Source organism: Crotalus tigris, unplaced genomic scaffold (genome assembly GCF_016545835.1).
Source record: "Crotalus tigris isolate CLP2741 ecotype Arizona unplaced genomic scaffold, ASM1654583v1 scf7180000017551.9496454, whole genome shotgun sequence".
NCBI lineage: Eukaryota > Metazoa > Chordata > Lepidosauria > Squamata > Viperidae > Crotalus > Crotalus tigris.
Window position 1 is genome coordinate 3476202 of NW_024096469.1, and position 144179 is coordinate 3620380.

Consider the following 144179-nt stretch of genomic DNA (forward strand, 5'->3'; position numbering starts at 1 on the left):
GGCATCCAAGCAGCCACATCTCCAACATTTAGGCTGTAGGTCCGGGTACATGAAAGACATTTTTTGTGGGTCAAGGTGCCATCTATAAAACATTTTATAAAAATTCTCCATTAAGTTCTGTGCCTGTGTAAATTTGACATTTCTTACCCAAATGGTTTCCCATGTATCCAATGGGACTGGTTCACCAAAGTTTTGAGCCCATCTAATCATACAATCTTTAATTAATTCCGTTTCTGAATCCAATTCAACTAGCACCCCATAAATTCTCTTAATATGGGCTTGTCTTTGATCCTTCACTTGCTTAATAAGATTTTCATCTTCTCTAAGAAAGCCCACCTTACAATCCACCTTCCATCTATCTCCTGTGTGGGTTCTTTATATGCCGCTGCCATGCCACCTGGTGCAGGTGTCAAGCCCCTATAGGCTTGCCACTAATGGGAGGGGGGAGGGGGCAAGATTGTCAGATGGAGGCTGTGGATGGGACCAGCAGCATGGATGGCAGCAAAAGCCCTTTCCCTCTCTCATACCTGTATGCTGGCCGGGGACCCTGTGGAATGCAGCTGTGAGACCGTCCTGCTTGATAATAGCGGCTGGCCGAACTTCTGAATTTGTCGGCTCAGCTGTTCAGTGCTCCGCTGAACAGCTGATCGGCATGGAGAAATGGCCGGAAGTTTAAAACCTGCCTTCACTTCCTTTGCCTTGTTGTCATGCCGGTGCTCACGCCGGTTTGTTTACCAGGGTCAGAAGGCTGCTGCTGTGAACTGACTATGCATGCTCATCGTGCCGGATGCTGGTTAGGTGGGTAGGGGGTGGAGAGGTGGGGCTGGTCGGGGGGGCGTCTATTTAGAGCACTGGGAGGCGGTTGTTCCCAGCGCTGACTTTATTTGCTGTAAGCTTGGAACTAGCATGCCAGAGCATCTTATACAGGGGTGCTTTTTCTTATACACAGAAAAATACGGTAAGTATATAAAGTTTAAAAAATTTAAAGAGAGTCACCCAAACTTTTCCCAAACTTCTGCTCTATCTACTATGTGGTGGCCCAGTGGTTAGAATGCAGTATTGCAGGCAAACTCTGCCCACAGCCTGGAGTTTGATCCTGACAGGATTCAAGGTTGACTCAGTTTTCCATCCTTCCGAGGTCGGTAAATTGAGGAACTGGTATATAAATCTAAGTGCTATTGCTATAAACATTGACTGCCTATCCCTGAAATCTTTAATTACAGAAAGGCAAATTCCAGTTGAATAGCAAGGGAAAAAAATATCTAACCTTAAGAGCAGCTCTACAGGGGAGCTAATTATCTAGTGAGCTGGTGACCTCCCTTTAATGCATTTGAGTATGGGTTTTAGACACTAGGCAGCCATTTGAAGAAATTTGGATTTCTTCAAAGAGCAAGGAGTTGGATTTAGTGACCTAAATTCTTCCTCCCAGCTTTATGATTCTTTATGCCACTTCAGAACAGCATTGTTCTGGGACTCCTGCGCCCTTTAGCTTGCAATATAGGGGTCTATAAGTATCCCCATTGGCATAGGCCTATTGAATAAGTAACAGTGAGTAAAGTTAATTTTCATAAAGTCAGTAAGGGTGAGCATAGATGAAAACTCTGTTACCTTTGCACAGTAGATTCCAATAATTTAATCCTGTGATCTAGCTATAGAGAAAAGAGAAAGAAAACAGATTACAACACGAAAAACATTAATGTGAGATGTGGGGGAGAGTCTTGATTGTGAAAGAAAACAAACTATTGGATTGAGGAGTTTAGTTTTATTCTATTGGCCTTTTGTGTTCAGACAAGCTAGCAGCTACTGCCACTCTGTGATTATTTCTCTCCCCTTCTCATTCCTCCAGTGGTCCCAAATGGTCAGTAACCGTGCCTTGAGCCATTTTATGTTGGTTGATGAAATGTGAGTGATGGTCGCATGTCCTATTAAGAATATAAGCAGTGTCCTGCTGGATCAGATTCTTGGCCCAACTAATCCAATAGTCTGTTCTCAGTGGCCAACCAATTGCACAGAAAAGAACATTAATCTCCCAGCAGATGGCTTTCAAAGCCATTCATGCTGTTATCAAGGCTAATAGCAATTGATCCTCATGACCTTCCTGAATTGATCCACTCCTTCTTTGAAGCTAGAAAGACAGTAGCCAACAACATATCTTACAATGGCAAATTCCAAAGTTCAATTATACGCTGTGTAAAAACAAAACAAAAAGATCCTTTTGCCTGTCCTAATTCTTTTAGGATTCCATGGGGTGACCCTGATTCCAGTACTTTGAGAAGGGGGAAATAGCTTTTCCTTTCCCACTTTATCCATACTAGGCATAATTTCCTCTCAATAATTTCCTCTCTCATTAGCTCCTTTCTAGACTAAAAAGCCCCAAATTCTTCATAGGAAAGTTGTTTCAGCCCCTTGATCATATTAGTTACTCCCCCCAAACCTGCTCTAGCTCTGTACAGATACTCCTCAATTTACAACAATTCATCTAGTGACCTTCAAAGTTACAACAGCACTGAAAAAAAAATTACTTATGACCATTCAGGATTGAAAAATGCTTCATTTCTATTGAAATGTAGGCCAACAATCTGCCCACAAATAAATAATAGGCATGCATGGGTGATAAGCTCTCCAGATGTCATTGAACTACAACTCCCAGCATCCTTCACTTTTGGCTTTCCCAACTGGAGTTGATAGGGGATGTGGAACACATGTTCCTTGACTCATTGGTATGAAATTAAAAGCAGAAAAAAGCAGAACAGATTATTAATGCTAGAAATAATTTTGTACAGTGTGCTACATTAAAAAAAGACAATAGTAGCAAGTGATGTAGTTTCATGAAATCGTGATAGTCACAGTAAGATATATATAAAATCAGCAAAATCATCATCATTATCATCAGACAATTGGCACTTCATTTCCTTGTAAATATAATGTAGATGTCATATTAACCTTAAATATGAATTTCATTATATAATGGGAATAATTTAATCAAAAGGCAAGCTTAGATGGTCATTAAAATAAGCCAGGTTTTAGGTTTGTTTGCATGGAATTGCTCTTGGTCTTGACTTCCCTGATTTTCTGTGTTTAAGGTCACCCCATTTTGCTTATGATAGGACATTCTGAATGTGTATATTTATCAACATTAAATATAGCTAATTTAGTTTTATGACAAATGACATTCTCTTAGAAGAGAAAACAGCTAAATAGTACTTAGAAACTGGCAATTCTCTTGGACACTATTTGCAGTGAATGTGGCTTTAAAATATTTCAATGTTAATACAGAAGATTTAATATTAACATTGTGGAGAAGGGAAAATGTATGTTGAGAGAACATTAGCAACAAAGATAGTCATTTTAGTAAGCTAGTAGATGTAAAGCAGTATCCAGAATTTTTCAAGCATATTTCCTGAGAAGGGATTAAATAAGGAAAGGAAAACTGAATGAACTCTTTGGTCAATTATTGGCAACTAGAAGCCCTACAAACGTTAGGTTTAGAACTCACATAATTTATTGCCATGGGCATGATGATAAGACTGAGTTTAAAAGTAATTGAAGTGCATTAGCATGCCAACACCTCATTTAAACCAATAGCATCATTCAGCACAAGGTTAAGGTTGGAGTGGAATTTGATTTAAATACTAGTTTCACTGTCATTTTCAATATTCTAAATTTGGCTTCAAGCATTTCTCTATCCTATAAAAAGTAGAGGAAAGCTAAGAGCAGAAAGAAAATCTTTTTCTTTAATCAGCCCAAGGTTCTGAACTTTTAATATATAACTTTTTGTGTAGACAACAAAACCTATCCATTCAATGAAAAAACTTCTGCAAACAAGCACACTGACAATTGTAGGGCTGCAAACCTCCTTTTGGTATACAGAGGAGAGGATTATCCAGTAAATGTAGGTGTACTGGTGAGAATACTGACTGAATGTCAAAAGACTTCGCAACATATTTGACAGAATTCTGTTACCCAGAGAAGTGATAGGCTGCCCTTTGTTGATGTGTTTCAAGAGAAGATTAGAAAAGCATCTGTGTATGAGGTTTTTGTTTGGAAACTTGATTTTATCTGGGCCTAAGCGAATCCTGTCAGTTCCATAATTCACGATAGAAAAAGCATTTCACAGTCATGTAAAGAGTCTACAGATGCTGCTAACTAGATCTGGAAGCAGCTAGTTATATAATTTCAGTGTTATATTTTACCAGCATTGTTGTGGATTCAGTATGAAGAAAGAACACAACACTGAGAAGAACCATATTTATGCAACTGTTACTGAGTGCCTGTTTTATAAGAAGGAGGGACAATAGAAAACCAAAGATTTTGTAGAAGTTGAGGTACAAGGTGGGAAATCTTAAGGATCCAATCTGCTAGCCAGTTTGGGGGAGCTACTGTAGGTAGTTCCTTGTCAGTGTATATGAGGTTAGTTCTGTTGTTAAGCAAAATAGGCCTTTCAGATTGGTAGCAGAACTAATGAGGTTAATTGTGAAGAAGATGGAATACTGAGGTCATAAGCTGATGGAGGATAGAACTTGGGGTTTCTGTCTTTTTCAATTTCTTCCTTAGGACCTCTGTTGGGCTATACCAGTGGTGGTGAACCTATGGCATGGGTGCCAGAGGCGGCACTCAGAGCCCTCTCTGTGGGCACACGTGCCGTCGCCCCAGTCCTAGGCCTTCAGCTGGGTTTTATAAAATCTTTTCGCTTTAGGCCTCCGCAGCCGTGTACAAAAAAAAGGTTCAATCAATCAGTCAATTTCAACTTCTTGCGGGAAAAAAAAAGATCTTGCAAAGTTGGGACTGATTGAACTTTTTAGTCCTACCCAATCTGCCGTTATCACCACAGCCATGCCCACCCAATAGGCCACACCCACCCGGCACCTGACGATGCATAAGTGGGTTTTGGGTTGCAGTTTGGGCACTCGGTCTCTAAAAAATTCGCCATCACTGGGCTATACTGAGCTAGTAAAGAGACTTCTATTCTTTGATTTGATAGGATTATAGAGGAAAGAGTCAGTTTGGGTCTGGTAGGATTAAGCCAGGCATGCTGGCTGAGGAATTCTGGGAGTTGGTCCACAAGTCATAAAAGGGCCAAGTTTAAAGACCCCTGGATTAAGCAAAGACATGAACTGGGTCATGTCCAAAAGCAAGAGAGGAAAAGGGTCCACCTTCCATTTTGTTTGTTAGGTTTATTTTCTCCATTACAGCAATATTCTCACTCTAAGGAAAATATGTTATATTTGAAAGTAGGCACCTGTGAAATCTGAGAAGCTGGGGTAGAAGAGGTATGTAAGAGCCTCATGGCCAACAAACACATACTCTATTATGTAAAATTGTTAAAATATAGAATGAATGATGCAATAATAAATTTGTTCAACTTCACAAAATGTATATATTTATACAGTTGTTTTGATCATTAAATATAGAGTACATAGCATTCGTGTATTTTACAGTTGGTGTGCTGTTATATCTCTTACTAGTTCCTTGATCATTTGTTGAAATGGTGCTTTGGAGCTGAAAATTAATATTTATAAGGTAGCTAGGAGAAAAATAGAATATAGTATAGTCTGCCAAGCTTCCTTATCTATTTTTGATCTAGAAGACAGCAGAGAATGACATTTTTTCTCAGGGCTCTTGACTGATATTATCACATTTTAATTTATACCTATGATGTAGTTGACATATGATGGCTTGAATATATCATAATAAATTAAATCATTATCTCTTCCAAGTTCAAGAAATTATCTAACCGAGGCAGGATGGAAGATGATAAACTTATCATGGATTGAGTTTCATTTATCATACATGCCTCTGAAATTAAATATATTACATTTCCTATACAAATAAAAATGATAATATAGGACTACTACATCTGTGCAGTGCAAAACTAAATAATACTAGATGGCAACAAAGGGATATTTTAAAAAAAAACAATCATCTTGCACCATCAGGTGATATTTTTGTAGTACAAAACTTTTTGTGCTACCATCCTCACAATGAACAGTCAAGGAAACTTAAATTTCAGTATTTTAGGAAAGAGACAAGGCAATGCATATTTCTACTGAAAATACTTTTAATTTAGTAGCACATTTATATTATCTTACCATAATTATCACCCTGATACTATGCAGCAATTTTGATTAAAATACTTGCAAACAAAGGAGAGGGAGACATATTACATTAAAACAGCACTGAAATCACTAAATGCACATGAATTCCTTTTTTAAAAAACTAAGAAGGTAAGAACCACTACTTTCTCTCACTAAAGAACATTCTAGTATTTACAGTAATTTGTTACCGGGCTAGGTAGCATCTTCAGCAGAGTTTAGGAGATGTCAGTGATCTTCTCTTTTTAAGGGCTTCAGGTGTGGATGTGTCAAGTGAGGGTCTGTGATGGATCTTGTGATGGGTCAAGTATGAGTCATCAGTGAGTCTTGTGATGGGTCTTGTGATGGGGAGGTTACATCAGGTCAGGGTCATTTGGAGGTGAACTGCAGGGGGAGGGGGCTTGTGTGGCTTGGTTGAGGATTGGTGCTGCCTCTGGATGGCTGTGCAATTGATTTGGATTCTGAGGGGTTCGTAGGCTGGCTGTAGGTCAATGTGTGTGTTGATGGAATTGCTTGTGGAGTACCAGGCTTCGATGAACTCACGAGCGTGGTAGTTGGTAGCATAGCCAATTATTTTTATATTGCTCCAATCGAACTGGTGCTGTTTGGTGTCGGTGTGGGTAGAGATTAAGGATTTGGGATCGTGGCGTTTGACTACCAGCTGGTGTTCGTGGATCCTGGTTTTTAATTCACGTGATGTTTGTCCCACGTAGAATTGGTTGCAATGGTTACAGTTGATTTTGCAGATGGCATTGTTTCTTTCATCCTTCTGTCTCTTCTATAGGCAGTTCTCAATTTGAAGCTGTTCCTTAGTGACTGTTTGAAGTTACAATGGCACCGAAAAAAGTGACTTGTGACCACTTACACCCATTGCAACATTTCCATCGTCACTTGATCAAAATTCAGATGCCTGGCAGCACGCATGCATTTATGACAGTTGCACTTTCCCAAGGTCATGTAATCACCATGTGTAACCTTTCCAGCCAGCTTCTGATAAGCAAAGTCAATGGGGAAAACCAGATTTGCTTAACAACCACATGATTCATTTAATAACTGCAGTGATTTGCCTAACAGTTGTGGTAAAATGGGGCAAAACTCATTTAACAATTGCCTTGCTTAGCAACAGAAATGTAGGACCTAATTGTGGTCATAAGTCAAGGATTCCCAAAAATGCTTCTGCACATCTCAGCAACCAGTAAGCCTTATTCTGAGAACAGACAATTATAAATGTGGTCCTACTTCTAATATTTTATTAGATCTATTCTGCCCCTGAGCAGTGCACAAATGAGAAATAATCAAATAATTAAGATCACCAATGGAATAAAAAAAAAAACATATGTTGGTTTGTTGAATATAAGAAAGCTATAGGCTGTGTGCTGAAACTTAAGGATTATATATATATATAAAATCTTGTTTTACAAGTGATAATGTGTGGATACAAGCCATATTAAGGAATTTGTAAATTTTGAACAAAACCACAATCGTCTTCATTTCTAACTGATATTCTTAAGACAAGAAATATGTCTCAAGTGCCATGATTATGTGTTTAATTTGACATTAATTAGGGCAATTTGACATCCTATCTCACACACACACCCTTTTATGTGTTCAACAGTTTGGGATATAAAATAGATAATTTATGTATAGTTTTTAACTTAATTGTGCTCAAATTCTGGATTACCTCTGAGTGAATGGCTCTGTCAGTCTAAAAAAAGCAACCATAAAATTGTATTTAACAGCTGAAATGCAGAATTATATGCAATCAGCAGCTGTTAAGGGCACAGCTGTTTGATTATATCCATTTTTAAAGTGTTATTCAACCCTCAGTTCCCAAGCCCTTTTCTAAACAACTGTCATTCTTCTACAAAGAGGAACTTGGTTGTAAACAACTGTAGACTGTAAAAAGAATATGTGCTGTCAGCAGACTTTCCTCTTTTAGTCAGATCATGTTATTTTGGAAAGCCAAATACTTTCACAGGATGCCAATTAAATCAGAAAAAAGCTGCATTTTGTAGTTATTTCCTTTTCCAATTCTCTAAGTCAGTGATGGTGACCTTTTAGAGACCGAGTGCCCAAAAACTGGCCCTGGCCCTGCTTCACCCCCTTCCCTGCTCCCGCTTGCCCCCACTCTGTCCCCGCCCCGCCTGCCCACAGGGCCACTCACCACCTCCAGGGCCCGCCGCAGATCACCCAGGCAGCCCAGTAGTGCCATGGCGGCCATGCCCTCTGCCTGCGCCCCAGCATCAACTGTGCGTGATGGGGTGTGAGGGCAGAGTCTTGTCTACACTGCCTGGCTGCCATGTCCTTGGCTGTGCTGCTCCGCATGGGCCACGCTCGGGGGCGACTCTCCTCCGGGGGGGCTGCTGGTGAGGAGGGGATCGCGGGGGGAGGCGAGGCTGGGGCAATGGCACATGTGCCCACAGAGAAGGCTCCAAGTGCCACCTCTGGCACGTGTACCATAGGTTCACCACCATTGCTGTAAGTGTTTAAATTGTACACAGCATAATTGGGTGTGCATTCATTCAGTCCCGCTATATTCATTGGGACTTATTCCCAGGTAACTAATAATAACATCAGTGTGATATAATTTGCTGTTTGAAAGGCTAGAAAGTGACTATGGTGAGAACTTTCTAACATAGTTAAACTCCAGTAGTCTAGTCCTCAGCATGTATCTCCTGATAGGATGACCTTTGCCTAATAAAAGAATCAGTCCAATCACAGAGGACTCCTGCATAGTGAATAGAAATCTCCAAGGATCTAGGTTTCTTTAGTTAACAAAAAGAGGCTCCTAGTGTGGATACAGTGAAAGGGGAAATGGGCGATCAACACCAAAAGTCATGTGTATGTATTTATTTCATTTTATTAAAAGGATCTTATATATGAATATAAAAAGAATGTATGATAAATATCATGGTATATGTATGGGGGAGAGTTTGGAAAAATAAAAAAAAAATATTAAAAAAGAGCTCCTAGAACAAAAGATAGTTGTCGAATAGAAACCAGTTGGGTTTGATGTTTTTCTGTGATCTTCTTGATCTACCATCAGACGATATAGGCTCTACAGGGCTTTTTTTTTTTTCCACCAGAGACCATGTCAGATTGGACAATTCAGAAATTTTTCTCATAGGTTTACCACATTATGATAGCACCACTTGCAGATGTCTGGTAGTGATATTTTTTTCTCAAATACAGTATCCTCTAATTAGCAGAGGAAACGTGTTTCTCCTTTTAAAGTAATCAGCTAAGGTATATGAAACATTAATGTAATTACATGCAGCTGTCCAAGTAATGTTCTTATCATGTTTCAAAATTCACACTTTGCTGTCTTCTGGAACAGGGGTCCCCAATCCCCAGTCTGTGGACCAGTACCGGGCCGTGGCATGCCAGCAATCGGTCCACACAAACAAGCAAAGCCCTATCTGTGAGATGCAGGGAGCATCCAAAACCATGCACCCTTTGGTCCACCGAAAAACCTCTCTCCACAGAACCGTGGTGCCCAAAAGATTGGGGACCTCTGTTCTAGAACACATTGAAAACTGAGCCAAAAAATAGTTAAAGTTTATCATTTGTGTGGTTTGTTTTGTCTAACAAACCATAGTTAGAAGTGGGTCACTTAGTACATACTGTCCTCAAAAGTATTGTAGTCAGTGATCAATACCAATCTCTTGGCAGTTAGGGCACCAATTGGCTAATTGATTATTTTGTTCCTTCTTTCTGCCAGTGTTCTCAAACCTCAAAAATCCTTGGCAAATTGATTTGTTGAAGGCTGTCCCTGAGGTTCTGTGTATTTTGTGGTCATGTATTATTTAGTACTAATGACATGTCTGCTAGCCAATGATACATTCCCCTTGCAGTTGCTTAATTTTGAGAGTCTCCTTTTCCCCTCCTCTTTAAATAAGAAAATGCATTCCTCTATCATAGTAGCGCTGCAAAAGTGTAACTGCTTTCCAAAAATAAAATTGGGAAAACAATTAAAAGAAATACTAGAAATTTTGCACACAGGCTTTGAGTCCTTTCTATGCTAAAAGCAAGTTTAAAAATATATAACAAATCATATTTAGACAAAATTTTATTGGGACCAGCAAAGTGACACAAAATTGCTTTTTCAAACTCTCTAAAACTCTCTGCTGTCCAAGGCAGTAGAAAAAATGAAGTGGTCTTAATGATTAGTTATGCACTGCAGAAATCAAATGCTTGCCTTATTTGTGCCATTTGGTTGATCTTAATATACACATTAACTAACTGGATTTGGACAGGCTTTATTTCTCTTCTCATCAACAAAGACTGCTGTCTTTTTTCTTTTAATTTTCTCTAATACTTTTCCCAGCTATATAAACACTTCAGTAAAATGCTTTAGACTAGATATTACTAGACAATTTGAGGAATCACCCTAATCATTAGAGAGATATTAAAAAGGCAATTGGTTTTTCATTAATGAATCTATTGTTAATGCATGATTACCCCCATTTGCTCCCAGGAGTGAGAGTACCACTTGGATTTTCCATATTTTATCATTGGCATTGAGGCTCTTGATGGGGAGGATGCTATTTCTATGTAGGCAGTAAATACATGGCTAATCTGTTAATATGATAAGAAATACTACTCTCAAGTATCATGTCCATCATACTTTATGTTCTATTTATTACTAGGGATTATAAACACAGAGAATATCTAATGTTTCCAGGATGGCATTCAGTTGTTGAAATCTTTTGCAGTGCACAGGGCCCTGCCCAGAGTTGCCAGGGAACAGATTTAAAATTGGTAAGATGGCAGATGGAGCATTACAATGCAAACCTTGCCTCTTTTGATGTGCATATGAAAGAGGTAGGGTTTACAATGTGATAGTTACTTCTCCAGTTTAGACTTTTTCCCCTAAAGACCTTACTGACCCAGCCTCCTTATTTTGTTTAGAGCAATTGTCAAAAATCACTGGCAGTTTCTATTTTGAAATGGAAACACATATGTAATGCAGAGTAAGCCCTAAAATAATGTTTATATAGTGTAAAAAATTTTAACCAGAGAGTAAAAATTGCCAATCATGATACAACTCTATCCATCTATTGTGGCCCATGTCCTTTCCCCAAAGTTAAGTGTAGCTCCGAGCCATCAAAAATATTGTTCATCCCTAAGCTAGAACTTGATCCAAGATACAAAATGCTTCAGCTCTAACTTAACAAACCATTGTCTTCAAAGTTAGCTGAATACAAGCTTAAGAACGTCTCCCAGGATCAAACAAAACCTAGGCATGTACCTTTTGCAATATTCTTCATATGATATGCAACCAGTTGCTGAATAGCATCAGACTTTGTGAACAATCCTTTGACAATCATTCAACTACCAATGCAGAAGAAGAGGTTGATGAGTTTCAAAGCACACAATTCAAAGCGCACTGAACATGTTCCCCCAAATGGAGACAAAATGTTTTCAGCCAAATCGCCAGGTTTGGAGATCAGATCAACAGCTCAACTACCAATCTGAGCTACTAATATTCAAACACATCTCAATAATCATGTTCATTTTGAAATCAACAAACATGCAAGCAAGATGTGCTCTTTGTGATAGGAGAGTGGAATGCCAAAGTTGGAAACATTAAACAGGACCCTACTTGAATTGTTTGGCTTAGGAAAGCTGAAATGAGTCTGGAGACTGATTTGGCAATTTCTGCCAGTCCAATTATTTCTTCATAGGTAACACTGTCCTCAAACAAACAAAATGATACCTCTATACATGGATATCACTAGAAAGTATATAAAATTGACTATATTATTGCTAAAAGGAAACATAGGAACTCAGTTATAGCATCAAAGTCATGGCCAGGTATTGACTGTGAAAAGGTTCAGAAACTGCTCATGTGTAAGTTCCATGTTCAGCTAACAAAAGAACAAAAAGAAAGTCAATTTTCAGGATATGATCTTTAATGTATATCCACCATTTTCAAAGAAGACATCAGAAACTGCTATGAAGTCCTAAGCTTCATTGATAATCAGGTAAATTATGGAATGAACTTAAAAAAGTCACTAAGGATAAGTGTGAAAAGTAAAGAAAGAGAAGCAAAATGGTTATCAGAACAAACCATGGAACTTTGTCAAGAAGAGAAGAGAAGCCAAGAAAGACAAAGTTCCCAGGAAAGAACTTAACAAAGAATTTCAGAGGCCTGTTAGAAGAGATAAGAAACAGCATTATAACACCTGTAAAAACCTGAAAGATGAAAAGAAATGCAAGAACAAGAACATCTTTCAAAAGATCTTTGAACTCAGAAGGAAGTTCCAATCTTACACGGAAAAAGAGAAGCCAGATGTTCAAACTGGCTTTAGAAAAAGTTGAGGAACATAAGAAATTACTGCTGATGCATGGTGAGTAATTGAAAAAGCCAAAGAATATCAACAGAAGTCACTATGTGCTTCATTGATTATAGAAAGGCCTTTGATTATGTCAATTGAGTTAAGCTGTGGAATTTGCTCTAAAAAATAGGAATTCTCAAATACCGTATTGTTCTCATCTTATATGCAGATAAGCCACCGTATAAACAGATTGGGTCCAAGTTGGCAAAGGAGTGTGACAAGGTTGTGGTCTCCCCTTATTTATTCAGTCTATATGCCAAATATATATTAAGGGAAGCAGGATTGGGAGAAGAGGTGTGGTTTTAAAATTGGAAGAATTGGAGAAAGAAACTTCAATAGTCTGTGCTATGCTGATGATAGTATCCTGATAGTGAAAAATGCAACAGATCTGTGATGACTACACTGTTGGAAGATCTGAGAGACCACGTTGGGGAAGATAGTAATGGAGAAAAACCTATCCATGTGGTCTTTAGGAGTCAAAAAATATCTGATGGCACATAATCAAGTTATCAAAGCATACAGTGTATGTCATTTATCTGGGAGTAAATTTTTACTGATTGCAGACTTATTCCTGAGGGTGTAGGTACTCTCTATTGCTTATATCCTTCCCAGAGTGGTGTTCTAGAAAAGTTATAGTTGACATGCTGTACAAAATAATTGTTCTCCTCTGACCTTTTTAAAAACTGAACCAACAATCAAGGGGTTGTCAACAAACTATGATGTTGCTGACTTTATATTCCATACTAAACCAAAACTTCTCTAAAAAGTCGACCATGATTTAATGTAATACATAAATCTAGCCAGCTGACAAACTATTTCGGTGATTTGATCATCTATCCTCCCCCAGGCAGCAACTTGTGATGCATTTTCAATTGAGATCTTAACCATGTGATGCAAACTCTTAAGTCTCACCCGCTCATTTCTTGTGAAAGCATATATTTCTATTACAGATGGACAGGCCGTTACTGCGAGGTATTAATATTTATGACGCCTGTAATGTAGTGCAATTCTATTACTTTCATACAGTAGATTGGAATGATTGTCATAGCAATGTGTCCGATTGTCTTGCCTGAATGAATACCGTAGCACCTGTGATCTGTTGTGTAACTCTTTCATTCACTCAGTCGTATTCCGATTGTTAAACAGGACTTTTGTGGAGTGGGATTTTCTTTCCTAGAATTGCCTTTAGAAAAATATATATCATACAAGTCTACTTTAAGCTGAAACAAAAGTTAACTTTCTCTTTGTCTTCCCCCGAATTCAACGGAAAGCCTATTTATCTACCAGTGATCGCAGTACTACTGACGAATGAAGAAGCTAAAACGCACCATAGACGCGCAATATCTCAGCTCTATATAGCTTTTCAGTTCCCGATTGGAGCAAGTTGCGGTCTGATTAGTCTACCAGCTTAAAACAGTAGCCAATCAGAAGAAATCTCATTTTTTTCTATAAAAGCAGGGCGGAGTTTGGAGTAAGTAGAAGTAATGCTGGCAGAATCTAGTTTTCTCCGGAGCTGAAAGGTGGAGAACCTTCGTATGATTTTTTTTACCCTCCCAAAGCTGCAAGCGTCCCTCCAGTTCAGTGCTTTTGTAAAATAAATAAAAAGCTAATTTATTTTTTTTTTAAAAATCTAGAGGTATTTATATATTTATATTTTTAAAGTCCATAGTTTTGTTTCAACTTCAACTCGGGTTATCTGAACACTTTCCGAGCGCCTGTTTTTTTTCCTGGGATAAAAGGTAAGAGACTGGAATTCCGGGAGCTGGGCTATTTATTTCACCATACAGTAATTCACTCCTACTGGCGAGTGGCTATCAGCGTGCTATATGAGTCGAGAGGACAAGTCCGGACCTGTCTTTGAAGTTGGTATCGTTAATAGAAATTACTAACGATAGGGTCTGTTGAAGTGTAATAATAATTCCTATGTCTAGCAACGAAATTATACAAAAAGTAAGAAGAAGGGAGCGGGGGAGAGAGAGAACCAGAAGTGAAAGGTTTCCTATTAATATCAATATTTTCCAAATAAGGAGTCTTGAAAGGAAATTGAGATAAAGCCAGCTGTGGCAGAGAATGTTATTACGGTATTAACTTGTTACATTCATTTAATTAAACTTGGTCACACTTAACTTGGCCTCTCCCAATCAAGCGCTCATTTAGCTGCTTGGCAACTGGTCAAGGCTGTTAGAAGACGCTAGATAGCGACAGGCTAAGGATCCTCTAATAAATTATAGTTGATCTTTTGCTACTGGGAGAAAGGAAGGGATTTCATAGTGAGGGAATCAGGATAACATTCACAGCAGTGCTTTGTAACTGATACAGAATTAAATAAACCCTGGGATTCGTCCTATTGGGTGTGGTACTCTCTTCGCAATGTTTTAAAAGCTTAAATCATAGGCCTTTATAGAATTAGTTTAAATATTTCATTATTTTTTAAAATATATATATAAAGGTGGATCAAGACACCAGAACAGTTTGTTTCACTGTGGATACAATGGCTCTGTTACAATTATAACTTTATATTTGCATTTTTAGGCCTTGGCCATCTGACCATCTCCGCTTCCTTGGCTCATTTTTCCCTTGTTAATCTTTTTGCTTGTGCATTTTATATTCTGCAAATGTTACACATGGGATTAAAGAATGTAGAAAATGACATGCAGCAGTGTTTCTGCAGCTTTGCTGAAAGATGGCAAAAGCAAATAAACTTCTCTAAGTGTTTTGTTTGAAAGCAGTCTTGATCTAAATTTTGTATTTCAGATGATTGATGTGTTTGCAACAAATGGGACTCCTGAGTTACTGCTGCAGCTCAATGCATTGCTTGAGCAAGAATTAAGATATCAGCCAAAGCTCTCTGGTTTGCGAATAATTGAATCAGCTCATGATAATGGGCTCCGGATGACGGCAAGGTTGCGGGATTTTGAAGTGAAAGATCTGCTTAGCTTGATTCAATTCTTTGGCTTTCGCACAGAGACATTTTCTCTTGCTGTGAATTACTTAGATCGTTTTTTATCAAAAATGAAGGTAGGTCTTTATGAAGTTATAGTTTAAGCCAGTTTATTTTTATTTTGATACAAGACTTCAGATTGCTGTTAATTTACTTTTCAGATTTTCAGTTGCCAAAGAGAATTTTATCATTACAGCATTAGTTTGTGGATTACAAACATGCAGTTTTGCCATGTAAATCTTATTAACTGGAATCAATACTTATTTTTAGTTGAATATAGTAGATAAACAACTCACAGTAGGAGCATTCACAGCAGAACTTATAGCAGCTAGTACGGCTTAATATCATTACAAATACCAATTGCATTTGTACTTTTTGGGATATTTAATAAGAACAGACAGGGGAAACCTACTATGATTATTTAAACCCTTTCCTTGCCAATCTTATTAACAGTGCCAGAAGTTGTTTTATTTCTTTTGGTGAATGCAGATCATCATTTCCTAGCCCAGTGCTAGATTGTTTGACTGTAATTCCCATAATTCTCATTCAACTCTGGTTCCTGGAATCTGTAGTTCATTACAGAAGATTGATCTAAAAGACCCTTCTGTTGCCCTATGCAAAATGCATTGCTTCAAACATGTTTGAATGTGCATGTTTTGGAGACACATACTGTATATAGAAGCTTGGATCGATGTGGTCTTTAAAAGTTATGGATTCTTCAATGAAGTAAAGATGAAAGAAGTTCCAAACAAATGCATCCCTCTAATAAAATGTTTTAGAAAGTGCTATTCTAGATGTGTGGGTGCCTTTCTGGCCTGTATACTGAACTGAATTGTTTTGAGGGGTAATATACAATGAATAGGTGCTTGATTGATGTTGAACAGCAAGGCATGAAAGCTTACTTTTCTGAACAATAGACAACATTAACCAAAGTGGTTCCACACTGGGAATTCCTATTTTCTTGAATATAAACATACCAAAAGTTTAAAAGATAGCATAGAAGAAAATAGATTAAAGAATGATTGCTTTATATTTTATGTAAGAAAAGGTTGCTATAAGCCCACAGTTAACATTTTTGGGTCAAAAGTCCTATTGAGTTACATAATATTTACTTTGTAGGTTTGCAGTATGTATGTAAACCAAGTACACTGTAGGCTTCAACTGAAAAATCTTTTTTTTTTTTCTCTTCTAGGTGCAGCCAAAACACTTGGGCTGTGTTGGTTTAAGTTGCTTTTACTTGGCGGTGAAAGTCATGGAAGAAGAGAGTAATATTCCATTAGCTACGGACTTAATCCGAATAAGTCAGTATCGGTTTACTGTTAGTGACCTAATGAGAATGGAAGAAATTCTTTTAGAGAAGCTACATGGAAAAGTAAAAGCAACAACTGCCTCCCAATTTCTGCAACTTTATTGTTTAATTCTGTGTGACAGCATCAACTGTGAAAGGTAAGTCTCCTTTTCTGGATCAATTTGGAATTAAACCAAAAAGAGATTTATAGAGAGAAAATGTCCTATGTCCTAGCAGGGTAGTAAATATCCAAGAATCCCTTTTTAAAATAATCGAGGTATGCATTTGCAATTCCAATTTTAACTGTGGGGTTGAAACTGTTAAACAGTGTCCCAATATAATGTACATCACAGCAGACAAACATTCTGGCTTTAAGAGGTATTAATATTTACAAGGCTGTGATGTACAATTCTATTAATCCCACACAGCAGTTTGAAATGTTATTAGAATCCTATTATATTTGAGCTATCTGAAACAGGGTTACTACATTTGTGTAAAATCAGTATTGTCATTGTCATGCCATCATAGTTATATTACAGTAAAGCTTATGGGGTGGAATTACTTTTCCTTGCCCCTAAGTAGCAGCTTTCTATTAGGGGCCTTTGAGGTTTCTAGAAAAAACACATCTCATACAAATGTAGCTCATCTGCACGCAGACATATACAGCAGAATTAACTCTCTTTAATAACCTGAATTACCTCAATCCTACAGAGTGTCCTTATGTGGCTTTGATTATAGTATCAGAACTGCATGGAAGGAACCAAATGAAAACAGAAAATAAAGGACAATCAATGTTTAATTTTGCTAATCCTCTATAACTACTCACTCCCTGCTCAAAGCAAGTTTCTAACAAGAGTTTCTGATTTATCTACCAAAAATACTCTTCCTTAGTTGATTCTACTCTAGGCCCCAACTACTATTAATTACTGTTTTTAAATATGCTATGAATGAAACATGTTTGTATTTAGATGCAATTTTATAATTTGAGAATTTAGAGTTGAGTTGCCAAATATTAGGTAATGTGTTTTTGATTTAAGTTCAAAAAATCACTTTATGACTTTTTTAGTTTTTCATATCTAACTAGTCAGTTCATATTTCACTTTTGTGGTAATCCTTTTATAAAATATTGAAAATCAACAAATTACGCCTTGTTTTATACAGGAATGATAATCTTAAATTAGAGAGACTTGAAACCCAACTAATGGCGTGCCACTGCAGAATTCTTCTTTCAAAAGCAAAGGTATGGATTATGATCAATTAGTGATCAATTCAGCAATTAGTTTTGCAAAAACTTAACATAGTTGATAGATCTTAATTTTTATTTCCCACTAGCCTTCAGTGTTGGCACTTTCAATAATGGCCCTAGAAGCTGAAGAGAAGAAAGTGCCAGAATTGGTTGAAATAATACAGTGTCTCCGAATACATTCCAAGGTAGGCCATAATTAAATATCTGTTTGATGTCCTCACTAACTTTGAATTAACTTTTGTTAATTCATCATCGAAATATGATGACTATTTTTTTATGCTAGATGTCATCCACAGGTTGCTTTCTTCTAAAAATGTTTGGGTTAGTTAGATTAGAAGAGGACGGAAATAGCTATGTAGGTGACAAGAGAAATGGAATAATTTTCAGGAGAATCCTTGCTGACAGTTTCAGGAAATATATTTTTGAAGGTATTTCAAGTTTTTGTTGGGAGGCACAATTTCAATCCCTGGCAAATAGTTTTGATAACGGTGGTTATTTTTTAAACATTAAAATAACTTCTGTGGCTTAACTCTCGTCATAGCAAATAGTGCAGCTCAGCAGATCTCATTATTTAATTACTTGTTGAATGGAATGGAGAAGCTGGCTAGAGCTCCAATCAGAAAGTTTCTTAGTGCCTCTCTATTGCTCAGCAGAATGGTAGTTAAAGGGCAAACTTAACATTAGAAAAAGGGATATAGTTCCTGGATTAAGGGTATTGATATTTGGGCAGTGGTGAAGAGCCAGCAGAGTATGAATGTTATGAATGAAAACTTCTACAGCTTACAAGTTTAGAAACCTTTTTGTGGAAATATGATGAGGTTCATAGACTAATTCGTAGACTATCCATGATTTGTTGAATTAGCCACATAATGTGTTCCAATATAGCACCCTAAGCAATCCTTATTTTCCAGATCACATTATATTACATTGTGTGTATGTTCCTGGATTTTACTTTAGTTGATCCACCTGGTTATATAAAAGTTCATTCATTCTTAGATTACAGTATAAGAAACCTTTTTTTAAGATTGAAATCTTAAATGGTAATATCAAAAACATCAGGGCTTTGAAGAAGACCTGCATTTCCTAAAGACCAAATGGAGAATATTTCAACTTTAAAACTAGTCATAAACTGGTCATTTATTTCTCTCAAAGTATTTGGGAAATTGAGATTATTCAGTTTGCTGCAATGAAGAATTGAGTGATTAAATTGTAAGAAACATACTGGCAAGTTCATGTTTCTGGAACAATTCAAAATATTTATTATGACTTTTAAATTTTTAATTGGGATTGAAGCTATTTAAATAATATTCCTTCTTATGAATGTATTTAAATCATTAATATCTTTTGGAAGAGAATATATTTTTTTAACTATTAGAGATACATTTGGTGAGAGTATGAGAAAGACCTTTTCAGTTTCATTTTATGGACTATATTTATGAATGAATAAATTTTATATGTGTGTGTATGAATATATTGAATCATAAATTTTAACTCCTATTTTTTTCTTTGATGCATAAATATATTTCATTGTAAATCAGTAACTTAACACTGAAGTCTCATTTTTGAGAAATTTATTTGAAAACATACTGCTTTCATTTGAAAACATACTGCTTTCTTTTACATTTTTTTCTCTAGATACTGATATATTGCATACAGTACTGTAATTATTTTTTTGTCCCTCATAACATTTATTTCTGGTGAATCTTCATTCTAGAATTCTCTTTTTAATTATTTACCTAAAACATCTTGCACATAATTTTTTTATGACAGGTACTAATAATTAATTGTCAACCTGCTTGCATTTTGGTGTATTTTTCTTCAATAAATCAGTTTTTAACCTCATATTTATATCTCCAGAATTTTATAGTAAAAAATTCTTTTGACAACCTGAAATCCTCTTAAATAAAGTGAAATTATTTTTAAACTTGCATGATAAATGAAAGTGTGTCAATCATTATGTGTTACCTGATCATTGACATGCATTGATTGCTCATGAGTGGTACTGAGTGGTTTTAATTTCCATTTTTTTTTTCTATAGATAAGTAGTAGAGAATTTTCCTTTTGGAAAGAACTTGTATCAAAGTGCCTTTCAGAATATTCCTCAAGCAAATGTTCCAAGCCAAGTGGACAAAAGCTAAAATGGATTGTGTCTGGTCGCACAGCCCGGCAACTGAAACACAGTTATTACAGAATTGCCCATCTTCCCACAATCCCAGAAACTGGTCCCTAAAAGGTGAATTTAGCTACATAAATTATATATATATATATATATATATATATATATATATATATATATATATGTGTGTGTGTGTGTGTGTGTGTGTGTGTGTGTGGGTGTGTGTGTGTGTGTGTTTTTCTGAGGTTTTCGCGGGTATTTGTATGTAGGTCTTTGGTTGTTCGGGTTTTCTCCCACGTAAAATTGGAAGTGTCTTGGCGACGTTTCGACGAAGTCCCATTCGTCATCTTCAGGCTGGTGTTTTCAGCTTCTAAGAAACAGCTAAGACCACACATTGCTGCTCGAAGCACGAAGCTGAAAACACCAGCCTGAAGATGACGAATGGGACTTCGTCGAAACGTCGCCAAGACACTTCCAATTTTACGCGGGAGAAAACCCGAACAACCAAAGACCTACATATATATATATATATATATATATATATATATATATATATATATATATATATATATATATATATATAATTTTTAACTATTCTGAATTTTTGAGTTGAAATAAAAATAATGTAAAAGTTGCAGCAATCTTTTTAGGAATCTGAAAAATGTAACTTTGTATGAACAAAAACATATATGTTTATATCAATGGTTCTCAACCTTTTTAATGCTGCAACCCCCCAACCGGTCGTAAGTCGAGGACTACTCAACCGGTCATAAGTCGAGGACTACTCAACTGGTGCAGCACCGTTTGCAGAATGGGACTTTTGGTGGGCTCAGCAGGGCAGAGACAGCCTGGACAATTCCTATTGGCTTTTGAAAGCCAACAGAATTAGACTCTATTCAAGAGAGTCTATTCTATTGGCTTTCAAAAGCCAATAGAATAAAGGGAGTAGCAAGCTAAGGAAAAGGGGGAAAAAATGGCGGACTGCGTTGTTTGGCGACCCCCGTGAAATGGTCGTTCGACCCCAAGTGGGGTCTCAACCCACAGGTTGAGAACCACTGGTTTATATGGTTCAGAAAAAAAACTAATCAGGTATTTGTAAGGAAAACATGTTGAAAACCTATTGAAATCTAGTGTCAGTTTTATATTCTCAAATTTCCTAATGTGCTTCATTATACAGGCAGTTCTCGCTTAGTGACTGCCCTGTTTAGTGACCATTCAAAGTTACAAAGGTGCTGAAAAAGTACCTTAACTTAGTTCCTTCAAATTAACGATTACCACAATGTTTCTGCAATCAAATGATTGTCATTTGAGAGTTTCACAGCAGGCTTCCAACAGTCTGGAAAAGCTAGCAGTGAAATCACAAGTTGTGGTTACGTTATGTCTCACTTAACAACTTCATTACATAGGGATACAGTTGCCAATCCTAACTGCACTTTGGGAGCATTACCCATCTCAATCCTTTTTTTGTTAATATACTTGCCTGCATTCTTCATTTTAATATGGCACAAAAAGCTATTCACAGTAGATGGACATTTAATAGTCAAGAAGTAAAGCGCTAAACTATGAGAAATATAAATGTTGAGTTTTCTTACTACTTGTATGCATGTAAATGTACTTTCATACATAGAGTCCTCCCTTACGGAATGCTGGTTTGGTTAAGACCAGTTTTTGAACTTGCCATCACACCACCCCAATGGTCATGTAATTGTGATTCAGGTGCTTAGCTCCGTCACACATTTACAATGGTCACAGCACCCCACGATCATGTCATTGTCATTTGCAACTTTCACAGCCAGCCTCTGACCAGCAAAATCAATGGAGAAGCAAGCTGGAAGCTGCAAGTCTGGTCATGTCTTGCTTAATAACTCACAGTTGAAACTAATTTTGTAAGTGGGTTGTAAGGTTTCATTTCATGACTGAGTTTGCATAGCAGAAGATTTGTTGATCCCCAGTTGTGGTCAGCAAGTGAAGATTACTTGTAATCTTAAAGACCTTAACTAATGGGAGAATAGAGTTCATCTTTGCAAAACCAGGAACCTTTCAGATACTTTAAACTTTCATTCCAGCAATGCCTTGCTGACAGGGTTATTGCTATCCATGACAATGCACTCAGCAAAGATTCCAGTACAGAAAGTCCTTGACTTATGACCTCAACTGAGCCCCAAATTTATGTTGCTAAGTGAAGATAGTTAAGTGAACTTTGCCCATTTTACAAACTTCCTTGCCATAGTCAAGTGCATTACTGCAATTGTTAAGTGAATCTGGCTTCCACATTGACTTTGCTTGTCAGAAGGTTACAGAAGGTGATCACATGACACTCCAACTATCATAAATGTGAGTCAGTTGCCAAGCATCTAAATTTTGACCATGTAACCGTGGGGATGATATAACAGCCTTAGGTTAAGTGTGAAAAACTTTCCTAGGCCACTTTTTTTTCAATGGTATTGTAACGTCTAACAGTCACTAAATGAACTGTTGTAAGTATAGGGCTACCTGTGATATAAACACCGTTTTGTTTAATAGCATAAAAATGAAATAGTCAAAAATGGGAATCTTCAAAAGAGAGAAATTCCTGTTTTTTTAGAACACACTACCTGTAAACAACACTAATTCACCCCACTTTTGCATAAGTGTACTGTTATATTAATTTTCAATTTTCCTTTGATTTAGTGGTAATCCTGAAGAAGAGTGGATGGGACGTTGTTTGGCAACATATGTTCAGTCAACAAGGATATAAGCTTTCCTGTGCTGAAACACAAAATGGTTGGATTCTTCTGACCTGATTTCATGTTAAACTTCAACCACACTTATGCCTCTGAACTATAAACCGAATAGCCTGTTGCCACAAGACTGTTTTTAATCCACTCAAAAAATTTTAATAGAATTGAAGACTTTTTTTTTGTGTGTAAAGGAATGCTTGGATCTAAAATACCAACAAGTCAGCTACTTTTGTTTTGATCTACTCTCTGGAAATGTGAAAACGTGAGTCTTCGTAGAACTTGATCCTTAATAGTTCTTCTGTATACTTGCACTTCTGAACTAAATGGTGATAGAAAATGATCATAACCATCACTAAACTAACAAAATATACACACAGTTTCTAGTGAGAGTAGTAACATTACTAAGAGAAAGAAAATTGCTACATCTGATTCATGGTAATGGTAATAATGATTGAGAAATGGTGTTAACATAAAATTCCAAATTAATCCAAAATTAGATAATTCCTTTAAACTGTGATTCACATTGGAGTGAATCTAATCTAATGAAAAATATATTGGCCCTAGATCATATGACTGCAAGTGCCAAATCTAATGGTCTGTATTTACAGTGTTAACATAAAGAATACATTTTTAACAAGTATCATTACAGTTCAGATTCTAGCAAAGTATATTTGAAAGAAGTTGGAAAGTACATTATATTCACTGGAAATTAAAACTGTTTAAAGAATGCAAGTCAGGCACCAGCTGAGAATGTGGGCAATGTCTAAAAATAGAATTAACATTTTAGATTTTGCCCATAGTGTTTCACCCCGGTCTTTAGTTCTGCTTGCATGTACCAAAATTGGTGAGACAAATTTAAGCATTTCAACTGCTTAAACTTCCCTGGTCTGGATTAAACTTTTTTTTTACACTATTAGAAGTGCAAAAGTTCTGTGTTTATATTAAGCATATATTTAGGGGAATGTGACTGGCTTTGGATTGGTATCAAGCTTTCAGTAAACCATTGTGTTAAATAGATTTCAAAGCACAGAATTTAGTGGTGTGCTACTTTAAGCAGTTTTAATTATCTTTCCAACTTGAGAATGTATTCTACCATAATGCATACTGCATTGTTCAGCCCAAATTAGAATAGATTTTACTTAGGAAGAATTTTGGGAGCTGACTGGAAAGATAATACAGCAATTCTTACATTTTTAATTTTAGCACATATACCATTGGTATAATTTCATATTGCCTTAATGACTCACTTAAAGCTGACTGACTTGTATTTAGAATCAAACTAAGAAATTTAGGAAAATGACTACAATTACAGAAACCTGGAGACTTGTTTTTGGTTTAATCCAGCATTTGGACAAACCATTTATTTCTACCTCATTGCAAGCTGTTCTTCAGAACAAAACTGATGGGATATTTCCTCAGACTATCATTTTTTATGGACGTTATTAAATTGAATAATTGTATCTTAACATGCCTTTAGTATTTGAAGATTGAAACTGGAACAATATTTAAGATGATGTTTACGATGTCAAGAAGGAACAAACTTGTTATCAAAATGTCCTATTATGCGTGTAAGCAACAAGAGTACCTTTCAATAAAACACATTGAAATGGAATTGCATGAATTGATTTGTTGGCCTTGGATTGTGAAAGTAACTTTCTTAAAGAAAAATCTTTTCCAAATTATGTTGATATTTACTGTGCTCTAAATAAGGCTATATGTTGAGATATGTATGGCTGTATTTATAAGACCTGGCTATGCCGGGTCAGACACATACCTGGAACACTCTTTGCCAGCAATATGTAGCCCACCTTTGATGCTCTTGCAGCTATTGCAAAAAAAAAAACCTTGTTTTTCAGAAAAAAAATATTTTTGCAACCTGGTGAGTTGATTATATCACAGATGGGCTTTCGGGAACTTACCTTGTCTATAGAATATATCAGATCAACTAACCTGGATTTGGAAAAGGGTGTTGGGTGACTTAAGTCAGATACTCTGATCCTAGATTATGGATAGCAATAGCACTCACTTATATACCACTCCTTATTGCTCTACAGCCACTCTGAGCAGTTTACAAATGTTAGCTTATTGCCCCCAACAGTCTGGTTTTCATTTTACTGACCTTGGAAGGTTGAGTTAACCTTGCGATGGTCAGGATCAAACTCCAGCCTGTGGACAGTTAGCCTGCAATACTGTATTCTAACCACTGCACCAATAGTGGTTAGATGTTTTGGATTTCAGCTTCTAGTCATCTTAGTCAATATGGCCAATAATAATAAAATATATCTTGAAGTCCCCAGATGTTACTAGCCTAGATTTAATGCATTTAGTTAAGAGCACCAGTTTGGAACCCTACTTGTGAAAATAGTAAAATCATGTACAACTGCATTCAAGGATTTAAGCTCTCATGTTCAAACAGTACATTTCTGTGAATACCACTTTGCCTGCAAATTTGAAGGCACACTTATCGCATATTTTCAATAACATTTATCTAGGGATTGAAAAGATCATTCCAAAATCTTCATACTTTTGTTTCCTGTGAGCACATCAGGGTTTGAAGATCATTGCCTTGTTGAAATTGTTTCCAACATCCTCAGATAAGTACTATTATTTGTGAGAATGTTACTTGGTTTAATGTATGTATTTTTCCTTTCCTCATGCTTTGTATTTCAAGTCTTTAGGCATACAAAATCAATTTTATTGATCTCATTTCCTCAATTTATATAAACAATACAAGTTCTGTTTGTGACATCTTAATAGCTGAAATAGCAGCCTTGAATTCTTGGCAGACAAAACACTTAACGAACCCTGGCAATGTACAATTAAAACATACTATAGAACAAACTGAGGTAGTTTAAATCTTTTTTAAACATGAAAATTACTACTTCACTTAACTATAGATAACTAAACATGTCTAAGCATAAAGATACAAAAATTATAGAGTACATGTGGTTAGGGAATGAATCAGACTACAATTAACTCTCATTCTGTTAATTGGATGAGTAGATATATCGTATTTTTCCATGTATAAGACGCTATGTTTTCCTGCAAACACTGTTCAAAAATTAGGTATCTTATACAAGTGCAGCGTCTTATACACGAAAAAATTGTAACCTCCGCAGCCCAGGGCATGCCTGTGTGGGTTTTTACATGCCGCTGCCATGCCGTCTGGTGCCGGTGTCAAGCCCATGGGCTTTCCACTAACGGGAGGGAGGAGGGGGCAAGATCATCGGATGGCAGCAGATGAGACCAGCAGCATGGATAGCAGCGGCAGCCCTTTTCATCCCTCATACCTGTATGCTGGCTGGGGACCCTGTGGAACGCAGCTGCAAGGCTGCCCTGCTCAATAATTCCCTTGCTGTCATGCTGGTGCTCACACCGGTTTGTTTACCAGGGTCAGAAGGCTGCTGCTGTGAACTGACTATGCATGCTCATCGTGCCGAATGTTGGTTAGGTTGGTGGGGAGTGGGGCTGGCTGGGAGGCATCTATTAGAGAGCTGGGAGGCGATTGCTCCCAGCGCTGACTTTGTTTGCTGTGAGCTTGGAACACGCATGCCAGAGCGTCTTATACAAGGTTGCATCTTATACACCGAAAAATACAGTATGCAAGCATAAAACAAAGTGTGACACAACTATTAGAATTTTTAATTACATATGATGTATGTTCTTCCTTCTTACATATATAAACAAAAGATATATGCTATGTTGTCCAAGTAAATTTCCAATCACTCAATGAGAATTCAGCTTATTTTTTTGTCCATATATATCCTAACATATACCCTAACATGTTGGAGCCAATTTGGGATGCAAAATGAGCTATTTGAATAGTCCAAATAGCATCACTGGATACAATCCAGATCTTTATACCTTCATGAAAAAGTTACACATGCTTTAATTATTCTATGAAGTGTTCCAGCCAGTTGGATATGTAACACATAGGTGCCCATAGTCAAAACAACAAAAGTCAAAAATCTTCCTTGGCATGAAATAGCTAAAATGGTCGTCTGAATTTCATTAAGAGAATGTACACACTGGAGTTCCTGTTATAAAAGTCAGGGATAAATTTATGAACACTAAATGGCTTTACCCAAGGATACCGTATTGCATGTTATGGTTTGACTGACAGTGCAATTTGATACAAAATTATGGAAGATGTTAATTATACCAGATTTTAACATTAGTAGTTTTAATGACTCTTCTAAGAAAATAGTGTTGGAATTGGCTTAATACAAATTTTCAGGATGGCAAATCCTGCCTTCAAAATGTGTTCTTATACCACACAACAATGTATTTGAAAATATATTTCAAAGTTTATTTTAGATATTTGACAGTGAAGAAAGCCAGAGCATTTAGGAAGTAATGTTTTTTACTTGTCTGCTTTGCCAAAGAATAAGCCAGATCACAGACTTTCAAAAAAAATATTACTATCAATAAACAATTTGAAGTGTAGCAACTGAAACTGTATGCTGTTAACCTTGCACAACAGCATCATCATACAAATAATTTTGATCCGAGTATGCATGAAATGTTCATTTTTAATTACTGTTAGTGCAATTCTGGTAACAATCATTATTTTATGGTTTAAAGTTGTTCAGAAGAAAACTAGTAAGCTATTCCGAAGCTTAATGTTTTGCACTTTGTAGAAACTGGAGGAAATATAACTGAAAGGACACACTATCTTTCAAGACTAGAAAAGTCTGGCCCTCCTTTGGCATAATTTCCAGAAATTTCTGCTCCACTGAAGTCAAATCCAGGGTTCTGCAAGAGAAGGCATAGCATTTTATTTATACTCTTGCTGAATATGCCTACTGGGATATATTTCAAACTAAGACTACACAGAATTCTGTTATGTACTCTTCTTAACATTTTTCATTTACTGTATTAGCACCTGAAAAATACAAATAACTTTAAATTACCTGTATATGTTTTTATTTATTTAATAATATTTATAACCTACACTTATCCAAATGCCATTTGTATTTCTTCCATCGTCCCCTCGTTTTTCTTTTAAATAAAGCTTAATGTAAAAACAACCAGCTGTGCTCTAGCAACATTAGTAACACATTTGAAATCCAAATCAAATTTCAGAATGTATTTAAAGTACATTCCATGAGTCTTGATCCTGGTAAATATAGGACGTCTGATAACAGTATATGATGTATATGATAATTATTTCCTCATATAGGTGGTCTGTAACTATGATATATTCAAATTAATTTTTGATCTGTTTATAAAGCCTTGTCTATGAAACAGTGTTTTAAATGAAAATAGCACTTAGCAATAGCACTTAAACTTATATACTGTTCCATAGTGCTTTATAGCACTCTCCAAGGGGTTTATGAGCATCAGCATATTGCCCACAACAATCTGGGTCCTCCATTCTCCTCAGAAGATTCTCCTCAGAAGAATGGAAGGCTGAATCAGCTTGAACCAGTCAGGATCGAACTCCTAGTTGTGAATAATTTGCAATACTGCATTCTAGCTACTGGGCCACCATTGTTTTACAATATGGGTAATATCTATTGACTTGCCTCTCTCTGGAACCTTTCTAATGTAAGCTTCCTTTGCATTTGGTCTTGAACCCATGGATCAGCAGCATACTCATTCTCAAGCAGGGAACTCCAACAGTTTCCAGCATCACGGTTGGTTTTTGTCAAGGTGATTCGTATCAATTTCTGATCCTCTTTTCAAATGAAAAAAAAAAAACCCACTGGATTTATTCACAATTATCTTTGGAACAATTATTTGAAAGAAGAGGATGATTAGGTGGATAGACTCAATTACAGAACAAAGAGTAGGCTGTTAGAAAACAAGATTGAGGACAAATTATCCTGGAGAAAATCTATCTACATGATCCCTAAGATTCAGCACTAATTTGATGGTATATAATCATAATAAATGCTCATATTTTGAACTGTAAGAAAATGCAACACAAATTATGTAGACCATCCTCATTAGTTTTCCAGAGTGAAGAGACAGGGTCTAATGATATTCCAACTGAGATTAACCCAGTACAACTGCTTTCCTTTTATTTTAAAAGATCTTGAGAAAAGGAAAACGATGGTGATGATGTTATCCATTCAGCCTCATGTCTGATTCTTGATAATTCTATGCGCCAGATCTCTCCACATCTTTTGATCTGCACTACTTCTTTAAGTTTTTCCATGTTCTTGTTGCTATCAGCTTTGATGATGTTTAATTACCATGTTCTCTGGCAGCTTGCTTTGCTTTTATCATTAACTCTTCCAACTGCTTTCTCTAGTGAATTCCCTCTCATGACAGGGCCAAAATAAGTGAGACAAGATTTGTGATTTTGCCAAAAGGGAAAAATGGTAGCCAGCATTACATCTCGCATGTCCTTACAAAATATCATTTTCCATATGATTTTTAAAAAATAATTAAAAATTCAAATATAAAACTAAATAATATAAAACTAAATTGTTATGTAAAGTTCTCTGAAGCACAGATCTTACCTAGTGTCCAGGTTGCTTCATCAGCTATTGTAGAGTCAAACAGATTACCCTGAAAAAAAAATTAAAAATATAGAACCTATATTTCAAAAGCAAATATTATAGATTTATAATATTTGAATGTCACAAATTGATTACAGAAATACTGTAGTTTTGCATATAATTTTGTAAACTTTACTAAATATTAGATTTAGTACCACATCAAAAACATCACTTAAAACCTGGAAGTATAAATATTAACAGTTAAATTTGAACATTGATTTGCTTATAAAGCTTAAATGTAAAGATAATTAAGATATATATAAGCTAAAAATCTATTGATTAATGTAATAAATATGTTTTTACTTAGCGGTAATAATAAAAACTATTAGCTTAAATATGAGATAGTGGATTTTAAGAGAAAAAGAGAGGAAGTATTAAATGTTGAAATAACAGAAATTTTGGTTACTAAATTTAAGATATTTTGAAATTACCCGAAAATAAGAATGTTACATTGTATTATTATTGATGTAACATAATGAGAATTCAAATAGATAAGACGTGCATTCTGAACATTAGATCTTGTGGTGAATCATGATAAAGGGAACTGGGGTTATTTAAAATTTGGAAATTATAAATATTGGACGTTGAATTCGATTATTGATGGGAAACTAAAAACTGATTAGGACATTGATTGTCTAAAAGGATTGAATGTTAAAGTAACTGAGATATGTATAGATTAAAAATTACTGATAAATGTAAGAAAATTATTTTTATTTAGTCGATGTAATAAGAATTGTATCAATTTAAATATGAGACAATAAATACCAAGGGGAAAAGAGAGGAAATATTTAATGTAATAGTATGAGATCTGTACTAAATATCTCAGTTCAATAACTTGTATGTTATTGAATTATTGATCAACTCAGATGCCACATTGCTTTTCAAATATTTAAATGTAAAATTAGAAAATCAATAAAATTTTCTAAAAAAAAAAGGTCAGCTTGCTTAACAGTACAATTATTGCATAAGAGGAGGTCACTTTTTTTATAGATTTGGCTATTTTAATTGAGGCCTTCAAGATTCTAATATATCAAAATTTCAAGCTTAATTGCGACCATTTGTTTTTCTTGCACTTGAACTCTATCCTACTAAAAATGGGGGAAGTTTTAATTCCAAATTGCATCCCCTTTGGAAAGCAGAAAGAAATGATTAAGTAGCCAACTGCTTAGTGAAACCTAAGGTTATAGACAGGTTTTTAATTCTAAAGCCATAATTCCAAAGATAAGGAATGAATCAGCACACACACTCCCTCCAGTCACATGACTGTAATCTGGGTGCTTGGAAATGTGTTCACACTTACAACTGGTTGCCAAGTGCCCCATGATCATGGGATCACCATTTGTAATCTTCACTGGTTTTCCCAGAACATCATTGGGGAAGCCAGCAGGGAAGGTTACAGCCTGCCAAGAGGACTCTCTCTTGTTTCTGGGCTGGCTGAAGGACTTCTTTCCAAAGAATTCCAGCTTTGTGCCTGCTTGGATTTCAGCAGGCAGGATTTTCAGCTCCTCAGTTGAGAAGCAATGTGGTAAGGTAGGGAGCACAAGGTGGTTGGGGGAAGCCCTAGGAAGTCCAGTGCAGGCTGCGCATAAGTGTCCCTTTACATGGGCAATAAGAATCCTTTTTGAATTTCGGCAGGGAGGATTTTCATCTCATAAGCAAAGGGAGACTCACATGTGGCCTGTGCAAAGCCTCTCCCAACCCCAAAGCATGCCTGTTCCCTACCTCAGACTATCTCTGCTTAACATCCTACAAGCTCACTTAACAATGCAACCGAAAGTGCTGGCATTGTGGTCACTGAGCAGTCACATGACATCTTAACAACTGATTTATTCAATGGCTGAGATTCCAATCCCAATTGTGATCATAAACCAAGGACTACCTGCAGCACAAATGTTATATTTTCATCAGCTTGTCAAGACAGACTGGCATCTAAAAAGATTATACAACACAAATATTATTTATTCTTCTAACTGTATTCTTGGCTTTACTGTTGGAGTTTTTTTCCGTCAATGATAGACTAGGAATCTGAATTTTATGCCTAAAATAGGAGATAGTTAGGAGACTGAGAATCTTTTATATACAATACTCAAGATGAGAGTGGGCAATTAGCTAGTCTGTTCCATAATTCTAAATATAATCTGTGTACTTAGATTTTTTTTTTATTAATCAATGTGTCCAGTTCACAAGTTCCCTTGAGATAGTCTCTGCAGTCTTCTTGGCAAGGTGGCTTTCAGAAGTGGCTTGTCACTGCCTCCTTCCTAGGACAGAAAGAGAGAGTGACCGATTCAAAGTCACCCAGTTGGCTTCATGCTTAAGGCAGAACTAAAACTCAAAAACTCCTGATTTCTAGGGGAAATGATAAAATGATGTTAAAAAGTGATTTGAAATCGTGCCAACAAAACTGCAGGACATTATCCAGGCAATCACCCAGTCAAGATTGACTCGAAGACACACACCCTAGCACCGCCCCCCCCCCAAAAGTGTAGTATAGTAGAGCAGAAGCAATAAGCAAAACTCAATACGAGACCACGCAGCAATAAGTCTGCGCTACGCTCTCCCATGTCACATCATAAGGACTAAACCGAACCAGCATGGAAGGAAATGGTCTCTCTCTCTCCTGTTTTGCAGAGGTACCTTGAGCACCTCCTTCCCCGCTACGATCAAAGCCAGATGCCGGCTCTTCAGGCTGCATTCCACGTCCCGCGCACGGGTCCCTTGCGGCACGTTCACCTCGACGAAGACCTCTTCCATGGTTTGGTACCAGCAGCCCCACGGAGTGGCGCAGGGCACCAGCCCGCTCCGCTCTTCGAACGGCGCAGACATCCACTTGGCTGTCCAATCTTGGAAAAAGACGCATACGCCTTTGCGCGGCTGCCGCTCGTCCGATCTCCTCGCCCGTCTTCGGAACTATTCCGGTAGAAATCGCGGGGGGGCGAGGCCAAGCGTGCCAGGCTTCCGCCAGCTTCTTACGACATCGCCCATAGAACTAGAACGGGAGAAAAATGTAGAGAGCGTGGTGATAGCGTTTCACAACTAATTACAGCACAATCTACCATTTTGGGTGGGAACAGCTGGTTCAAGTTTCTAGTTTTCTCTCAATGTGTTTTCATTTTATTAATGAAAAACCCTTAAGACAAGCAATACGACAGCCTGTCAAGAACTACAGAGAGACAATACAGGGAACCGAGACTAAGAAAGCCCTACTGCTATCCGGCACATTTGGTAAATTTGCTTGCCTAGTGCTAGTAAAAAAGGAACAGGTGTAGATAGACGAGTCGCTTTAAAATAAAATCATATTTAATTTTGCTGCTCACACAGAACAACAAGATTTTGCGTGAAGAAAGGGTTTAGAAACAATGCTTCAGTCCTATAATCACCTACGTTATTTTTGACCGAGAGATGTTTTGGAGTTCAGTTTCCAAAATCATTGACTGGTCAGCAGATTATGAGAATTCAAACAGGATTGATCTGAAAGTAAAAAGATGCCAAGCTCGGGAATATATATCCACAATCCAGTTGACGTGTTGGAAACTGCATTCAATGTGCACAGTATAAAATGCATTTTTATTTGACAACATGCAATATATTATTGACAACTGGACACGCCGTAGGTTTATACTTAGGAAAAACAACAAGTAGGGTCTAAAATATGTTAAATATTCATTTTACTTTACAGCCTCAAACTATCAATCATTTCTGTTCATATTTCCTTGCACTCAGTATGGGAGTCTAAAATCATATCGCACCATTCCTAGCTTCGCAATCTCTATTATTATCTATTACCTTTTACCTATCTATACCTAATTATCTATCCGCCCTTCTACGGCGCAAGCTCCACCGTGGACCCCTGATTTGTTGACCAATTCGCCGGTCGAATTCTCCCATTGGCTGATTCGGGCATGCCTTCAAGTGGGCGGGATCCTGTTCAATTTTTGAATTTGTTCTGTTCCTTTTGGGTGTGGGAAGTTGCAGGCTGGTTATGTCGTTTCCGAAGGCTCCCATCAAGCGGTTCAATGAGGCACCAAGTAAGTGAATGGTTTTGTTTTGTTTTTCCAGAGGCTGTGGTTGCTCTTCTGAACGAAAAGATTTTTAAAAATATATTTTTCGAACAGGATGGAAAATTTGCGCGAGAACACCTCTCCGTCCGCGTTACTTTGTTGCACTTCTGTGCAACCTTTTGTCTCCAAAATAATCGTAAATTGTATGAAGTTCCGTCCCTGAGATATTTGGGGTATCATTATATCACCATTTCCTTCCTTTATCATGTAATAAGACAGCCTTCCCCAATCCAGAGCTTTCCTAATGAAGTGGATTATAATTCCCATTATCGCCAGCCAGCATTACCATTGGTTGCAAAGTAACAGGGTAGTAAAGCATTGTTGGAAAAAATCTTGGAATTGCTTGGCTTACATGTAACATTCTAATGCACTAGGATAGAGCTATTATCAATCTACAGTAGTGGCCAAAATTGTGGAAACCTTTTGAGAAAAGTGTACAGTAGAAATGCCACCCTTGGTTAAGTTTTCACCAATTTTTCTTCTAATTTCTTTATAATAATTGTAGCCTTGTTCACTTAATAATACTATTTTACATAGCTTTCTGGGCAACTAGTCAACTCTTTGCACCATTACTTTAATTTTATGTTTTACAAGCTCACTAAATGAAAGAACACAAGAAACCCCAACCAACTTGATAGCGATCATATAACACTCTGACAAATGTCCTCTTCTCAGCTTCAATATATGACATCAATAACTGAATCCTACTGTGATCTGATTGGCTCATTGCCAAAACAAGATGACACCTGATTGGCTCTCTAAACACTCATCTTTTCACAGTGAACTATTGCAAACCTCATGAAGAAAAAGGTGGAGATCAAACAGATCATTCATCTGCTGGTGGGTCAGAAGAAAAAGAAAAAGCTATTTCAATAGGAGGCTTAGTGCATCCAGCTCTGGAAGTGATGCAAAAATGGTTCTTATTAAGTTCTTTCCCACCTCTCCAGTCTTCATGTAAACTAACTGACTGAGCAATAGAATTAAATGGAAAGTTATGGAAATGTATAGATAGAAAGGTTCGATCATGTTCAATAGTAACCAATAATGAAAGGCCCAGTTAGAAATTTAGGAAAGTAAAGATAGCCCCTTTGGAGCTGAATTTAACTCCTGATAATTTCATGGAGGAATTCAATTTGTTATATTGGCAACACTTTACAAGTGGTTTGTTATTGTATTCTGGATTTTTTAAAAATATTCTCAACTTTGATATTCCTTGAAGTTTCCTACTCAGATTGTAACCAGATATAACCCTGATTAGTTCCAAGCCAAGGTAAGGTCAGAGCTAGATAACAGGGAGTTTCCTGTTGCTTTAATGTCACAAATCCAATGCAATCCTTAGCAGTTGTGCAATTACATTCTAGAAGTCTGGAACGTACCTTTAGTAGTTGAAATCTCAGGAAATATCTTGAATTCTAACTGAATACAAGATTGCTAACAAAATAAATCTGCAAATGAAATTATGTTTCTTCTGAAGGAAGAAATCAGGGTTCCCAATAATTTGTGAAATCTCAATTGTGTACAATATATTGTTTAAAAGAGATGGCTTATCACTGTCTCTATCAAGGTTGGTGGTATTTTCTCCTTTCTGAGGCATTAATAAATTAGCCATATAGTCCAGGCTTCAGCCACCCAGCCTGCTGGTAAAATGGGTGGTATATAAATTTAATAAATAAAAATGTTGCAGAGGATCTTATTCTTTTTCTTGGAGTCATGAAATCAAAAGAATCCCAGATCAAATTGAGAGATGTTATCCCATTTATGTTACTATCAGTATGAGTGATTTTTGTCTGTGGAGAATTTTACAGCAATCTATAATATTGTTCTGAGCATTTTTCTCTAATAATAAACACATCACCCTGAACTATCAAGAGTCTGAAAATGCAATAAGAGCAGAAACTGCATGTTGCCATTTTTATCACCACAGTGCAAACCCAAACATGGGTATGAGCATATTTATTCATGGTCTTCCAGTATAATCTCTTCAGTTGTTTCATCTCCCAAAGCTATTTGACAAGCCAAGGAACCCCTAGGATTAGACACTAGAGAGAGAAAATTATAGGACCCAATCTGGGTTGGTCACCGGGACCAGAGGTTTAATCTTCCGAGGTTTCAGACTCTTGCTGGAGTCTATCCTCACAGAACTTCTTTCTGCCAGAAATGTGTGCTGTGGGCTATTCTATATATGGTATTTATGTGGTGCCTGGTTGTGTAACTTTTTATTAATTGGAGTGTTGTTGGCTGGCTATTGGCTGTTATTTTCTTGTGCTGCTAAGTCCTCAACTCCTAAGTACCTGATAAGCTGGTGGTAAATCAGCAGCCCTGTTGATTGACGAGGGGCCCATTTCCCAGGCTTCAATCATTTCCCTGGCTATTTTTGTATTTGCTGGGCCAAGACTTTTAGTAGCTGCGAAACTGAATGTTCATTGCAATGTGAAGCTACCAATGAGATCGGGTCTCATTGATATCAAGGTATGTATATACAGTACTTTTCTCCTGAAGAACTGGTGTAGACTTCGTGTACTGAATTTTTTTATTCTTGTGTATCTTGACGGTTTGATGCGTGAATCACTGAAATTCAAACATAATACATACATATAATGTAAACTTCACAAAATCAATTTCTATACAGTCTTCAAAAGGAGCCTCATTTCAGTTTATGCTACTATATGTATAAAGATACTAACTTTCAATGTATATATAGTTCTTCCATTTCCCCTTTTATCCCAACCATCAGGGAAAATGATAACAATAATAATTCTTTTTAAGAATTAAGTTTTTTAAGAATTAAGAATAAGTATCTATTTTTATTCCATTGCATCATGTCCAATTCTCGGATTCTACCTCAACAAGTCCCTGCTATTTTCTTGGCAAGGTTTTCAGAAGTGTTTTGCCATTGTCTCCCTTGGACTAAGAAAAATGACTACTAGCCCAAGGTCACCTAGCTGGCTTTGTGCCTAAAATAGAACTCACGGTCTTCTGGTTTCTAGATCAAATTGACTTTCTATGAGTCTAAAAAATACAAACATAATGTACAGTTATGCTTGTTAATACTTGTCAGTGTGCAAATAACAGTGGGGTATGCGCATCAAACAAAGTGTGTGTTTTTTTTCCAGCTGGAAGCATAGCATCCCCTCTGGAATAGACCTTGGAAACACTGAGCATCCTTTTTTCCACTCCATTGTCACAAAAATAGATCACACAGCAGTTTGTATTGAGTGCTGTTTGAAAGTTACCTTGCAGAAAATGTATCAGAGAATATATGTACACACACAAAGTCCTATTGTAAGTTGAGAACTGTCTCTCTATAGATATAGATATAGTCCTCGACTTAAAATAGGACTGCCTTTGTGTGTGTACATATATTCTCTGATAATTTGAATGGCCATTTTCATATATGTATGTATGTATGTATGTATGTATGTATGTATGTATGTATGTATGTATATCACAAAATAAATCAATCATGATCACCATGAAAACTCCAAACTGGAAAAATTTAATAAATACCGAGCTTTTGTCAGAAACTTCCCACATCGTCAGGGTTAAAAGCTAGTCAACGGGAACAACTTATATAGAATTAACCAGTGTTTGCATCCGGCTCCTGGACCTCGTCATTGGTCCCAGCTGATTGGGCTGTATTCTGGACCTATCCTTGCCATCAGTATCCAACCCTTTCCTGTTCCTCTTTTCTATACGTATGATACCATTCACCCCCTCATCACTAATTCTTGGGCTGAGCTGGATCTTCCCCCCTCTTTTTCGGGTGATCACTGTCTCCGTGCTCCCCTCACCCTCTTTCACATTGTTCTCCTCACTAGGGGTTCTCAAGTGCAGGGGGGAGGATCCAGCTCAGCCCAAGAATTGGTGAACAGTGTACAAGAGGGTGAGGGGAGTATAGAAACAGTTATCACACAAAAAAGGGGGGAGAGGATCCCATTAGTCCAAGAATTAGTGAATGGGAGTGTATGGGAGTGAATGGGAGTGTATGAAGTAGGAACAGGAAAGGGCTGGGTGCTGGTGTCAAGGATACGTTTAGAGTGCAATCTAATCAGCTGGGACCAATGACGCGGTCCAGAAGCTGGATGCAGGCGCTTGGTGATCTTATATAAGTTCTTTCCCATTGACTGGCTTTAACCCTGACGATGTCGGAAGTTTCCGATGAAAGCTTGGTTTTTATTAAAATTTCTCCTATTTGGATTTTCCTGGTGATCTAATTGATTTATTTTGTGATATGGACGTACCCAGGAGTCGTATTTTTACTGACATTATATGTGTGTGTGTGTGTGTGTGTGTGTGTGTGTGTGTGTGTGTGTGTAAAACCATTCAAAGTTACAATGATACTGAAAAAAGTGACTTATGATCATAATGTTGGGAGTTGAAGTCCACTCATCTTAAAGTTTCTAAGATTGAGAAACACTTCTTTAGAGGTGCCATCAACTTGAGAATTTTTTTGAAATCTTGTGGCAAAAAAGTCAAACAATATTCTTCCCAAATAGTCCATGATAGATCATTCAAAAGGATAATGTATTCTTTAAAATAAGCAGGGGTTTTATTGTTATAAAACGCCCAGAACAGAGTTCCGGCACCTTTTTGGGATGGAACCTTGTAGGGTAGGCAAGGCGGGTTGTATGACGTGTGTGAGTTCCGGCATCTTTTTTTTTTTTTTTTTTTTTTTTACAAAAAAAGCACTGAAAATAAGTACTAATTGTATCAAGGTCTCAAGATATATTTTTGGGAACAGATACAATTTACCCTCTCTCCTTGTGATGTGGGCATTTCATTAAGAGTTCATAAATATTCTACATTTAATGGAACCATGAAAACAGGAAAAAAACCATGAAATAGATATGGGTTTAAGTTAAATAATTTTAACAGGGCTCTGACTTTGATTAATATCTGTCTCCTACCCACATATCTAGCTTGTGCCCCACCACCAGGCTCTTATGATATCAAAACTTCAGACCCATCAAAAGGACCTGTGTCTTTTGAAAAGTCTCATCGATTCAAGATGCAGATGGGTAAGTTACCAGGTTATGAATGGCAGTGGTTTTGCAAAGTTCTTTATCATCTTTTTACTTATATGTATGGTTACTTGTTTTAATGTTAAGCATGTGCCTGTAGATGGTCTATTTCTAATTTACATTGCAGTTTGATCATGTGTAGCACCTGGATGTTGAATAACACCTTATTCACTGGGATCTCTTTCCTGATTTATCTCCTCTGTAACAACTCTCAGCAAACATAGTAGGATTTATTTCCTATAAAATTCTAGGAATTAAGAATTAAGCAGTGAGTGACAAACTAAGTGTCATGGTTCCAATAGATGAAATCCATCAAAAGAACTTCAGGGCAAAATTCTTCCTTAAAGAACATTTTATTCGGGAAACAAAGTATCGGCACTACATAGTTGAACCCAAAATTCCCTTCCCCCAGATACAAAGTAACAGTGCAATTCCCACCCCCAATTAGCTGTCATAAATCACATTCTCCAATTAGCTTTTTCCCCAGCCGCCAAAATGTTATCAGCTTGTCCTTGAGTTCCCACAAAACAGAGTTATTATGGCTAGCTGAGCTCGAGTTTTCATCCCAACCCCCCCCTTACTGCACCTAATTCTAAATACCAAAAAAAGCACGTTAAAGAGAAAGAGAAAATGGCTGCATTTTCATCAGTTATCAGAGTGGGAACATCCAATTTTAGCAGGGTTGACACTAAGGATTGATACAGTGTGATTGGCAACTTTACTCAAGATTGTTGTTTTTAATCTCAAGAGATAGAATGGTACAGATTCATCCACAGCTGGTTAGCAACCTGGCAGTGAAATAATATGAAAACAACAAAATTCAGAATGCACTATGTAGCAGTACAGTGATTGTCTAATTTAAAAATGCTTATACTGAGAACATTTATTTTTTAATTTGAAATTGCTGAAATGATTCTAAATAGCATTAGCACCTTTATCTTACACAAATTGGATTTTAATCAAATATTTAAATAATTGCTTATGTTTGACAATGCTACTTTTAAATAAGGTAGTCCTCAACAACAGTTCATATAGTGACCATTTGAGCTACAAGGCTACTGAAAAAGTGATTTATGACCATTTTTCACATTTACAACTGTTGCAGCATCGCTATGGTCACCTGATCAAAATTCAGACCCTTGGCAGCTGACTCATATTTATGACAGTTCCAACTCACATGATCCCCTTTTGCAATCTTTTGACAAGCAAAGTCAATGGGGAAGCCAGATTCACTTAACAACCAAGTTACCAATTTAACAACTGTAGTGATTCACTTAGCAACAGTGGCAAGAAAGGTCATAAAATGGGGCAAAACTCACTTAACAAATCTCTCACTTATCAGCAGAAATTTTGGACTCAATTGTGGTGGTACGTTGAAGATCACTTGCATACACAAAAATTTTACATTTTCATTTTATTGTAAGTGTATTCAATTGATCTTGGTTTAATAAATTAAATCTTGCAAAAATATTTCCCTGCCTAATTCCAGCATTTTTATTGTGCCAACTCATATTTAACATGATTTTGTTAAAACAAAGCAGCCCCGTTGGTCTCTTTATTCTAAATAGCTTAAGAATAAAGGAATCCTATGCTGTATTTATTGGAATTATTCATTTAACAAATTAGCATTTCTCTTTGGATTCACATTAATCTCATCATAAAACTGTAGACATGCTTACATTTGGCATGTAAGCTTTCATGGGGCATGGAAATGGGGCAAATAATAATGTTAGTTTTTGAAATGGCCTCATTGCCAAGTGATGCTTGTTATATACACCATTGATTTGGAATCTAACATTTGGAAGTCAAATAGATAATATGCCTGATTTTCTGTTTCAAGCTTTCTGCATAGTGTCTATTTTTCAGTGTTGAGTTAATAGCTTTGAAATATATTTGGGGAAAAATTACACTCTTTAGGATGGAGAATGAAACCTTTTATTTTATATTTTTGTAGAAGAAGTAGGAGTTCAGCCAAATCCAAGCAACATGAAACCTATACCTTCCCCAGCAAGTACAAAAAAACTTCCATCTCTCAGTTCAAGAGTAAGTATCATATTCTTCTTCTTTCATGTTCCATTAGCCTTATTTTGTAGAGAGTGAAAGATCATTTTTTTTCTAAGTAGGAGTTTTTTTAAATTTACAGTAGAATATGTAATATCTGAATGTTAAGCAAACAGTTAGTCACATTAAATGAAACAATTTAGCATCATAATAATTATGACAATTGTTTTATGAAAGTGGGGTTTCCAACCTCACATATTTAACCGAATAGTTTAAAATTTGCGGAACTATTTTTCAAATTATTTTCACCAAATGTCATTAAAGATGTGTAACTATGCATCTACGGTATGTTTTCCCAGAGGTTGGTGTGTTTCTCAGCAGTGTGGCCATTCAAGCTGTATTTATTTATTTATTTCTAAAATTTATATGCCGCCCAATCCCAAGGGACTCAGGGCGGCGTACAAAATTAAAACAATAATCTGACAATAAAACAATAAAATAAATACATTCATACAGCATGTCCGATCATATCCCCTCCCCCCTCGGGGACATCAGCCCCAGGCCTGCCGGAACAGGAGAGTTTTAATGGCTTTCTTAAAGGCTGGCAGGGTGGGAGTAGTTCGAACCTCGGGGGGAAGTTGATTCCACCAGGTCGGAGCCACCACAGAAAAGGTCCTTCCCTGAGGGCCCGCCAGCCGACATTGTCTGGCCAATGGGACCTGAAGGAGGCCCAATCTATGGGACCTCACCAGTCTCTGGGAACTGTGCGGCAGTATGCGGTCCTGTAAGTGACCTGGCCCTATGCCATGAAGGGCTTTAAAGGTGATAACCAACAGCTTGAATTGCGTCCGGAGACCCACAGGAAGCCAGTGCGGCTCGCGGACGATAGGTGACATGTGGGCGTACCTTGGCGTGCCCACAATCGCTCTCACGGCTGCATTCTGAACCAACTGCAGCCTCCGAACGCTCTTCAAGGGTAGCCCCATGTAGAGCGCGTTACAGTAATCCAGTCTTGAGGTGACAAGGGCATGAGTGACCGTGAGTAAAGCCTCCCGGTCCAAATAAGGCCGCAACTGGTGCACCAGGCGAACCTGGGCAAAGGTCCCCCTGGCCACAGCCGATAGATGTTGTTCCAAATTTAGCTGTGAGTCCAGGAGGACACCCAAGTTGCATGCCTGCACTGAGGGAGGTAAATTTGCCCCCCCCCAGGACTAAAGATGGACCATCCAGTTGGCCTTTGGGAGGCAAGACCCAGAGCCATTCGGTCTTGTCAGGGTTGAGTCTAAGCCTGTTCACCCCCATCCAGACCCTCACATCTTCCAGGCACCGGCACATCACGTCGACTGCTTCACTGAAAGGACACGGGGTGGAGATATACAATTGGGTATCATCCGCGTACTGATGATACCTCACCCCGTGTCGCCGAATGATCTCACCCAGCGGTTTCATGTAGATGTTAAAAAGGAGGGGGGACAGGACCGAGCCCTGAGGCACCCCATGATCGAGGCGCCTAGGGGTTGATCTCTGTCCGCCCGCCAACACCGACTGCGACCTGTCAGAGAGGTAGGAGGAGAACCACCGCAATACGGTGCCGCCCCATGGTCGATGGTATCGAAAGCCGCTAAGAGGTCAAGAAGCACCAGGATAGAGGAATGACCCCTATCCCGAGCTTGCCAGAGGTCATTGGTCAGTGCGACCAAATGTTGTTTTCATAATAAGTGAAAGCAAAATCTCATTTTTAACTGTCAGTAACTTTATGAAGCAAACTTGCAGAGTTTTAACTTTAGTTTTGTTTTTATTTTAAAGCCAAAAAACCCAGGAATAAAGCCTGACAAGAGTCTGATTGCCATTAAAGAACTGAAAAAACAAAAAGAGTTGGAAAAGGAGGTACGATTCAACATTTTTTTAAGTCTGATGTGGAATCAACACGTTAGTTGATGATACATCTTAATGCTAGCTCTGCAAAGTGGGCTTATAGTTTCTTGTCTTAACTATTTGTTTTTACGTGTACGCCAGAGTTTTTTAAACGGTTGACCCAATTACCTGTTTTTCTGGTTTTGAACAATGTCATTACTCCCATAAAAAGAAACTCTTTTGTACCAATAAAGGAGAATATTTGTAGCTCAGTGTTAACATGAGAGGTCCTTAGTGCTCTCTGACCTTGCTTGTTTTCTTACAGCATTTCATTACCCAAGCTAGGTAACATCATCAGTGCTAGCAAGGAATGTGGTTTGCTGTCAGTTTATATTCTAGTGGATTGCCCTGTCAGTGTTGGTGGGATGGCCTTAGAGATTCTTTGGTTGGGTTGTTTACTGTTGATTTCTTTGGCAGTTTCTTGATTGGGGTATTGTTTACTTGATTATTGGCCTGATATGGATTTAATCTATGCTGATCTGGGTGCTGATTGCTGGTGAAGAGAGGCATCAGTCTTTTTGTTCCCTTTTTGGTTGATTGTTTGTCTCTTGCATAGTCTATAGATGTTAATGTCTATCTGTCGATTGATGGCTATATAAATTGGCAGTAAACCACACTCCTTACCAACACTGTTGCCTAGCTTAGATAATAAAATGTCTGCAAGAAAATAAACAAGGTCAGAGAGCACCAAGGACTCTTCAACTCTGTTGTTTTACACAAGTGACTTAGCTGCAGTTCTAAACTGGATCCTCAACTCACAGACAATGATAAATTGTTCCATTACCCTCATTATATTTCTAAATTACCCTTAGAGGTCTTTACCTTCAGTTTAGGAACCAGTGTTATATGCTGACCAGAGATGTTATGAATTGAATAGCCTACAAATTTAATAAATAAGGTATCAGTAAAATTCCACTTTTTACAGACATTTGATTATTAATCTTGGTAAACTAGCCCCTAATTGAAGATAATGTTATAAATGCTTTAATTTACATTTTAAATTATAAGAGTCCATGAACTACTTTCTCTTGATTGTTTTACTTAACCTGTGTTTTGTGATTTAATTTTTTTATGAATATTTGGTTACTTCTTTCAATGAACATGTAAGGAATGGAAACCACCATCCAGTGGTTTTATATTAGGAATAAATTCATGTGTATTTTGCCAAACTATATAAAGGGATGGACTTGCCTTCTATCAAATGTTTCAGTTAATTTCATCCTGTTTGTGTAGATTCGGATACTAATTGGAAAACGTGCCCATCAAGATAAAAGATTGCAGGCTCTGGAGGAAGATCTTGCCAAGTCTGAATCAAAGCTGTCTGCTGCAGTCAGGGAGAAAAATACCATTTTAGCAAATGTTGCTTCTCTGGAAAAACAGCTTTTGGAGTTGAGAAAAAGCAATGACTTGCTCAAAACGAAGGTGCATATCGATAGCTCTCTTTTAAAGGCATTAGAACACCTTTTTTGGGTGGGATAATGATGGGCTCCTGCATTTATAGTTGGAAGTTAAAATGTAACATAGATTTGTAATGGTCTCTATTCTGTGAAGATAGATGCTTTATACAGGTAATCCTTGCTTAACTGTCCTATTTAGTTACCGTTTAAAGTTACAATGGTTTTACAAAAGTAACAATCGTTCCTTGCATTTATGATCATGCAATCAACTCCAGGTGCTTTGCTTATCATCACAGTGTCCTGCAGTCACATGATTTGTGAGCTTCACAGCCAATTTCCAACAAGCAGAGTCAATGAAGAAGACAGCAGTAAAACTGCAAGTTGTGGTCTTATATAGCGATTGCTGTGGTGAATTTGCTTAACAACCAGAGTGAAACTGAAGTCATAAGTTTGTTTATCATTATATGATGTCTTGCTTAATGACCGTGCTGCTTACCGATGGAGTTGTGAGTCCCAATTGTGGTTATTAAGTGAGAAGTACCTATATACTTAAAATACACAAAAATGCATTTTTGTAGCAATTTATATTAAATGTCATGAAAGAAGGTTTGTTTGTTCATTCTTTACCATCATTCTTTGGATGTTTTTTGATTGTAGATTTAAGTTAGAAGTATATTCCCTTATAGCAGTGATGTTGAATCTTTTAGAAACAGAGTGCCTAAAAACTGGGCCTATCCCCACTCCACCCCCGCCCCTACCCCGCCTCCAGGGCCTGCTGCAGATCGCCAGCAGCGCCATGGCCACGCCTTCTGCCCGTGCCTCGCAGAATCAACTGTGCGTGATGGGGCATGAGGGCAGAGTCTTGTCTACGCTGCCTGGCTGCCATGTCCTTGGCTGCATTGCTCTGTATGGGCCACGCTCGGGGGGTGACTCTCCTCCAGGGAGGCTGCTGGTGAGAGAGTTGCGGGGGGAGGCAAGGCTGGGGCAACGGCACGTGTGCCCACAGAGAGAGCTCTGAGTGCCACCTCTGGCACCCGTACCATAGGTTCACCACCACTGCCTTATAGTATCAAAGTTATGTTTAAACTCCTCGTGGTTTAAGTCTATTGTACTTTGTATCTGTCGTAGTATTGCACAAATTTTGGCTTGGAAAGTATTTGTCTTGTCTTGAAATGTTTCTAAAGGTCTTTGATCTTTCAGGCTAAATCTTTCAGGAGTGAATATTAAGTGTGGTTTCCTATCATTTTTTGCACAGTATGTCATATCCATGTTGTCTCCCCCTTTCAAGTAGTCTGTCATAAATGCCATAGTGTCTGTAATTAGCCTTGTCAAGCTAACTGAAACTCAAAATCCATACTGTCCAATTTTGTATAGTTCTTGTTTTTATATATAATTTTTGTAATCCACCGTACTTTTCAGTTGTCAAGGTTTCAGTAAAATCAATATTTTATAACAATTCTTTCTTTCAGGAGTCAATTGTCAATTCAATGTATTTAGCCAGCTTAAATCCTTCCTGTAACTTCCCTTCTCAATAATTTATCATAGATCAAAGTTTTTAAACAGTTCATAAATTTAAACCACAATCAAAGTATTTCTTTTTCTTCAAACACTTTCCAATATTATAGCCAGCCCAGTATGCAATCTCTTCTCTGTTCCTTAGCAACTATCTTTTTAAAGGTTATTAGAGTTCATGGGAACAGATTTTGTTTTGTTTGTTTCTGGGCATTGTCTTTAATGTGCTGTATTCTCATTGTCAGCAAATATTTATTTTCCAGTTCTTTCAGACAAAAAGTTCTTATTTTTCTTTTTTTAATGTAATTCAGTCAAAATCCTTTAGAATATAATCTTACCAGTTTATTTTAGTTTCTAAGTTTGATCAGATTATAGTATTTTGAATTTAATTTTAATAAGGTTCTTTTCTCCTTAAGATTAATTCGCTGCTTCTGTCTATGGGGGAATGGGAATGTAGTCCCCTCCCCTCACTTTTGGAGGTTGTTTGCTTTGGGGATCTTTCCCAGGGACTGGTTGTAAAATAAGGGAGAGAAGATCAAATACTCTTACCAGTTCCAAGCATGCTGTTCACCATTGTTCTTGGTAGTGCTCTTGGACTTCAGCTGCAGTAGCTTGGCCTAGACGCTGGCATGCGGCTAGCCTTTCTCCTGTTGGGCTCAGAGGGCTTTCCCCAGATCAAACGAAGTGATTGCCGTTGCTTCGTGATCAATGGGGCGCCCCTCCTTCACAGTCACCTCTCCAGGATGACTTCGGACCCATCTAGGGTCCCCCTGGCAGGGCAAAATTAGCCAAGGGAGTGGAAGTCCGCTCTCATACGGCCATGCACTACGAGCGCAAACTGGAAGTCCGGCATATGATTATCTTTTCCCATTGAAATCAGATGTGAAAATGTCATCTTTTCTTGTGTAGTGTCCTAAGTAAAATGTAATAATAAAATTGCTCTGCCTTCTGTAATTTTTTAGTGTTTGGAAGATGAAACCCAGAAGAAAATGCACAATCTCTATTTAGAATTAATGAAGCTTAGGAACAAAATGAACTCAAAAAAGGTATGTTAAATTACCAATGTGGATTACATTTTTTCACTTAAAAAAATTTCAAGTATCACAAGATAGTATATTAGGCGTACATTTTTCCCTAGAGAATATGAAGAACTATTACTAGTAATGTTTTATTTTTCATACTTTTTTCCCGGCTTAAAGAAAGTTTAGGACAATCATAATCCCTCTCATAATAAGCCACTGTATAATGTTTCTTGATGCAATTTTAGATGGTTCCTGTTAAAAATGGAGGCATGGAAATTAAATTAAATGAAGTCCAAGGAACTATGGAAGAAAAACTAGCCCAGCCTGAAGAATTGTAAGTTATCTCATGAATTGTCAAGTACCAGCTATTTTTATTAACTCTAATGAAATGTAGTTTGGTAAGAACATATTTTGGGTTTGGTATCCTTAGCTTCATCTTTATGTCAGTTGGACATGAAAAACTGCTGAGCTACTCAATCTGTGCCTGGGGGCTTTTGGGGTCTGAATGGACCAGTTCAGTCTTGACAAGGTGTTAATTAAACATAAGTATCCTTTTTGCCAGCTTGAGGCTTGGGATATATTTTGTCCTTTTTCTAAAATTTAATACTCTGATCAAACTTTATTTTAGGACAGAAACAGAGACTCCAACAGAAAAGAAATATGACTTGGAGAGACTCCTGGAATGTATTGTAGAACTTGGGTAAGTCAAGTATGCATATGCAGTCCTAATATGGCGAAGCCATGTTGCATAAAAATTATGGGACTTGTTTTCTACCACTAATAGAAATATATTTAAATATTCATATGTCTAGACATATTAAATGAATGAAAGTTATAGATAGGCACATTGCTCACAAACCCTGATTTTCTCAAGCTACAGTTTTATATGTGATGGATGAATCTCCAGTTCCCAAAATGGCTATCCTAACATACTAATATGGAACCATGGGAGATATAGCAAATATTATCAATATTGGTGACTGGCAACAAATCCTTGCTAGTTAAGTGTTTAATTTTAAACTTGTAAAGTGGGGAGAGATTAAATCGATATTGTTAAATATGCATGTAAGACAATAGGAGGCATGCATTCACATTTTCCCCTTCAAAGGAATAATTTGTATAAAAGCTACATGTATCTTGAACATCTCAAGGACAGCAGAAAAATAAACTGATTGAAGTGACTATTTTAATTCTTCTTTCCTCAAAATGACTTCTGCAGAAATTTAGAACAGAAAACCTGTCCATCCATTTAACCATCTGTTTTTACTCATTATCACTTTATGGGAATTGTCAAATATGTCAAAGTTTTCACATTAAGTCTTTTAAGATTCAGCCTGTAAAGCACTAAATTCAAACGAAGATCAGATAGGATGTGACATCACTGATTTTGACCCTTTTAACTTATTTTTGAACAATTTTCCATGCTTGTGAAATTGTTCTGTGATGCCTGATGCCAAAGAAGATTAGAAACACTCATTTTACTATGTACAATGCAACTAAAGAGTCAGTGAAAGTATTGGCTAGAACAGATATAATCTATAACTTCAACTAGAAGCAAAAAGGCTGAGTGATACAGAAGGAAGATATTGTGGTTTTCTTCAGTGATTATATACAATATGGCTATTACTGCTTGACTACTTTTCGGAAGAAAAGTTTAAAAGAAGATACAATATACAAGACTCTCCCCTCCAATTAATTTGTATATTATACAGAAGAAAATGAGTTGAAATATATTTTTACCAACTAAATTATCGAAAAACATAATGGCAAAACTAGTGATTTTTCTTGCTTTCCAACAGTAATGTTGCAGAACAAGTTAATGATAAATACAAGCTGCATATTGTCAAACTACAGGAAATAATAGAATCCAAAAACAAGGACATCGAAACATTGGAAAGTACTCTTCATCTGAAAGAAACTATTCTGTCCACCCAAACTGAAGAACTGAACGGAAAGTCCAAAATACTTGAGGAGCAAAAAGGTAACTCCAAAAATGTGGTTTGCGTGCATATTATTGCAAGAAAATAAATCATTTGTTAGACTTTTGAAAACTATTTCTAAGCTTGGTTGAGAAATATTTTCTTTCTTGCCATCGTGACAAATGAAAATCAAAACTTCCTTTCATTAGATGAAAGAATTACTAGATGTAAATGTCTAATCTCCAGCCCAACAGAGAGCAATATCATTTTAAAAACCTTTTTAACTATATTATGTATTAATACACATTAATATAAATTATAACAGGAATATATGTCAGATGATTTTGTTATACTGATTTCAGTGTTGTTTCATTCCAAATGCATGTGCGGTGGACTGGTTTCTATGCTAACCTGAATCTTAGAAAGGGATTTAAGGAAAATTCGGCTACACATGCTTTGGAATATATTAAGCAGCATAGTTAGGCACTTTTATCATGTTCCATTGATAACTCATCAGTAGTCAATGAAATGGGTTCTATATTGATTTCCCAAGGAAATCAGATCAGCCATATGCATGCATGTTTATGCATTCAGTTTTCTAAGTCTAAAGATGTAACCCATTAGCCTTTCCATTAACGTTATACACTCATTCCTAAATATTTATTCTTTTTACGAGATCCATTTAACATTACATCAACTTTCTTCTTTCTACGTGCATCCGTCTATAATAGTGTTTCTCAACCTAGACAGCTTTAAGATATGTAAACTTCAACTTTGTTGAGAAGTTGTGCCAAGAAATGAACTCTTTTTGCCTTTAATAGCCTGATATAAAAATGTAAAGAGAGAGTGCTCTAAAAATAGTTGCTGTTTTGATGGATCCCAACCGCTTGAATAGAAAATGTTCAAACATTTACTGGGATTTTTTTTTTTTTTTTGAAAAAATATTAAAAAACACTCTGGAAACCACTTTTGCTTTGTCAATTGCATTTCTAAGAAATAATTCAGATTTGAGAGCTTCTAAGTAGTTCAGATGGTATTCACTGGGCTCTAATAATAGGTAATTATGAAACAGTTTCTAGGGAGTAACCTATGATATTTTCCTGTAATAGTAATAATCAAGGAGTCTAGAAAATATGCGAAAATGGCAATAAAATTATAGGTATGTATATGAGTTCTTATGTAAAAAGCAAAATTCTCATTTAGAGAAATGCTTCCATGAATATGAAGAAAAGGAACGAGTTATGAATGCTGAGATACAATGCTTAAAAGAAAAACTTTCTATAGAAGAACAGGAACATCAAAAGCAAAAGAAGATTTTTAAGGTAAAAAAAAAGATTAAGATAACTATAGGTTATATTTATTTATAAATGCGTAAAATTTAATATGTACTGAGCATTCTCTCTGCGTTGTCCAGTTATTCTCTATAGTTTTCTATCTGTAAGAAGGAGTTCACATTTCCCAGTCCTTCTGACCCTCTCAGTGGCATTCAGATATGGTATCCTTCTGGTTCGTGCAGGATTTAGAGTGGAAAGCATTGTTTTGCAATGGTTCTGCTCCGATTTGAATGGATGATGCCATTCTTTAGTTGAGCCCCTATACCACATGGAGCTTGGCTGTATATTCCTGCTGTTTAATATCTACATAAGATTTTTGAGATATTATCAGTCAGCTTGGGATGTAAATTCATCACTATGCTGATGACACTCAAGTATACATTTGGGAATGGCGTAGATATCCTGGTCAAACATGTAGAGGCTATGAAGGGCCAAATAGGTCAAAGCAAGCTCAAATTCCTGAAAGATGGAATTATTACTTGTGGTTAAAATTTGATCCCAATCCCTAAATTGGTTTGGGATGAGGTCATCTACTCCTTGAAGGAGAAAGGGGGAAATAGGGGTCCTCCCTTAATTCATAACTGTTTCAACAGATGGTACACCAGTTGTGGGTATTTCTGGAGTAATAAACCTTGCAATGGTGATTCATAATCTCTGCTTCTGAAGATGACTCTGAAGTTGTAATAGGTTAAAAAGTAGAAGCCCAACTACTAACAGGTGGAAATACCTTAGCAGTGTTACCTTTATGTTAATTTTCTGCTACAGGTTACCAGTATGATTCTGAGCCCAGTTTAAGGTGGTGATTTTAATTTTTTCAGCTTTTCATGACTTGGCATAAAGGTATTTGCAGGATCATCTCCCCTAAGCAGAATCAATCTATAGAGTGTATTCATTCCAGAAAAAGCTGTCTGGGTTCCTATCTCATGTGTGGAAGAAAAACTGAAAATCTTTGATGGCACTCCACAGTAATACTTTGATCTTGAGATTTTGGAAGAAAAACTCCATCCGCTTGCATTTCACACGATGGTGTACAGTTTTATTATTTTCTTCTGTGCAAAATTAAAATGAAGCAGGATAGCCGAGAAATGCTTTTATAAATATAAATGTAAAAAATAAATGGGAAGCCTGAGTAAATTGTGATCTGTGAAGGTTACAGGTTGGTGCTTCATTCCTCATGTTAAATATATTTTTCAGGTGGGGAAAAAAACTTATGATCGTTAATGGCCACACTTCATTTGTATTTTTGTTGGCACTTCAGGAAACCTCCGCTGATATGCATCAGAAATTACTTAATTTCCAAGAGGAGTTAGCTAAAGAGAGAGAGATTCTAGAGATAGAACTGAAAGAAGCCATGGATGAGCTGGATAAATTGCACACTAAAGAAGCTAAAGTTGAGAAGCTGTTAAAGGGTTTGGAACAGGATAATGCATCCCAAAATGAAGAGTTATCACAGCTGGAAGCAAAACTGCAAAGGTTTGTAGAAAAGAGGCTCCTATTGAAATTATCTGTGTCAATTAGCTAATAGGATTATAGAATGGATTTCTTTCTTGAAGTGTGTGTATTCTCAGATCTCTTTTGAATGTTCAAATTCCCTTTGGAGAGAATTGGGATATATGTGCTAAGAAGGAACATAATTTTCCATTGAAGAAGCAGAGGTATGCCATGAACTAATGGATAATGGCCTTCTCGTAAATGGCAGGCAATGTAGACCAGTAGTGCATGGCTTGAAGTCCCAGGTTTGTACATGGCTTCTGTAAATTCTTCATGTCTCCCCGGAGATTTTCAAAGTTGTTACCAAAGTGTAAAGTTTTATATCACAGGGAAAGAAAATGAATAAATACGTGAATAAGAAATAATCATGTCAACTTTTTTGGTTTAAATTAAACAGATTTTTATTGAAAATTAAGGATGAGAGTTGAAAGATTTTGTATTATCTTTTCTATCCTTAATCCTCCTATATTGCCCAAATGTTTCAGACTATTTTTGGACTTTCAGAATAGATATTTCCAGAGGTCCCCCATTTCCATCTATTTAATTAGAGCTAATTAAATTAAACATAAAATAATAATTCCTGAGTCCCCTATGCTCTTGTTTGTACCTTCCAGTTCAATCAGTAGCTTTTGGAGTACTAAAATATTAACTGTTGAATATTATTTGTGCAGGAAAAGTGCAGAGTTGGAAGAATTGGCTGCATCACACAAGAGTACCATAGAAAAGCTGCAAGAGAAATATAACCAGCTCCAGTTTAAATTTGGAGAGTCCACCACTGAATTTGAAAAGTATGTCAATACCATGGCATAGAAGGATTGGCAAGATCTTAATTGTTTAGTATTGGGAACTCTTGTCTTTCATTAGTCTGGAACTAGTCATCTGTTTCAAAGTGACTGTATAGAACAGACATGTCAAACAGAAGGCCTGAGGGCCGGATGTGGCCTGCGAAGTGGTTTCATGTGGCCCGCGAAGCCATCCTGGAAACAGTGAGGGAACGGCCCCCGCTGCCATGGCCCTGGCCCAGGCCGGACAGGAGCCAATATACAATTTTGTGGTGGCCATCTATGCTGAAACACATTCAGTCTTAGCTCCACAAGATCGTCTGGCAACAGTGAGGAACCATCCCCTGCTGTGTCAGCCCCGCCCCCTGGGTGCATGCTGGGGAGGTGTCACCCTTTGTGAGGAATGGTGAAATGGACCATGCTTTGGCGCTTGCCCCTTCTGCCAGAGACCCTCAGATCTATCCCACTCCTGCCCAGGCTCCCACAGGCACCCTTGACGTGAATGATGTAGAGCTGGCCATGCCCACCCGGTAGGCCACACTCCATCCATGCCCACCTTGTAGGCTGCACCCACCCTGGTCACACCCACCCAGCCCGCTAAGGGCAACCGCAATGCTGATGCGGCCCTCAATGAAATTGAGTTTGACACCCCTGGTATAGAAACAGATCACCTTCTTGCACTGTGTTTCCTTGCTTTAGGTAGCAAAGATTCACTGAAGTGAACAAATTTTACTTTAAAAATGAACAAACTCTTATTGTTTCTTTCTCCTAGTACAGTGGTGGTGAACCTATGGCACGTGTGCCAGAGGTGGCACTCAGAGCCCTCTCTGGGTAAACGTGCTGTGCCTCAGAGATGGCGAAGGACTGGTCCCCACTGCCCTGGCCCCGCCCACCCAGTCTGCCATGACCACCGCAGCCACGCCCACCTGGCACCCAGTGATAAATAAGATTCGCCATCACTGTCCTAGTACAACCTGTCATACATGAGCTTTGTATCTGGATGGTGGGCAAAAGCTTAACATAAAGATGACGAGTACTATGCACAACTCAAAAGAAATATAAACTTTTAAAATCTTTCTTAGTTACAAAGTCTGCATGGCTGAAGAGATTACATGCCTGAAACAAGACAAAGTTATTTTAGAGGAGAGATTAACTGAAATGAATAGGGCAGTCCAGAATGTGACTCATGAAATGCAAGAAGAACAGCATGCTAAAGACCAAGCAAAAGAAGATTATATGAGGTATGGACAGTTAGGAAATTTTGCCAAGAAGACTTGACTGCAAAGACTGCGTTTGGTGTTTGGTGTTTTGTGGCATTTATAGAATCAGATAATGGAAAGAGACAATCTAGTTCTAGCTCCTCAAGTCCAACATCTTTCTTTATATAGCAATTCAAATTAAAATATCAATGACAATTGGATATCCAGTCCCCATTATATATTCAGTGAAGAGAGACTCACATTCCTCTCACCCTAACTGATTCTATTGTCAAACTGCTGTGATTATGATTGGGACTTTTCTCCCAATATTTTCTTCTGTTGTGTTCTGGTTTCTGACGGCTTAGAATTATGTAATTTCCATCAAAATGCTAGTTTATAGGAAGTTCCTCTTTCTATCTGGTTTATTTTAGATTAGTTTAAGAGAGAATAAATTACTTGGAGAAGATTTTCTGTCTTTTGATTCAACCAGAAAGTTTGCAGGTTGCGTGGGAATTTTATAAAAGTATGTCTCTCCTTTCACCTCCAGCTCTGCAGTAAATCTGTAAATCTTATATTGCTAAATTAATATCTACAATGATTTCAATAGCAAAAACATTTAGATCAGCATAAAAGTAGCAGATTTTAGACTGTAGGATTTGTTTTAATAGAAAAACAAACAAACAAAAAAATCCTAGGATTTACACCCAACATCCAGGGTGCATTATCAAAAGACACAACAAACATTTGGAATTAAACAATTTGTTTTGTCTATTATCACAGTCTTTTTCTGAAAAGATGTTTTAACTATATTAATTTTAGCAGTATAATTTACACAGTGTGATTATTTTTATGGTTTTCTGATTCAGGTAGCAACCTATCTTTTGCCCATTTATGGCACATGTAGCACATTCTTCTTTTAGGCTAAAACTTTGCCTATTTCCAACCATCCTTAAAATTACTGAGAATTTCTCATTTTAATTCTCCTCCCTTTATTTTAAGGATGCTTCTTGACAGTCAGACAAAAATAGCACTAAAAGATGCAGAAATAGAAAGAATCAAGGAATCGAGCACTATGCAAATTGCTAATCTACAAGCCAAACTAGAGCAGCAAAGTGAAGAACTGAACAAAAAACTTGAAACAGAAAGGTGAGTTTCAGATATCTTGCATGGGAACTTCAGATGAAAATACTTATGAGTATTTGGGAGAAAAAGAAGTGAGTATGTTCACATTAAAAAAGAAATCACATTCTAGGCACTAGAGCAGTGGTGAGCAACCTGGGACTTTTTTGTCAGCAATGCCCCATTTTTTTTCAAGTAAAATATAAAGTTAGCCTTTGGATGACTTTTAATTGTTCTTATTTCCCCAAAATCCCAGATAAAAATATGGCACAATAAATAAAAACTAATTTTGATTTAATTTACATATATATTACATTTAGTAGAATATAGTTAATATTATCACAGTCCATGCATTAAAACAATCCCTTACTGTCCCGTTTTTGGAAAGGTTCTACCATTCAAATGCTTCTAAGGTGAAGGAGTTATATACTTTAACAGAAATTGGCAGGATTTCCAAAGCCTGTTCAGACATTTTATTGTAAACTGGTTTGAGAAACTTTTGCATACGGTGTTTCCCCCAAAATAAGATCTATCCCCAAAATAAGTCCTAGCTTGATTTTTACGTGTGGCCTAATATAAGTCCTATCCCCAAAATAAGCCTTAGTTAAGGCCCCGCCCACTCAGTCCCACTGTCTGGTTGCATGAGAAAAATCAAGCTAGGGCGAGGGGGGTGGACCTGCTCCATGCGTTCTGCATCTGCTTGTCTCTGGACCGCTGCAGGCAGGCCTCCCAAGCCTCAACACCTGCCTCGCCTCGTACCCTGCCTCCGTTTTGCTGGCAGAGGTCTTTTCCTGAAGGCCTCTGCCAGCAAAAAGGCAGCCGGGGGTGATGCGTGCAAGCAGTGGCGGGCAGCCACAGAAATAGTGGGGCCAGCGGAAACCACGTGGACTCCTTTTGGATGGGGTTGTTGGTGCTGCCGCCGTGAGATGAAACAGTGGAAACACCTCCCCTCCCAAATAAGACCTAATGCTTCTTTTGGAGGCAAAAAAAATATAAGACCGGGTCTTATTTTGGGGGAAATACGGTATAAAGAAAAATATAAATATATTAATTAAATGAAAAAAACCTCCAAAAGGGAAAACATTGTGTTATCCCATCCATTAGGATGTGGTGCTCTAAAAGAATATGGTCCCAGAGAGAATGGCTGTCTACATAAATAGAGATATTTAGAAGACTTAATTGCATTTCCAATATTTTTTTATTTCTAGGAAAACCATTACAGAAAAAATAGGAGCAGATTACAAAAAAAATATAAAAACTTGGCGTGTGCTCTATGAAGACCTATATAATAAAGTAAAACCTTTTCAGGTTAGTCCTTAATAAGCACTGATGGGCTTGGGCAGTTTTTGATAATTTACTATTTTGGAACTCCAAAATCAACCTGGATTTTTAACTATGTCTTTAGATGCTCCCATAGTTTTAATATAAGAAATACCCTGTATTGATGGATGGCACTTGCAGTGAATTAGTTATTATACAGTAGTTGCACAGTCAATCAGATGTTCAGTCTGGATTTGGCATTTTTATCCACCTATCAAATCATTTCCAAAGGCATGGAATAGGCAGATGTTGATTGATAATGTTAAAGGTATCACAGGATGTAAACTGTTCTATGTAAAGCTGCCTTTTGCAATTGACTGATGGTAATTTTGTGGTGACACTACTTGAACAAAGATAATCAAGTGGTGCTCCAGTTGTTCTAGGATTGTGCTCAAGTAGCCTATTTACTATTGGTACTACCTTTACTTTCTTTGCCACAGTCATTCTATGTCTATTTGAAGGTGTTCGTGTCTTCTCCAGTTATTATTATTATTTAAACATAAGTATAGTCTGATGGTAGAACAATTTTTCATCACAAGCATGGGCAGAAAAGTAATTCTTCCTATATCATTGGTAATTGTACCAGATGGGGATTGGAGGACCTTTCTGAACAGTGAAGGACGTGGCATAACTGAGAAAGGGATCATCCCCTCTCATTCTTGTGGATTCTGTTAAGTCAAACAGGGACATCCCTTGAGATTTGCTGGTCATCTATGATTCAACATATGTTTTACTTTGCATTTCAGCAACAGTTAGATGCATATGAGGCAGAGAAAAATGCTCTTCTAAATGAGCATGGTGCAACCCAAGAAGAACTGAACAAAATTAGTGATGCTTATGCTAAGCTGCTAGGCCATCAGAATCAGAAGCAGAAGATCAAACATGTAATGAAACTGAAAGAAGAGAACACTCAGCTAAAACAGGTCTGTGCTACTCTATGAAGGTCACAGATTTATATTTATCTGTGATAGAGACAGAAATATCAAAGGATATGTAAATAACCAAGGTGCCTCTGCATGTGTCTGTTAAGGTGGGGAGAAACTCAAAATATGCTATCAAATTGCTATCTTTGTGAGTAAAGAATGTTTATTTAGCAATAGCACTTAGGAACAGCATTTAAAATAATATACCGCCCCATAGTTTTACAATGTCAGCATATTGCCCGCAACAATCTGGGTCCTCATTTTATCAACCTCAGAAGGATGAAAGGCTGAGTCAACTTTAAGACCCATCAGGATTGAACTCCAGATTGGGCAGAGTTAGCCTGCAATAATGCATTCTAACTATTATGCTACCAGGATTGCTAATATATAATTTAACAACTGTAAAGACGCTAAGAAAAAGACTCAGGCATGTCTTGAGCAGAGATTTGAAGCTGCTACAGAGCTGCTTGTCACAGCTTGAGACAGCTTGAGAGTCTCTGTGTGTTTATTGGTTTTTATATACTTTTTACATACATAGGCTTTTATCATTAAATGCTGACATTTTACATTCATAAGTTTAACCATTAGATGCTGACATAAAGTTTCTTCATTGGAAAATTCCTTCGTATAAGCAACTATTTTCTAGTAACATACTGTATTACCTGATCAGAGATCAGGTAAAAACAAATACAGATAGATCAAAAGGAGAAAGAACTAACAAAGGCAGGAAGAGATAGGAAGTAACTTAAGCATATTATCTATTTAGGTAGGTGAGGTATTAAGTCAAAAGGGGATGACCTGGCTGCTTCATTGGGACAAAGGGTATTAAAAGGTTATGAGGTTTGTTGGGGGGGGGGGGGGAAGCATGGCAGTTTGCTGCGTGCAATTTCCCCCACAAACAACTATATATTAAACAGCCATGAAACAATCAAACAAGTTAAAGATAGAGATTCTTTCATCCCCATCAATTAGCAGGGAGTAAAAGCCAACATTCATGGAACTTTAGTGGTGATAAGACCCATAGTTGGTAGAAGTGAGTAGAAAAATGGGGATCAAGGACAGCAGCTAGCAACATTTATGGGAGGAAAAAGAACATATTCCTCAAATTAATCATCAAACACTAGCCATGATACTTACTAGCTGAAGGAGAATAAAAGCAAAAACAAGGGATAGGCCATTCATCCATCAGGAATTTGAACACTTTGTAATATATGCCTGAAACTGTGGATTAGAATTAGGAAGGGTAGAAGTGATAATTAAAAACCGTCTCATACTATATAGACCATACAATGTACGATGAAACTGCACCCACCTCATTGCCGGCAATGGGGAAAAAGTTCTGATACGTCACGCGATGTCATGTGACGTTTGCGAGTTTGACATGTCTATCATAAACAATATCACTCATCTTTTTGGTGGGATTGATTGGGGGACATAAATTGTCATGTTTGTAATATCTGGAATTCATCTTGCATTGGGATTTTTTTTCTTTTAGGAATTATTAAAGTTGCGTTCCCAAGTAGCAAAGGAAAAACAAACAAGGGGAGAGCTCCAAGATCAAATTAATGAAATTCAGGGTATTAAACGGTTTGATCCTTCTAAAGCTTTTCAGCATCCTAGCAAGGAAAATGTTGCTCCCAAAACACCTTTTAAAGAAAGTGAGTACTTTCAAGTATCTTCCATAAATATTAACAACTTGGGCCTGGGGAATTAGTTTGATATATACATCAACCAGCAGAGTAGCTTTAATATGTGTATTCTTTTCAGCACTATCAACGCATTTATTGTTTTATTGATGCTTAATTAACTAATTGGTGGCAATAATTCCAGTTATTGAACAGATCAGAAATGTAATGAATACTAAAACTTCTGTAATTCAAAAATAATAATTTCAATCAACTTCTTCTCTTATTTATTTAACAGGCAACAGAAACAAAAATCAACCTGTTCTACACTGATGAAGAACAAATTCACACTTGAGAGATTTATCTTTCCAAGAAAGTATTGTCTACTGCCTTGTGTGCTCCAATCTATATTTCTATAATAGAAAATTGTCTTTAAATATATTTTAATAAAGCAAGTAATTAGTACTTTTAAACTGTCTAAAATACAAATGGCCACAGCAATTCTAAAAATATCAATAGGGCACAATTATCAAACATTTAAATAAAAGCCTAGTAATTTTTATAGCCGAATCAGTACACAAGACCTAAGTGAAACTTCTTTATATGCATACATACACAATGTTACATAGTTAAACTCTGACTTTTGTATAATATTTTAGAAATTGAAACAGTTACTTCAATTATCATAAATAGCTCATAGTTGTGGAAGCACTTAGTCTTCAAGCATTATGCAATTCATTCTTTTAATTATGTTAATTGGGGTTTTTTTTGCTTCTGAATTGAAATACATCATGTATGATTCTGATTTTAAAGATTATTTGTATTAGCTTGTAGTTATTGAATTTATTGTGGCTTATCTTTTTATCAAAAGGAATTTGTGAGACTCACAATTACTAGCTGCTTTCCTGAATTTCCTGAATATTTTAGAAATTGAAACAGTTGCTTCAATGATCATAAATAGCTCATAGTTGTGGAAGTACTTAGTCTTCAAACATTATGCAATTCATATTTTTTTAAATTACTATGTTAATTGGGTTTTTTTGCTTCTGAATTGAAATACATCATGTATGATTCTGATTTTAAAGATTATTTTTATTAGCTTGTAGTTATTGATTTTATTGTTGGCTTATCTTTTTATTAAAAGGAATTTGTGAGACTCGCAATTACTAGCTTTCCTGAATTGTATTTTAATCTTAAGATATGTAACTGTTATGTTCTTTAATTTCCTATTTCTTATCTATGTCTTATTCTATGGAAAGAACAAACACAAAAGAAAATTCTTATTAATAATTGATGGCAGAAGAGACGTTGCTTTTTGGTTACTTCTTCCTGCTAATCAAACAGCTTCCATCAGCAAAACAAATAAGGCAACTTTTTCCCCATCCTCAGTTTGACTACCCTGGGGAAATTCTTTATTTTCACAATGCTGATGATGCTAAAAACTAAAATTTATTACTAACTTATTGTATTCCCATAAGGACCAACAAGAAGCTCTGTTGGTAAGGATCTGTCCAGGACTGGATGTGATATATGTTTTCAACATGTTGAAGTTTGAATCTGAATTTGCGTTACACTGACTAAGAAGTGTTTTGAGGCAAAGAACAAGAAGAAATTCAATTCATGGGGAGGCGGGGTCAGGATGTTTTCATGTATTTTTTTTTGCCCTGCGGCTCTAAATATTTCCGCGATAGGAAAATGTACAAAGGGCGGCCCCCGGCTGCTTTCTCGAAGGTGGGTTTCTAAAGGATATATACTGTGGGGAGTGAAAGTTAATCAGCCCTCAAACAAGCCAGGAAAGCCTTTCGCAAGACGGAACAGCTGGATTGAGCCGCCTTGCCCCTCCCGCCATAGCGCACGCCGTTCGCACGTCCGCAGTGAGGCGCTCTCTCTGATCCCCGCCTCCCACGGAGGAAAGGACCAATCAGCGGCGCGGCTGGAGGACAGGGGTGGGACTTTGGGCGCGACAGCCGCCTCCACAGTCCAGCTGAACGCGGGTGGCGGCGGCGCCTACGGACCAAGGCAGGAGGGATGGTCGGGTGGGAGAAAGGGCTCCGCATCCATTTTGAGCCGGGGAGCTGTTGGCTCGAGGAGGTGAGGAAGGATTCTCAAACCACCACCCCTCCCCTCCGCTTTTCCGTGGTAAACATACTGGCCGCGCCTCCTCTGCGCCGCCTCATCCTTCCGGCTCCTTGGCTGTACTTTGGCGGCAGCTTCCTTGGTCTTTCTTGCCTGTGGGGAGGAAGACGCCTTAAAGGGGTCCTCGGGCTGCAAATCATGAGTTGGCTCGCCGATCTCTCTGCTCTCAAAGAGGGTTTTCTCCTGTGCCTGTGCTTATGTGACAGTTTCCCCCCACCCACCCCCTTTACTGGTGGTCTCTGAACGTGTTGGATTAGGACGCCCATAATCCCCAGCCAGCATTCGTTAACGGTGGAGGTTTTAGGGCTTGGGATTCAACCCAGCTGCAGGGTGCCAGGTTGGGTGAACAATTATAAACACTCGGGGAGGAGTGAGCTATAGAGGGACTTTCCTTTTTCCCGAGTACAGCGTGGGAGGAGAGTTGTTAAAATAAGCCATGCACGTGATGGGTTAAAAACTGCTTGTTGTTGAATGAAAAATAGCCTGTTAAACTGTAGTCGAGCAGTTAAACTGTAGTCTTAATATTGCATAACACTCAAATATTCACAGTTCCATTATCATGGGCCTAGTAAACAACCTTTCAGCAGTAATGTGCTTCTAATGGGATTCCTAAGGTTTTCTATAATGGGACTCTGCACAGACTCCGAGGCTCTTTCTGTTGACTAAGTTGGGATAATTTATTTGCATCCCTCTTCCTCCTCCTAACTGTTTCAGTAAGAATTCCATACTTTTTGCATAGCCTGGAGTAATCATTCCTAGTTCTTATGGTCACTCCCCCCCCCCAAGGAAAATAATGCTGATTTTATTATTTGTCAAGTATTTGGGCCTTTTCTACTTCAAAGACAGACCTTGTGTTTTGTTTAAACTGGTTTAAGTGCTTGATAAGGATATGAAATTCCATTTTCAGAACATTTGTGCCCTGCTCCTAAGTTATGTAGAACCTCAGACAAATGTACAGATCAACAAAGGCAAGATAGAACTTGCTGTCAGACCTAGCAATCTAAAAAAGACAAGTCATGAAAGGAAAAAAAAAGAGTAGAGAAAAACCTCTCAAGTATCAAGGTTGTGTAATTCCAATAACTATTCATTATAAGCAATTGGAATTATAATTATGTTAGTTATAATTCCAGAATCCTACTAAAAGTCATTGATCGGTCTGGAATGGAAACACTTTCTGGAATAATTATAAGGTAAAACTTCAGCAGGACTTTTGGTAACTCTGTGTTTCTCCTTTGATGGGTGAAGAAAAGCAATTTTGTATTGTTTTTGTTTTTTTAAGAAATAACCCACCTTGGAAAGATTTTCTTGACAGTTTAAAGCAGGGGTGTCAAACTCAATTTCATTCAGCATTGCGGTTGCCCTTAGGAGGATGTGTGTGTTTGGCCTATTGGGTGGGTATGGATGAAGTGGGTATGGCCTATTGGGTGGGCATGGCCAGCTCTACATCTTTTGCGTCAAGAGTGCCTGTGGGGGCCTGGGCAGTAATGGGACAGATCTGAGGGTCTCTGGCAGAAGGAGGTGGGACCAGGGCAAATGCCAAGGCATGGTCCACTGGAGAAGCCCCACTGTTCCTCTCAGACTATGCGGGGGGCTGGATGGTGGTGCGGGCTGCCAGGAGCCCTGGGCAGCAAAGGTCAAATGCCCAGCCTGCTCCTCGAGCAACCGCGGCACCAAGCCCAGCCCCACTTCTCCAAGGGGGCGCCCAGCTGCACTTACATCCTCCTCAAAGCTGCTGCTGCTGTGCTTTCTCTCCTTAGCCAGGTTGCTCATGATGGTATGAGAGCAAGGTCAGAGGGAGGCCATTCCCTCTCCATGGGAGGAGACCCGGCTTTGTATCCAAAGCTTCTTAGCAATAGGATGGGAGACCCCCAGGATAGGCCAGGAGGAGGAGGCAAGGGGATGGTGAAAGGGCAGCAGGGCAGGACTAAGGCAGGACTTACCTCAGACCCTCCCTCTCCTTTCCTTCCTTCCTAAGTACAGAGTGGTGGGAAAATATTTGAGATGAGAAAAACAGGCAAGAAACGCAGCTGGGGACGTGTCACCCTTCGTGCGGAATGAAGAAATGCACCATCGCCTGGAAGTGGCCAGCACATGGCCCTCACCTACTTCACATAACTGGCTTGGGCTGTCTGCCCAGGCTCTGGGGAAGGGGATGCCATGAGCAGCATGAGAATCAATGTTACCTGCGCAATACCGCCCAGCTCCCAGCCTGCCCAGTTTCGGCAGGCAGTGAGGTACTCTCCTCACAGTGCCGAGAGATTGAGCTGGGCGATGCGAAGCTTGCCAGCTTTGCACCTTGCCTGCTGAAACTGGGCAGACTGGGAGCTAGGCACATTGCACTTCTCATCAGATTCGTGCCACCCGGCTCAGCCTCTTGATGCTGTGAGGAGAGCGTCCTGCTGTCTGCCGAAACCGGGCAGGCTGGGGGCTGGGCAACGTCGCACTTCTTTTTGGATTTGTGCCGCCTAGCTCAGCCTCTCAGCGCTGTGAGGAGAGTGCCCCACTGCCTGCCGAAACCCCTCCTCTGGAGCCCATCAAGCCGGATAGTGAAGTAGGCGAGGGCCATTTGCTGGCCACTTCCAGGCGATGGTGCATTTCTTCATTCCTCACAAAGGGTGACACCTCCCCAGCATGCACCCGGGGGGGGCGACACGGCAGGGGCTGGTTCCTCGCTGGTTCCAGACAGCTGGAGCTAAGACTGAATGCATTTCAGCATAGATGGCCATCACAAAATTGTACATTGGTTCCTGGCCAACCTGGGCTAGGGCCAAGGCAGAGGGGGCCGTTCCCTCACTGTTTCCAGGATAGCTTTGCAAGCCACATGAAACCACTTCGTGGGCCACATCCGGCCCTCAGGCCTTGTGTTTGACATGTCTGGTTTAAAGTAAAATAAAAAAAAATAGATATATTTTTTTAATAAACCTTTTTGTAGATATCAATATCAGCGATATATAGTGAATAGTTCTAAATTATAGTCATCTTTTGATGATTACAGCATAGTATATTTTCTTTCTATATGTATGTTAGCACTTAAACTAATCTGACTCATTAATTTGATCCTGTTCTGTTATGACTCCATGAAATCTGTGAATAAAAACTTGGGGGAAAAACGTACATAGTACATTATTGTTGATATTTCAACTTTCTGTACAGCACGGATTATTATTGAAGCTGCTATTTTGTGGCTTCAGTTCAATTGAATTTGTAAAAATAAGGGAAAGAGATGTACAGGAGCATGCAACAGTTTTGGAAAAACATTGATAATTTTATATGACTATAGATCATATTTTGATTTTTTTAGGAAGATGTTGATATCCCAAATAGACGTGTCCTAATTACTGGTGCCACTGGACTCCTTGGCAGAGCTGTTTATAAAGAATTTAAAGCAAATCACTGGCACACTCTTGGCTGTGGCTACAGTAGAGCTCGACCTTTGTTTGAACAAGTTAATCTTTTAGATTCTGCTGCTATTCACAGTATAATCCAAGATTTTCAGGTAAGAATTTTTAAAGGAAAGGAAATGTTTCCCATATTGTTCAGAATTGCTTAACAATTTAACTGGTTTTCCTAAATGTTAGCATATCCTATTCAGTATGTAGCAAGAATATTCTGTTTTTAAACAACTGGGACTTTACTTTTTTGAAATGCTAGAAAAAAAATGGTAAAATGATCATACATTTAATAAATTCAATAAAAGTAGTAAATTGAATTGAATTTATTAAAAATGAGGTCATATTTCTGGAATTTTTTACTTCATGTATGTTTTGAAATTCTTGGAGTGGAACAAGGAAATAAACTGCTAAATAGCAAAGGAATTTTGGATGGATAAATTTTGTATACATTCTGGTAGATCTCAGCAATATAACAAAGTTTTAGCTAGATAAAGGATATTTAAATGAAACTTCAATGGTCCTTTTTGAATGAACTTACTCATATGTGTGTATGGTTTCCAGCCTCATGTGGTAATACATTGTGCAGCTGAGAGAAGGCCAGATATTGTAGACAGTCAACCAGATGCTGCTGCTCAGCTCAATGTGACTGCTTCAGGAATCATAGCAAAAGAAGCAGGTAAAAACTATTGATTTTTTTTTAAAAATAAGGTTAAATTATTATCTTCTATATTCTAAGTGTAGGTAGTTTGACCAGTGTTGAAGAATTTCTGCCAGTTAATGTTTGATTAACATGGTTTGGTAAAAGAGGAATGTGGGATCTACTGATTGTTATTTTAAATAGAAGGTCTTTGGTATGATTCAGCAAGTTTCTTAGTAGTATAATTTACTGAAGAACTGGAAGCCAGATGGAATAGTCCCTTTGTTACACATTTAACTATGATAAATCTCTTTCAAATTTAGCTCAAGTGGAAGCATTTCTAATCTACATTAGTACAGACTATGTATTTGATGGAACAAACCCTCCATACAAGGAGAACGATATACCAAATCCTCTAAATCTCTATGGCAGAACCAAACTAGAAGGTGAAAGAGCAGTTTTAAAAAACAGTGAAGGTAAGTTTATATTTGGGCACATATTTCCCCTTCTCCCTTTTATTGTTTTATAGCAGCAAGACACAATAAAAACAACAAAAAATGGTAACATTACAATAAAAAGATATATATTATTGTGGTTAAAATAAGCTAAGAAGAAAGGAAGGGAAAATCCAAATAATATTAATATAGGCCTTAGACAGTTAGACCATATCAAATATATATTTTGACATTTTTTAAATAAGATTTGAAAAATGATTCAAGAGCCAATCTCTTGAACTAGTTGACACATAGAAAGAATGTTGTCTTTAACAAGATTAATTCTGCATAAAGTGTGAAATTCCATATTTTTGGAATATTGATTCAGTATCACTTTTATATCTTTAACTACCACGTTTTCCCCCCAAGTTTATGTTCACATATTTGATGGAGTCAGAACAGAACAGGACCAAATCAATATGAGTTGATTAGTTTAAGTGCCAGCACACATACAGAAAGAATCTCATATCTCTATATTTATTTCATATCTTCACACTGCTTGCATTGGTGCGCAGCAGGAGGCTGTGCAGTGCATCATGCCAGTGCCGCTGCTTCACACGGTGTGCCACAAGCCGCAGCACTGGCAAGACAAGCCGTGCAGTGTTCTACAGTGAGCAGCAGCACCGATGCAAGCAGCGCAATGAGCCATGCGGTGTCCTGCCCGAGCGGCGGCACCAGTACGAGTGGCGTGACGAGCCATGCGGCTTCTTGCTGCGATTGGCAACAGTGACACAATGCGCCACATGGCGTGCGGCCGCAAGCAACCGCAGAAGAACTCAAGCTGCTAAAATATCCAGGCCATATTGTGTTGACATATTTTAATTGTATATGTTGCTGTTCAGCAGTTATTTCTCCTCCTGTTTGATTATGCATATTTAAGTATTTCAGTTTCATTATCTGAAACAAACTCTTATGTTTCTCTTGAATTATCCCTCATTGAATTCTACATAACAACATGAGCAGAATAACACAATTAGAATCATTTTCACTTTTTTTTGACAAACATTTCCTCCCCAAAGACTGCATTCTGCTGTTTCTATCAAGCACTTGCAAGTCTTAACATTTCTCAGTTTTCTTCTTTAATAAACAAGGGACACAGAATCATCATTTTTTCTTAGTATTTTAGTGTTTATATTTAATTTACAATCATGTGCTCTATTTTCTTTGTTCAACATGACTGTTTTGGTCTTTGGTTTGCTAAAAGAAAAACATGGAGGAAGTGAGGCCAGCATGCGATAGGGAAGGAAAGATTCACCTGTCTCGTGTGCCCTTGTATCAGGAGGTACAAGAGGGAGATGCATTGAGGCAGACGTTCTCTGTGGAGTTATTCTTCTTTGAAGTAGTTAACCCTCCAAGCAAAGAATGGCCCCCATTCTCATGGTCTTCTGGAAATTGAATAATACTTGACTTTTCTGGATGCCTTGAACGATTAGGACAGCTGGATTGAGACCCATGCCATATCTGGGGATATTGCTATTGTGACTTTATTGTGGTTTGATTTTATGTTCTGTTCTGTCTTTGTATTGTTACTTTTGGTAGCATAATGTAAGTAACATTAGATTGTTGATCTGTCATAGATAAGAAAAATTAAAATGGTTAGTATTTAATCTATCTGTAAGCAGTAGCTAACATCTTTTTTTCATTGTTTGAATGGAAAGGTGATTACATAACAGGAAGAATGATGGGTTATAAATTATCAATCATTTTATTTATAAAATTTAGAAATCACCCATATTGGTCAAGGCTTTATGAAAATATTTCACCCCTTCAGAATATAAATTTGAGCTATTTTGTAAATCAAGCTGCAGTATATAGACAGTTAAACCGTTGGCCATAAAAAGATCTCATACAATTTTAAAATACCGGTTTGCTTCCTTTTCAATGATTGACCTTCACAGTAAATAATTCTGGCTTGGATGTGCTTACTTACAGGACATTCGGAAAGTATTCAGACCCCCTTCACTATTGTCAATTTTGTTATACTGCAGCCTGATTCTACAGTTGTTGACATTCATGATTTTGTCATTAATCTACACTCAGCACTCCATAATGACAAGTGAAAACAGAATTTAGAAATGTAACTTGTTCGAACAGCGGGTGAGTGCATGCGCACATGCTCCATTTTCGTGAGTGGCAGGCAGAGCCTGTTGAATTTGCAGACTCATGTTGGTAGTTTCCCAGGTATTATTACCTTAAGCATAATAGCACTATGGTTTATAACTTTATTGTCAAAGTTATCATGGGAAATAAAGCTATGTGGAGTTAATTTTGACAGTTTTAAAGCAGTTTTCACATACCATATATAAAATAATTTGGCTTGTCCCAGTTCAATCTGTCCCTTTTCCATATTTTTTTTCTGTTGATATGAAGTTTACAGCATTTTGGGTAATTGCATGGTTATATATTTTGATTTGTGTAACATTTATGGCTTTTCTTTCTTTTCTCTTAGGTGCTGCTATCCTTAGAATTCCTATTTTATATGGAGAAGTTGAAAAGCTGGAGGAGAGTGCTGTGACAATTATGTTTGATAAGGTGCAATTCAATAACAAATCAGCCAATTTGGACCACTGGCAGCAAAGGTTTCCAACATATGCCAAGGATGTAGCCATTGTTTGCCAACAGCTGGCTGAGAGGAGAATGGTGGTAAGAATGTTCTTATATGTATTATATCAAGGTTTGAAGCACTGTTTCACTTGTTCAGTGTCTACAAATAATTTTTTTATGTATTTGAGGTTTCAAAAATACATGCAGACTTCCTAAAACCAATAATAACATGTATCTGATTACAGTGCAATATGAACGATGTAATTAGGTTTTGTTTAAAACATGTAGGATACTTGTACAAGAACATGTGGTTAAAATTTTCAATACAATATGATACTATAATCTTAAGATTGAGATAATAGTTAAATAGAAATTCTATGGTGGAAGAATAGTGGTAGTGTTGTTGGAAGATATGAAATAACTATAGAGATTTTTTTATGCTTATCAGAAAAAAACAGCCACATGATTCAAAATTTTAAACAAAAAGGATCTCCATCAAAAAGTTGCATTTGTCAACTCCTCCTTCCCATGTATGTCTATACATTCGGTATTTATTTACCAGTTTTGAAACATTTTAAAAAAGAAATAGCTGTAATTAAATGTACACTTATCGTTCTGATGTTCATTATATTTATGAAGCTTCCTGCTTCCAGTCTAAATGCAGGGTGTTAAGGAGCTGTGTTCATTTAGCATTTAAAACATTAGATAATTCTAACTAAGGCTAAACTTTTAATATTCAGAGAGCTCACTGAGATTTTTTTTTAATGCATCTTATTAATGCATCTTGGATTGCTAGAGTTTATTTGCTACAATAACAAAAACGGTTGTAAAACAGCCACAACTATTCTTTTAGAGAAGACCAGTTCATTGAAGTTTTTTTCTTAGTAACACTATTATGTACAAAGTAACATGTAGCTGAGTTGAATACAGTATAGTAAGTATTATATTATGTAGCAGAAAAAGTGTTCTAATAATGCAAGAAAACAGTGCATTGAATTAAATATTGCTTCTGATATTAGTCTTTGGTGGCCTCCTATAAAGGTTGTTATTTATTTACCCCTTCCTAGAACTTTTTAGTATAAGAAAATTGAAATGAGTTCAAATTGTATGTTTGTTCATTTTCCAAGGATCCATCCATTAAGGGAACATTCCACTGGTCTGGTAATGAGCAGATGACGAAGTATGAAATGGCACGTGCTATGGCTGATGCTTTCAATCTTCCTAGCAGCCACTTAAGACCAGTAAGTAATTAATTGGAATGAGCTAACTTGTAGTTGGTAAATATTTGGCATTTGTTTTATATAGTGCTATGAAATCTTATCCTTGAAGAACAATTGCTCTCTTTATCTGATAACATTTTGAAATTGATAATCCAATTATTTGATCTTCATTTGGCTCTTTGGAAAGCAATGCTTATTTTTGTCTCTGCAATTGTAAATGATAACCGTATAACAATGTAGCTCAAAAATTTCAGCTGCAATTAAGACGCCATGTGGAAGGGATGAAAAATTGCTTTCTGATTATAGTTTCTCATAGCCTGGTGAGTGACTATCTGAATTGTCCTTCTATGTTGCCTTTTATGTAAATACTCATCTAATAAATGTTTACATGAAGGCAAGTGCAAGGAATTCTAGGTACCCAGAGCCTGGAAAATTAGAAAATAAATATTTTAAAGTATATCAAATTTATCAAATCTAGAAATGAATTCCTGTATGTCTTTTCTGTCTGCCTCTAGTTTCCTAATAAAGGGAAAATGTAAAGTAGAGGTAGAACTCACCTTACAACCACAATTGAGTCCAAAATTTCTGTGGCTAAGCAAGACAGTTGTTAAGTGAGTTTTGCCCCATTTTTCTTGTCACAGTTTTTAAGTGAATCACTGCAGTTGTTAAGTTAGAAACACTTTTGTATGTGAATCTGGCTTCCCCATTAACTTTGCTTGTCAGAAGGTTGCAAAAGGTGATCACTGGGACACTGCAACTGTCATAAATATATACCAGTTGCCATGTATCCAAATTTTGATCACATAACCACGAGGATGGTGCAACCATCCCAAATGTGAAAAACCGTCATAAGTCACTTTTTGCAGTGCTGTTATAACTTTGAATGGTCCCTAAATGAATGATTGTAAGTCAAGGACAACCTGTAACTTTTGCTCAATTTACAGTCAAAGACTACCTTTAGAAGCTTCTTCTCAGGAGATACAAATGACTTTAATGTCTGCATGTATCTTTAATTCAGTGACTAAGACTTGGATAGAAGTATTTTGGCAGATAATTAGCGATTCTGTTTTGCACTTTTTGCAGATTTCAGGATTTCTTGATGATTATTGAAATATTACAATGTGTGAGAGAAAAGTGATTTGGGGATAGGAGAGAGAGGATCCTTAGAAACAACTGCATTTTGGGATTTTTTTTATGCTGAACAATAAATACATTGATCTTTTAAATTAAAGATTATAGATAGCCCAGTACTGGGTGCTCCTCGTCCTAAGAATGCTCAGCTTGACTGTTCCCGCCTTCTGATGTTGGGCATTGGTCACCATACTCCGTTTCAAGTTGGGATCAAGGAATCACTTTGGCCTTTCCTCACTGACAAGAGATGGAGACAGACAGTGTTCCACTAGCTTGTAGATATTTTAGTGTAAGTATGGTATATGACGCACTTTTTAAAAAAGGGGAGAAAGAATAGTTTTGTATTCAGCATTCTGTGTTTCAAGTTCAATCAGGTAAAAATATTGTCTTGCACTAGTGAAATTGTAAGAAGTGTTGATAAAAAAATAATTAACCCTGTTTGAAGCTGTTAATATATGTTTATGTTTATCACTGGCTTATCATAAAGATCTAGTGATCTACAATTATTGCAGTCCTCAGTAATATGGAATGAGAATGTTTCCTCACATGCAATTTTTGTGTTTAAAATTGTTGGATAAGATCTCTTGGCATTTATTTTCTTGATTACCATAAATAAATATTGTAATGCAGGACTTTAATGTTTCCAATGCAATTTCAAATTAAAAAAACTGCTTTAGATCTGATTAAAAAAAAAAATCTAATAAAATAAAACTTTATTTTTGTTTGGAATGAATGTGTACTTATACTTTACATGTTTCTACATTGTACTGCATCCTGAAACTCCAGCATTGTATTAAACAGTTCACAACTGCAAGTGCAAGAATGCAAGTACTTTATTAATAGAATTTAAGTTTATTTTTTTAAATGCAAATGTATTTTTTCCTTACTAATGAGAGTATCATTTACAAGGATTCTGCTAAAACAGAAAATAACATACATTGAGACAGCACTTTTTTCCTACTACTACCTGATCTCCCAAGATAATGCATCCAAGAAAAAAAGCTATGCTTATTCCTATGACCTTTCCTTCAAAATATGTTGATAGAGTAACATAACAGGTAAATGTAAAGGTTTCCCCTACCCAGTCGTGTCTAACTCTGGGGGACAGTGCTCATATCCATTACTTAGCCAAGTGAGCCAGTGTTGTCTGAAGATGTTTCCACGGTCATGTGATCAGCATGACATCACAGTGCAGAATAAAACATGGAACCCTGTTACCTTCCCACCGAACTGGTACCTACAGTATTTATCTATTCACATTTTCATGCTTTCAAACTGCTAGTTGGGGAGCTGGGGCAAAAACAGGAGCTCGCCCCTTACACGGCACTTGGATCTCAACCCTAGGCTGTCAGCTTTCCAGCTGACAAGCTAGGCTTAAACTCTGAGTCATATGGCCCCCATCACTAACATAAACATGTTATATGTATTGAAAAATCTCTTGTGGAAATTAGATACTTTAAAAAAAAACTTTCTTAAACTTGGAAGGAGTTACAAGCATATATATTAGAATTTAATTTAATAGATATTTTAAAATGCATAATGTAGAGAATACACTTTTTTACGTGTATTTCAAAATTGTTTCAAATTAGGTTTTTTAAAAAACAATATTCTTCTACTTTATCTATTTATAGACTCTTCAGTGAGTCCATTGCAATCTCAAACCGAGCTCTAGGGACTTTTTAAGTATGAAATTTAACTATTATAACTCAACCAATTCACATGGTATTTGAATATGTTCTTCTAAGAGTTCTCTTTTTATAGAATTTATTAAGAAGGACTTTTTTAAAAAATTAAAGTTTTATTCATTTACGAGAATTCAATAGACCACATCAAGCACATAGTATAACAAAGCAGAAACTGGAGTTAATGCACTCAGGAACAATTTGAATATTCTTTGAAATTCATTGACAAAAAATATTAGGAATCATAAGGGAAAGCTAGAAAGTCACTGGCTTATCACTTGAAACAACCAGAACTGAGAAAGTTTTATCCCTGCAATTCAGGCTGATGATGGACAGTTACTTAACAAAACAGAATCTATGTTATGATATTTATAATATTTATATCTACTAGGATTCTGGTAACTGCACCACAAGTTATCAATTTCCTGTGAAGTACTGAAGAGATTTCTTGGGATGATAAAATTAAATAAATATAGCTGTTGACATTACAAGAAATCACAAAATTTCAGCTAGGGAAAGTCCTTGAATCAGATGGACTTCCAAATAAATACAGACTTATTGGCACCTACATAGAGATCTGTAATCATTTAATCGTTTTATTTTTTGTTTACCATTTTATAGTCCCACAAGATACACAAACTAGTTTAATACCTTTGCTTGATGCGAATGCTAATACAGTCTCCCTATCCAGGAGACTATATAAAGTAATATGTATAATTCGGCCACATCAATCTGGATTTATTAAAAAAAATAGACAACCTGACAACATCCACCTGGTGATTAATATTATAGATATTGTAGCAAATGGAATTAACTGTTCTAATTTTCTTCCTTTCCTATTGAAGGAAGGCCTTTGATATGGTACAAATCAAATTAAAGGCTAAAGTTTTTCGTCATTTATTGGATTATAGTTGGGTATCTTTACCCTATGGCTAGGGGTTATTAAGAATAGAATTGTTTCAGACTTTCAAATTATACTGTAGCATCTGTAAGGATGCTTTTTGTTTATTAATTTTCAATTTGTTTCCTGAACTATTGGCTTCTTTGGATAGCTATTTTCAAGATACGGAGGGTATTTGACAATGAATATAAGTTGTTCTTACATGCTGATGATATCCTTGGTAATTATGCAGTGTCATTACCAAAACCTTATTGAAGTACTATAGCAATATGGTTAATACTCTGGTTATACAATTAACTGGAACAAGGCTAATTTCCTGCCTTTGGCAGCTTCTCTATGAATTACTGTAAGAGATTAGGATTTACCATTTGTACAGGCTGCATAAAATATTTGGATTTATATCTTTTTTTAATTATATCACAAAATGCTAAATTCAATATATGTATAAATATAATTTCAGTAAATATAATTTGATAGTTAAAAGTCCCATTAAATCTTTGGGCAAGGTTAATGTTATCAAAATGAAGACTACATTGAGATTAATATATATTTTAAGATATTTAAATGTTAATTCCTACTTTAAACTGATAATGAGAAAAAAAATATGGTGAGCAAAGCCCCTCAAATATCCTTGGTGAAATTGATAATGATGCTTCAACCTACCAGTTTTTCAACTATATGATGACTTGTGTTTTAACATTTTTGGAGGGGAGAATGAGATTTGTATCCCCTTCTTTAGGCCATTTGGAAAGCATGTACTGTATGTAATACTCCTGAAACCTTAGCACGATGTAGGTTCTAGATATATTAAACAGAGATGTTCATTTCCAGGTTGGAAGCTGCTATGGACATTTGGTTGTACATAGGTTAATAAATATAGTTTTCCTACAGAATAAAATGAAAAAAAATGATGCTGTTGAATAAGCCACATTTGAATGTAGTGGGAAAATTGTCTATGTGTATAAATATATACTTAACAAAACATCTCTAGATTTCATAAGGTTATTTCTTATGCAATTTGAACACAAGATTGAAAATTAAGCCTTATAATTTTCTGACATAATCATGAAAGAAGTGGTAAAGCTTTGTCCAATTATCATAACTACCTTTCTTCCCTGCTGTTTCTTATATATGTTTCACTGATATCTTTTAAACTATGATATATTAAAAAATTCTCTTTAAGTAGCAAAAATGTTGTCTTAGGAAGCTGAGTTTTAAAGTTCTGATCCTATTTTGTTTTTTGTCTTCTTCCACTCTCACGTGAAAGATTTTTCCCCCATTCTCTGATGCATCCCTATTTAATAGCAGTTGGGAAACATTTATAGGAGTAAAATTAATGATGTCAAAGCAGTGCTATTAATAATTTGAGAAGATGTGTGAACAAAGAAAAAGAATGATGCCTAAGTGATAAATGCAGTAATTCATATAAATATCCAAAGCTGCAAAAAGACAGTGGGAAGTCAATGAAGAAAAATGAAGATGGAAGGTGTTGAACTTGCTAAAACCCCAAATGGTAGCCTATTATTCATTAGACTGACTGAAGGAGGTCACATGCTGCAAGCAAGAATAAGTGAGATGTCAAAAGACTTGATCATTATGGTGGAGTCAACAGACAATTATTACTATTATAGGCTGATGTGAAATGCCATGTTCATCCAATATTAACTGATCAAACTGTAGCTCCTTTAAAATACTTGAACTGAATGTCGTTATCTTGTAAAGGTAATAATTATGCAAAGTTAGAGTCAGGAGCAGTTCTCATCATTGCAGTGTGAAAGAGACTGTTTACATATATACCGTATTTTCCGGCGTATAAGACGACTTTCTAAACCCTGAAAATCTTAAAAGTCGGGGGTCGTCTTATACGCTGCAATATACGGGTAGCTGTTCTCTGAATTTAAAACCAATCTGCCCCCTAGTGGCCAGCCCTATTTTTTTTTACAGAAATAAGCACTAACAGGACAAAGCATACAAAAATCCCATTTTTCTACATCGCCCATCACTTTATTCTTTTTCAGGAAAAGCAATTAAATAGTAGAAAACAGTAAGCTATATAAATTAAGGACATTACATTTACAAAAAAAAGAAACATTCAATTTACTTCTTATACCTATAGCAGCAGATATGAATATATGGAAAAACTTTTTGATTCAGCAAATCACATTGATTAAGAAAGATACTGATCAAAGGAAAAAGATCAAAGTGAAAATTAAGAAAATAGATGATGGGATCTACCAGAGAGAATATTTAAAAAAGAAACATTTGTTTGAATATGGTTAAAGAAACAGAAAAGATTCTGAATACATATGTCATTCTAAGAGAGATGAATTCTTTAAATAATACTGTATGCTTTCCCCCCCTTTTATTTTATTTCTTGATATAAGTAATATAATACTGCTGAAATGGCCTAGATGAAGGAAATGTCTTAGATAATTAAACATGTCTGAATTTAGGGAAATTATAATGTATAAAAAAGAGGACTTCCGGTGGATCTGCGCGCGCGATGGCGGCTACTTTGTAGCTGTCCTCCTGGGTAAGTGTTAGAACCACTATGAACAGCAGACGTTAGCTGTTCTGCGGTTCAGAATCTCCCTCCCGGGCAAAGGGAGGGAGAAGAGTATCATCCGAATAGTGGTAGAGCCTCTTATGCACCCCAAGGTTTTCTTTTGGGGGGTGAAAAGAGTGCTCCCATGGAGTTCGGATTGTCTCCGCTTCCCAGCTGTTTTTGTCTCTAGGGACAAAACAAGCCGCCGCAACCACCTCCGCGATTAAAGTGATCTGGTGAGTTTTCTTAAAAAAAGCGGACAGACCTGAGTAGAGGATTTTGTTTTTTTCTGATCTTATTTGGATTTTAAATTTAAAGATTTACTTTTATTCCCTCTTTTTGTTTTTTTCTTTTGTTGAAAGGGAAAGTAAAATGGCGATCGGTAGGCTTTTTGGTGTTTTTTTCTTTTTCGACTGGAACGGAATGGAATGGATTTGATTATTTATAATGATGTTGGGTTTGGATTTTAGGAGGATTACTTTCCCTTTCTGTTTAACTTTTTTTATTTCTTGAAGGATTTTTCTTTGTTTTTTGTACTTTTAAAAAAAACGGAATGGACTTTTTTTATTTAATTATTTCTTTTTTTCTCTCTCTCTTTTCTTTTCCTTCTTATTGGATTTTATTTGGATTTTAGTTTGAAAGGCTGATTTTTATTTTTTCCTCCCCTTTTTTTCTTTTGGGTAATTTTTAAGAAGGAGTAAAGATTTTTTAAGATGGCTCCAAAGCATCCAGTAATTCCCACAGCTCCTAAGGTGGTTTCTTCTTTGGTGATATCATCAGTGCAACAATCTAAATTAACAGCTTCACCCTCTCCTTTGGCACAATTATTAACGGTAAAGGAGTTGCAAGACATAATGGGAAATGCTATATCTCAAATCAGGGGAGAAGTGAAAGATTTTAGTGGAAAATAACAGGATTCTGAGGCAAAATATAGTTTTGGCTTTAAAAGGAGTTGCCTCTGTTCTTGAAAAGTTGAACTTTCGTGTAGAAGAGGTAGTAGAGAAAGTGGAGTTGTTGGAGGGAAAATTTGAAGGTATGGAAAAAGAGATGGAAAATTTTCAAGATGAGATTCTTATGCTTCAATATAGAGAGATGGAATATGCTTTAAGAATCAGAGGCCTGAAAGAGTCTTTGCAAGGAGATCTGAGAGAGATGGTTGCAAATGACTTTGCTGTGATTCTGGATAGAGAAAAAGAGGAAATATTTAGTGCAATTGAAAAAATATTTAGAGTTAACTCTGTGGTGGCAAAGCAAAGAAATCTGCCAAGAGATGTGGTGATTTATTTTGGGAAAAGATCCCTGCGCAATGAAATTATACAAGCTTTTTACAATAAGAGGTTTCAGATTGCTTCATAAGATGTTATAATTTTAAAGGAGATCCCATCTAAAATTTTAAGAAGAAGAAAGAAGTTTGCTTTCTTAGCAGATGAGCTCAAAAAGAGGCAAATGTTGTTCAGATGGGACGTCCCGACTGGAATGGTGGTGAACTATCTGGGGATGCGTTATAGACTTAATACTGTTTTCAAAGCAAAAGAGTTTTACACTTCGGTCCTGGGGGTATGTTCACCGCCACCTATCGCTTCGGAAGAGAGGAAGGTAGAATTGCAGTCTGAAGAGCCTATATTGATGAAAATTGGGAAATCTCAGATTGAGGGGCCTCAACAGTTAAGATGAAGGAGCAGAGGATAACTTGTGCAACACATAAACGCAAAGAAAAGGAGCAACAGAAGAAGGAGCTTAAGGAAGCCTCACAAGTATTTGTTTCTGAGTCTGCGGGAGAAGCAAGATCTATAAACTTTTTGGAGCAACCTTTAAGGGTAGATTTTCAAGCACTTCTCTCGGGGCTTTTGGATAAGAGAGATTGATAAAAGAATGTATAGATTCTTTTCAGGTTATTGATAGATTATAGTTTTTTGTGGATGGAATTGGTTATTGGTAAAGAGGAGAGATCTTTTAATGGTATAACTAACGCTTATATGTTTATTTTTGTGTTTGATGATAGAAAGAGGGAGAGATTAGATTTTATATAATATAAGTATGATATTATGAAGATTGAATGAAAATTCTAGATAGGTAGCGTATGTTTAGATATCTAAGGAGTATTTAAAGGAATATTTTGTTTTAAATATGTATAAGGGAATTTTAATGTTATAAGTAATGTTTATATGTGTATTTTTGAGGGTGTTTATAAAGATTGATGGATAAATTTTAAAAGTATGACATTAGAAAATGTTCAGAGTATTTTATAATGTGTCTAATGATTGTAATTATAATTTTTTTTTATAAGTAATATTTATATGTGTGTTTTTGAGGGTGTTTATAAAGAATGATGGATAAATTTTAAATAATATAAGTATGACATTAGAAAATGTTCAGAGTATTTTATAATGTGTTTAATGATTGGGTATATAGTTTATATGTGTATTTTTGAGTTTGATGACAAAGAAAGAGGGATAGATTTTATCTAATATAAGTATGATATTATGGAGATTGAATGAAAATTTTAAATAAGTAATGTATTTTTAGATATATTTTATATATATATATATATTAGCCTGTATTCAGCTCTGGGAAGGTTGGGGGAGGGTTGGGGTGGGTTGGGAGGGTTTGGGGAGGGGGATTTTTTTTCCTCTGTAAAACTTCAAAAAACTTTTAATAAAAAAAAGAAAGAAAGAAAAAAATGTTTTGAATAAGACCTAAAGGATTAGATGACTAGGCACATTAAATTGAATATTTAAAAATTAAATATATTTTATCAAAATAATAACTATATTATTTCAAGGTTTGCAAAGAAGACATTTTGGGGAAAAGGGGAAATCAACTAAATGTACTATGTGGATTATAGATTATAGAAACCAATTGTTAATTATTTTTCTTTACAAATGTAAACCCAGCAAACACACTGTTTACCAACTATTAAGTGATTTATCTTTTAAAAAACCAATAAAATATATGGGGAAAAAAATACCAGCTGAGTTCAGGAAGCATTAGGGAAGCAGTGGTGGGCAACACTCGCTTTCTAGCAGCAAAGGAATGGAGCTCCTATTGTGCTCATCTATAAACAGAAATTCAATATTGTACCGTATTTTCCAGCGTAAAAGACGACTTTCTAAACCCTGAAAATCTTCTCAAAAGTTGGGGGTCGTCTTATACGCCCAGTCGTCTTATACGCCAGAATATATGGTATCTTAATGGATATCTAGGCAACAATTGTTTTAATTCCTCCTCATTATGTTTTTCTAAATAACTCAAGATGGTAAACATTTCTAATACTTCCTCTTATTTTGAGGGGAGTTAGGCTGAGAGAGAGTGACTAGTCCAATGTCATCCAGTTAGGTTTTCATGCTTAAGGCATGGACTAGAACTCATAGTCTCCCTGTTTTTGGACCAGCAGCTTTATTACATCAAACAGATTATTAAAGTTTTGCACAGTTTGGCTGGGGTTTATTCATTTGACTGAAGATGATATTTTGCAAGCAAGATTAATTGATATGAGGTGATTCCATTGTTTGTGATATCTGACACTCCTAGCCTTTTAACAGTAATTTTAATTTTGGTGTTGGTTTTTTTTTTCTTTTAAAAAAGCCTTTTTATATTTTGATTATATCCTGCCCAGAGTCATGTTTTGTGAGTGGCCTTATAAATATGATATATAAATAAAATAAACATTGAATAGGAATCTGTCCTTTTGTAAGGCTGGAAAGAAGATGCAAAAAAGTTGTTTTTCAAAAGTAAATTGCATGTCTTTCAAGAAAATGGATTTTATTAATAATTTGTATCAGAAAGGGGAGATGGAGATGACATAAAATCTGAAGAGGCATAACTAATACACCATAGACAGAAATAATTTATTTAAAGAAAAAAACAATGTTGATATGTTAGGGAAATGTTCTGAAAATAACAGAATGGAATTAACAATGCAAAGTGCATGCAGAGTGATTTATTTGGGAAACAAATGCACATGAGGGATGTAGAGATATATGGTAATAGTATGACAAAGAGTAACAGTACAAATTAAACATTTCTTGACAGTATGAAGTAGCTTCCAAGTATATATACACATGCACAAAAACACACAATTTTAGGTTGCATTTTTTTTCCTGCACTGATCAGGCCACCTGTGGTATTGTTTGCCATTTTGGGCATCACACTTTAAGGAAGATTGAGACAAGAGGCTGAGGTTGAGAGAAGATCAGTAAAGATAATCAGAGGACTAGGAAATACGTCCAACAAAGAGATTGAAGTGATGGAGATATTTATCCTGGAAAAGTGTGAAGATCCTAAAAGAGTATTTTGTGAGAAGAAAATCAACTTCTATTATTTTTCTCAATGAATCAGATGAGTATCATTGATTTAAGTGACAGGAATGCAAATGCTAGCTGAATTTTAAGGAAAAGTCCTAAGAACAATAGCTGTTCAATATGGGAACCAGTTGTTCAGAACATTGGAAGGTTTATTAGATGACTTTACTCTTCTGGTTATGAGTCAGATCATAAAGACAGTGATTAGTTTATTTTACTAATAATTGCTGCCTTTTCTGAGTAAAAAGCTATATAGTTGTGACTGGTGATGCTTTTCTTAATAAGACTCTGAGTTTAAGTCACTTTAGCCAAGAAAGCCAGCTGGATGACTTTCATTCCAGTCAGCCAGAGCCAATTGTTCTCTCTCAACCCTTTTCGCCCGGACTGGAAGTTTTCTCTGCAAGTAGACAAAGCTTCTAGTCTGTCTCTGGGCTAAAAGTATTTGGGCCTTAAGGGGAACTTGGGAACAGAGAAAATTGCTCTGTTTCCAAGAGCCCCATAAGTGTCTAAACACTTTTCGCCCAGATGGAGAAATGACGGAGACTGGAAGGTTTGTCTGCTTGCAAATGAGGTGCTTTGAAATGAAGCGAATCGCTCCATTTCAAAGTGCCCCATTTGCAAGCAGATGAATCTTCCAGTCCTCCCTCTGAGCAAAAAATGTGTGGCGGAGGCACAGGCGGAGGCAGAGGCACAGAGGAGAGAGGCAGGTGATCTGGATGTGCTGCATGGAGCACGTCCAGATCGCCTGCCTCCCTCCCACAGATGCTGTCAGACACCATCAATGCCCACACGCTTCCTGCCTCTTGTGCTGGCCACACCCATCCTGCATGGGCTTATTTTTGGAGTAGGGCTTATATTAGGCCACCCCCAAAAATCAGGCTAGGGCTTATTTTCCGGGTGGGTCTTATTTTTTGGGAAAACACAGTATTTGGGTATGTTTGCCACCTTGAGTCATTTGTAAAAATAATAAAGGCAGGATACAAATAAATCAAATTGGACTTGGTGACCTAAATAATACCTCTTAACTTTAAAAGTTTTCTTGACTTTGATTGCTACTTAAAGATGGAAAGAATGACTACCTTCAGATAAGTTCTCTAATGACTACCTTCAGATAAGTTTTCCTGAATATGACAGGAGTTAAAATTCAGGTATATACACTTTCTAAAACAGTGTTTCTCAACCTTGACAATTTTAAGGCATGTGGACTTCAACTCCCAGAATTCCACAGCCAGCAATGCTGGCTGTGGAATTCTGGGAGTTGAAGTCCACATGCCTTAAAATTGTCAAGGTTGAGAAACACTGTTTAAAACATTGACTTTAATCAGAATTGAATCCAAGGTTCAATTTCAAATGATATGATTGCTCTAGGTGGATTGTACTAGTTTAGTGTGCTGGGCATATCAAGCTTTAGCAAATTCTTTCTTGTCCCAAAGTATCATAGTATTAAACTATTTCTAGTAATATATTTCTAATAATATTACAGGTAGTCCTCGACTTACAACCACAGTTGAGCCTAAAAATTTCTGTTGCTTAGCAAGACAGCTGTTCAGTGGCTTTTGCCCCCTTTTGCAACCTTTCTTGCCACAGTTAAGTGAATCACTGCAGTTGTCAGTGATAATTGTCAAGTGAATCTGGCTTCCCCATTGACTTTGCTTGTCAGAAGGGCACAAACTGTGATCACATGACCCTGGGACACTGCAACTGTCATAAATACATGCCAGTTGCCAAGTATCCGAATTTTGATCACATGACCATGGGGATGCTACAACAGCCATAAATGTGAAAACTGTCATAAGTCTTTTTTTCAGCACCGTTGTAACTTTGAACAGTCAGTACACAAATGTTTGTAAGTCAAGACTACCTGTATTATTACTATTCTAATAGTAATACTAACACATTGTTTCTAATAGTATAATAACCTAATTGAAGTTTTGTTTTCTACTGTTTCCTTTGTTATAGTAACTAACGAATTAAATAATAATATGAGCTGTGAGCTGGGTTCTTTATTAGGATGCAAAGGACACCAAAATGGAGGAAATAATTCAGATTTGTTCATCTTTTGAAGTGGAACTATGTATGAACAACTATCCTAAAAATAAAGAGGCCAGCCAATTAGAAACCGGTCATTAAGAAAGGCACATTTGGTTTTTAAATGTAAAATTGTTTTTAAAACAAGCTATAATGTTTGTATTGATTGAGCATTTTTGGTTTTATTAGTTTCTTCAGCAGCAGTTTACAAGATCATTAAAATTACAGTTCTAATATGTGTGTATCCTCCCTGCATTGATATTTTGTTTGCTTTTTTTTAAAAAAAACTCTTTTAAGTAAATTAAGAGCAAATTGTCTTTGAAAACAAAACAAAAAAGTAAACAGCTGTGAAAATAGCAAAAAGGAAAATGTTATTAGTGTAAAAAAAATTGCTGGGAGGGTGGGTCTGCTTTCCTTGGTTTTTTTCCTTTGGTTCTGTAATGTATTTTGAAAGCTGAATGCTAATCTAGGTTTAAAAAGAAATAAAGATTGTAGAAATCAAACAGCAATTTTTGTTCCAGGATGAAGTTCCTTGTCTCAAGCACCAGGGGTCAGCCTTGCCTTATGAAAAAGACTCCTCTTTTAAAGGTTGACTTGTAGTGATTTTTTAGATTTCACTGTGCATGTGTGCATTATTTTTCCAAAGAGACAGAACCTAATTATAAGTGTTTACATGTATTTTTTCTGTGTGGGATTTATATCAACAGAAGAGGCAAAACTGGTAGTTCGTCTTCATATGCCAATCCGATTGACACACGTTAATAATTTGAACAGGTAGTTCAGTTCTGCTCTGATAGACCAATTACAGAACAGGAGATATAAGGCAAGAAATGTCACTATGATAATATGCATACCAAAGTGAATGAAAGAAAATCTGGACGCTGTTTAGCAATCCCTGTCATTCATCTATGTAATTCACTGACAGCAAGAAACATGGGAGGGTTGGCAATGATCTATTTATTTCTAATTTTAAGACATCATTCTGCTGTGCGTGGAGTTCAGTAGGTGAACTCCAAGAAGCAGAAATAGGCAGTCTTTATCACACCAGCCTCCAAAGCAGTTTATTAAAGGGTAGACTCACAATGCAACTTTGTGTTCTATTTTTGCAACCCACTTGTCCATTTCTGCCCGGTCTGAAATTGAGGTCAAAATAGATGTGAAATTAAGCATATCTTTGCATCCTACACTTGGGATCACATTTCATCTTTACAAATAATAATAATAATAATAGCACGTATAAGGCATCCCAACCATTTTGTGACATCATTGTTTTTCTTCCACTTAAATTCCTCAATGAAAACTGGCATTTGCTTACTCTATTATTTAGTGAAAAAATGTAGTTTTCACTAAGCTGGGGAAGCAACATGTCGCTAATTATTTAAAATGTTATTATCTTTCATGAAATCAGATAATACACTGTAGTAGACAATTGTGTTTTTAAATCATATTTAAAATCATGGGCTTTTTAAAAAATGTGTTTTTAAATCATGGTTTTGAGAACTGATAATGTTATCTAATTGGATAATGAAATATCTGCAAACAAACAACCATGCTCAGAGAACATCAAGGCCTCCACAGTTCAGCCCTAAGTTACATGTATATCCTTCTATTGGCATTTTAAAGCCTGATTCAACACAGTGAAACAATAATTAATAACTTAGGATCACCCAGTGAATATGATTGGCAGTAGATATAGAGAAAACAAAAGCTATTTCTTTGGATTGAGACTGTTAATATTTGGAATTATTGTTAGTTGCTTCAATGCCTATAAAATAATTCTGGTATTTTAAAAGGATGCATCAGCTGACATAAAATCAAGATTAGTAACTGAATTGTAAGCATCTGGTAGCAGAATGGAAAAATCATTTATGCACTGGTGATTTGTGATTTGTAAAATCTTCTACATTCATCCACCCAGTATTGTGTGTAAATAATGCAGACAGGTTTTATAACCCTTCAATCATGGCTGGGTGATGCTATAAAGATGCTATAAGTCACTGGAACAGAAATAATCTCTGTGCAAAGAAAAATGATGTAAAAAGATTATCACCACTAGCATTCTCATTTCTGTGTCAGCTAGATAATACCGATAATACCCACTATGAAAGTCAGAATTAGTCTTCCTATCCTGGTGTCCTGTTAAATTTGTTGGACTTTATTTACTATGAAGGTCCTGAATGGAACTGCATCTACATGGAGAGAAGTGTGTAGTGGGGCTCTGTTCTGGGCCCAGTGCTCTTCAACATCTTCATCAATGATTTGGTTGAGGGGATCGATGGGGAACTCATCAAATATGCAGACAACACCAAGCTGGCAGGAATAGCCAACACTCCAGAAGATAGGTTTAAGATACAGAAGGATCTTGACAGACTTGAACATAGGGTAATATTTAACAAAATGAAATTTAATGGTGAGAAAAGTAAGGTTCTACATTTAGGCAAGAAAAACCAAATGCACAGGTATAGTATAGGTGATACCTTGCTCAATAGTAGCAACTGTGAGACAGATCTCAGAGTACTAGTGGACAATCACTTAAATATGAGCCAGCAGTGTGCTGCAGCTGCCAAAAAAGCCAACACAGTGCTAGGCTGAATTAACAAAGGGATAGAATCAAGATCACATGAAGGATTAATATCACTTTACAATGCCTTAGTAAGGCCATACTTGGAATACTGCATCCAGTTTTGGTCACCATGATGTAAAAAAGCTGTCAAGACTCTAAAAAGAGTACAGAGAAGAGCAACAAAAATATTAGGGGACTGGAGGCTAAAACATATAAGGAACGGTTGCTGGAATTGTGTATGTCTAGTTTAATGAAGAGAAGGATGAGTGGTGACATGATAGCAGTGTTCCAATAGCTCAGGGATTTGCCACAAAGAAGAGGGAGTCAAGCTATTCTCCAAAGCACCTGAAGGCAGGACAAGAAGCAACAGATGGAAACTAACCAAAGAGAGAAGCAACCTAGAACTAAGGAGAAATTTTCTGATGGTTAGAACAATTAAGCAGTGGAACTGCCTGCAGAAGTGGTGAATGCTCCAACAATAGAAGTCTTTAAGAAGAGACTGGACAGCCATTTGTCTGAAATGGTATAGGGTTTCCTGCCTGAGCAGGGGGTTGGACTAGATCACAGGTTGGCAACCTGCGACTCCAGAGCCGCATGCGGCTCTTTGAGCCTTCCCCTGTGGCTCCCAGCCTCCTCTGCCATTTGCAGAGAGAGACAGAGACAGAGAGAGGCAATTGCACTTCCCTGCTTCTCTCTCTGTCTCTCTCTCTCTCTGTGTGTGTCTCTCTCTCTCTCTCTCTCTCTCTCTCTCTCTCTCTCTCTCTCTCTCTCTCTGTGTGTGTGTGTGTAAAAGAGAATGCACTCAGTGTTCTCCGAGGAGCTGGAAAGCTTATTGGGAGGAGCTCCTCCCTTTGCTGCATCTCTGCAGGAAGCAGGAAGGGCAAGAGAGAGCTAGCTAGTCCAGCTATGCTGACTCAGGAATTCTGGGAGTTGAAGTCCATGAGTCATAAAAAAGCCGAGGTTGCCCATCCCTGAGCTTGTTGGAGAACAGCTTGAAGCCAGCTTGCCAAGTGAGCAGCAGATAGGAGAGAGGGAGAAAGAGAAAGAGAGAGAGAGAGAGAGAGAGAGAAACAAAGAGTGGGGGAAGAGGACTGGCAGACCAAGGGCAGATAGAGAGGGAGGGAGAGAGAGAGAGAAACAGAGAGAGAGAGAGAGAGACCCTTTTGATATCTAAAATGAAGATAACACTGCATATATCCTTTTTTACCTCTCTCTCTCTCTCTCTCTCTCTCTCGCTCTCTGCGTGTGTGTGTGTGTGTGTGTGTGTGTGTGTGTATCTTGAGTGTTTCTTGATGCACCCTGTTGGCCCAAATATGGGAGAAAGAAATCTTCTTTCTTTTTCTTTTTTCTTTTGCCTGTATCAGCTCAATCTAGAGCCATCCACAGGCAGCAGTCGCAACTGTGACATCATTTGTATTATAAAATTTGGATTGCTAACAAAGAATTAAGGGAGAATGGGATAGCTATTTCGAGTTTCTTAACTCTGTTCAGCCACACTTACCCTTCTGAGATTCGAGCCTGGGCTGTGTGCATGTTAGGCAGCTGTATTAACCTCTAGGCCACAGGCTCCTTCTCACTTTGTCAGCTGTATCAGGGAGGGAAGAGACGGGGAGGGAAAAGAAAAAAGAAAAAGAAAGAAGATTTCTTTCTCCCATATTTGGGCCGACAGGGTGCATCAAGAAACACTCAAGATAAATCTCCTCCCCCTGATTGCTCTGTTTAAATGGGTGGAATCCCACTGTAGTACTGCCAGAGCAAAAATAGAAGAAAGAAACCATCTTTTTCGTATATGCAAGCGCAATGGATATCCAACAAGGTTCATTAGGTGCTACAGTGTGCCACCTGAACCTTGAAGGGATCCATGTACAAATGAACCGACACCACAGACGACGCTGGTTACCCTCCCCTATATCTGCAACGTCTCTGAGTCAACTGCTAGATTACTAGCACCATACAATGTCAAGGTAGCCCATAGACCCAATCAGACACTATGTGCTGCAATCATGCGTCCCAAGGACCCACTCCCCACCATGGATAAGTCAGTAGTTGTCTACAGAATTGACTGTGAGGACTGCCCAAGTAACTATGTTGGGGAGACCACCAAGAGAGTAAGAACCAGGGTCCACAAACACAAATTAGCAGTAAAAGGGGGCAAACAATACTCTCAGATTGCGGCACATGTAACTGAATCAGGCCACCGATTTGACTTTGAAAAAGTACGTGTCTTGGCCAGTGACAATACAAAAGGGGGCCGCTTGCTTAAAGAGGCATGGCTATCTAATAAGGACTCAGTTAATCGGCATATCGATCTTTGCCCAGCCCACTTAACGTTGAGAGCTTGGAGCATGGGCAATCCCCCACCCCACTGGAGACAGCTTAAGGAAACACCGAATATATCAACGGAGAGGATTATAGAGAAGATTTCCCCCTCTTACAGCCCGGGAGTATCCAGACAGAATACAAACAACGATTGAGACCTCCCCCCCACCCAAAGCAGTCAGACATCTCCGAGCATCTGAAAGAGTGTCAAGAGATGCAGGAGTATCAACATGTGTATTAGGGGTTTGCACACACACCCCGGGACATCCGGAGGGGAGAGCATTGCCTAATAAGAGATCCATATTTAAAACAACCTTGGCGGGAGCATTGAATTCCCTGCCGTATTTGGGAGGGGAAAGAGTAGTCTCTCCAACCCCACTGCCTGTAACAACTCGATCACCCCATTCAGCAGTACCGACCTGAACGCACCAACGGGAAGTGTGGAGTGGCCCCGATGAAGATGCACAGGGGAGGAGCACCAAGAGTGGAGGGGAGAGGGCAGTGAAGGCTGATGCTCCTTATTGTTGTATAGAGAACATCCAGGGCGATTTAGTCAAAGTTAGGATGGAATGTATAAAGATTGGAGATAAAGAGAGGAGACGCCTGGGAGCAACAACTACCAGATCGTACTCAAGAAGGGGAGAAACAGCCTCATTAGCATGTTTGGTGGATACGACCCACCCACCCCACCTCGCAACGCCGATCTGCCCATATCAACAGGCAACACGGAAGAACTCTCAAGACGGCAACGTGCAAGCAAGGATTAAGGAGGAAACAGGGGGTGTGATAGCAATTAAGTTGAATAACACCTGCGGAGACCATGATTGCGGGAGGGGGAAATACAAAGAAAATAAGAGACAGTGCATTGCAACGGGGCAATCAGAATGGAGTGGGGGAGGGGGTGATGGAGGTGTACAACTAAACAAAGTGGGTGTGGCAACAAAGCAAAAAAAGAGGGGAGACATTCCACCAAACCCCGAATTTGGCAAAGAGAAAACATCCAATGACATTTACACAAGCAAGAAATGCAAGAAAGCAAGTATTGCTAATAAGAAACCGGCAACCGGAAAACAGCCTATTCCATCAGGCCCAATGACAAGATCTAGGAGCCGAGTGCAGACCCTGGCCAATCTATAAAGAGGACTCTCCTACTGACCGGCATTTTGAGCCCTGATGATGTCAGCAGTTGCTGATGAAAGCTAGGTGTTTTATTAGTTTTATTGTAATTTTATTGACATTTTACTAAATTTTATTAAAATTTTTAGCACTCTCTGGTGCTCACATTTATTTGTTTGGAGATATATACACACACACACACACACACACACACACACATACATACACATGTACATACACACACACACAAACACACACACACACCTATAATAAAGGTAAAAAAGGATATATGCAGTGTTATCTTCATTTTAGATATCAAAAGGGTTTTGCAGCTCCCGGTGTTTTGTTTTCGGTGGGAAACGGGTCCATGTGGCTCTTTAAGTATTTTGGGTTGCCTACCCCTGGACTACATGATTTCCAAGGTCCCTTCCAACTTTATTATTGTTGTTGTTGTTGTTGAGCCCTGATGACACAGTGGTTAGAATGCAGTATTGCAGGTTAACTCTGGCCATAGCCCAGTGTTTCTCAACCTTGACAATTTTAAGGCATGTGGACTTCAACTCCCAGCATTCCACAGCCAGCAATGCTGGCTGTGGAATTCTGGGAGTTGAAGTCCACATGCCTTAAAATTGTCAAGGTTGAGAAACACTGCCATAGCCTGATGGGGCTCAAGATTAACTCAGCCTACCATCCTTCTGAGGTCAGCACTATGGGGCAGTATACAATATAAGTCTAAGTGCTATTCCTATTCCTATAATCCTCAGTCAGCATGGCTTTGTATGACAGTTATGTAGCTGAACTCAACAAACATCCAAAGGCATCCAGTCCAATAGAAATCTCATCTATTTTTAATTAATATTACCAAATTAATCTAAATCTCAAGGAAGGAGCTAAAATATTCAGTCACAAATTCCAGTCAGAATGATTTGTTCTGCAGCAGAATGGGCGGTAACCATCATATCAAATCTGCTTGATGCAAAAAAGGAAATCAAGAAAATGTCCATTTAAGAAAGGTTTCAATTGATTAATATTAATATTAGAACTATGTAAATATGGAGAGTATGCATTTAAAAAGTTTTATGTATATGTACACACACACAAAATTGAATGTAGCTTAAGCATGACTGAAGTGATGATTAAATAGACAAATAACAAAAACCAGACAGTTGCCTTTTCATGTGAAAGGAAGACTATAAGGACACAATACATGCCATTGTTTATGGTACTTAGTGTTACTATCTAAGGTAGGAATAGAATCCCATTAATTTTGTAAGAAAACCAAAATCATGGCATCTGGCCCTCTCAATTCCTGGCAAATAGATGGGGAAGAAATGGAGGTAGTGACAGATTTTATTTTCCTGGGCTCCAAGATCACCTCAGATGGGGACTGCAGCCAAGAAATTAAAACACGCTTGCTCCTGGGGAGGAAAGGTATGGCAAATCTAGACAGCATACTAAAAAGCAGAGACATCACCCTGCCAACAAAAGTGCGTATAGTCAAGGCCATGGTTTTCCCAGTTGCAATGTATGGCTGTGAAAGTTGGACCATAAGAAAAGCTGAGCGCAAAAGAATTGAGGCCTTTGTGCTATGGTGCTCCAGAAGACTCCTGTGAGTCCCTTGGACTGCAAGGCGTTCAAACCAGTCAGTCCTAGAAGAGATCAACCCCGACTGCTCTTTAGAAGGCCAGATCCTGAAGTTGAAACTCAAATACTTTGGCCACCTAATGAGAAGGAAGGACTCACTGGAGAAGGGCCTAATGCTGGGAAAGATTGAGGGCAATAGAAGAAGGGGACAACAGAGAATGAGGTGGTAAATTCGAGAATCCTCTAGATTAAAAGGAATAAAAATAAATAAGATTGATTATAGGTTGAAAGCTTTTGCTGATGATTTGGTGGTGACATTATCTTATCCAATAGATTCAGTTAATGAATTGGTTGAAATTTTAGCGCAGTATGGACAGGTCTCTGGTTTTAAGGTGAATAAGAATAAAACTGAAATTTTACTTAAAAATGTGTCTATGAAGGGAAAAGATACTATAGCTGAAGCAACAGGTTATGATGTCGTTAATAAGGTTAAGTATTTAGGAGTATATATCACAACATCTAATGGGAAATTGTATAAGAATAATTATGAACAATTGTGGATAAAGGTACAAAAAGACCTAAATGACTGGCAAAAACTACAATTATCTTTGTTGGGGAGAATTTCAGTAGTAAAGATGAATGTTCTACCAAAGTTTCTTTTTTTATTTCAGATGTTACCCATTTTGAAAAAGGATGCAAATTTGGAAGAGTGGCAGAAGGGTATCAATAAATTTACATGGGGTGGCAAGAAACCAAGGGTTAAGTTTAAGATTTTACAAGATGCTAGAGAAAGGGGTGGACTTAAAGCACCTAATCTGAAATTATATTATGATGCGGCCATTTTAACTTTAGTAAGTGATTGGCTCAATTTAACAAACAAAAATATTTTGGTTCTTGAAGGCTGGGATTTATTATTTGGTTGGCACGCATATTTAGTTTTTGATAAGAAAGTAGATTGGGTGTTTAAGTCACATATTTTAAGAAATGCCATACTCCGTGTCTGGAGGAAGTATTATTATAAATTGAACTATAAAATACCCATTTGGGGGATTCCTGGACAGGCAATTCAAGGGGTTTCTAAAGGGGTGAATTTTGACAATATTTCCTATAAAGAATTGCTCATTTGGTCAGGTACAGATTGGCAATTAAAGTCTTTTGATTTGTTAAGGCAAGAAAATATTTTACAATCATGGTTTCAATATTTACAAATAATGGAGAGATGGAGGGTAGATAAGAAGGTGGGAATTACTTTAACAGATGAAAACTTGGTAATTCAGATTAAAGATCAGAAATTTGCTCATATTAAAAGAATTTATAATGAGTTGATAAAATTGGATTCAGAAACAGAGTTAGTAAAAGATTGTATGATCAAATGGGCCCAGAATATACAGGAACCAATCTTAATGGATTCTTGGGAGATAATCTGGGTTAGAAAAGTTAAATTTACTCAAGCACAAAATTTGAGGGAAAATTTTTATAAAATGTTTTATAGATGGCATTTGGATAAAAAGTTATCTTGTATGTATCCGAATTTGCAACCCAAATGTTGGAGATGTGGTTCCTTGGATGCAACTTATTTTCATGTTTGGTGGACTTGCAAAAATATTAAAGCTTTTTGGATTATGATTTGGTGGAACATTCAAAAGGTTTTTAAAAGGAAAATTAAATTTACTCCCCAATTATTTCTTTTGGGTATTTTTGTGGATTTTGATGTTAAAGAAACTATTTTAATGCTGAATTTAATAACAGCAGCAAGACTATTGGTGGGTCAGTATTGGAAAAAAGATTCTCTGCCTTCTTTGGAAAAATGGGTATTCAAGGTTTCTAACTTAGCAGAAATGGTTAAAATTTCTGCTTACTTAAAGGACCACTCACAAAAGAGATATGTTTCTGTATGGAGAAGATGGATAGAATATATTCAGAAGAAGTATGGAACAACAAAGTTTCATTTATTTTTTGAATAATGGATTTTTATTAAATTATGAATTCAAGTTTGCAGAGAGTTAAGGGTTATTAGGATTCCGGTTATTGTATAAGTAGTAAATTTAAGTTGGCTATGTTTAGTTTTCTTTTTTTTCTTTTCTTCTTCTTTTTTTTGTAACCCTGTACTGAGCTCTGGGAAGGGGGGGAAAGGGGGTGGGGGAGGGGGGAGGGGAGAGTATAGGTAGTATGTTCAATAGTTCAGATTTTGGTGATAGAGGATTGCTCGGGCATTTTCCCTCAGACCGCATCCGATTGAGAAGAAGAGGAGAGGGATAAGTAAGTAGAAAGATGGAGGAGAGAGGGAGGGGAGGAGAGGAGGAGGTAGAAGGAAGGGGGAAGTGAAGAGATGAGAGGGGGATGCGGTCTGGGGGGAAATGGGTGAGCAATGTCGGAATTTGTGTGTTGTATTTTAACTTCTTATGTATCTGAATTTTTTTTCTTATGATTGTAATGAAAATAAAATAATAAAAATTAAAAAAAAACAGGATGAGGTGGCTGGATGGAGTCACTGAAGCAGTAGGTGTGAACTTAAATGGACTCCAGAAGATGGCAGAGGACAGGAAGACCTGGAGAAATGTTGTCCATGGGGTTGCAATGGGTCGGACACAACTTTGCAATTAATAACAAAAGAATTTTGTGACTGGAGGGGCACCACAATAAGATTATCTCCTAAGTATTATCAAAGAGAGAGAACAGAGTATCTTATATTAATTATATATATATATATATATATATAATTAAAATGTAGAAAACTGTATACATACCTGTGTGTGTGTATACACATACACACACACAAAGATACTTTGCTTCATTTAGAGCTCTTATGTGTTTCTCCAGCCCAGTAATCACTGTAGTTGTGCTTGTACTTTATTTCTTTATTTCAGCTATTCCCAACCATTTTGATTCATTTTGATTTTTAATTTAAATATTCTAGGCTAAAATATTGAGACAAATCAGGCTGGAGTTTTACTAAGCCCCTTCTTGGTTCTCTATTTGGATCTGATTGAGGGAAATTAGCCCAGAGAAAGAAATATTAAAAAGGGCAGAAAAATATATTTTTCCTCAAAAGGACTTTTTAAAACCAAACCTGGCCCCAAATCTATCTCTCTGCCCCAAGCAAGAGCTAGGCCCATACAAATGCAGATATAAAACCATCAGAAAGTTGGAGCCAGAGCAATCAAGAAGACAAAAGAGAAGATCTGCATACCCCACCCAAACTCTAGGAGTCAGCCCCATCACCTGGGAAGCAGGATATGATAATAGAATTAAACCACAGATATCAAGGCCTAAACAAATACTCAGAAACAGCCTCAAGGTTCATGCCACAGGAACAGGAAACTATTCCAAACAAAAGGCTAGGGGGGGGGGTATATAACCTACTGCCCACGTGCTCAATCTCTCTTTCCTTCTCTCCTCTGCTGTTTCCTGAAGAACCATCGCTCTGCAATAAACTGTAACCTTCTTCTCAAAGCAGTCACCATGTTTGCTTATTTATTCCCGGCTTGAATGAACCAGGATGAAGACTTTACTTCTAACATGATCAACAAAGTTACCTCTCATGTTCCAATGCTCATCTATAATGCCTCAAAAAACTTGGGGAGTTTTAATTCTTATGTTTCTAACCTAAAAAAACCAACCAAACAAAATAAAAGCAAGAACAAAATGCCTATGCCAACTGATACCTAATTTAAAAAACATAACAATTCACTCAATGTAGCAGCAAAGTGGCGAGAGTAAGATTTTCCACAGTAGCAGTTTCAGAACCTGCTTTATCGCCTGGGTCAGGGATAGAAAATACCATTCATAAAAGCGACCTGCTGCTGTTCTCCCAATTTTTCCTTCTTGTGTCGGCCAGCAGATGGGGGAAAAAAAATCTCTCTTCTGTACCTCGTCTACAGTGTTTTGTTTTGTTTTAAAAAGACATTATTCTTTTCAAAAATTACTGACAGTCTGAGACAGCATGAGAACAACAATAAGAAAAGAAGAAATGGAGAGAGGTGGGGGAGGGGGGAGAGAAGAAGGAAGGGAGGGAGGGAGGGAGGGAGGGAGGAGAAAAGTTTGAATCTCTGTATTAATCTGTTCCCTTCTTCTGGCAGTCTCATGAATTAGGCACTCACTGTTGCCACCTATCTCAAAGTTGATCGCTTTTTCTGTTACATTTTCAATTGCATTCAGATGGCTATTCCTTGAATTGAAAAAAAAAAAAAACAGCTTTGAGTATAAGAGGAAGGGGTGGGATAGCTTTGTTGTGCAAACCTGTAACTCAGTAAATAGCTGCTCCACCTTACAAATCCTCTTGATGGCACTGGAGCCTTACAGATATTTTTAAGACCCACCTCTTGGGCACCAAATCCTATTATCAGGGTTAGCTCATTTGTATTCAAAAGATCAATGTTGCATTATTACAAAGATCCTTTCAAGTGTAAAAAGGATGGCACTTCATTACAGAAAGTAAAAGAAACTAATCAAACTTTCTTGGGGAAATCATTGACTTTTTTTCAGTAAAGGGCAAATTTAAGAATTTGAAAGTTCCAAGATGTGAATGAGCTGCTTTGGGTGTTTCTTGCTTTGACTTAAATTGTGCATTACACATTCCTTAGATTTTCATGTATTCTGAAGAAGAAAGTGGCACAGCACTGCTCTCTAAATGGATTCCAATTACCTAACGGTTGCCACTCACTTTCCCTGACTCCTTTTCAGTATTCTGTCTCTGGCTGTTTGCCTGATTTGTAAGAGGTTTCCTGCACACAGCAGTGTATTGGAAAAGAGCAAAACTGCCAAGAGCAAACACTATGCACTGCTGCATTCTTAGATGTGTAAAATGATTTGTAAAATCTGAAATTGTGTGCTTTTGCTTTTAAAATTCAGGACACAAAATTGGAAAGGGACAAGGAAACATTTCATAAACAATAATTTAAACAGGTGTTAGTTTTCCTCCTCCTCCTCCTCCTCCTCCTCCTCCAAACTTTACAGTGAGACAGCAAGGACATCACATTTCCATTACGATTGTGATATAATGGTCTTAGATACTAAAGTTTTGCATTGTGCTCCCAACATGTTTTGTTACCACTTTGCTATGTAATATTATCAGTGTAGATTATTATTATTATTATTATTATTATTATTATTATTATTATTATTATTATTATTATTATTATTACTACTATTATTATTATCATTATTATGATTATTATCATATTTATGTATAAACAAATTCAGAAAAGATTTTATATATTATTTACCTTGAATCAGGCTGGGGTTTTTTGGTAGATTCTTTCCCCTTCACATTTCCCCAAAGAATATATGGCTTTATAAAGACCAATTTTAAATTGACTGTCTTGATTTTTAAAATTGCACTAAACATTTCTGGACTGCAAAAGTTTGATGACCACTAGTCAGTGGGTTAGAGGTAGTGTTTTCTGATTCTTTTTGTTGCCATCCAGTAGTTATTCAGATTTCTGCAACTCAAATATATGTCAGTTTTGCAAGGTAGACCAGACAGGACACACGGACAAGTAGATTGTTAACAGAATCTTGCAAGTCTGGAAGTACATACATCACTCTGCCATATCCTTAATGCCTCTTCGCCCGACACAAATAGGGAGGTTGTCTCTTCTGAGTCTCTTGACCCACCCACATTCCTGTTATGGGCTAAGCTGCCTTTTAACTTGCCCTGACTCTCAAAGTCATTCCCACATATTCCCACATATCTCCCTTCAGAGTTACTCCCCTTCCAAGTTCACAGGGGAAATTGATTGTGGGCTGTGAGAATGATGTGCTCTTTTGCTGACACTCCACAAGATCACATGAAGTGTCCTGCAGTCCAGTTGCACCTGGGCATATGATTGCCACCCGTCTAGTCACATTCCACTTCCCCCCACCATGTTCTGTATGCCTGATGTGGTCACTTGGCCACTTGTTATCCCCAAGGCTCTTGCCCATTTTAGTCAGTGCCAAGCTCCCTGCACTTCAGTGGTTGTGAAGGATGGGTCTTGTATTGGCCATGATAGTGGACCATGATTGTTGAGTCCTTGGCGAAAAGCAGACACGAGAAGCAGTTGGAGTTCTCAGTTTTCTTTATTCTGCGTTCAGCTTACAAGTAGATGGCTTCATGGCTTCCCAAACGCTCGCAGCCTCTTATATAGGCAACTCCCGGGTAATTGTGTTACTTTTCCCGCGCCAGCACCCGCGCATGCGCATGGCGCTGGCGACAGCCTGTCTGGTCCCGGGCAGCTTTGCACCTGCCCGGGACTGCCTGCAAACGCCTGTTTGCAAGGCTCGGGACATAACACCCCTTTCCCCCGGGCTAAAACTATTACCAACATATAATCACTTACTCTATACAGTGTTCCGTTCCCCAGTGCTCCCACTGTTTGCTGGCTTTTGCCTTGCCAGCAATGTTATATAATCCTCTGGGTACTTAGGAGATTTCTTTGCTCTCTGTGACCTTCTCAGCTCTGGGTTACTAGCATGAGTTCCCTGACTGGAGGGAGATGTGAGCCTGTTCTCCTTTTGTCTTGGTGCCTTCCAAGGACTGTGCCCCGATGCCTGGCCTGCTTGCTCGCCCACCGGGCTGGTCAGGCCAGGGCTTCTGTCACTTTGTGACCTGGTTGACCTGCCTCGCTGTAGACCCTCGGGCCCCTTGAAGTGATAGCCACTGCTGGGCGTCTCTGTTGAACCTCCTAGGTCCGTCCAAGACCTGTCAGGAGGCTGTCCATTCCCTGAACCCCGTTCTGTGTCCGGGCTTGTGTGGGTTTCTGTACCTTCCCAACAACTCAGTTACTCCCTGATTTGGGCTAGAGGTGTTGTAGTCGGGACTTGGTTCCTCGACCACCTCCCTGTATGTTTGACCCCCTGTAGGATTTGGGGTAAGGTCAGGCCAACTTTGGGGATTGTGTGCCAGCTGTCTTGCGGGGAATGATTTGTTGGGATGCCCCCGGGTATCCTCCGTGACTGGAGTGCTGTGTGATGTGTGTGGAAAGTGAGTATGCCCCCGGGGTGACTCCCTGGCTGGAGTAGGCGTGGATGCCTGGTAGTTGGGTAGGCTCATAGAATTCTTGTTCGGAGCTCTCGCAGAACCCTGGGATGGGCCGTTTGTGGCTCCATCAGTGGATATGGGCAGCAGCTCGTGCCCTTCCCTTTGCTCCAAAGGGTCCCCCTCCCCCCCTGGAAAAGACCCAGGAGTCTCAGCTGAAAAATGCCGCCTAGGGCGGAGTTGGTCGATGTGCCTGCGCAGGAGACGACCGGTTTCCAAGGCTACCTCGTAGGATAGAGGACCTGTGACCCTGGAAACAGAAGCGGGGACCCATGTATGACCAGGCCCGTAATTACGAGTCCAGACCAGGGCACCCTCAAGTAGTTGTCTAGGTGCCCTAGGGTGTGAGGCAGATGAAGGCAATCTGTCCGGATGCAACCGGTCAAGTTTAGTCGTAAGTTGACGCCCCCAACGAAGTTCAGCTGGACTTCTCCCTGTAGAAGTGGATGGTGTGGTGCGATAAGAAAGGAGAAAGTCAGCCAACCTGTGATGCCAGTCCCCGTAGGTGAGTCTTTTCAATGCGTCCTTTGTGATGCGCACCATACGTTCAGCCATAACGTTGGTGGACGGGTGGAAGGGTGCAGACGTGGCATGACGAATCATGTTTGCCTGTAAGAAAGCTTGGAATTCGGAGGAAGTGAATTGAGGGCCATTGTCGGACACAATGACATCTGGCAGCCCGTGTGCAGCAAAAATCCCCCTCAGTACCTGAATAGTCTTTGCAGTGGTGGTGGATGAGACAGGTACAACCTCAAGCCATTTCGAATGGCTGTCAACAAGGACCAAGAAGAACTGGCCCTGAAAGGGTCCAGCGTAGTCAATGTGCACCCTAGACCATGGGGACTGTGTTTCCTCCCATCTATGCACGGGAGCTTGGGGCATCTCTGGGCGAGATCGTTGGCACAGGTGGCATGCATGCACCTTAGCCTCAATATCTTTATCTAAACCAGGCCACCACAAGTGGCTGCGCGCAAGAGCCTTCATACGAACAATGCCAGGATGACCCTCGTGGAGGGATTCTAAGACCCTAGTCCTCATTGAGGTGGGAATGACAACTCTGTTTCCCCAAAGCAGACAACCCTGAGAAAGGGACAGCTCGTTCCTTTTGGACCAGAAACTCTGAAACTCAGGACTAGGGCAGTGCTCAGGCCAACCAGACAAAACCCAGGAACGGACACGTGAAAGTGTGTGATCTGTACCTGTTTCAGCGGCAACATCCCTGGCACTAAGAGGGAGCTCGGGCAAGGCTTGGATTGATAGAATGTTGACAGCTGGCGCAGGATCAGCTTCTACTACTGGCAGAGGCAATCTACTGAGGCCATCAGCATGGCCCATTTCTTTCCCAGGCTTGTGGAGTAATGAAAAATCATATGCAGACAAGAAAATAGACCACCTAAGCAGTCTAGGGGAAATGATGTGGGGAGTCTGCTTACGTGTGGTAAACAGTCCCAGCAGAGGCTTATGGTCAGTGAAGACCGTGAAATGCCTGCCATATAGAAAATCATGGAATTTTTTAATTCCAGCAACAACAGCCAGAGCCTCCCTGTCTATCTGAGCGTAGTTGCGCTCAGCAGAAGACAATGTTCTGGAGTAATATGCAACAGGAACCTGAGTTCCATCAGACCTGAGGTGGCTCAGGACAGCTCCAACCCCGTAAGGGGACGCATCACAAGCGATGCACACAGGAAGGGACTCGTTGAAATGTGCAAGTACACTGTTAGAAGTGAGCAAAGCCTTGACTTTGTTAAAACAACCCTCATGTGTTTGTGACCACTGCCACACTGCTTGCTTGTCTAGTAGCCTGTGAAGAGGCTCAGCTACACTAGCTTTTTGTGGAAGAAAAGAATTGTAGAAATTCAGGAGGCCCAGGAAGGCCTGAAGTTCGGCCTTGGACTTTGGCCTAGGTGCTTCTAAAATAGCAGTTAGTTTGGATTCAGCAGGGTGAATCCCAGCAGCATCAATTTTGAACCCCAGAAATTCAGTAGAAGGCACCCCAATCTTGCATTTGTCTTTTTTGAGCTTGAGGCCTGATTTCCTGAATCTTAACAGAACAGCCCTTAGCCGTTCAGCTAGAATGTGTGTGGAGTCTCCTGCAATCAAAACATCATCAAAGTAGGGGCAAACCCCTGGTATACCTCGTAGTGTGTTTTCCATTACGCTTTGGAAGATCCCAGGAGCGACATTCACTCCAAACTGTAGCCTTTTTACTTTAAAGGCCCCTCTGTGGGTCACAATAGTCTGAGCTATAGCAGCATCATCATCAACAGGCAGCTGTTGATATGCTTGAGCTAGGTCAAGCTTTGCAAAAACACGCCCCCCCTTGAGGGAGGCCAGAATATGACTGACCACAGGAACAGGATAGGCATGTTGCTGCAATGCCTTATTAAGAGTGCATTTGTAATCAGCACAAATGCGAATGTCCCCATTTGCCTTTAGAGGCGTGACAATGGGGGTCTCCCAAGGACTGGAATCAACAGGTTCTAGAATTCCCTGTTGGATCAGTTTGTCTAACTCAGTGTCAATTTTACTCTTTAAAGCAAAAGGGACCCTTCTTGCTTTAATTCTAATGGGAGTGACAGTGGGGTCTAGCTTTAAGGACACAGGGGGTCCTTTGAATGTGCCCAGCTGGGGGCTGAAAACATCTGCAAATTCTTTGCAGACTTCCTGTAGGTCGAGTGTTTGTAAGCTGTTGAGTCCTGTGACGTGTATCCCCAGGGCCTCAAACCAATCGAGTCCTATGAGACTCGTTCGTTCACCCCCTACTACTAATAAGTCTAGTGGACCTTCAAAACTCTTGTATTGCACGTTAAGGGTGGCCTCCCCCTTAACACACACTCTTGAATTTTGAAAATCTGTTAACACGATGTCAGAAGGCCTTAACTTGGCCTGAGTTCCACTACCGGAACAAATCTTCTAAAATGTATGCAAGGAGATGATTGAAAGTGCAGACCCTGTGTCTAGTTCCATAGATAATGGAACCCCTTGTAGCTTCACCTTGAGTGACAGCTTTTTCTTAATGGGCTTGTGTGTGCCTGTCCTAAGGATGCTTCTTCGCGAAGCGCAAAACCCTACCCTATTCTGGCTGGGGAATCTAGTACCTTTCAGGCGCAGTTCTTCCTGAGGTTGTACCTTTCGTCGGCCTAGACACACAGCTGCAATGTGTCCTTGTTTGCTGCATGCCCGGCAGGTAGCGGAGCGGAACTTGCAGTCGGTTCTCCTGTGGCGACCTCCACAGCCGATGCACTTGAGCGGAGCTGAAGAGCTTCCCTTCTGTTTTTCTTCCTTCGTGGGGTGGAGACGGTCGACTTCCTCGTCCGGATCCTCCTCGGAGTTTCTTTGGACGTCTTCCTGGTGCACGGATGCAACCTCTGGACTGTTTCTGATCGGCCACATGTTCTTGACAGCGCCGCCTGCTGCTTCTTCTGCGGTGACTTCCCTTAAGGCATCTTGGAAGGACAATTCTTCTTTAGCGAAAAGTCTCTGTTGTAGATCTCGATGCCTTAACCCGCACATGTATCGATCCCTCAGTCGTTCTTCGAGGTCTTTGAACTCGCAGTGCTTGGCGGCCTTCCGTAATGCGGCGATGTATTCTTTGGCCGACTAGCCGGACCGTTGATCCCTCTGCTCGAAGGTGTGGCGCCAAGCGATGACGGACATCTTGGGGTGGAAGTGCTCCTTCAGTAGCTTCTTCAGATCTGTGTAGCTGACAGACTCTACTGGAACAGGTGCTGCAAGGTTTTCTGCGATGTCGAAGGTGTCTTGACCGCAAACGCAAAGCAGGGTGGCAGCCTTCAAGCTCTCTTCCCTCACTTGGTTTGCCTTGAAGTAGTTCTCCACCCTGGCTACGTAGGACTCCCACCGCTCTGGATGTGAGACGTCGAACTCCGAAAGCCTTCCAACCTTTGCCATCTTCAGGAGACGGGTCTATCAGCCAGCCTACCCCCGAATGCGCACTGGATTGGCGGGTAGCTGCCGAGTCGACACCGTTCCGCCGCTCAGGACTCACTTGGGTAAGCTTACACTTCTTCCTTTCCAGGCGGTGTAAGGCATCCCACCTTCGTCGCCAGTGTTGAGTCCTTGGCGAAAAGCAGACACGAGAAGCAGTTGGAGTTCTCAGTTTTCTTTATTCTGCGTTCAGCTTACAAGTAGATGGCTTCATGGCTTCCCAAACGCTCGCAGCCTCTTAGATAGGCAACTCCCGGGTAATTGTGTTACTTTTCCCGCGCCAGCACCCGCGCATGCGCATGGCGCTGGCGACAGCCTGTCTGGTCCCGGGCAGCTTTGCACCTGCCCGGGACTGCCTGCAAACACCCGAGCCATTTGCAAGGCTCGGGACATAACAATGATAGTGGAACACCTTTAACTTTTGGCCATGATAATGGAACACCTTTAACAATGTGTGAAAGTCAATTGCTGCCTCCCATAGCCTATCCAACTCTTGGTAGCCTTTGATCAGGTATTCAACCTATTTTCTTCTGCATTTACAGTCTAAAACTGACTCTCCCATCCCATTTACCAGTAAAGGAGAAGGGCTCCTACTTGCAAACACAGGGTACAGGGTACTCTTTCACTAGCAAAGAACAATGAGATACAGGATGAGGCTTCATCAAGGCTGGCAGTTGCAACTGGAATGCTACTGGTTTATTCACTAGGGAGGGGCAAATAAATGTCAAGTTCCAGTTTTTGAAAGGCCCCACGGAACCCCATGGGGTTCCAAAGCATTCCTAATGGTGAGAGCAATTAACCAATGGAATAGCTTGCCTTCAGAAGTTGTGGGTGCTCCATCACTGGAGGCTTTCAAAAAGAGACTGGACATGTCTGAAATGATATAGGATCTCCTGCTCGAGCAGGGGTTGGACTAGAAGATCTCCAAGGTCCCATCTGACTTTATTACTCCATGTTCTATGATTTTGAAAGTAAAAAACAAATTGAAAAAAACCCAAGTAAACACTTTTCTGTAATTCCAGCTCCCTCTTGGCTGCGTGTATATGCTGTTTTTTTGTATGTGAACTTTACTAGGACTAACTGCTTTTTAAAGAGGCTTTGGGCCACTTGCCTCTGATGCAGGAAATCTTTCCAAAATTTGCAAGTGAACATATTTGGTATGAAATCACATGATTAACTAATCCTCTGCATCTAAAAATGTAGTCCAAAAAGAGCTGAACTGAAAATAGTGTTAGCTATTTCAGGGATGCTCCTACCATTGCATTTGTACCACAAAGGAATGAGAAGGATCAGGGGTAGTGGTGGTGATGGTGTTGGCACAGAGAAGAGGTTGAGAAGCAAAAAGTTCTTTTAACTCTTGACATGCTGCTTGCTCTTGAGTAAACCATGAGAATCACCAAACTTTTCTTAAGAGTTGAAACAGCAATTTTACACTGTAAGCAAAATTAAGGATGGGCCTCTAGTAGAAATTAGCAAAACCCAGAGGACACTGCACATCGTTCATGTTATAGGTGTCTCTCTGTGTGTGCCATTATAGAAAACACTGTACCTTTGCTAGAGCCATCTGCATGCCTTCTGTTGAGATTCTGAACTCAAAACTGTCTAATTGAGGTAGATAAAATACACATTTCTCTAGCTTGGCAAAGCGGTTGTTGTCCTATAGTTTTTGCACCACATTTCTGACATGGGTGGCATGCAAGGAGGATCTTCAGAATCACCAAGAGGTCATTTAAGTATATCACCTGTCTAAAAATGTCTGAAAATTCATGAATCTAGAAAAACAGCTCCTCATTTAACTGGCTGAAAGGGATCAGTGTATATTCAAACTGTGTCTTACCCTATATCGAAGGATGTCAAATATTTGTTTCCTTTCATTCTGATTAGGTTTTAAGCACTTCTCGAGTCCAGGTTGTAAAAATGCATGCATTTTGTAGTCAGTCTCCTATGTCTGAGATAAGTGAGAGTGGGTAATATTCTTTAACCATCTCTGTTCAGGTCTTTGGAGTCAGTATGCATGGGGGGAATTTAGATACAAGGCTCTTAGCTTATCAATAGAAAAATACAAGGCAGCAATCTGGTTACTTCCTCTTTAACACAGTGAGGTACAAGTGAGAGACAACAAGTGCCTGAAAAATGTTCATGAATTAGATAGATCAGTTGTGCAATTTCCTGGCACTATTCTCTGCATGTTAGAAAAAGATCATAGCTGATCTCCTTGACCACTAGGTTCTTTCTTTTGTAAAATATGAAAAAGTTATTACAAGCCCATGTAGTTGTTAAGATTTCTTTGTAGATGATTTGCGGTCAAAGATGCATCATGGATACAACTTTCTCCTACAAAGTATAGACTTCACACTTGCAGGGCTTGTTGTGATCCTACCCATCAATGTTTCTGGCTGCGTTCACCATTTTGAGCAACCTGGGATCCTAGGAAAGTACATTTTTCCACTCATTCTATCTCTTAAACCATCAGTTTCAATTTTGATGTTTCCATTCCTTGCAGCTGTCATGAACTTGGTCTTTTTGATATTTAGAAAGAGACCCAAATTCTCATTTTCTTTTTTGATTTTCTCGATCAGATATTCCAGGCCTTCTTTGATTTCATCACTTTTATCAGGCTTTTGACTATTAGATAATTTTGGAATTTATTTTATTGCTAATTTTAATCTGTACTTTTAACATTTTATAAATGGTTTTTATTTTAGTTTTTTTTCAGTTAAATTAAGGATATTTCAGATTAGAAAGACTGAGTATAAATGAATGAAACAGCTAAATAAAAAAATATAGTAAAAGTATCAAAGAATGGGAAGTTTGTGTATGTGAATTTTAACTGTATTTGCATTAAAGGAAGTTGTGCCTTTGTGTATTATTAAGGTGACCAACTTTTTTACAATAAAAAGGAGGACACAAATAAATTGAAGAAAAAAATATTGTAAATAAAAGAAACATTTTATTCATTGCAACAATAATACAGAATATACTATAATATGATAAATGCATAATAAAAAACATTTGTAACAATAACATTTTATATTGTAATTATGCTTACATGCTGCACCCCCACCCACAACCGCCCTGCCAGCACTGCTGCCCCGCCATGTAGAGCAGGCCCCGCAGCTCTTAAAGCACCAGCTGCGCCAGCTCTGGCCCCGAGGGGCAGCCCGCCGTCAACACACCCCGCCTGCAGTCGCCCCACCTGCAGCCACCCAGCCAGCACCACCACCCACCCTGCACAGCCCCATGTAGAGCAGGCCCCGTGGCTCCCACAGCACAGGGGGGCGGCGGCCACCGCCGCCCCTCACACCCCACCCACAGCAGCCCTGCCGCCCCTGCTTCTTGCGCCCGCGGCCATTATTGCCCTAGCAGGGCTGAAGATCAAGAGAAAGTTACCGTGGCGTCACCGCTCCAGTCTCCTCCAGGTATCTTCAGAACTAACTAGGAGATGGAGTAGTTGGGTAGTAGGGAGGGGTGCAAAGTTCCTGCCAATTCATTTTCACTGCAGACAACTTACATGTGCAAAGTTTGCCGTTCGGGTGTTTTGGCGCGCTCAGCAGCAATTCCTATTGGCTTTCGAAAGCCAATAGTGGGAGTAGCACAGCTCATTCAAAAGTTGAAAAAAAAACATCAAAAAAGGTGCCGGAACGCCATTCTGAGCGTTCTATGAGAAAAAAAAAGCCCTGCAGATTAGTCTTCAAATATCAAAAAGGAGGACATGTAGGAGGACACTTTTCGAGGGAGGACAGAACTTACAAAAGGAGGACTGTCCTCCCTAAAGGAGGACGATTGGTCACCTTAGTATTATATACATTTGGCTTGAATAGCAAAATGTGTATGCTAGTTTTGAAAGAACCTGCTTCATGGTAGCAAAAAGAGAAAAAAGAAATAATAATTTGCAAGATGAAAAATTCTAATGATAAATTACTTAATAGGGATTTGCATGCTTAGAAAATGATTCAGAAGTACTTTGGATGTTATAGGAGTGCAATACTTCTGGCTATTCATTAAAGCAACCTGACTTTTTCCAAACTTCTATGTGAAAAATGTGCTACCGCTTTAAGAATCAGATTATCTACAGCAGGGGTCTGCAACCTTAAACACACAAAGAGCCACTTTGAACCATTTCCCAGAGAAAAGAAAACACTGGGAGCCGGCAAAACTTGTGCGCACAAGGAGGGCAGCTTGACTGAAGAGTTTAATTAAATTAAAAAGAAATAGAAGCTGCTGTGCATGAGTACTCTCTCTCTCTTTCTCTCTCTTTCCTCTCTCTCTTTCTCTCTCTCTTTTTCCTCTCCCCACCTCTCTTTCTCTGTTTCCTTTCCCTCGCCATCTCTATTTCTCTCTTTCCTCTCCCTCTCTCTCTTTCTCTCTTTCTCTTTCCTCGCTCACTTTCTCTCTCTTTCTTTCCTCTCTTTCTCCTTTCTCTTTCTTCTCTCTCTTTTTCTATCTCTCCCTTCTCTCTCTTTCCTCTCTCTTTCCTCTCCCTTTCTTTCTCTCTCTCTTTCTCTCCCTCTCTCCTCTCCCTCCCTCTCTTTCCTCTCTCTCCCTTTCTCTCTTCTCTCTTTCCTCTCCCTCTCTCTCTTTCTTTCCTCTCCCTCTTTCTCTTTTCCTCTTCCTCTCTCTTTCTCTCTCTCCTCTCGCTCTTCATCTTTCTCTTTCCCCTCTCTCTTTCTCTTTCCTCTCTCTCTCTTTCTTCTTTCTCTTTCCTCTCTCTCTTTCCTCCCTCTCTCTGTCTTCTTTCCTCTCTCGCTTCCTCTCTCTCTTTCCTCTCTCTCACACCCTCTCTCTTTCAACTCTCCTTCTTTTCCTCTCTCTCCCATTCTCTCTTTCCTCTTCCTTTCTCTCTCTTTCTCTCTCTCCCTCCCTCTCTCTTTCCTCTCTCTATCTTTCCTCTCTCTTTTTCTCTCTTTCCTCCCTCTCTCTTTCTCTCTCTCCCCTCTCCCTCTATCTTTCTCTCTCTCTTTCTCCATCGCTCCTCTCTCTCTCCCTCTCTCTTTCCTCTCCTTCTCAATCTCTTTCTCTCTTTCCTCTCCTCTCTCTCTCTCTTTCCTCTCCCTCTCTCGTTCTCTCTTTCCTCTTTCTCTTTCCTTTTTCTCTTTCCTCTCTCTCTTTCCTCTCCCTCTCCCTTTCTATTTTCTCTCTCTCTTTCACTCTCTCTTTCTGTCTTTGCTCTCCCTCCTCTCTCTTATCTCTTCCTCTATCTTTCTCTCTTTCCTCTCCCTCTCTCTTTCTCTCTTTCTCTATCTCTCCTCTCTCTCTTTCCTCTCCCTCTCTCTTCGTCTCTTTCCTCTTTCTCTCTTTCCTCTCTCTCTCTTTCCTTTCTCCCTCTTCCTTTCCCTCTTTTTTCTCTCTTTCCTCTCTCTCTTTCATCTCCCTCTCTCTTTCTCTTTCTTCTCTCTCTTTTTCTATCTTTCCTCTCTATTTCCTCTCTCTCCTTCCTCTCTCTCTTTCCTCTCTCTCTCCCACTCTCTCATTCCTCTCTTTCTCTCTCTCTTTCTCTCTCTCTTTCTCCTCTCTCTTTCCTCTCTCTCTTACTCTCTCTTTCTCTCTCTCCCTCTCCTTCTCTCTTTCTCTCTCTTTCTCTCTCTGTCCTCTCTCTCTTTCGTCTCTCTCTCTTTCTTTCTTTCCTCTCCCTCTCTTTCTCTTTTGTCTCTCTTTCACTCTCTTTCTGTCTTTCCTCTCCCTCTCTCTCTCTCTCCTCTTCCTCTCTCATTCTCCCTCTCTCTCTTTCCTCTCTCTCTTTCCTCTCTCTCTTTCCTCTTCCTCCCTCCCTCTCTTTCTCTCTTTCCTCTCCCTCTCTCTTTTCTCTCTCTCTTTCACTCTCTCTGTCTTTCCTCTCCTCTCTGTCCCACTCCTTCTTTCCTCTCTCTCTCTTTCATCTTCCTCTCTCTTTTTCTCTCTTTCTCTCTCCCTCTCTCTCATTTCCTCTCTCTCTTTTCCTCCCTCTTTCTTTCCTCTCTCTCTCTCTTCCTCTCCCTCTCTCAATGACTCTTTCTCTTTCTCTCTCTTTCTCCCTCTCTTTCCTCTCCCCCTCTCTCTTTCTTCTCCCTCTCACTCTTTCCCTCTCTCTCTCTTTCCTCTCTCTCTCTTTCCTCTCTTTATCTCTCTTTATTTCTATCTCTTTCCTCTCTCTCTTTCCTCTCCCTCTGTCTTTCTCTCTCTCTCTCACTCACTCACTCTCTTTCCTCTTCCTCTCTCTTTCCCCCTCTCTCTTTCCTCTCTCTCTTTCTCTTTCCTCTCTCTCTCTTTCTCTCTCTTTCCTCTCTCTCTCTTTCCCTCTCTCTTTCTTCTCCCTCTCTCTTTCTCCTCTCTCTCTCTTTCCTTCTCTGTCCCTCTCTCTCTTTTCCTCTCTCTCTTTCCTCTCTCTCTTTCCTTTCTCTCTCCCTCTCTCTCTTTCCTCTCCTCTCTCTTTCTCTTTCCTCTCTCTCTTTTTCTCTCTCTTTCTCTTTCCTCTCTCTCTCTTCTTTCTTCTCCATTCACTATCTTTCCTCTCCCCCCTCTCTTTCTGTTTGCTCTCCCTCTCCCTCTCTCTTTCTCTTTCCTCTCTCTCCCTCTCTCTCTCTTTCTCTCTCTTCCTCTCTCTTTCCTCTCTCTTTCCTCTCCCTCTCTCTTTCTCTTTCCTCTCTCTCTTTCTCTCTTTCTCTGTTTCCTCTCTATTTCCTCTCTCTCTTTCCTTTCTCTCTCTTCTCCCATTCACTCTCTTTCCTCTCCCTCTCTCTCTTTCTGTTTGCTCTCCCTTTCTCTTTCTCTTTCCTCTCTCTCTCCCTCTCTCTTTCTCTCTCTTCCTCTCTCTTTCCTCTCTCTCTCTTTCTCTCCCTCTCTCTTTCTCTTTCCTCTCTCTCTTTCCCTCTCTTTCTCTCTTTCTCTGTTTCCCCTCTCTCTCTTTCCTCTCTCTCCCTCTCTCCCTTTTCTCTCTCTCTCTTTCCTCTCTCTCTTTCTTCTCCCTTTCACTCTCTTTCCTCTTCCTCTCTCTCTTTCTCTGTTTGCTCTCCCTCTCCCTCTCTCTTTCTCTTTCCTCTCTCTCTCTCTTTCCTCTCTTTCCTCTCTCTCCCTCTCTCTCTCTTCCTCTCTCTTTCCTCTCTCTCTCTCTTCCCTCTCCCTCTCTCCTGCCCTTCCTGCTTCCTGCAGAGATGCAGCAAAGGGAGGAGCCCTGCCCAATAAGCTTGTTATCTCATCAGAGTAGCGTGAGTCTACTCTCTATTTTACACACACACACACACACGCGCACACACACACACACACACACACACACACACAGAGAGAGAGAGAGAGAGAGATTCACACAGACAGAGAGGGGGGAAAGCAAGGAAGCACAGGTGCTTCTCTCTGTCTCTCTCTTTCTCTCTGCAAATGGCAGAGGAGGCTGGGAGCCACAGAAGAAGGCTCAAAGAGCCACATGCGGCTCCAGAGCTACGGGTTGCTCACCCGTGATCTATAGTAAGAACTTTCATTAAAGTATATCCCCCTCTCCTTTTTGTTCTCCCTTTATGCCCCTCCTCCACTTCATATGAATGTCTGAAGAAACATGGGGTGGCCTCCTGAAAAACAGAGTTTTTGGGCTCATGGGAGATCTGATGAATTTCTAAATCATTATAGAAGTCCATAAGCATCCTTTTTACTTAAACTCTTTTTGCCTTTTTTTTTTTTTAGTAAAGTGGTCCTGAGATGGCTTAGGGTCTTCATGCCATACTGTCTACTGAATCAATATTTCCAGACATGAATCAAGATAATTCTGCTGCATTCCTTTAGTAGGAACAGTCAATGCAATTTGTTATCTGAACATATATCTGCTCCCCTGCTCCCATTGGCAGCTAATGCTTTTGTGGACATTTACTTATTATAAGTGGATCTTTGGATTTTCTTTCCTTTTTCTAATATAAGCATTGATAGAACTGTTATGGTCTCAGAGTAAATGGCAGACAGACAGGCAGGCAGGAAAGGTTTTTATTTCTGTGAAATCAATTTGAAAACAAACCATGAAGTAGATTCTTGATGAAGGAAGCTGATATTTTTTTAAAATGCACATATTCAAGTTACTATTAATATTGGTATATTTCTGCCAAAGCAAGTATCAATCTCCATGTTAACTAATAAAGTGTGAAGCTCTAAAAAAAATAAGGAAACTAATCAACAAATACCAGTATTCCTCTCCAAACAGATTATGTGATATATCAAGCACTGTGCTCAGTTTCACTTCACATACTCATACTTGGCATTTGATAAACATAAATTTAAATGAATAGCAAGCTTTAGGAAGACTCTGCTAAAGCATAATGCAAAAGTGCACATTTTTTTATATTTAGAAATAATATGTAATAATAACTTATATATCTCTATCAAATTATTCCTTCCCCTTTTTGGTACTAATTTTAGTGTACTAAGCAAAGCCATGGAGTATATAGAACCAGTCCTGCCCTTGCCCTGAAAATCTTTTTTTTTTCCCCAGCCTCTTCATTAGAGGCTATGGGTGGCATTTTGAGCCATTCATTTCAACTTAAAGTTTAAGCTATTTGACTTGAGGCGAGACAGAATTGTGTGAGTTTATTAGCTGGTGCTGAAGAGAACAGTCAGGTATCTCAGTAGGGAGTCACTCCCTAATAAGTTGAGAAGGCTCCAACTATCCCCTAAACGGTCTGGGCACCCCTGAGTACACACACTGACACTCTGCCCTGGAGTTGCTATGGTTACTGTTGTTTTCTTTGCTCCTGTTACCTGCTTATGACAGAACTGGTGGATGCAGATATGCTTGTCCTTCACAATCAGGAGAAGATAACCAGAAAGGCGAGACAGCCGTGGTTAAGAACGAAAATCGTAATTTTCAGCCAGAAGAAGTTCTGCCTCTGATGGAGCTATCTCAAATTTATCTTTGTTTCTCAAGAGTCAGTTAGATTTGTGACATTTCTGTACACTGCACAGTTCACACAGTCACTTGATTGTTTTCCTTCTCTCACTAACTAGTTAGTCGCTATCAGTGGTGTAAGTTATAAGACTGCTTTCCTCTTGGAACAGAAGAGCAATTGTGTTTATAAGAAAAAAATGACAGCAATGAAGCTATATGTGTGGCAGATTCTTGTATAGGCAATATACATTTCTTCGCTGTGTTACTGTAGGATAGAGTTTTATTTTTGCCTAGCATCAAAGGGCCAAGATTGACTGCTTCATTTTATTGTATTTGTATTATTCCCACAGAGTGAGTGATACTTGATCTTGTTCATTTAATGACACAGCAAGACATGTTTGAGACACTCAAAATGAGATGAACTAAACTTCTATTTTGTTGAAGGAACAAGGTCATCCTGCTGCAATTAATCAATGGGTTTCAAATCAATGAAAAAAAAAGAGCTTATTTTATTGCCCTAGTCTGCAAATTGGAGTTTAAAGAAGCACCTCTAAAATTTATTCAGCCTTTTCTTTCTGGAGCATGCCCATATTTTATACCCAGGGCACTTTACTTTAGTTGTTTATAGTGATATGGTAACTGCTTCCATAAATTACTGATATGACACCAACAGTATTTGTACAGAACATCATAGCTGAGCACTGTGGATATTTCAAAATGCCATCAATGGCAAAAAGAGTCAGAAATGAATCAGGCGGTAGAGTTTGACTATTCAGCACAAATGCCAGCATGGAGTGATAGATTCATAGGTTTCAGGCTTTGCTGAAAGTTGTTTTTCTCCATCATTTCCCACTCTTTATATCCAAGAATTCTTAGCGTTCAGAAAGAGCAGCAATTCTAACAATGGTTGGGTTTTTGTTGTACTACATAAGTCCTGGGAATGTTCAAAAATGTGTGGGTATCTAGTTATTGAACACCTTTTTAATCTCCCAGTTGCTGCAGGTGTGATAGATGGGTGAATACCATTCTATTTTTACCATGAACTTACTAAGTTAATCAAAGAATTGTAACATAACTGAGAAATCTGCTGTATTGAGAAATGTTCATCCCTCATCAAATATTGATTTTATTTATGACCCTGTAATCCCTTTTATCAGAGTGGAGTCAAGGTGACTGAAAGAAGCTGAGCATTTACTGGCCAGATCCCTTCCTGATGCCTATGTGGAGTTTGCAGCAGATATTTTCTCTTTGCACCCTGATGGAGCAACATCTGTCATTACCTAGGACTGAATTATCAACCTCCTGATTGTGAGGCAAACATCTTTGAGCAGGGGGCTAGACTAGAAGACTTCCAGCTCTATTCTATTCTATATTCTAGGCCACAGCATCACAGAAATCTTGAATTAATTAAAGCCATTATATTTGCAACCCACTTTTTGAAAGAAGAAAGCAAGGCAGGGAATGGTTACACACTTTTTTGAACCCATATTACAAGTAAATAAGTCCTAGGATATGTTCTTGGGAAGGTGGCTGTACTTTAGTGAGGATGCCTCTCTCTCTCATATCTGCAAACACATTTGCTTTCCCTTTGTTTGATCAGCAGAGATTTCTGGTTACAAACACACAGGCCATACATACATGTTGTATAATTTTAATTTAATAATACACTAACAATACTACTTTTTTGATGCTTTCGAGTCAGGGTTGCAGCTTCCTGCAATTTTCTATGCAAGGTTTTTCAGAAATGGCTTGTCATTGCTTGCTTCCTATGGCTGAGAGACAGTGACTAGCCCAAGGTCACTTGCTTTGTTCCTGAGATGGAAACACTTATTAATTAATTTCACCAAAAGTAACTCTGGGCAGGAGTCAGATAAAATCAGATAAAAACTATAAATATAGAAACAATAGATAGAAACTACATAAAAACCTACATTAAGAAATAGATGTTACAAGAAACCAAATATGCAAACCCTAGAAAAAGAGGATAAGAATGACTGAATGGAAACCCATTAAGGATGAATTAATTTGGATTCCTGTACTATGCAGGGAAGGAATAGTTGCTGCTCCTTAAGTGTATGGGCAGTGTGCTAATAATGGGAAAAATATTTTAATATGATTTTAAAAAATCAGTTGGTTTCCTTCTATGTAGTGGTGGGATTCAAATATGTGAACAGCAGATTGTCTGTGTGGATGCCGTTTCCGGAAGTCCATTCTGGGCCTGGGCAACAAAAATTAGCCACTGGTTCTGCTGAACTGTTGCAAAGTGTCTGAATCCCACCACTGCTTCTAGGCAATAGCATTCAGTCTGACACTGTGATTTCAAAAAGTTAGTTTAGACCTTTAGACCTTTTCCTGCCTTATAATGTTTTGGGAAATTTGCTCACTTTATAATCTTCTTTCTGTTTTTCTTCTATGAAACAGATTTTTTGTTGCAGCAATAATTGTTATTATAATTATTTACATCATATTTATAGCCATTTTTTTTACTGGGTATGTCCTTTCCCAGCCAGCCATTTTATAACTACACATGACACTTAAAAAAAAAGTGCCCTTCCACACACACACACACACATATCCACTCACATATTGGAGTAACCATCTCATTCTGAAATGTTATTCTGCCTTAATGACTGAATGCCAAAATGTCAAACAATTTATCTGGAACAGTTCTAAGAAGAATAACTGTTTCTTTGCTTTATGGAAAATCTGGATAGTTTTGGTTAGTGGAAATGATTAAATATTGGATTAGCAAGTCATGGAAATTCAGTTCAACTTGCATCCCAAGATTATATAGAGGGGGAATAGCAGAGGAGGAAGGGCTATTAGTGCTGCTTTGAGATACTGCACAAAAGTTAGGATGTAAATGAAATAATCAATGTTCAGTTTTTCATGATGCACAATGCAATTATTCTATATGACTACAGAATGATTCTGCTTTGCATAAAACTAGTCTCTCTGGCCATATACATGAGACTCCTAAAAAAATTGAAGTGGAAATATCAAAGGTAGATACTAAATATTTATGAGTCTGCCACAGAAAGTTAACAAAGAGATTTGAAAAGGGAAAAAAAAACATGCATGGTTTATTTTTCCTGTTTTCTTGCTGCTTTCAACGTACGTAGCCCAAATTTCTGGCTTGTGTTCTGCTGCCTTCCTCAGTTCTAAATGGAAAGGTTACATTATGATTGAGCCTATTAAGCATGTCTTTCAACTATTTTATCTCATTAATTGTCTGATCACTGGAAATAAAAATAACCTGCCATTAGCTCACAACTTCAAAAGACCATGTGCTAAGATCAACCATCTTTTTAATAGCTCTTTAAACATCCAATAGGTTAACTTCAAGATATACCCTGTGGGTGTCTTGATTTCAGCTGACAGATAAACAATAATTGATGGTCAAAGAAAAGACTGTAATGAATCGTTTCCTTAACTATGAATGTTGTCATTTTCCTCCTCTAAGGAATAAATTTGTTTTTATTTTTAAACTATCAAAATGTTGAGTTTCAATAAGACTGGATAGCAGTTCCTCCATTTAGCAACAACTGAAGTTGTTATATATGTGTGTGTGTGTGTGTGTGTGTGTGTTATATAAGTGTGTGTGTGTGTGTGTGTGTGTGTGTGTGTGTAATCTATTTATCTATGAATACTTTGGTTTCATATATGAGACTTAATGCAATGCTTACGTGAAAATGATTTTGCTTCAGTGGTGAATGTCCTGACCAGAATGTTAATTTTCACTGTAAATGTTCCCTTATTGCCATTAAGTACTAACATAGTTCAAGTACAAACATGGCTGAAGCAAACTTATTAATTATAGGAATTGCTTTTGCCTTGGCTTCAACTTTGAGGACTACAGTTCCTATCATTCAGCATGAGCCAAAGCTCATGAATAAAGAGGGGATTAAGAATTAACTACTATAATTGTGAAATCTCTCTAGTACGTGGTTGCTAACAAAGCATTGTTATATGAAATGGGCTTCTTTATTGTCATCAATCTCCTCTCTGAGCATCTGTGAACAGTGACAGAGAGAGGGAGTGCAATGAGGCACTTTGCCATGGTAGTTCTTAAAAAGTCATGTTCAGGTCAGTATCTGGCAGCTTATTTAACTTAGATCTACCATCAGGGGACCATTTCTATGCAATTCTGTTACTTGCCCACATTGTTCCTCTGCCCTTTGCTCCACATTTTCCCTAGCCAAACTGGCCTTTCATTTCTCTCACAGGAGCTGAACTATTTGCAAACATTAGGTGGCTGACAGTTCAACTCCCTTAGTAGTTAAACTGTTCCTGAATGTTATAGGACATCAAGCATCTCAGGCTAAAGCTGGCTTCAAAATATAGATGGATTCTTGGATAGATAGATGCTTCTGGACACTCTATAAAGCTGTGTTTGTAATAGCCATTACAAGTGGAGACCCACAAGGAATTTCAGCAGGGGAGAAAGGAAGGTTGATTCATTTCCTTCCTGTGAAACAAATCAATTACTAGGAGAAAGAGGACTGGATTCAGGTAAAGTTCCCCTTGAACTAAAGCAAGTACTACAGCAGTTGCTTTGGAGACAAAGGATGAGAAGTTCTTCTTTTCATCCTCCACAGAATACTTGAGGAAAAGGAAATGGATTCAGAAATATTTCTTGACACTTGTTCAGAATTAATTTATTAAAATTATTTTTCAGAAGAAGTGGTAATAGCCTTTTGTTTTAGTAGGCAGTGAAAAGAAGGAGATGAATTCATGGCAGAAGTCTTTGCCGCAGGTAAAATATTTATTAAGGTACCATGTTAAAAGTCCCATTTAAATGTCTGCTACTGAAACAACTAGCTGGAGCAATTCATTGCTTCCATGTGTTGTTTGTGAGTTTCTAGGAGGCAAACGTTCTCTTTGTGGGAAGCAGAATGCTGTTGTTGGGAGTCTTCTTATTTCCTGAATGCAATCTCTGTTAGTGAAACAACTGCTGGGTACATAAAGGAAGAATATATAGCTGCAAAAATAGCAAAGGCAGAATCAAACTTCCTCTAATGATTTGGATAAATATCGCACACACTCACACACAGAGACACACACAATTGTTAAAAATGTAAGCCCACTGAAGTCAGTTAACAGTCTCTGAACTAGTGAAAGAGATGGTACAGAATATATACCTCATCCTGGTCAAATCCTTTGCACTCTGTTCTGTTCCTTCTCTGTTCAGAGAGGTGTCATTTCTTCATTTTTAACTCATATAATTTATTTTAATTGCCATTTTAATATATATGTTATGTGTGTATGCACGCACACGCACACACACACACACCACATATGTTGATCAAAGTTCTATCTATCTATCTATCTATCTATCTATCTATCTATCTATCTATCTGTCTGTCTGTCTGTCTGTCTGCCCCATCTGCCTGCCTGCCTGCCTGCCTGCCTGCCTGCCTGCCTGCCTGCCTGCCTGCCTGCCTGCCTGCCTGCCTACCTACCTACCTACCTACCTACCTACCTACCTACCTACCTACCTACCTACCTACCTATCTATCTATCTATCTATCTATCTATCTATCTATCTATCTATCTATCTATCTATCTATCTATCTATCTATCTATCTATCTATCTAATTTGGAATTTGCATAGTTGAAGGCCAAAATACTTTTTACCTTGGTCTCCTCTGTGTTTATAGAACAAAACAAAATTCTATACACACTGTACAAAAACATAGTTTGGCCATTTTTGTCCATATTTTTTTGAAACAGTGACCTTCATAACATCTCAGAAAAAAATGAATGCTTTTAAGAAATGTAATGTGCTCGTTTCTCTGTTCCCTGACCCCTCTTTTCAGCCTTAATTCTCTCCATGATTATCTTGACATGAAAAAGATTATATAACTATAATCTAGATGGAGGCTATGAAACCTTTTAAGTAAATGTAAACAATGTAATTATATATCACCAAAGTAACATGAACATCATATTGTATATGAGCTATGTAAGAATTATACTTTCTGTAAATAATGTATTCTTCCATACTTCTCTATTAAATACTTCATTTGGCATTTTCAAATATAGGCCTATAATATTAGACACTTTACTAACTACTGATTATTAGTGGCTATTCCATCGAGTTGAAATAATCCATGTGGCTTGCATTTGAACTAGTGACCGAGCAATTAAAAACGTCTTTTTCATACCAATCCTTTAAGTTCAATAGTCCTTTTTCTTAGTCACATTTCTAGTAATTCTGCCTAAGGGTTGGTGCATCTTAGCAAATTGCATTTTAATATTAGCAAAGCAGAGTCATACAATTTTAAATGATAGATTCAAAAGATATAACTTCTGGAACATTTTTTAATATTAATATTAAAAAAGGCTCTTGGTACCACTGAAACTTTATGTGATTGGTAACATGATTCATGTCTTCAGCAAACAGATCCACAGTTTGTCAATGTCTTTCTTCTAACAGAATGCTATTCGAATCACAGTGGCTATAACTCCCTTCAAGCACAACCAGTTTTCGCGGAAGTCACATTCAATAGATGCAAATGTACATTTAGATTGAAAATTATTGTTCAAGTTGTCTAATCCAGGCATGTTTTAAATATTAGTGATATGTTATTGATATTTTCACAGAACATACAGTAGCCCTGATAGGCATACCAATAGATGCTCCCCTTTTTTTAAATCAGAAGCAAATTGGCAAGAATACTTGGAGCTTCATGATCAAGTGTCCTTTAAATTTATCAGCAGTTCATCCACCATATTAACATGATTAGTGTCTATAAAATTGTACAAGATTTACCGAGTTAACAATGATGCACACTTTTGTAATTTTATGTATCAAAAGAATTTAGTAGTTCAATCTCTCCCTAGTCAGAAAACATGGTGTTATTGGTTCCAGTTCTGTTTCAGAGAGATCTTAATCTGAATACTATTTTGAGTATTACAGATACCGTATATAATTGCAGATCAGCAGAGAATTTTAGGTGCCAAAATACACTCCCAAAATTGGGTTCAGCTTATCTACCAATGGGCTTATCCATGAATATATAAGGTAGATTTTCCTCTCAGCTTTTTAAAAGTACCCTTATATCCCATATATACTCTGGATAAACCCATCCACAGATAAGCAGACCATCAAATTTTTAATCAAAATACCATGAAAAATGTGCCATTCGTAGATAAGCCAATTGTGCAAATTAAAACATACAAAAAAAAAAATAAAATAAGATTTGAGGGTTGGCTTATCCGCAGGTGGCACATTTTCCCTGGGCCTGTACATATTATAGTTTAGTAAGCCAAAATATGAATGACCAAACAATGTTAGTATATGGAAACATAGATTCCCCATGAAATATTACAATAATTACTAGGCCTCTGTTATAATTAGTTGTGCTTTTTAGTTTCTTTTTTATTTAGTCTTGCATTAGTCCCCCCTCTGCAAAATGATATATAAATATGATGACTTGTCATAACCCCAATGGTCTGTACTTCAGCACTGTATTCTGGAAACATTGCATCATTAATTTAGCACACATCTGAAATTGATAAGGAGATAACCATAGTTAACTATTTGTATACTGTGCTCTTCACTTTTTGTCCAATAAAAAATCTGTTAAGACTCATATAAATTATAACCAGATTTTTTTTCCAACAGAAAAATAAATCTTTTCACTCTATCATTTTGACAGTTGTTAACATATAATTTCTGCATCTGTCATCCAAAAATAATTGCATTTAGCAATTATTCTTTTTCTTTTTTTCTTTCTTTTGCTTCATCATCAGGAAATTGTCCATCTCACTTGAATTTTGACTTATCTTTGGTATGTGTGAATATTATAATATTGCTAATCATAGAAGATATATCAAGTGTGTTTGTTTCTAGTGAGTAAGATTCACTGTTATGACTTCTAAAAATATGATAGTATCAAAAATCACTTCTGCATTTTTATCTGTCCATGCCAGGTGGCCATTTCAGTTTTAGTAACCAAATACATCATAACAGCAAACCCTTTTATAAGCTTTATATATTTTAAAAAAGAACATTTTCCTTTGTAGATGCTGATTTTAAAAGGATTCCTCTCAAACCATACAAAGGAAATTAAAACCATACAGATTCAATCATAACAAAGTCCAAGAATCTCAGCTTGTTTTTCTGTGCATGAAATTTTACTTCAGATACAGTATTAGGCAGCTCAAATACCTGGTGTACAACTGATAATAGAAAAATCCTGACATGTTTTGAGTTATAATCACATCAGGTTTGTAACCTGTTGCTAAAATTGATCTCATCTTTGGAATAAAGGGGAAAAAAAATCAAGACCAAAAGGTTAATCTAGAGAGAAGCAACACAGGGCAAGCATAAGATATCAAAATGATATTCATTTTTGTTTTGTTTTTTTCAAAGTGTATATGAGAAATTGGGATCAAAGTTTCCATTTAATTTTATTAAATATTTTATTTAATATTTGTTAAACATTCTATAGTTCATATAATAGCTTTACTTGATTTCCTCTTTTTCCAATAATATTCTCTTTTGCCAACCTTAAATTAATACAGTTCTTATTTAAATAAACGACAATTAAATATACACATTTTTCTCGTGTTCTGCAAATAATAACCATATCAATATAAAGCTTCTTTTCATTGATAGTCTTGATTGCCTCATCATAAATCCTGTTTATATTCTTATTTAAATTTGTTTTCCCCACAATATTCAAAACATTCTTACTGGTTAAAATTTTCTCAAAATTAGTTACACTTAAATATTTAAGTCTTTTTTCTCATACAAACCATCACATTTTTAAATTTCTCATATCTTAAAGAAAAATAAGAGGGGAAAAAAAGACAAAACAGAGAAAACATTTTTTTTTATGTAAACCATCCCAACATTTTTATATTTCTCATGTCAAAAAACGAAACACAAAAGAAAAAAGAAAGAAGGCATACTATATTACAGTCGTGGCAAACCTATGGCACGGATGCCAGAGGCGGCACTCAGAGCCCTCTCTGGGGGCACGCGTGCCATTGCCCCAGTCCTAGGCTGTCAGCTGCGTTTTATAAAATCTTTTTGCTTTAGGCCTTCACTGCCGGGTGCAAAAAAAAAAAAGGGGGGGGTTTCAATCAGTCAATTTCAACTTCTTGGGGGGAAAAAAATCTTGCAAAGTTGGAATTGATTGAAATTTTTAGTCCCACCCAGTCTGCCGTTACCACCGCAGCCACGCCCACCCAATTGGCCACACCCAGCCAATGGGCCACACCCACCTGGCACCCGACAATGCATAAGTGGGTTTTGGGTTGCAGTTTGGGCATTCAGTCTCTAAAAGGTTTGCCATCACTGCTATATTACTTGAGGGATTCATCCCTCTTAAACTAATCTTCATTTATATTCAAAATCTTTCTATTTCTTTAACCATATTCAAACAAATGTTTAATTTTTAAATACTCCTTCTGGTAATTCCCATTATCTAATTTCTTAATTCTCACTTTAGCCTCTTTTTTTTTGCCCAACATCTTCCTTGTTCAATATGCTTCGATGAATCAAAGAATCTTCCCATAATCATATAAATGTTGTTGCAGGTACGAAAGGCAAAAAGGCAAGATGTTTCCATAGGAAGGTTTTGCCCCTTGCATCCAGTGAAAATCCCTTCCTTTTTTTCTTCCTTGATTTTATTTATTATTTTTTGTCTCTCAAGTTCTTGTAATTCTTCTGGCAAAATCCATTTTGCCAAATCTGCTTTCTTGTCCTCAAATGTATTTTGTAATCTTAAAGTGTAGTTTGTCTTTTCCATGTCCAGAGTTTCCTGTAATTTTTTTCCCCATCTGGGTTAAGTCATATTTCCTTGTATTGTTAAATTCCATCTTGAAATCTCCCTCCTCTGTCCCATATTCAGCTGTCTGCCCCTTCTGCTTACTCTCTATTTTTATTTTCTGAGAATTTTTATGTTGTAAAGTTAAATTGGAGATGTGTTCATTTATGTTTTCAAGGTTATGTTTAATTTCCTCATGGTTTGAGATTATTGTTGTTTGGATTAGTTGCAACACAGCATAGATCTCCCTCTAGAACAGTGGTTCTCAACCTTCCTAATGCCGTGACCCTTTAATACAGTTCCTCATGTTGTGGTGACTCCCAATCCCCCCATCCAGATGGCTGGGGGGTATCAAAAATTTGACCAAAAAAAAAAAAAAAAAGGAAAAAATGGAAAGGTATAGGTAGTCCTTGACTTACAACAATTCACTTAGTGACTGTTAGAAGTTACAACAGCACTGAAAAAGCGAATTATGATCATTTTTCACACTTATGATTGTTGCAGCATCCCCAGGGTCATGTGATTTACATTCTTGACAACTGATTCATACTTATGACATTCACAGTATCCCAGGGTCATGTGATCAATGGCCAGGGGGCATGGCCAGCTGATCACTCAGGTTGCAGAGTGCCTGTGGGGGGGAATCTGTGGATCTCTGGGATGGGACTGGGGTGGGTGCCTGCCTTTCTTCCCTCCCCTTATCCCTTCCTTCCTTCTTTTCTTCCATTCCTTCACCTCCTTCTTAATCTCTTCCTTCTTCCCTCCCTCTCCCATTGTCCCTTCCTTCCTTCTTTCTTTCCCCTCCCTTAGTCTCTTCCTTCCCTCCCTCTCTCCCATTGTCTCTTCCTTCCTTCTTTCCTTCCTTTCCTTCCCCTCCCTCTTAGTCTCTTCTTCCTTCCCTCCCTCTCTCCCCTTGTCCCTCCCTTCCTTCCTTCCCTCTTTGTCCCTTCCTTCCTTCCCTCCCTTCCATTGTTCCTTCCTTCCTTCCCTCTCTCATTGTTCCTTACTTCCCTCCCTCTTCGTCCCTTCCTTCCTCCCCCACTCCATGCCCAGGAAGGGACAAGGGGAGGGGGATAGGCTGCCAGTGTGGCTGGGGGCTTTGCTGCCAGCAAACCTCCCTGTGCACAGGCAGAGACAGAGGAGATCTCTGCCCAGCTCACTTGCTCAGCTTCGCCAAAAGACATGCCCCTTGCTAAGTTAGCAGAAGCTCCAGGATCAGCGCCAGGCTACAGCTGATTTGCGCTTCTGCTAAATTAGCAAGCGGCAAGTAATTAAATAACATGTTTTTGTTTCTTTTTTGATATGAAGGAAGATAGGTGGGTTGGCTTGTTACACTACTTCACAAAGGCTAAAATCTGGGCAGGATTATGCACTTAGTGTCTTAAAGTTTGAACAGGGAAATATGAGCACTGTTTGGCTTACATTCCTTTAATCCAGCTATTGATTAGATTGAGTGGACCAATCTGTCTATGACTCTGAGAATTCACAAGCAGCAGGATTACACTATGCTGAATGCATCTTTAATCTGTGGATGGTGATGTTAAACACAGTATCTAGATTTAAGCAACATTTGGAAATGATTGGCATTTGCTGTGCATAATGGAATAGCAGAGCTCAAAGTATCTGATATATGTATTCAAAGTTGGTTTTGGGCTAAGGCTGAATAGATATTGACCTAGTGGATGTCAATGCCATCCTCCTTCTGAATCATTCCAAAACTGCTGATTTTTGCATTGGTGAGAGATGGTGCCACCAGTCAATGTGACCTAATGATACCATATACCTTTGTGTTGGGACTGGATGTACTGGATAATATTCCCAAAGCTGATGAGTAGATCTTTGTTGCCTTATCCTCATATTTCAGACCAGCTGTTGCTAAAACTACTTTTACAACCATTCATGTCTATCAACATACAAATGGATGTTAAAACTGATATTAAAAAGCCTAGGAAAGAAGGGAGATGCTGTGGATAAACAATGTTTCATATTCCAGCTCATATGCCTTATGCATCAGTATAAGCAGAAGTGGATTCTTCTGAGCTAAGTTGTATAGAGGCATCTGTAGTTTTAAACAAAATACAGAGAATTGTGCTCTTATAGCAACCCCATCCTATGGTTCATGTTTATTTGGCTGCATCAGACAATCCCATGGTACAATGCCAGTTTTTGTTTATCACAAGGATTGAGAATTAGTAGTTTAAAGTCAGAATTATTATCTCAAGTAAATGATCAGGCTTTTAAGATGGGAGTAAAAGAGACAGTGTGTCTGATGTTATTAATTAGAACTGGAGATAACACTAATTGCATGTGACAATAGGTTCCTGTGCATGCTGTCCATCATGATAGAAACAAACAAAAACATAATGGCTATCTGAATTATGTGTGAAGGGGGATATCAGTCACATTGTTTTATAGTCAGTTTTATTTAAACTGCCTGCTTTACCTGCAACAGATTATAAACACATATCCAAATTTATATCATTATAATGGTGCCAAGTGCAAATAAACATGGGATGTGATAGCTCTGATCCTCTCTAGTTCTAAAACAGAGCCTCCTAAACATCCAGCCTGTGACTTGCAGAGAGACAGCCATTAGCTACTTGACTCAAGAGAAAAGCTGCTGAATCTCTGAGGAAAGAAATGGTCGCCCCATTCTCCTCCATAGTCTGACCAGGTGCTGAATTTAAGGTGGCTGTTTGCTTTCTAAATTACTAACTCCGGAACTGTTTCTGCTGCCTTTCAGACAACTTCTGAGAGGATTAAATCAAATACAACCAAGATAAAAACAAAGTGGAGAATGCCCTCCTCAGGCAGAAGCCCACCTGATTGGTTTTCTGTATTTGATTTTCCTGGATTTTAGTTTTCTCCATGGAACACCTAAAGTGACAGATCTATAACATTTTTCATGTCTGAATCTCTTGAAATGGAAATTTCCAGCAACATAAGAACAACAACTATAATATCCCAGAGTGCGTCCTAAGACAACAAAATAAGGAAATGTGTCTTGCTACCCATATTTCATTGTTCAGATAAAGGATGATATTCATTCTTCCATAGGCAAAATAGAAAAAAGTTTAATATATAATTATTAAATGACCATTTGTTTAAATAGGCAGCTTACCTCCTTGTAATTGATACAGCTAGAAACATAAAATAATAATAATAATAATAATAATAATAATAATAATAATAATAATAATAATACTTGTTCCAAAGAAACAGCTAGCACAAGCATTAAAAGATGCAAATACTGCAATATCAAGTATAAGCACCAATTCACTGCAAGAAACAAACCAACTAATGTACAGTACAGCTGCAGTTATAACAGAATACCTGGGATGCAAAATCAACAAAGAAGAAAAACAAACAAACAGTGCACCAGAAAAATGGAAGGTTAGACTAGAAAATAAGATCAGCAAGTTAAGATCACATGCAAGCAAGCTAGAACAGATGAAAGAAAAGAAGCTGAAGAACAAGAAGACCAAAGAATACCTAATCAAGAAATACCACTTAGAAACAAGGAAGATCAAGGAAGCACTGGAAATAATAAAGCAACAAATAACAGCTATAGCCAGGAAAATCAGTAGATATGAAGCTCGAATTGCAAACTATAGGCAGAACCTCCAATTTCAATCCAATCAGAAACGTTTCTACCAATCCATCAATGGAGAAACTGCAAGGAATCAGTCAGTACCTGACAAGGAAGAAACAGTGCAGTTCTGGAAGCAGATATGGGATAACCCAAAGAAATACAACAAGGATGCGGCTTGGTTAAAAGAGGTGGATGCAAATAAAACAGAAGTTGAAATGAAAGAACTAGTAATAACAACAAAAATGGTAGAAAAAAGAGCAAAGAAAATCAAAAATTGGTCAGCACCAGGTGAAGATGAACTGCGTGGGTTTTGGTTGAAACATCTAACTGTTATACACCCACTCATTGCCAAAAGTTCAACAATATACTACAAGGAGGAGAAATTGAAAAGTGGCTAACAACTGGGAAAACCTACCTAATAATGAAAAATCCAGCAAAAGGGGCAACACCAGGTAACTACAGGCCAATTACCTGCTTACCAACAACTTTCAAATTACTAACTGGTGTGGTAGCTGATGCAGTACAACAGCATCTAGTTGAAAACAATCTCTTTCCACCTGAGCAGAAAGGAAACCGCCCCAATAGCAGAGGAACAAAAGATCAACTCCTAATAGACAAAATGATCTTGGAAAACTGCAAGAGAAGGAAGACCAACCTGAATGTGGCATGGATTGACTACAAAAAGGCATTTGACTCTCTGCCACATGATTGGATAATCAAGTGCCTAGAAATAACAGGAGTCAGTAGAAACATCAGAAAATTTGTGCAAAGATCGATGGCACAATGGAAGACACAGTTGCAGATCAATGGTGAGAGACTGGGAGAGGTTAATATCAAGAGAGGAATATTTCAAGGAGATTCATTATCACCATTACTATTTGTTATTGCACTGTTTCCTCTGTCAATAATACTGAATAGGACATGGCTATCAAACATCAAAAACATCTGCCAGACTATCCCACCTCCTTTATATGGATGATCTGAAGCTGTATGGAAAAACATCATCTGAAATAGAATCGCTGCTCAACACTGTCCGTATATATAGCCAAGATATTGTAATGGAGTTTGGCTTGGACAAATGTGCCACACTTACTATCAAACAAGGAAAAATAGTGAAAACTGAAGGAATCAAGATGCCCCACGAAAATAACATTAAGAGTCTGGATGAGGAAGAGTACTACAAATACTTGGGTATCCTTCAAGCTGACAACATCAAGCACACTGAAGTCAAGAAAAAGATTAGAGGTGAATACATCAAGAGAGTGAAGAAGATCTTAAAATCCAAACTCAATGGAGGATAATACCATAAAGGCAATCAACACCTGGGCAATCCCAGTCATTAGGTACACAGCTGGAATAGTGGACTGGACTCAAGCAGAACTAAAAGCAATGGATAGGCAGACCAGAAAAATAATGACAATGAATCATGCCCTTCATCCACGCAGTGACATTGATAGACTTTATCTACCAAGGCAAATAGGTGGGCGTGGAATGCTACAAGTACATCAGATGGTTGAAGAAGAAAAAATGGCTTTGGAAGAATATCTGAAGAACAATGATGAAGATGCACTGAAATTAGTATATCAGGAAGGCTTACTAACTACTGGAGAGACCAAACTGGCCTACAAGAAAGACCAAATGAAGAACAGAATAGAGGCATGGGAAGACAAAGCACTACATGGCCAATACATGAAAAAAATAGCTGGGAAAGCAGATAATAATAAACCTGGCAATGGCTAAGAGCAGGAAAATTGAAGAAAGAGACCGAGGGACTAATTCTGTCTGCACAAGACCAAGCCTTAAGGACAAATGCATACAAAGTCAAAATTGAGAAGACAGCAACAGACAGTAAGTGCCGCCTATGCAAAGAAGCTGAAGAAACAGTGGACTACTTAGTAAGCTGTTGCAAGAAGATTGCACAAACTGATTACAAGCAGCGGCATGACAAAGTAGCAACAATGGTGCATTGGAAGATCTGCAAAAAATATCATTTGCCTGTAAGCAAAAACTGGTGGGATCATAAAATAGAGAAAGTCATAGAAAATGATAAAATTAAACTGCTCTGGGACTTCAGAATTCAAACAGACAAGCACCTGCAACATAACACCCCAGACTTAACAATTGTCGATAAGAAAGACAAAAAAGTCTGGATAGTGGACGTGGCAGTGCCTGGAGATAGCAGAATAGAAGAGAAAGAACTGGAGAAGATAACAAAATACAAAGACCTACAAATAGAAATAGAAAGACTGTGGCAAAAGCAAGCAAGGGTAGTACCAATAGTAATAGGCTCCTTGGGTGCAATCCCAAAACAACTGGAGCACCACTTGAACACATTGGCATTGACAAATTCGCTATTAGTCAATTGCAAAAGGCGGCCTTATTAGGAACTGCTTCCATCCTGCGACGATATCTGTAATACCATCAAACATCCACATCTGCCTATCCCAGGTCCTGGGTAAGGACTCGATAGGTAGACAAAATGCCAAATCCAGTCTGAACATCTGGCTGACTGTGCGATGATCCATAATAATGTTGGAAGGGATCTTGGAGGTCATCTAGTCCAATCCCCATGAAAAAAGTCACTGAAAAACATGGTAATTGTGTCATTCCTAACCATTTTCATAGTGGTTAAGATGTTGGACATGAGCCCAGTAACATTCTCATTCAATTCCTGCTAGGCCAAGAATCTCACCAGTCACTATCAGCCCGTACTATGTTACAGAGTTGTAAGTTATGTCACATAGTAGGCTTTCAGAGGAAATGTGGTACATAATTGCATTATACTAATAAAAATAATGCTGTTAGAAAAAAGTAGGATTTTTTTTTCAAAAATCCCATTACACTTTGCTCCATGCTATATCTTGGCCATGCAGCATGCCCTTAACATAGGCTCTATATAAGAAACAATTTTGAAAATATCTGCCTAACCTCCAGATAGAACAGTATGTTAGAGAATCACATGAACTTGCTAAGGCTAATAGTACAGAAAGTACTTTAGCAATCAGGATGGAATACCAATCACATATATGTTGAATCAGTGGTTGGATTCAAATATGTGAACAACCGGTTCTGTGTGTGGATGCTGTTTCTGGAAGTCCATTCTGGGCTTGGGCAACTAAAAATTAGCTACCGGTTCTGCTGAAGTGTGCGAACTGGCTGAATCCCACCACTGTGTTGAACCCATTAGTCATTTCTAGATATTTCCCCTGTTAGGAAACTACTGTTTTGTATATTTGCCTTTTCCTTTTTACAAAATCAAAAAAAAATGCTTAATAGCAGTATGTTTATTAAAGGTCTTTAGAAACACTATTGGCTTCTAGTAATGTCATCTGCCTATAACTTTCATTTTCATGTATTCCTAGGAGTGTTGTCAACTGGTCACACATGACATGGTTTTCCCTCATTTCTACTCCTCTGATATCTCAGAGATGAGTTTGAAGCCAACCCTCAGTCATGCAGTTTATTCATTTTCCCACCAGCTGAACAAGAACAAACTCAATAAAGAGCTCAAACAGAATTCTAGCTCACTGAATAACAAAAGTACTATGTAGCCCATAAAAGTGGTTCCAAGGCAGGGCTGAAGGATGTGGACAGGAGGACTAAGATGCTACTTTTAAACACTTGGACTTTTGAGGCCCTTCTCTGGTCATCTAGTACACAGTAGCATGCAAAAAATTCTATTAATTACCTGCTCATGGTTATGGAGAAACATTGCCAGGTGTTTGCTTTGGTTCTGATTTCTGGTTTTTCTGGGCCTAATTTCCTACATCTTGAGTATGGACATCTGTACCAAAAAAAGCCTATATTTGTAGGCCTCTGAAGGGATAGTTTTCATTGATGTCCAATAAATGAATTCCAGGAAACTGAGCAATTATTTCTTTAAAGTTTCTTTTATTCAATGAAATTAATCCATGTCACATTAGCACCATATATTTCTCCTCATAACATTAGTTCCACACAAAGGCCTTCCTCTGTATTCCATATCAGACCTTGGAAATAGACCAAGTCAAGAAACAGACACCACAGAGATTCCAGGAAAGCTTCTATATTGCTATATAGCAGGATGGGATAGTAACATCTTGAAAACCTGTCCAAGTTTTTGTCACTTATGTTAATAAAGGCAGAATTATTCTGAGTTTCTTTCTCATGCTTGCTTCAACCTCTAGATTAGGTAATCACATCTCCAAATCTCTCCTTAACAGTTCTTTCATATTAAGGTCACCTCTGTAAATTCCTTTATATTCCATCATCTTTAGTCACTGTTTTCTTTTGCAACCACCACAATTCATCATTCTTTGTTTACTGAACTGCAGCCAGTTTACTGTTACTCTGGTGCTGAGACAAATCTTCACTTAACATTTGAATAGATTTTTTTTCAACTCTTAAGAATAATTTCTTTAACATTTTGGTTCACCTTCATTACATTAAGTTCTTAATCTTCTTTCCTTGCACAGGAGGCAATTTGAACAAAAGTTTCATCAGAGACATGATTGATGAATTGCTTAATTTACATGTGACACCTTGTATTAGCCTTCACCCCCCCCCCCCCGTTTTCCCTTTGTGACTCCCCTGAGATCTAAGATATTCTGCCTTTCTTAACCCACAGTTATTGGGACAAAATATATTATGAAGGGAAAAAAAAGAAATGACAAGGATAAAGAATAAAATTAGACATGTAACTTTAAAAGTGTATTTTATGTTTCGGGATATATAAAGCATAATTCTTTTTCATGTATGAAACAACAATAATATTTGTACTGCATTTTGTCCCCACCCCATTTTTTTTATAGAAGACATTGTGTCATTGCAAACAGCTGCTTTAAATATTGTTACTCTTTCAAAGTTGGACATGACAAGGCTGACTTACCGTAGTAGTGTATGAAAGCAAATCGGTCACTATATTCTTAAGTAGATTGAAAAATCAAAGAAACCCACTTTACCACACTATTACAATGTATTTCAACTCTTTGTTCGTGTCTCAAAAGGAACAAGTGAAGAATGAATATGTGTGTGTATACAAACACGCACACATTGCATGCATTGAAACAAGAAATTGTCTGACTTAATTTGCCCTATCAAAATCCCCACCAAACTAAAATCTCCAATGATATCCTCTTAGACCTGCGCAGGCAAAATTTGCTACATGCTGATTTCCTCTCCGCTCTATAATCCAGTGCTTCATGGTTGCAAGCACTCTTCTTCTGTATGTTGTAATTACCCTTTGTTTTGCCAAGAGAGTAGTAATTACAACTATGGGCCAAGTTTTTTATTTGAGTAGAGTTTGATTGCAACTAACCATTTATTGTGATAAAAAGCCTTGCTGCAGTGTTTATAGATAAACCTCTGGCACAACAGACATTTAGCTTAATCATCCATACACAGAGTCAAAATACCACTTTTATTACTTATGGAAGACCTCTTTGCTTTTGCCTGCAATTGGTTTCTACAAACACTATGCTATTTTATTTTTAATAGAATCATGTTGGGGAATCAAGTTCATGATACCCAACAATGATGATATCAGTTCAGATATTGCTTTTTTGGTAACTATATGATTTTTCTGTTTTCTACATGAGCAGCCATGTAAACTTTTTAAATATTGTTTTATCATAGAAAATAAAATATAAAACAGTAAAAAAAAAAAAAATGAAACAAAACAAAAGCATACATTCAACCCTAACAAAAACAAAAGAAAAAAATACTATACAAAAAAGGAGGAAAGCATGGAAAGTCCACAAATGGTTTCCAGTCTCTTATAAAGCTATCTAGTCCATTATCTCTAATCAAAGCAATTAATTTCATCATCTCTGCCAATTCAGTCAATTTCAAAATCCATTCTTCAACAGTCGGTATCCCTTTTTCTTTCCAGAGTTTGGCAAGTACAAGCCTCAAAATTACAGTCACTATGTGTAGGAGTAGCACCCAATTGTTTTTCAATTGGCTCGTCCATCACATCTAAAAGAAAAGCTCCAGGTTTCATTAATATTTGTATCTTAAATTTTTTTGCATTGTCATTGCTATGTTTATCCAGTATGTTTTCATATATTTGGAAGACCACCACATATGAGAAAATGAACCAGGGTTTTGACCACATTTCCAGCACTTATTAGAAATCCCTTTATACATTTTTGCTAGTCTATCTGGAACAGGGGTGTCAAACTCGCAAAGTCAAATGACGAGTCATGAAGTATCGCAACTTTTTTTACCATTGCCGGCAATGGAGTGGAAGCGATTTTGCTCTGATGCATCCAGCCCATGGGCTGGCAGTTTGACACCCCTGATCTGGAATCAAGTACCAACAATACACCATTTTATAAAAAAAAAAAAATTCAAACTATAATTTAATGTAAATTTTAGTCCATTTGTCCATACATTCTCCCATTTATCTAGCATTATATTATACCCAAAGTGTATTCATCTTCTAGATTCATCTTGAGTAACATTTTATATACTCTAGAAATCAAGTGGTCATCTTCAGAACATAAATTAATGTCCATTTCAGATTTAGTTCCTGTGAAAAAACTTTTCTTTAGCAAATTTAAATCTTTCAATAATTAAACCAATCACAAGCAAATCCTTCACTTACTAATTGTTTCCTTATCTTTATCTTAAATCCATCTTTTTCAAATATCAATTAGTCTCAATATGTCATCCATTTACATTCCAATATCATTTATGCTCTATATAGTGCTTTATGATGTGATAGCCAAAGTGGCACTTTATCAGCCAATCTTGTTTTATACTTCCACCATTCATGTGCAATCGATTGCCTAATAGCATGAATCTTAAAACCATTTCAAGACACTCCTCCGGTGTTATTAAATCAATTAGAGTCCATGAGGAGGGAAGGTATACGAAATAATATAAACCATATAAACTTTTTAATCACATCCTGGATCATCACTACAACCAAATCCATTGTATGTGTCAAGTGGATGCCATTCACAAAATCACAATTATCACACATACAAAAATTCATTTAGAGTATCCTGAAATCTCTCCATAGAGATAACTCTTATCTCTTTACTGCCTCCCTACTATTTATTGATGACAAATATTTCCTGATTCTATATTTCAGTTTTAGAGAGTATCTCTTTTCCCCCTGTGCCTATGACCTAGTGTTTGGTTTCATTAAGCTGTCAGTAGCCAAATTTCTAATTTATACATAGCAGTGACACTTTAATTTTTTTCTTGTGCACTACTTCCATCATAGATATACAAAATATTATAGGCTGTATAGCAATTTTTGTAAAGATTCAACCTGCAACATGCATTAATTGTACTGAAGTGTTATAATGTTCTTAGGCTTGGATCTCTAAATGGAAATGGTCAAGTCCTTCTCTCAAAATAGATTGTAGTAAGTGCTGCAACTTTTTTCTTTTCTTTTCAAGCTCGTCACAAATCAGAGGTGTTGCTACAATGAAATTCCATTCACACTTCTTAGCCAGACTTAGGTTTTGTAGATTGAATCCAACCAATACAGGTGATCAAATTGAAGTTCCATCAACGTGGAAAAGCTGGTGAGCTTTTCTGCAGTGAGTTGAGAAATGTATGTGTTTGAATTTCTACACCATCTTCCTCAAATGGTCACACAGATTTTTTTCTTCCTTAAAAATGAAAGAAACCAAATCAATATATTGTACATTTATTTACTGGCTGAAACATTATTTTTATCCAGGAGAAAACTAACTCCACATTATTTGGTGGAATTTGGTCTAATAGTTAAGGCAACAGAGTAGACACCAAGGGTCTGTGAATCCTAGTCCCACTTTAGGCATGAAAGCCAGCTGGGTGACTTTGAGCTAGTCACTGTTTTCAGCCCAACTGATCCTCACATGGTTGTTGTGGGGAAAATAGGAGGAGGAAGAAGCATAAATTACATTTACAACCTTGAGTTACCTATTTATTTAGCGTATGATATGCAATGTCAGAAATCTACAAATGCTAACAATCAGCACAAATTATAATTAATGGGGGATTAACAGACGTATTTAAATAGGAAAAGGTACAAGACAGCGTTGTCCTTTATCCCCCTTGTTATTTGTATTAACAATGGAGATTTTACTTATTAAAATTAGAGACTCATCTAGATTAAAAGGAATAAAAATAAGTAAGATTGATGATAGGCTGAGAGCTTTTGCTGATGATTTGGTTGTGATGTTATCCCATCCAACAGATTCGGTCAAAGATTTGATTGAAATTTTAGCACAGTATGGACAGGTCTCCAGTTTTAAGGTGAATAAGAATAAAACTAAAATATTATTGAAAAATATGTCTATGAAGGGAAAAGATTTTATAGCCAAAGCAACAGGTTATGAAGTAGTTAATAAGGTTAAGTATTTAGGAATATATATTACAACATCTAATGGAAAATTGTATAAGAATAATTATGAACGCTTATGGGTTAAAGTACAAAAAGATTTAAATGATTGGCAAAAATTGCAACTATCATTATTGGGGAGAATTTCAGTAGCAAAGATGAATGTTCTACCAAAGTTTCTTTTTTTGTTTCAGATGATACCTATTTTAAAAAAGGATGCTAATTTGGATGAGTGGCAGAAGGGTATCAATAAATTTATTTGGGGTGGGAAGAAATCAAGGGTAAAGTTTAAGATTTTACAAGATGCTCGAGAAATAGGTGGACTCAAAGCATCTAACTTGAAATTATATTATGATGCGGCCACTTTAACTTTTGTAAGTGACTGGCTTAATTTAACAAATAAAAATATTCTTGTTCTTGAAGGGTGGGATTTATTATATGGTTGGCATGCATACTTAATTTTTGATAAGAAAGTAGATTGGGTCTTTAAGTCACACATTTTAAGAAATGCTCTACTTCGAGTTTGGAAGGAATATTATTATAAGTTAAATTATAAAATACCTATTTGGGGGATTCCTGGACAAGCAATTCAGGGGGTTTCTAAGGGGGTGAATTTTGATAACATTTCGTATAAAGAGTTACTTATTTGGTCGGGTACTGATTGGCAACTAAAGTCTTCAGATGTGTTAAGGTAAGAAAATATTTTACAACTGTGGTTTCAATATTTGCAAATAGTGCAGAGGTGGACTTTAGATAAGAAAGTGGGAATTACTTTAGTAGATGAAAATTTGGTAATTCAGATTAAGGATCAGAAACATAGCCATATTAAAAGAATTTACAATGAGTTAATAAAATTGGATTCGGAAACAGAGTTAGTAAAAGATTGTATGATTAAATGGGCCCAGAATATTCAGGAACCGATTTCATTGGATCTATGGGAGGTAATAAATTCGTTTATAAACTTATGATGTTAAAGTTTGAAGAGAGTTAAGGGTTAGTATGATTTGGGTTATTGTATAATTAGTAAACTTAAATAGATTATGTTTAATATGTTTGTATAACCCTGTACTTGGCTCTGGGAAGTCGGGGGGAGGGGGGTGGGGGGAGGAGGGTGGGGGCAGGATGGGTTCAAGTTTAAGTAGTTCAGATAAGTAGAAATAGTTTTATTGTATATAATATTGATGTTTTAATCTGGAGAGAGGAATTGCTCGGGCATTTCCCCTGGACCGCATCCGGAGCGAGAAGATAGGAAGAAGGGGAGAAGCAAGTAGGAAGGTTGAGGAGAAGGAGGAATGGGGGAGAGTGAGGAAGAAGAGGGAAAGAGGGAAGTAGGTTAGAGGGTGGATGCGGTTTGGGGGGAAATGGGTGAGCAATACCGAAAGTTGTGTGTATCAATTTATTTTATTTTTTATCTGAAGTATTTTTTATGAATGTAATGTATTGCAAAATTGAAAATAAAAACTTTTTACAAAAAAAAAGAAAAGAAAGAAATCTACAAATGCTAGACACATTGAAGTCCTGATAGCCTAAATTGAGTTACCTGTAAAGTAATAAAAGTGGGATAAAAATCTAATAAATAAAAATAAATTGGGTAGAAGACACCTTTATCAAAGTAATACAAATTAAATATAGCCAAATATTTATTTTTATCTCTCATTTATTATTTTTATAAATAACTCAAGGTGATGAACCCACACACAATACTCTTTCCTCCTCCTATTTTCTCAATATGCTGGTAGTTAGGCATGATAAGACTCAATCAACAGAAAAAAGGGTTTATAATTCCTTATCAAGATGTTAAATGGGCTGCTCAATGTTTGAGGAAAAATCCAAAAACCGGAGGAGGAAGGAATATTAAGTGTGCATGCCACCTTGAGTTATTTAAAATGATAATAAAGGTGGATAAAAATGTCTACAATAATAAATAAAATCCCACATTTTGGTTTTCCACTCAGGATGTGCTAGTGTTTTGACTCTGATGAGAGGATGAAGGAGAAAGCTGCCTGCCACTCAGAGACCCTCTGCCACCACATCTTTTTTCCTGCAAGTGAACTGCTGCCCTGATCACTTATTGACTATGCATGGAAACAACTCTGGTGTCAGGACTCATGCTTTGAGCAGCACAGCAGGTGCTTTCTGGCTTGATATACAAAAGCAGCAGCCTTTTCATGCAGAGTTTCCCCAAGAGGAAATGCTGGCTTGGTGAATATTCAGGAGGAAGTAGTAGTTAACTATGAATATCTTTCTTTTCATGTGGCAAGGGTAAGTTTAAATGCCTGGTAATTTATTGAATAAGCACATCTGAAAATAAAAGCAACAAAAGTTGGTTTAAAAAGACTGTAATGAAAAGATTATCATTTAGGGTTTGGGAGTTTAAACTTTTTTATTTAAATTGTATCATCCCCAATGGACAAATAATTTCTGAAGGGCAATGATAACAATGAAATTGGTGCAGCATTATAGAAGAGTACATACATATTGTTTAGAATGACACTTGCTTCCTAAATAGTGAATCTTTTGTTGGAAGTAAGACCAGAGCCACTTAACATGCATTTAAGCAGGATGATTTTAGGAATGCTACGAGAAAAAGAGTACTTATGCTTCACTATGTACATTAAGAACAAGAATTTGCCTGGAGAAACATCTAGAGATGAATTGCCACAATATGGATGTCACAACCATGTTCAAAGCCACTGCCTTTTTAACCTCAAGGTATCAAGAGCAAAGCTTTCTCAGTTTGCCCCAACAACAATAATATATGATTAAAAATTAGGCATACAGATTTGTTAGTAACATTTACTTGAGTGAGTAACAAGCAGCTGCTGTATCAACAATCAAATTAGTACAAAGCTGAAGATGAAGGAAATAATATTCTGAGCATATTTAGATTCATGCCACTATTTAATTCAGATTGGTAGAATGCTATGATAATGAAAAATTAATGCTAGCTCATCTAAGTTTCTTTTTGTGATGGTAGAAGGCAAAGAAGTAACTGAAGAAATTTGTATGTATTTCGTAAATATTCAAGTTAAACCTCTTTCACTTTGAGCTAATTCCTATTCTTCCTCCAGAACAGATGGTAGAAAAAGGAAGATCCATTAGTTGTGTCCATTCAGTTTGTGAGAAAACATCATTAGGTAACAACTTTCTGGTCTGAATAACATTCTGCACTGAAAATGAGAGATTATTGTTTAGAATAAATCCAAGAACATTAGCACCTTATTTGTAATATAACTACATTGAGAGAAGAAAACAAAATAAGATTATTTTATTTCTTGTAGCCAGGATAAAACTATAAGCTTTTGATAGCCTTTACTAAAGTGGTCAGTGTGTCAAACTTGTTTTTCCAAAGTATATCTAAAAATATTTTATGTTGCCCTTTAGTTCACTCTTATTAAATAAAACTTGACCATATTTGACAAATATTGTGCCCTTCTGTTATTAATTCTGCTAAAACTCAACCATAAGACATTATAACATTTTTATAATGTTATTTTTCTTCTAAAATGATTTCACTATTATTTTCTTGTAACCATTTTAATTCTAACAGTGATTTTTAAATTATTATTTACAAAGTTGTTTTGATACAAAAGCAATGATAAAAAATAAGCTGCTGCTTTCAATTTCTTGATGTATGAAATTATTCTGCATTAATCTGTAAGCCAAAGGAAAAATTATACATTCTACATTGAGAAACATAAACTATACCTAGGTAATGACTTGAAATAAAGAATTTGAAATTCTATCCATTTGTCAATGAATTTGAATTATTAGGAACTTCATGGAAAAGAAAGAAATGTAGGTCAATAGAATGGTTTGAGGATTGAACCTAGCATCTCTTTCTCTCTCCATGTGTATTTGTGTATCTAAGTTAAGCAAAAATGGAAGTCATGAAAATTATGTGAGCAGAGTCAGTGTACCAACAAGACTTAGACAGCTGTGAATGGCTTTTTGCTGGCTAGAATTAAAACTGAGTGTCAGCTGTATTTAATACAAATATGATAGAAGAACAATAGAAACAAAGTTGATGAGAATGATGGAGTTCCTTTAAATTTGTTCATTGTATGCTATTCGTGAAAACTATTTTTCCTTGAGGATTTGGATTTTGTACATGTATGACAAACTTGCACTGGAGTTGCCTGGACTGAAATGTACCATTCATTTATGAATTTTCCCAGACTATACAACATATTTGTACAGAATTAATAGAAACCCATATCGGTATGTGGTCAGACTTTTATCAATATATTCCCATGATTCTTCTATTTGTTATCACAAATTGTTATCACAATTTTATGTCAAATTCAACAAATTCAAACTCATTTTATAAAACTCTATTTTCTAATCTAAACCTAATGTTTCAGAGTAGCTTAATTATGATATATTGAAACACTGCCTCTAGCACAGTTGGATTTTCTGCAGTCTGATTTTGTTAAATATTCTATGTGATTAAAAATGCTTTTGGATTTTCCAGGAATGATGCAAGGATATGTGTATTATTATAGACAGACTATATAAACTTTTACATTAGTGACATTTTTCACACTTAAATGCATTTCTGAAGTGTACCATGGTAAATATCAGTTTATAAATAAAATGTTATTTATAAATATAATAATAAATATAATTTTAATAATAAATAAAATGGTCCTATATAAGCCAAGGATAGTTTGTGAGTTATATTTAGACAAAAATCAGTTTGTTTTTTAATCCTACCTAAACTTTCAGCTTGTGTATGGGAAGAATCTCTCCCTCCCATTCTGAAGGCAATTGCCCTAACAACTTCATCCTTATAATTAGAAAAGAATCAGGGAATCTAAATTTGTGCACTGAAATTAACGGGTTTTAGAATGAGAAACATCTGGCTGTGTTGAGAAGAGATTGAATAAAACAAATTGGAGTTGACATGATTCTTAAATGATTTCAGTTTCACCAGTTGTAGTTGACTGTGATTGCTTTCCTTTCAGCAACAGAGAAGCTTCAAATTGAGGAACTAATGCAGTGACTACTTTTAAAACTGGAGGGCAATTTCTGCTTGCTCTGTTCTCTGAAAAGTCTCATTGGACTTGATTTTACTGCCTCTGGCCTTCAGCAGCCAATTTACTCATGCAGAGTAACTGTCACATGCCTCCATTCTCCTCAGTCTTTCAGTGATCTAGCTTAAGACTTGCCCACCCCCATTCCCCAAGACACAGACACATACACACATAGAGAGTAATGTTTTCTGATGTCAAACGCAACTTCTGACTGCAAAAATTACCTCAGCCTTGGGTTTGTGTCCCAAATGTTCTAATCAAGAAAATAAACCCAACATAGCCTTGATTTTCTACCCCGGAGATCGATACTTCATGTGGAGATAATTGACAAGCTCCGTTTAATACATTATTTGTATTGACTATAAATTCTGAGACTCCTGGTTTAAATTTGAGAGACCAGGCGTACGGGGAAGAGTCAAACAAGAACCTTGTTTGTTTGTTTTTAATAACCTCCTACAGTTTTCCCAAAATATGTATAATCCCACCATCAAATAATGGCATTTAGCAGCTACAAATTCCAGAAAAGTGCCCTAGGAAACTACCTGAATAATTAATGTGTTTCCTTCCTCACATAGGGCTCCAATTTCACTTCATTTTAAATGAAGATCCAAAGGGCATCAGACTGGAGGTAACACAAACACAACAGAACTTTCAAATATAGCTGGGTGTGAAGAGTTTAAGTCAAGAAATATATTAATGCAGCAAAAGAAAGCATTTTATTTTTGAAAACAAAATTTTATTTTATTTTTTTTATGAGAAAGCATAAGCAGTCACCTATTATGTACAGGTAGTCCTCGATATATGTCTACAAATGAGCTCAAATTTCCTGTTGTTGAGACATTTGTCAAGCGAGTTTTGCCCCATTTCATGACCTTTTTGCCACAGTTGTTAAGTGAACCACTGCATTTGTTAAATTAGTAACATGGTTGTTAAATGAATCTGGTTTCCTCATTGACATTGCTTGTCAAAAGGTTACAAAAGTGAATGATATGACCCAGGGACACATCTGTCATAAATATGAGTCAGTTGCCAAGCCTCTGAATTTTGATCATGTGACCATGGGAAAGCTGTCATCGTCAGTGACTGTTATATCTTTGAACAGTCACTAAATGAATTTTAAGTCAAGAACTACCGATATTCCAAGATAAAATTAAAATATCTGGTAAAATGGTGGATTTTCCTTGCAACTGATTTATTGTTCAATGTGCAGAATTGCAGAAATTTATCATTCCATACAATGATATTGCCAACAGTACAGTGGAACTGCAAGCCTGAAATTCCAGATACCACTTTAAAATACAAAAGCAGTGAAAGAGAAAAGAAAGATCCCTGTCCCTATCATTAATGTGAGGCAATTAATAATGAATCCGGAGATTCAAGGTAAAACTTGCAAAAAGCCAGTGATGGCAGATTAATGCCAGTAGCATTTCCTCTTCAATGCAAATAAAAGGTATAGTTGAATTAAACAGGAATGCGATGGCTGATGAAGTAGAAACTGTAAATATACAGAGGTACTTCATATCCCATTTAATAGTGTGACAGGATTTAGTGGCTTTACAGGATGCTCAAGGTGATTGAAGTGCAGATGAAAAGAGGGCACAAGAGCTGTTTTCTTTTTAATAGGACAGATTATACAAAATCATGTACTGCTGAGAGCTTTTGCATTCTTTAAAAAGATGCTAATCTATATTAACACATATAGTCAGATCTCAAATCTGCATGTGTTCAGACAATTTTCCCCAAACTGACATTTTGTGAGCGCCTTGGGCTAACACTATACCAATCATCAGCCAGAATAGTGCTAGTTACAGAAATGCAGACTATCCTATTTGCCATAATTGGAGAGGGTTCCAGATTTAAGAAAAGATGAGTCTGAAAATATTGGTCTAGATCCAAAGTTAAGAGAAAGAAAAGTATCTTCTTAGATCATCTTAGTTTTGCATTATCTGCTTTGGTTGCTTATTTATTATGTCATCTGAGCTGTAATGGTGGTGGGGTGAGTGTATCTGCTAACTTTTTATGGACTGAAAATTCCCCTATAGTTGATAGCCACAGTTTTAAAAATACAGTAATTTAATAGTCCCCATTTTGCTCAGGAATAGAAACAGCTAAGTGCTTCTTCTAATATGTTCAATGATCTGTAGAAACCTTGCCCATTTAAATTATGGAGATTTTTTTAATGTTTTTAACGAAATCAATAAAGTGCTTTGTCAGTACTTTCAGAATCTTTTCCTTTTTGATTCACCCTCAGGTAAATATAATTGGTAGTTAATCAATAAGCTTAATTCCGATTAGCTCATTCTGAATCCTCAGTTAGCAAGAATGAAGAGAAGCAAAGGTTAGCTAAGTGTTTTGCTGATCATCCAATCTATCTTAAGTGAATGCAGTCTTGCTAATAAATGTTTAATGGGCACTTGTTTGCAGTTTAATAGAATTAGATAATTCTATTAGGGCCCTGTTTAGAGATTTACATGTGCCATACATCACTGTTGAGGACATGTTAAATAATTTAAACTAAGTGACTAGTAATTAGAGACACAGTTAGATTAAGTTGAAGCCTTCTTATTTTAGGCTACCTTAGAATATAAATGGTTTAATTGCAGCCTTAAGCTTTGGCTATGCCTAGGACTGCATAATGCAATGATCTGGGAAATGCCTTCAATGTGATAACAAAGCACAAAGCCCCCTAGGGTATATCTGATATCTCATCCTCTGAGTTAATGAGATGGAAAATAGTTTGCTGTTTATCTACACTGGATTGAACAGATGTCTCTGCTTCACTTTTATGGAATGTAATCTTGAAGAAATTGTCTGCTGCCTATTATGTTTTCATGGATTGAATCTCTATCGTCCTCTTCTGAGCTCCTATAGAACATTTCCCATGTCAACTATGGCTTTGATAAAAGATCATCCCAGCAGAACATACCAATGAAAGTAATCAAGTATTATTTACCACAGACATCTTCACCAATTTATAGACTGGATATTGCTGATCAATCCTTAAGCATTGACATAAAGAGGTACTTTTATTTAATCATGGTCCTAAATGCTCTGTAGCTGTTAGAAAAATGTAATTCACAAATGTTTACCATAAATGAAAACACAACAGGAACACTAAAAGGTTTCCTTTATGGGGGGAGGGGAGAAAAAGAGATTAAAATTTGACTGATTTTAAATAAAGTTTTGAAATGAGAATGATGTGACTGGCTAAGAGAATGAAATTAAACATTGTATTTACTAAATTTTATTATGTAACATCTGGCAGGTACTGTCAAGCAAAAATGCCACATTAAAGGCAATCAAGGAATAATGATTCCTGCATGTAAGTAATCAAATATTGTCAATTATGTTTTTTATGGTCTGTGCACAGGTTCATGATCAAATAGACATATCTTATTTATGCAATTTGACTTAGTTTAAATAACTAGGTCAAGGATAATATTAGGGCAGGAAAGAATCAATTTTAACCCTAAACACTCACAGGTTAAACAATAAATTAAGTCTCTCTCCTGGGTACCAGTCCATAAAATGAGAGCCCAAGTACACTTGCAAAACCACTAAATGTTATATTCTCTTCTTCGTACATGAGCATGTGAATAGAATAGAATAGAATAGAATAGAATAGAATCTGGAAGGGACATTAGAGGTCTTCTATTCCAGCCCCCTGTTCAAGCAGGAGACCCTATACCATTTCAGACAAGTGGCTATCCAGTCTCTTCTTAAAAACCTCCAGTTTTTAAGCACCCACAACTTCTGTTCCACTGGTTAATTGTTCTCACTATTAGGAAGTTTCTCCTTAATTCCACATTGCCTCTCTCCTTGATTAGTTTCCATCCATTGTTTCTTGTCCTGTACTCTGGTGCTTTGAAAAATTAGTTGACCCCCTGTTCTTTGTGGCAGCCCCTCAAATACTGGAATACTGCTATCCTATCACCCCTAGTCCTTTTCTTTAGAGTCTAGAGTCTAGACTATCCAAACTCAAACCCTGCAACCGTTCTTAATATGTTTTAGTCTCCAGTATATTTAATCTTCTTAGTTGCTCTTCTCTGTACTTTTTCCAAAATCTGAACATCTTTTTTGTAATGTGGTAATCAAAATTGGATACAGTAGGTGTGGTCTTAACTAAGGTTTTATAAAGTGTCACTAATACTTCATGTGATTTTGATTCTATGCCTCTGTTTATACAACCAAGGATTGTGTTAGTTTTTGGGTTGCCGCCATACACTGCTGGCTCATTTTTAAATGATCTTTCACTAGGACTCTAAGGTTCTTCTCACAGTTAAAAGTTTTTGAGCCAGGGACAAAATGGGTAAAAAATCCATAGTATATAGGAATCACTTTTGGAGACATAAAGGAGAGCTGCCGATGGGAAAACTGTCATGTACTGTAAAAGATTTCTCAGCTGACAGAACTAGGGGGGAAGTGGATGCATTTCAGAAGGGACTCTCTCTAGTTCAGGGATGTCAAACTGCCAGCCTGCGGGCCAGATGTGTCATGCCTAAACTGTGCCCATCCCATTGCCGGCAATGGAAAAAAAGTTGCGATACGTCGCGACACATCACGTGACGTTGCAAGTTTGACAACCCTGCTCTAGTTTTTCATAGAGTAACAGCAAAGGAAGAGAAAAATAATTTCAATTTTGCAAGACTTTGCTAATGTAATCTTACAGTAAAGATAGTAAAGACAGAGTACTCCTGATTGTGCTTCTTGCCTGGACTACCTTGCAGGCCTAACAAATTCTCTTCAACTTGTCTTTGGCTTCTCTGACTCTAATAGAGCCATCATAGTATTTAAAAAGGGCAGTATGTGGGGAGAGTGAGCCAGGTACCTATACACACACACACACACACACACACAAACACACACACACACACAGAGAGAGAGAGAGAGAGAGAGAGAGAGAGAGAGAGAGAGAGAGAGAGAGAGAGAGAGAGAGAGAGAGAGAGAGAGAGAGCAGGGGTGTTGCTAAAGATGACTATTCCAGTAAAATTGAAGCCATTTCATATCATGCTGGTCATCTGCAATAGCTTCATTGGATGGCTTTACTGGGATAGAAGCAGCCTGCTCTATAGACCCCGTTCTTATTTCCATGCTCAAAAAGCATTTATATGAACTCTATCTCTCTCCCCTCCCCCCAAGTCCCACACAGTGTATCTCTCTAAAGGAGAGCTGGCTGAAAATAAATAATGATTTAATAGTTTAATAGTTAGAAAAGGATATAAAGAGAAAGTGAAGTTCAGACCCAAGGCAAAGGCATAGGTATATTGCTCGCACCCATAATGGCTTCCAGGTAGTCCTTGACTTATGACTACAATTAAGCCCAAAATTTCTGTTCTTAACTGAGACAATGAGTTTTCTCCCATTTTACAACTTTTCTTGCCATAGTTGTTAAGTGAATCACTGCAGCTAATAAGTTAGTAACCTGTTTGTTAAGTGAACTTGGCTTCCCTATTGACTTTGCTTGTCAGAAGGTTACACAAGATGTTCACATGACTCTGGGACACTGCAACCATCATAAAAATGAACCAATATGCCAAGCATCCAAATCTTGGTCACATGACCCTGGGGATGCTGCAACAGTCATAAGTGTGAAAAATGATCATGTCACTTTTTCAGTGCCATTGTAACTTTGAACGGTCACTAAGTAAACTGCTATAAGTCGAGGACTATCTGTATTTAGCCTTGGTAAAGTATAAGAGATTAGGATCTTGATGCTGGATCCAGTCCCAGCTATAAATTCTTATTAACAGACTTGGCATATAGAATGAAAAAAAAGTTCTATTAAAGCTATCAGAAATTAGCAACATGGACAGCATATTAATGTGAGAGGATCTCTACTCAAAAGTATTAATGCATCCTATGAATTGAATAAACAGCTCCTCCATTGGAAATACTAAGAAAGTGACTATACCTGCCCAAGATAACCAATGGCTCCTTTTAGGAAGAAAGGAGAATTATAGCCTTTCCTTTTAAGCCTGATCTTGCTTGACTAGGTAAGATTTATTGGAGTGGTAGTGGATTTTCTGATCATCCATCTGATTTGCTCTTAAATTTTTCACTCTTGGATTCCACTTTTCTTCAGGCCACTGTTCATGGCCCTGTTTTAATTCCATATTCTGCTAATAAAAGCTTAGCACTCTCAAGAGACTAATTAAAATTACCCAGTAACTATTTGCTATTCTTTATACCAATCTGGTGCAGTATTAAGCTCCTCTGACATTTTTTCCCCCTGCAGTCTGCTGAGATGGATTTTTATTATATCTTAGTCTGTGTTCAAAATAGTGTGATTTAAGTAATGGTTATGGGGATAAAGTAACTGAAACTTGCTATTTTGAAGACACTTAACTATTCTCGGTTGTTTTTTAAAAAATATTGATTAATTAGATATGGTGAGGATGGAGACAGGCTTTGATAGCCAGTATTGCCTTTTCTCAAAGATTCTCTCAAGAATACCTTCAAATTTGGGTCAAGGGCCTGAATCAGCTCATTCATCACCAGTAAAAGTTGAGACAATAGTAATCAGTTTGTTTTGATTCCAACTGGGAAGTGAACAGCTTATTTTGGTTTAGTGATGTTTTGAGAGCCTCATCAATAAAATCACCAATACTGCCTTCAGTATAGTCATCCATCTGTATCTTGATGCTTACCTATTTGGGGGGAGGGGGAAATAAGGGAAGATAGGACTCTCCATTTTTACTACATCACAAAGACTCCTGGTTGCTGTAACAAATTTACCTATGTTTGATCCGGTTATCTTCTTTGACAGCTTTATCTTACTGAATAGGAATCATTAAAAAAAAAAAACTATAGTAGGAGGGGAAAGACAAATAAGCTGGTCTGGAATGTACTGGAGAGGAACTTGATAGAATTAATTATTTTGTTTTTTTGGAAACCTATTTTGTTCTTTCCAAAAGGAAACTTTCATTCTACAATTTTTGGCTGTACTTTCTTTACTCTATTAATAGTGACAGCACTTAAACTTATAAACCGCTTTACAGCCCTCTCTAAGTGGTTTACAGATTCAGCATGTTGCCCTCAACAATCTGGCTTCTCGTTTTACCAACCTTGAAAGAATGGAAGGTTGAGTAATCCTTGAGCTGGTGAGAATTGAACTGCTGGCAATTGGCAGAATTAGCATGCAATACTGCATTCTAACCACTCATATTATTTCATAATATTTCCATTACCATAGAGCAGTGGTTGCCAACTTTTCTGGCTCCATGGACCACCAGTGGTGGCAACAAGGGGTGGCAGTGATGATGAGGGGGAGGAAATGGTTTCACGCATACAGCCTAATTCCACGCATGTGCAAATGGAGCTTTGTGCATTTGCCTGCCACTTGTGCAATCAGGTTCCCAATAGGCTGTGGACTGGTACCAGTCCGCTGACAGAGGTTGTGGACATCTTTTATAGTTATTTCGGTTATTTGAGATTCTTGGCAATTAAATAGTTTCTTCCATTTATAGCAGGGCATTCATCTCAAAATGAAGGCTGTAATATGAAACATTTTTTTAATAGGGAAGAGGCCCCATTAAAATGATGAGTCTTTTAAGTAAACATGCATGATTGCACTGTAGATATCAGCTCTCTTGCTTATATTCCTATTTATATATCATGTTCTCCTGCTTATATTCCAGTATGTGTTTGCTTTATTTGGTAATCAGCATTCCAAAGTGCTTTCACATGCAGATCTGCTTATTCACCTAGGAACTGCATTATGTGGACATATCTACACAAAGTCTTTCATAAAATGATTAAATATCCTCTAGGTGATTCTACTATTAGGTGAACTTATAGACTATTGAATTACAGTATCTCACACAATAATGTTCACTAAGGACTCCATTTCAGAACATTTTAGAACATTTCAAGTGGAGTGCTTCTGGGCTCTGGGCATGTGCTATTCAATATTGAATTCAATATTTAATTGGTTGGATGAGGAAATTAAGGCAGTTTATTATGAAACTTATGAATTTGGCAGTTGTGCCAAACTAGGAGAGATGGCTAATACTTTTAAAAAAATAAATAAATTGCCAGTCTGCTTCCGTGTGCAGTTCAAGGTATTGGTCATTATCTTTAAATCCTTGCATGACTACTTGAGGAAATATGTCACTCTGATGGGACTGGCCTGGCCCACCCAGGCTGGCAGATAGGATATACTGTGGATCCAATCAGCCAAGAAATTTTGGCTGGCAGGATCCAGGAGAAGAGCCTTCTTTACCTGGCTCCTACCCTCTGGAACAGTGGTTCTCAACCTGTGGGTCGGGACCCCATTTGGGGTCGAACGACCATTTCATGGGGGTCGCCAAACAATGCAGTCTGCCATTTTTTCCCCTTTTCCTTAGCTGTGCTACTCCCTTTTATTCTATTGGCTTTTGAAAGCCAATAGAATAGACTCTCTTGAATAGAGTCTAATTCTATTGGCTTTCAAAAGCCAATAGGAATTGTCCAGGCTGTCTCTGCCCTCCTGAGCCCACCAAAAGTCTCATTCTGCAAACGGTGCTGCACCAGTTGAGTAGTCCTCGACTTATGACTGGTTGAGTAGTCCTCGACTTACAACCGGTTGGGGGTCACGGCATTAAAAAGGTTGAGAACCACTGCTCTGTAACATCTTGCCTCCAGAGGTGAGATTGGCTCCCATCCTTCTGACTTGCCACAAAAGCCTGAAGGCTCTATCAAATCACTTCGGGACCCAATGGGGATTCTTCATACTGGAGGTGATTGGTTAATTAAGTTCAATGCTACCTTTCCCCCCCCCCCACCATGGATCCAGCTCCCTTCTCTGCCATATTGTCTCTATGATGGCTAATGTTTTTCTCTCTTTTATCTCATGTACAAATATGTTTATATTTTATCATCCCTAGAGTTACAACATAGCCCCACTTTCTATATTCCACCATTGCTAATAATCAGATCCAGAAACCAGTAATTTAATTCTCCCCCTTTTTCAGCAAAAAAACAATAAAGAGGTTTCCAGTCATTAACAAATGTAGCTATTGTCTTTCCCCAATCAAGTCAATTTTGCTCTCTCTCCAAATCTTGCATTCTTCACCAACCATTCCACTATTGTGGATATCTCATAATCTTTCCATCTTTGTGTACATAATAATCTACCAGAAGTTAATATATACAAAAACAATTGCCCATAAATCTTTTTTAGTTGTCTA

General features: G+C 37.7%; 4 protein-coding genes across 5 annotated transcripts; 3 read left to right on the plus strand and 1 right to left on the minus strand.

Moving 5' to 3' along the window:
* Positions 1-13902: 13902 nt before the first annotated feature.
* Positions 13903-24369, plus strand: CCNG1 (cyclin G1). The gene is made up of 7 exons (XM_039343742.1): positions 13903-14172; positions 15188-15451; positions 16567-16820; positions 17824-17902; positions 17995-18093; positions 19947-20141; positions 22695-24369. The coding sequence occupies exons 2-6, from the start codon at positions 15188-15190 to the stop codon at positions 20136-20138; spliced, it is 888 nt and encodes a 295-aa protein (XP_039199676.1). The 5' UTR covers positions 13903-14172; the 3' UTR covers positions 20139-20141; positions 22695-24369.
* A 2662-nt stretch (positions 24370-27031) lies between these two features.
* NUDCD2 (NudC domain containing 2) lies at positions 27032-32168 on the minus strand. The gene is made up of 4 exons (XM_039343776.1): positions 31888-32168; positions 29215-29263; positions 28273-28424; positions 27032-27499 (listed from the first exon to the last, which is right to left on the minus strand). Exons 1-4 carry the CDS (start codon positions 32074-32076, stop codon positions 27416-27418), a joined length of 474 nt encoding a protein of 157 aa, XP_039199710.1. The 5' UTR covers positions 32077-32168; the 3' UTR covers positions 27032-27415.
* Positions 32169-33182: 1014 nt separating this feature from the next.
* HMMR (hyaluronan mediated motility receptor) lies at positions 33183-59047 on the plus strand. 2 transcript variants are annotated; one of them, XM_039343754.1, is made up of 18 exons: positions 33183-33278; positions 38231-38329; positions 40287-40375; positions 42140-42220; positions 43481-43669; positions 46119-46202; positions 46424-46512; positions 46807-46878; positions 47978-48159; positions 49301-49419; positions 50690-50904; positions 51594-51710; positions 52787-52945; positions 53903-54049; positions 55231-55330; positions 56089-56265; positions 57761-57923; positions 58189-59047. In XM_039343754.1, the coding sequence occupies exons 1-18, from the start codon at positions 33233-33235 to the stop codon at positions 58221-58223; spliced, it is 2163 nt and encodes a 720-aa protein (XP_039199688.1). In that variant the 5' UTR covers positions 33183-33232; the 3' UTR covers positions 58224-59047. The 2 variants fall into 2 exon arrangements, with proteins under 2 accessions (XP_039199688.1, XP_039199697.1); XM_039343763.1 differs by lacking the exon at positions 33183-33278 and adding an exon at positions 35701-35780.
* Positions 59048-59824: 777 nt separating this feature from the next.
* MAT2B (methionine adenosyltransferase 2B) lies at positions 59825-70258 on the plus strand. Its single transcript, XM_039343789.1, has 7 exons — positions 59825-59981; positions 63328-63522; positions 63980-64094; positions 64379-64531; positions 66999-67192; positions 68221-68334; positions 69546-70258. The coding sequence occupies exons 1-7, from the start codon at positions 59919-59921 to the stop codon at positions 69714-69716; spliced, it is 1005 nt and encodes a 334-aa protein (XP_039199723.1). The 5' UTR covers positions 59825-59918; the 3' UTR covers positions 69717-70258.
* The last annotated feature ends 73921 nt before the right edge of the window (positions 70259-144179 follow it).

Bases quoted from the DNA above. Each gene is read 5' to 3' on its own strand.
- CCNG1 (XM_039343742.1), top strand. From the start codon at position 15,188: ATGATTGATGTGTTTGCAACAAATGGGACTCCTGAGTTACTGCTGCAG. The intron at 17,903-17,994 runs GTATGGATTATG...ATTTCCCACTAG, and splicing joins TTCTTCTTTCAAAAGCAAAG to CCTTCAGTGTTGGCACTTTC. The intron at 18,094-19,946 runs GTAGGCCATAAT...TTTTTTCTATAG, and splicing joins GTCTCCGAATACATTCCAAG to ATAAGTAGTAGAGAATTTTC.
- NUDCD2 (XM_039343776.1), bottom strand. From the start codon at position 32,076: ATGTCTGCGCCGTTCGAAGAGCGGAGCGGGCTGGTGCCCTGCGCCACT. The intron at 28,425-29,214 runs GTAAGATCTGTG...TCATTTGAAAAG, and splicing joins TGAAGCAACCTGGACACTAG to AGGATCAGAAATTGATACGA. The intron at 27,500-28,272 runs GCAAGTCAATAG...CTTCTCTTGCAG, and splicing joins TAGAAAGGTTCCAGAGAGAG to AACCCTGGATTTGACTTCAG.
- HMMR (XM_039343754.1), top strand. From the start codon at position 33,233: ATGTCGTTTCCGAAGGCTCCCATCAAGCGGTTCAATGAGGCACCAA. The intron at 40,376-42,139 runs GTAAGTATCATA...TTTATTTTAAAG, and splicing joins TTCCATCTCTCAGTTCAAGA to CCAAAAAACCCAGGAATAAA. The intron at 50,905-51,593 runs GTTTGTAGAAAA...TTATTTGTGCAG, and splicing joins CTGGAAGCAAAACTGCAAAG to GAAAAGTGCAGAGTTGGAAG.
- MAT2B (XM_039343789.1), top strand. From the start codon at position 59,919: ATGGTCGGGTGGGAGAAAGGGCTCCGCATCCATTTTGAGCCGGGGAGC. The intron at 67,193-68,220 runs GTAAGAATGTTC...TCATTTTCCAAG, and splicing joins TGGCTGAGAGGAGAATGGTG to GATCCATCCATTAAGGGAAC. The intron at 68,335-69,545 runs GTAAGTAATTAA...TTTAAATTAAAG, and splicing joins CTAGCAGCCACTTAAGACCA to ATTATAGATAGCCCAGTACT.